The sequence below is a fragment of the Nyctibius grandis genome, chromosome 3 (assembly GCF_013368605.1).
Source record: "Nyctibius grandis isolate bNycGra1 chromosome 3, bNycGra1.pri, whole genome shotgun sequence".
NCBI lineage: Eukaryota > Metazoa > Chordata > Aves > Nyctibiiformes > Nyctibiidae > Nyctibius > Nyctibius grandis.
The window spans coordinates 48,584,664-48,706,559 of NC_090660.1; the positions used below are offsets into that span (position 1 = coordinate 48,584,664).

A 121,896-nucleotide genomic window follows, 5' to 3' on the forward strand; every position below is an offset into this window, starting at 1 on the left:
TCATACTTCAGTGCAATTATAAACGATTGTTATGTACAATGAAGAAGTATATATAGTCTCTGTCCTTTGCTCTTTGGGCCATAAAGCTTTTCCAGTTATAATACCTCAGAGACTGTTCTTCTTGGGACTAGCTACAAGGTGATTTGAGCCAGCTCTTATTTATGCCTCTTATAGATTTTCTTCAGATTGGAATGGTCTAATCAGAAAGCTCTCCTACCAGCAATAACCAAGCAAATAGGTTGACAAAAATAAAAGTGACTTAAGAATAGCCACTTAACTTGCAACTATGAGCTGATCAAATATGGCAAAGACCAGTGTTATTTAAACATTTGCAGGGAAAGAGAAAGAGAGAGAGGGAGGGAGAGAGAAAGTGTTTCAATTCATCCTTTCTGTTTAAAACAACAGTTTGCAGAAAGCATTTTTTTCTCTGTTACATAGTCTACATTAAAATCTATTGGATGAACTCTCAGTAAAGCAAGTATCAAGTGAAGTCAGTGGAGTGTTACCTTGCAGAGTAGACACAGATCCATATTTCCAGGTTTGCCTTTGTAATTCTTGCAGCAACAAAATCACTTTCCCTCTGAAATTTACCCATTCTCTTTTTAAGCACAAAGGCATGCTTGCCAGGTGCCCCTGCAGAGGAGAAGACCACTTTAGTCCAGATAACTCACCTAGCTCTAAACCTGCATGTTCTTTTTCTCACAGTAACCCATGGTTTTTGCTGATTCTAAGAAAATTGGACCTGACTGGATTAGTTATTCTTGCTATAGTATTATTTCTATTACATCAACAGTGCAAATTAAAAAAAATAATTAAAAAGGGGAAGTCATCTACTAACATTTATTGCACTATTGTAGCTGAGGTTATGTTACACTTATTTTTAGTTACCCAAAAGACACGGATTGGCTGCCTAAAGTGCTAACAAATCTTGACTTACGTTATGCTTTGTAATGATTCACTGTATTCCATTATAAAGCTTTCAATATTTCATCAGTAGATGAAAGCAGACTTAGAATGTCTTTTCAGTTTTAATTTCTTTCAAGTGCTTAAGCTTTGGCAAATAATAAATCACAAAAAAGTAGAAAATTTAGCTTTTAATGTAAATTATATGTGAGTTCCTATATTATATCTGTCTAGCATGCAATATATGATAACTGCTTTACTACGGATAGCATATGAAAGGTTTATACTTGGAAAGCTCTTTAGAAATAAGCTGAGGCCTATGTAAAATAATGATTAATTAAATTGGTTATTAATTTCAAGAACACACTTTCTATTCCCAGAACTTCGGCTATGGTCCTGGCCAAAAGCCCATATTCTCTATTTGCTATTAGTCAAACCCCAATTGGTCTTACTGTAACGACCCTCCCGAGAGGTCCAGAGGGGCATTGACAGGCTTGAGAGCTGGGCCTGTGCGAACTGCGTGAAGTTCAACAGGCCAAGTGCAAGGTCCCGCACATGGTTCAGGGCAATCCCAAGCACAAATACAGGCTGGGTGGAGAATGGATTGAAAGCAGCCCTGAGGAGAAGGACTTGGAGGTGATGGTTGACGAGCAGCTCAACATGAGTCGGCAATGTGCGCTTGCAGCCCAGAAGGCCAACCATATCCTGGGCTGCAACAAAAGAAGCGTGGCCAGCAGGTCAAGGGAGGTGATTCTGCCCCTCTACTCCGCTCTCATGAGACACCACCTGGAGTACTGTGTTCAGCTCTGGGGCCCCCAAAAGAAGAAGGACATGGAGCTGTTGGAGTGAGTCCAAAGGAGGGCCACAAAGATGATCAGGGGGCTGGAGCACTTCTCCTATGAAGAGAGGCTGAAAGAGTTGGGGCTGTTCAGCCTGGAGAAGAGAAGGCTCTGGGGAGACCTTATAGCAGCCTTCCAGTACCTGAAGGGGGCCTACAGGAAAGCGGGAGAGGGGCTTTTTACAAGGGCATGTGGTGATAGGATGAGGGGTAATGGTTTTAAACTGAAAGAGGGTAGATTTAGATTAGATATTAGGAAGAAATTCTTGACTGTGAGGATGGTGAGACACTGGAACAGGTTGTCCAGAGAAGCTGTGCATGTCCCCTCCCTGGCAGTGTTCAAGGCCAGGTTGGATTAGGCTTTGAGTAATGTGGTCTAGTGGAAAGGTGTCCCTGCCTGTGGCAGGGGCGTTGGAACTAGATGATCTTTAAGGTCCCTTCCAACTGAAACCATTCTATGATTCTATGATTCTAGGTCTGGACAGGGAACCCGTGGTAACAAATTGCAGATTTCTACCTCCAGAGCTAAATTAGCAACCTGGTTAGATATAACAGCTGAAGTCTGTTATCACTTATGGAACCATGACCTCCTCTTAGTTTCTAGAGAGGGATGTGACAGCTGAGAGTGATATTACTTTAATGGATTTTGACTTCTATCTTGATCATTCAGAAAGATTCTTCCTCTTAATCACCCAGGCTGTTATAGTTTTTTCATTTTCTTCTCGCATTGCACACTTTTTATTAGGGCTGTTTTTCCCACAAAAAGATATAAAGAAGGGAATTCCTGCATCAGTCTCTTTTAAGGTGACCCCATGCCCTAACGTCTTCACAAAATATAACATTAGCAAACTAAGCCAGGCTGTGACTTAGCAAAGTTCAGAGATAATTCAGGCAGTGAAATCACAGTGACAGAGTGTCAAATGTTTTCTTCTGCACTATAAAGGAAAACATTCTCTTTGAACTCAGCAAGGACTTTGTAGGACAGGAGGATTATTTGAACCAATTTTCAGCACACTCAAACTATTCTGCATGTTGGAGGAACACTGCAGAACCCTTGGATGTAAACTGCAAATTGTTTTCCCCAGTCAGATAAAGGACACACACAAGGTTCTCCTTGTATTTATGTGTCTAGTGGTACTTGAGTCCATGGCAAACACTTAGTCAATAAGAGCAAACATCAATAGCAATAAAAAAGGCTTGTCTTTCCTTTTCCTGCAAAGTCAATGGAATCTGTCTCATGTGATTTACTTGCCCACTTTTGCAGGTAAAATGGTCCCAGGGCTGGGACAATTCTGTTTGATAGGCACATTTTACAGCTATTTAAATGGCTGCCAATATCATCATCCATCTTCTGCCATCAGAAGTGTTGTCTTGCTAATGTTTTCTTGTTTATCACACCTGAATTATCTATATGTAATGCACACAGGGACTTTGTTGATATCACCTTAATTTCTGTACTTCAGAAATTGCATAGCAATTTAGATGCCATTAAAACCTGCCTAGCATTGCTACATATCTCTAAGATCAAGCAGTAAGGATAACCAGTCTTCAAGATCCACATTATCTGCAATGCCTTCTTATGTTTGCCATTTATTCATTACAGAATTGGTTTCTATAACTTAGCTTTATTCACGTTAAGAGAGGGTGGCTGTCTGATAACACTATATGATTAATCAAATATCAGACGCCATTTCCCAGCTTCAAATTTCAGTTTGACTCTTGAAGGAGATAAACAGAAGAGAATGAAGGACAGTTAGAGCTATTCAGTTTCTGTTTGATTTGTCAAAAAATATGAAGGGTGTTATTCTGTGCTACCTTAGCCTAGCCCTTGCCCCTAATGACCACTATACCTTCACACATTTGAATGTCTCAAAAAGAATTCACAAAAGGGAATTTGTTAAGTACAGCTTTGCAGAACTAAATGGGCTCTGGTAGTATTTGTGTGCCATATCCTAAGCATTAGCAAGCATTTCATCAGGCTTCTGAGTAGTTCCCTGTGCTAAATTAAAAGCTGTGTGTGGTGTATTTTGAAAATAAAGCATTAGAAGGGCCTGAAACGATGCACCAAAAAACAGAAAAGACGAGAGGGACAGTGAAAACAATAAAGCATAAAAAGAGACAGTGATACAGGAAGGATGGAAGGGGAAAAATGAGATGAGTAGAAGAACTCAAAAATAGCTGTGTAAAAGAAAAGACTCAATACAAGTATGAATACAATGACTCGAACTAGCAATGTGATTGATATGTCTATTACATTAATTGCGTTGAATTTTGGATGTGTATGGAAATACAGACATAAATTTTTAGGTGCACAGAGCAATAACATACAAAATTTTGTTCCAAAATACTTTTTAAAAAATCTGTTGTATTATATTAAATGTGCCACCTTTTTAAGGAGCTGAAGGTAAAGCTCTCAATGTCTATGTTGATCTACCTTTCCTGTTTCATAACAAACTGATCATGTTTGTCATATGCAGTCTGACCTCAATGAAAATTTTTCACTTCCATCATCTTTGCTAATACAATTGTTCAAGACTATTCAAAGGGCTGCCTTCCCCTTCTGGAATGAGTGTCAGTATGATTTTTTTAAGATATCCCTTGTCCTTCATTATACAAAGGAATCTCATCAAGTCAGGAATTTTCTTCGATCTGTGCAACTGTAATGCTTTATTTCCTGCAATGGATCTCAAATAGTTGTATCTGTTTTGTCCATAGAACTGGAAATAAATTCTGATGTATTTTGAGGATACGAGATCAAAGCCAAAGGCATGGCTCATGATTTCTTAGTCTGTCCCAACTACAAAGTAAAATGACTTCACTTAAGCTACTGTGACAGTGATTGTTCAGTATCTTGTCCAGGACATAAGGCAGGATTTTACACTCACTGAACAGTGAGTGTATAAAATTACTAATACAACATACAGAGAGAATATCAAGTCATGAGTAGTTTGCAGTAAAGCTCAAAATCAATCCAAAATTAGTCCACTAGCAAACAAAAAGACTTTTTTTGGCTTATTGCCAGATACTGTAAACTCCCTGAAACTGTGAAGTTAACTGATGTTCTTTTCCAACATCAATAGATGCTGTGAAAGTTTGACAGTGTCCCAACAAGAGCTCTGAAGAGTCTCAGAGAGCATGACTGAGCCTTGAACTTCACAGACTGACACAATAGAGCAAGATGCTCAATCCTAGCAACCGGGCTTACAACATTTTACTGGTTAGAGATTATCTTTCACAAAGAAAAGGATTAGAGCTCCTTCTTTAAAACAAAAGCTGACATTGTGCTTTATAGTTGTATATCCCCAAGGAGAGGTGAACAACTGTACCAGACAACTGCACAGCCCAAATAAGCTGAGTATGTTGACATGGACTGCACCCGCACTCATACATTGTGAAAAAATAGGACTCTAGTCCCTGCCTATAGAGGAAAAAAAGGTTTATTTACAAAGGTCCTGGCTTATTAATGTGTTCAGTTAAGTCTATGCCTGTTGAATTAAAGCTGTATAAGTACACCAAAATCAGTAGCAATAATGGACACACACTCCAATAACCTATGAAATTTGGGCCTGTCATCTAACCAGACAATTTTTCCAGGTTTTAATTATAAAATAATTTTATTTTTCTAATTGTTAGCATTGTTCCTTAGCCTCATCCTTGATATAATTCAAGAAAGCGGAGTAACGAGTATCAATAATAATTACGTGCTTGCTTCTCAAGAAGTGTACAATGTGTAGTTTAGAGAAGAGTGCAGAATGTGTAGTTTAGAGTATATATATATATGTATATATATTCTTGTCCAGCAAAAAAATTATTAGAAACAATACTATATTTAGTATCAATGATAATTCTAAAAAGCAGTTAAGTCTAGGAAAATTGTATATTTTTGTACAGCCCTTCCAGTCTCAGTTTTATGTCCTGCAGAAAAGTGTGTCCAGATAACACAATATCAGCCATATAAAAATGGTGCTCAAAACAGTAGCGCATTACCTTTAAAACATGTCTGGATGTACAATAGGTCTCAGAAACATACTGTGCAATTACAATTACAACTGTAATTACAGTTTTACTGACAGTAAGCTGCGACTTTTAATAGTCATGTGACACTGCTGATTTATCTGTGACAGATTTGTGTTGGCAGATACAACTTTCATCATCTTCATTCCAGCTTTGCATGTCAAATGTGGAAAGTAGTCAGTCACAGTTCTTAGTTTATTGTTGCATATGAGCTGTTCTTTAGACTTTACTCACTGTATACTAAAAAGGTACCGGCTGGCAGATATTTTCAAAATATGTACACAAAGGATTCTATTGGAGACTGCATTCTGACACAGTTCAGTGTGTTTTCTTCTACTTTTTCTCTGAACTACTTCATAGTCTAATATAAATTGAAATGTCAATACCTTGTATGACATTTACCTTGGTCTATCAGAGGATCAAGAATAAAATAATAAATGGATTTTCTCCCCGTTCCTCCAGACTCTACACAATCAAGCCCTGGGGTTTTTTTTTGTCAAGAAATTTTTTTTAAAAATCAGATTTTACTTATTGTTTGCAAGTGCTCTTTCTAGTTTTTGCCGCCACATCCTGGATCAAGAAGCAGTAGTTGCAGAGACATTGGTGTTGCAATATTTCTGGAAGCACCTGTATCAAATCACCTCTCTTATAATGAAAGGCTGAGAGAGCTGGGACTGTTCAGCCTGAAGAAGAGAAAGCTCAGAGGGATCTGATCAATGTGCACAAATACCTGAAGGGAGGTTTTAAAGAGGACAGAGCCAGGCTCTTCTCACTGGTACTCAGTGACAGAACTGAAACACAGGAGATTCTCTTTGAACATCAGAAAATGCTTTTTCACTGTAATAAGACAAACAGCAGCTCCAGTAATTAGAATAACATTTTATAAATATTATTAAAATATTGTTCAGCATTCAGAATTTTTTTCCTGGCTATTAGTAATAAACAGACATCAGTTGATACTGGGAATGACATTTTATTACTTTCAAGGACAAAATAAAGACGAAATAAAGATGCACTTACAGAAGAATGAATAGCAATAAAAAAAAAGTGCAAGCACTAAGATTGCCTACCATTCAGTGATCCAAGTTCTAGAAATGTTCTAGACATCCTCATTGAAACTGCATTTAAAATTTCATGCATCTGAAAGACTTTTTTCTTTTTCTTTTTAATTACCAGGATGCTAATTCATTATTATAGCATCCTACTAATGATGGAGGATATGTCCTCCATTTATACTTATTCTTTTGTTAATAATTCCTATGGAGTGCTACATTTCAAGAATTCTAATGACCAGTGAGATAAAGTACTTATTTAAAATTATTTAACTTACTTACTTAAATTAAAGCTATGTAAGCCCCCAGAAAGGCAATCCTGTCTAATTGAAAGCTTGTAGCTGCAAAATGACACTGGACACACCTTCCAGTTACATTGAACAGCATCTCTTCCTCTTCAGTACACATTTGGAGAACTTATTCTACAGGTTAGGGCAAACTAAGCATGTAAGGTTGGTTTCAGAGGGTGTCCCGTGGGCCATAGTTGATAAGTAGTGAATTATTTTACCTGGTAATATTTCGTTCCTGATCTGTACTGTCTGTAATCCTCCCCTGGTAAACGTGGAGCTTTTACACTCCCTAGACAATCTGTCTGCTGCTTAGCCCTCTGAACTCACATTTTTCTTTACAAAAGGCAAGCAAATCTGTGTCATTAAAAGCACATATTCCCACCTCTGTCAGGTAAGACTACAAAACACTTTAGCAGGTCCACAGAAGTTTCCAAGGAATTTCATTTTTAAACCAATTGGGAGGTTTGGATTTGGGGGGGGTGAAGAAAGCAGTGGAAAAAGCAAGAGGCAAATAATAGCTTTTAGATGTGTATCAGAATTACAGAAGTATATGACTGCAGGTTATGGTGTGTATTAGGCTATCATATGGAAAAAAATATATATACCTTAAAGATATATTTGCAATAGAGCATGCTACTAAATAATTTTTAATTTTGTTACTATCTGTAGTAATGAATATGATAGACTGTATTTTTCTTATTGTTTTTTTTCTTTCTCCTGTTCTAATCCATATATCTTGCTATAGATAGGGTAAATAGAGCTAATAGTCTTCAGTCTGAAATTAGAGCAGATTTTCAAATGAGCTGTATGCTCACGTAGCTTTGAAAATTGGAAAGTGAAGCTACTGTCAGTATGCAGTGCCCTCTAGTGATTAGCTCAGTGAAGTGGTAGAAATGGTACACTGCTTTTTCATATTCAGCGTTTCTTGATATTTACAAAAAGAGAAAAAACAAATGTGCTGGCAATTATGATTTACAAGAGCCAGCAATTCTACTTTTAGACACCACGTCATTGCACTGCGAAGCATTTGCAAAAAAAAAGCAGGTAAACACAGAAATTAGAGAGCTCAGACTGTGTACCAGAAACAGTAACGGCAAAACACCTCTGGTTACATCAGCCATTAGCCTATAACGTCAAACCTCTGTTTTTCCCATCCTTAAAGAAGCATTAATACAAGAAGGAAACACTAAAAACATAAAACCTAATGCTTATTAGCACCAGTTTTGTATGTTATTCAACTATATATTAATACAAAATACAAATTGTCTATAGTTATCCGGAACCTGCCAAAATAATGTTTTGTTATGTCCTGATAATAATTATTCTTGCTAAATCTGATTAACAGCCACAATAGATGACAGAAACATTCTCAATTCTCATGTTTATTATAAAAAGAAAAGGATTTTTACTAAGAAATAATACATGGGACATGCTATTATAGGGGGAAGTTACAGGAAAAAGCTTCATGCACTGATCTGAACTAGCAGGGCAAGGTTAATTTCAGGGACGGACAGGCAAGGCAAGCACAAAGTGCCTGGTGACTTTATCCAGGCAGCTGATCAGGGCATTGCTTGGGTTTTGTGATTCCTCACAAGCTCTTATTTGGTCTTACTTTGTTGTGCAACAGAGAAAACAGATTCAGTCACAGCTCTGGATCATTATGCGAATTAATGAGACAGCCCCACAGCTTAAAAATGCATAAATGCACAAAAGGGCCATTTATTTCAAACTAATATATCCATTTAAAACAAATCCTGGTAAGACTCTACTTACAGGGCAGCTGCAGACTCCCAGGCTGGGAAGGCAAATCATAGAATCACAGAATCATTTCGGTTGAAAAAGACCTTTAAGATCATCAAGTCCAACCATAAACCTAACACTGCCAAGTCCACTGCTAAACCATGTCCCTAAGCACCACATCTACATGTCTTTTGAATATTACCTCCAGGGATGGTGACTCAATCGCTTCCCTGGGCCGCCTGGTCCAATGCTTGATAACCCTTTCAGTGTAGAAATTTTTCCTGATATCCAATCTAAACCTCCCCTGGTGCAACTTGAGGCTGTTTCCTCTCATCCTATCATTTGTTACTTGGGAGAAGAGACCAACACCCACCTCATTACAACCTCCTTTCAGGTAGTTGTAGAGAGCGATAAGGTCTTCCCTCAGCCTCCTTTCCTCCAGGCTAAACAATCCCAGTTCCCTCACACGCTCCTCATAAGACTTGTTCTCCAGACCTTTCACCAGCTTCGTTGCCCTTCTTTGGACTTGCTCCAGCACCTCAACGTGTTTCTTGTAGTGAGGGGCACAAAACCGAACACAGTATTCAAGGTGCGGCCTCACCAGTACCAAGTAAAGGGGGATGATCACTTCCCTAGTCCTGATGTCCACACTATTTCTGATACAGGCTAGGATGCTGTTGGCCTTCTTGGCCATTGCTGGCTCATATTCAGCCAGCTGTTGATCAATACCCCCAGGTACTTTTCTGCCAGGCAGCTTTCCAGCCACTCTTCCTCAAGCCTGTAGCATTGCATGGGGTTGTTTTGACCCAAGTGCAGGACCCGACACTTAGCCTTGTTGAACCTCATAGAATTGGCCTCGGCCCATCGATCCAGCCTGTCCAGATCCCTCTGTAGAACTTTCCTACCCTAAAGCAGATAAACACTCCCTCCCATGTGAAAACTTACTGAGGGTGCACTCGATCCCCTTGTCCAGATCATCGATAAAGATATTGAAGACAACTGGCCCCAATACTGAGTACATGCAAAAAAAAAGACAGGACCACTCCAGTTTTCAAAAATCTCACAGTAACCATGCTCTTCCTTTTATTCTGGTGAGAAGAGCTTATTTCTGGTCCAGCTGTATTTAGATCTTTGTTCAGTGACATCAGTGATGAACTCTGAAGGGATTCAGCTCCAATAACCACACTGACTGTCTGCCTTGATGCTGACGTGAGCAAAACAGCAAACAACTGTAAAATATACTCAGGTTTTCAAAGGGTGTCAGATCTCTCTGCCACGGGAAGGAAAAAAAAAAATAAATAAAAAAAAAAACCCAAACTAATTCATCTTCCACTGAGTGCACAGAATTAAAAAAAAACCCTGAAGAGTCTGACTGAAAACCTCCACTGAGTCCCTTTTCTGCCTGTTTTGCTGGACCACACGGTTTCCCATGCTATCTCCACTTTTACTACACACACTTTGCCCTTAACTACTAGCACAAAGCAGTACAGAAATGTAAATAAGGCACTCATTTTAGGAGAGAGAAAGGAAATCGAGCTATATAGGACATCCCAGAGTTATGCACGGCCTCTTTTGAAAAGCCCTGCTGTCAGTTACCACAGGCAGTATTTGTCACCCTAGTGCAATCCACTAGTGCTAGCAGAATTCAGGCACCTGCTCATCTCTATTAAGACAAGTAGTTTCAGTGTGTAAGTGAGGAGAAACCCATGAATTTTGCCGATTGCTACACCCACAGAGGTCACCAGCACTTCTCAAATTGCATCGATCTGAAGATTGCTGCTTCACGCAGAGTATAAGGTAGGCTAGCCACAATCTTCCTAGAGGCTGTGTGGAGTGAAATACCAGTAGCACCAAAATCAGACACAATTCATAGCTGTTTTCAATAGTAAAGTTTTATAGAACAGATAAAATGCCTGTTTGAAAAAGTAAATTTCTCCATCATTCCTCACTTTTTGTCACATTTATTATACATATAAACCAGTATAGTATACTCAAAAACCACAAATTCTACATAGTGTCGTGTCGTTATCAACCATTGAATAATTTAGAGTAAGAGTATATAGGAAGGCTTATAATAAGGACAAGTTTATGAAACTTAGTGTTTACACTGCTGTTACATGACAAAGAGGAAATGTCATAGTTATGATTGCTTAACTGTAATAGAAAATGCATCCAAGCAATCCGTCTGGATAAAATGTTTATCCTTTCAAAATATACATACCAGATTCTACAAATATTTTACAACATTTTTGTTTAGTATGGCATATATTTTTAAAGATAAAAGTAATACATTATATGAATTAACAAACTGGTGAAGTCCAGTATATCATAATTCCCAAAACTGAAGAAGTATCCTGAAATCACTCTATATACTTTGCTTTCTAGAATGTATTTTTAGGTTTACTTAAATTTAAAGATAACAAGTCTACCTCTTCAAATATGACTCATAATTTTGGTACACATTGCACCATTCTTGCTCATTCATGCATCTTTTCCAGTCATCTTAAAATTTTCATAATTAAGCTGAGTGTAAATACAAATCCCTTCCTGTTACTTCTATTATGAGTAAGTATTTGTAATCTTTGTTGTGTGATTTTCCCTTATATTACTGTGTCCTCTAGGAAGATGCTTAAAGAGGAAGTTCCTCTTGCCGTTTCCTCTGGAGACTTCTGCAGCTGGGTATGGTGAGTTTATTCACCAAATGACCCAAAAAAGTAACATATTGCACAGCATCAGAAAGATAGTAAACTCTTAAAAGACTATTCAGCTTACAATTAAAACTATCAAGCTTTAGTTTGTAAGTGCCAGTGTTGATTGCCACAACTATTTATGAGGTATGGATGTCCACTTCCCTTGTAAAGCCTTGAAGATGTCAGACGTAATAGTAAATACTTGTTATGCCTAAGAGGGTTTTCATCAGCTACACAGACTTGCTAACTACGTATGTCTGTTTGCTTAAAAACTGAGCATTCTCAAAAAGGGATTGGCAGCAACCCAGGAAGTCATCAAGAGATCAGATGCAAAACCCATAGGTCAAAAGAAGCTGGTTGAAAGCGGGAAAAACTGTCAAAGGCATGTCCGTATTTCCCTAACCCCTAGAAATGTCTGTGCAATCTGTATTTTACATATATTCACAATAAGTATAAAGAAACACATTCTTTTTCATTGACCTTTTCAAAACTGATATCCACTCTAGTGATATATGCTCTAGCAAAGAAAGGAGACCACTCTAAAAGGACATTTCTTCACCCCCCAACAGGTCCGGCTAAGGAAGATGATCAAGCATGGGCCTTATAGATAACTTCTGTCTGAAGAAGGTAAGACACCTGGTGATATTTCCTGACAAAAACAGTCTGTTTCTCTTTGTTAGTCAACGAACTGCCAGAAAAGGAGATGCTTGTATTAATTGCAACTTTCACACTGAAAAAGTGTGTAATTGACTGAGCTCTGAGGCTGTGTGGAAGATCTTAAAAGATTCTTGATGAGACAATTTACAGAGTTGCAGTCCCTGCTTCTTGCCACCGCTCCCCCGTGAAAACTCACATCCTGTGCTGCGGAGTCAGATGAAGATAATGAGTTCTTGCATGCTCTGGCATGGGCCCAATTTGTGTTTAAACTTATCACAGTGACAAGATGATGATTTGTGTTTATTTCTGCTTTATGTTATAGCAAAATAGAGTAGAAAAACGCTTTGGAAATTTTTTTCAATCTAATGCCAAACAAGTTCAAAATCTGACAGGCAATTATTTTTAGGGGAAAAAAGTAAACAAAGAAATAGGAGTGTGTCATGCTTTGTTATACATCTTTAAGGACACTAATTTGCAATATAATATGTGATTCAAAATCTTGCTCTGACTAAACAGTTTTTTATTCCCACTGCTAGCTTAACTCCTGCATAACTGGCTAGTTTACACAGACTACCTCCCATGTCTGAACAGAAATTCCATATCAGATCTGAAAAGTCTTCTGGAAGAAACGTTTAATAACCCAGCAATATTTCCAGGCGGGGGAAAAATATTCAAAAACTTCAGCATATTTGAAGAGAAAATATAATCAAAAATTCCAAATCAGATCTGATTATTTTCTGTATTAGTGCAGTTGCACAGACATACAGGGGATTCCAGAGGTCTAGTGCATGAGGTAGAATCCTGACCCTGTTCTAAATACTGTTTTTTCCAAGCAGATAGACCATATTTCTTTATTTCACCCATCACAGGAAAGAGTTAAGATACTTAAAAATTGAGATTTTTTTTCACACCTGTGTATTAGAAGACTGTACAGAATAAATATGTTATTTAATGTGACTGTCATTTCTCTGGGCTGAAGTATGCAACTGTATGCTCTGTGTGAGATTAATAAAACAGGTATTTCTATCATTAGTAAAACAAAGACTCTCTAAACACAGAAGTGTGAACAAACTGGCCCAGGGTACCCTAGAAATAAGAGAGAATGATCGTTCTAATAGTGTCGAGCATGGTGAGCATGGTTGGAGTAGTCAAATTTTCATAGAAACCTCTGCCATTCCACTAAGCAGTCAGAAGCAAAATGTGTCATCTGTCGCTTCTGTTTTTTTCTCACTGTTTCCAAAAGCTAACAGAAATCTAGCCAAAATTATGAATCGTATAAACATAAAGGAGTTTAAAAGTAATAAAACAAGTGCAGCCTAAGGCTGCACTGTGTGTGGAGGGGAAGGGACAGATGATAGATACATATTCAGGCTTGGGCGTCTTCCCATCAATAAGCTAAATCTGTTGTCACTTTGTCATGGGCGTACAAGAGTATAGCATCTTCAGACATTTTTAGCCTATGCAAACAGAAGAGAGAATATAAAATAAACAGATTATTTGTTGTTAGTTACAGTTACACTTGAATCTCAGTGATGATCCCAGCAGGATTGCACTCCTGCGTGCAGTTTGGTGAGACCATTGCCATCCAGTCAGGGCTCAAGTGTTTTCTTTTCCATCTCTTCATACTTGGAATGCCACTTTAGAAAGCTTTGTTCAGAGGGATCTTTTTTCTGCTATGAAAAAAGACAACAACAGATAAAAGAGAATTATGGTATGAGAGAGAAAATGAACTATGGTCAACTCAAAATCATTCATCTTAAGGCAGTTTGTTATTTTATTTTGAAATTCTCTTTTTTCTACCATAGAAAAATTTCTGACCAAAATAATTCTGTAAAAGAGTTATAATTCTGGTCTATTGCAGTTGGCATTTGATGTCAGTATAGATGTACTGGGTAAATTCCCAGATATCTGTGACTTTCCAATCAGAAATACAGCAAATAATACCATTTGCTTTCTGGTCCCTTTTTCCTCAGCTGTGAAAATCACATTTTCTTGGGATGTAATTGTCAAATTCTGAAGTCAACATGATTTCTAAGGTACTGATAGGTATAATTCAGTCCAGAGGATTTCCACATAGGAAAGTCAGATGGGTGCTATGCTGTATTTTGAGAAATTACTAAAACTGTGTGGGAGAAAAGATAAAATTAAATAGACTAGATCATTTGACATAAGATTAGTTCTATGTAGCAAAAATTTATGAGACTACCTGATGTTACATTTCAAAGATGTGTCAATCAGAAGTTGCAGAAATGCTATTGCTCATAGAGAATCACCTGTACTTTTGGCACATCGAAGCATATGTCTCTACCAACTGGATCACAGCCCATGTACACATTCGTATGAAGAAAGACCTCTTAGTTCTGACAACTGCTTTGATAAGCCTTTTCTCATGATAATGGTGAAAAAATGCTTCCATCATTCCATTTAAGGGAAGTATCTTGGTTTAGAGACTGGATTAGGTAGTAGTTTGATTCATTCAAAAGTCATTTTATCTCCAAATCAATTTCAAGTCAATGCAGTGATTAAATGCTTTCACTACATGCTCTCTTTTTCCAGGAAAGAAACGTTATTCCTTCCTGTTAGAAAAGTAGCCCCTTTCAGCATCTTCAGAAGCAACCTGGGGAGAAAATAATACAACACATTTTTTCCTTCACAGCTTGCTTAGGCGTTTTAGGTGTGAAGCTGAAGTGTTACTTATGACTGTGACTTCTTTGGATGCGTAGTGTTCCATACCACCACTGCTATTTAAATTATATCTCATTTGCTTCTGATTCGGACATTTACACTGATGATTCAGACATTCATCTGAACATCCTTCAGGAGGCAGAAAATCACAAGAGAGCAGAGTTGTACAGAACAGGGTCACAAATACATCAATCAGATGCATGCAAAGGCAGGTCACTGCCCGTCACACTCATAGCAGCGTATAATGGCACAGAGGCAATGGTGCTTGAAGTCATTTTAAGCACTATAGCTAATGGAATTTGTCATAATACATTTCATCAAAAATTTCAGAATGTGATGCTGCTGTATTGACTGCATTTTAACCACTAAAGCCAAATGTCAGCCCTTCATCCACAACAAAAGCAATGACTATGTCCTGGTTTGGCTCAAACCAGGCCAAATAGTCTTAGAGAACCCAAGGTCACTGCTTACGAGTAAAGAGCCGAAGGGGGTTGTACCTGCAGGGAGTAGTGGACGGGGCAGGTGACCCAGGATTGACCAGCAAGGTATTCCATCCCATACATGTCATTCTCACTTTCCTGTTTATCACTAACCCACTGCCTCCTGGAGGTGGGGCCCAGGAGGGAGGGGCCCTCCTGTCTCCCACTGATTGGTACCAGCTTTGCCAAATCTCCAGTTAAAAGCCTGCAGGTGTGATGGCAGTGGAGCTTTTGCATTTTGCCCTCTGCCCGTGCTGGGGGGAGCTACTGCCTTTTCCCCTCTGCCTGTACTGGGGGGAGCAATTCTGCCTGAGGAGGATTTCCAAGCTCTTGATCTTGGTTTTGTACATATTTGTATATATTTGGTTATTTCTATTATTATTGTTATTATATTCTTTTTCATTATTATAGTTTATTAAAACTGTTTTAACTTTCCAACCCGTAAGTCTCTCTCCCTTTTCCCTTTCCCTTTCCCTTAGGTGGGGGGGAGAGGGTTAACAGAGAGCATCTGCCACCTGGTTAATAGCTGGCCCAGCTTTAAACCGTGACAGACTATAACACCACTGGTGAGCCAGTTTCAACCAGTGATCATAGGGAGCAAACTGTGTTCACTGAGCATAATCCCACTAGTTATTTTTAGACATTCCTTCAAAAATCTCTATGTTACTAATTCTGAATGTGTATCTGTTATTTTCAACAGACTGATGATGTATGTAAGTCAAATATTCGCTGAGGTACTTGGCACTTATTTGACTTTGATATCTGGAACAGCATTTATATTAATAAACTCAATCTGACAAATGCTAATTCACTATGGTTTTTTAATCACAGGTTTTCTTCATGACTCATCCATTTTATTTCCAGCAATTTTGATTGTTCATTTTATATTATGTTATTTTTATTTCACTGAAAGAATACCAGACATTTTTTATGGGTTCCTTGTCTTCTCAGGCATTGTAGCACCTGCCTCTGTGAGGAAAAACTGTGATGAGGCAAATAAAAATACTAACATTTAGCACTAAGTCTGAAGTTTTAAACCTCTCACAGAGGATTGAAATCATTATTGGTGTACAGGGAGAAGCATTTAAAATGAAGCGAGAAAAGAAGAAAATGCAGTGTAAAGTGCTGAAAAATAGGTCACCTTCATTAGACAACATAAAGGGCCTACAACATAAAATAATTTTCTGAGAGTTCAGACTCCTGTTGTGAAAGAGAGATGACACCGTGAGGAAAGAGAGAACGCCGGAAACCCAGCAACATGCAATCTGTCCTGCAGAACAGGTAGAAGGGACATTGCTTTTCACTTCCATGTGGTCCAGTTTATATGTGGTCTGAGGTTGGCACCACTACTTAAGCACTACCAAAACATAACTCCAAAGTGCACAGTAGTTTTATTACAAAGTTATATCATAGAATCATAGAATGTTTTGGGTTGGAAGGGACCTTAAAGATCATCTAGTTCCAACCCCCCTGCCATGGGCAGGGACACCTTTCCACTAGACCAGGTTGCTCAAAGCCCCATCCAATCTGGCCTTAAACACTGCCAGGGAGGGGGCAATATCTTTCTGGCTGTATTATTAAAGGAAATATGAATATTTGTATCATTTTCAGGTGGAGGAAAAATAGATACTTCTCAATCTTATATCCATTTTTTACTTCTTAAAAACTGTAATTTTTTTCCAAATAATTTGGAAAGACTTTTGCTTCATCTTCAGGTTGTGTTGACTGAGTGTCATTTCCTTTGCTTTATAAGCAAAACATTGAAGGACAAATGCCAGTTATCATCTTGCTTCCATCACATGCATTAATACAGGCAAAATTCAATTTCTTTATAGCCCAGAATATGTGGATCATTGAAGAATATGTGAAATGTCTGCATCACCAAACTCTTTAATTGAAAGTTAACAATCCAATGAGCAAGAGATTTTCCACTAACAACTTTTACCTGTAATGGCTGATCCACATTTTGGAGAAATCTGTTCAATAAAGTTAGCAATGCCTATTCTAAACAGCTGAAATTGTTATGTGCTTGATGTCTGAGATATATCTAATCCTTTTCACTGCATAGTGCATAGTTACCTTTATTTTGTTCGCTTACAGTGTCTCCTTTAATGTACTTACTCTGGCACTAAGATATGCTAACTATGTGTCTGTTCTTTAATGATTTTGCCATAAATAACTCAATTACTTTAACAAATCCATGTTTTTGACATGACTATCTAAAGTTCTTATAGGAAATATTGTATGTTAGCACCATAAAAGGTATGTATTCCTAAGATTAAGCAAGTGTTACAAGATAGCTAGAGTGCAATCATAACTGTAATGCTTACCACACCATCTGAGCAGAAGCAGAACGACTGTTATATCTAAGTTCTCTTCTAAGATATACAGATTCTCATTTAAGACAACATTTTTCTTTTATCTAAAGTTTAAAAATATGTGTATTGGTTAGATGGTCTACACAACCTATTGACGTTTCTTTCTAGCAGGTAGGATTATACTTACAACATTCATAATACTATGTCACAGGTGGTGTTATACTCTTAAATACTGACTTTGGAGGTATCTTAAAATACAGTCTGAAATGTCTTACAAGCATACTGATTGCCTACTTTGCATGAACATAACCTTAATACATTGGTGTATTGCAATTTTTATTTTCCTTATTAAACCATAGAAACATTTTCTCTCATATAAATTATAAATATTAATTACTATATGCTTATCTCAAAACTCCTGCCCTTTACTTTCGTTGTTTAAATTATTCATGTATATACTTTAGAAGTTAACAGAGTTTTATCTAAACCTTTCCAAAGTACATTTGATTTGTGTATCATGTTCAGGACAATCATTGCCATAGGCCTTATTATAAATGATAAATACTTTTACACAAGAAATATAAAGCTGGATCATAGCCAGTCTTTAGAACTATACTGTAACCTGATGCATATTGTGAGTAGTTCTGCTTAAGCCCACCTACCAATAAAAAACTTTTTCATTTTTTAATAATAGTTAATTTTAAAGCTCTACTGACATGTTTTGCCTACTTCAGACAAGGCTGCAGAAGTCGGGAATCTCCCTGGGTTCAGAGCAGTCATTCCCGGACAGGCTATGGGAACACTGGCATGAATGAAAAGGCTCACAGTAGCACCCAAAACTCAGTTCCTCCCCCACAGCATCTCTGCAGGTTTTCTGTGCTGTGGCTAACAGAACAGGGCTGTAAGACTTGCAAGCATGTAATTTTGCAATAAAGGAGCAAGAAAAAGGCCAATAAAGCTATCCAGGGTTCTGGAAATTCATTTTCTGTAACTATTTCCTCACTGAGATTTTATGCCATTTTGAAGTCTTACTGACCTAGAAAAAGGCCTACTATTTGAGAAAATGCTTTGGATCCCAACTACTGATTATCAAGGACAAAGTTACTTGTATGTGCTTTATCATTTAGCTAGCAAAGATTTTTACACTAATGCTATAAATGCAAAGGAAGGTTTCTGCTGCTAATTTTTAGCTAAAGGGCAGATGTATATCCTGATACTATGATTCTATATAAAATTGCATGATAGATAGACAATAAAGTGGACCAACTCCATTACAAATTTGATAAAGAAGGAGGGTATTGTCTTACCCAGATATGAAATGAAAGTCAATATTTTCGCTTCTTTGATGCTTTCTAATGTGCTGTATTTGGGGCTTTTTCTTTTATAATTGATAATTTTAACAGATCAGAGATCAGTCAACTAAAATTATTAAAATAGGTCTTGTGGGTCAGGTACCCTGTAAATGTTTAATTAAGGTCTCTTTTCCCACACCTCTTTTTTCCTGTGATGCTGAAGGTCATTCCTGGGCCCATCATTAGCACACTTCCTGAGTGACAATCATTAAGTATTCTTTTCCATTTTGAGAGTTTATTGATATCTTGAAATAATAGTGACTTTTTGTATAAATTAGTTATCAGTTTGTATGTTGGTTTCAAGGCAGAGGAGCTAATGAAAAAATGCTGAGGTCCACTGCAAGATTTTTTGCAAAAACTAAACAGTGGGGATGCTAAGAGAGGGAGATTGTAATCTGTACCTCTGAGACATAACAGATTGACATTACACATATATTTGGTACTTCAGGCCTGATGGGCTTCTCAGCTTACCCCTGTTGTGTTCAAGTGGGGACACAAATGGGTCTCAGCTGGGATATGTGACAATCAATGAACCTTCTCAACTCTCGGTTATTAAAGTGTCCCAAATAAAACTGGTGTCATCTCTCACTGCTGCTTATAACCAGCCTTTTTCAGCATTAAACCAATCAGATTACTTTAATTTGTAGATAACACAACTAACCTGGAAAGGTGGTTGGCTGGTGCAAATAACTTTATAATGATAAAGTGGTTTACACCAGTCCAAATTTAAGGCAACAGAGAGATACTCACCCTTTCCTTTCTCTTTGAGAAACCAATAGGAAAATTTCAGCAGTACCAAGAAACCAGTCCTGTATTTCAGATAAAGAAAAGCTGATAGTAGTGGAAACATAGTCTCCTGCTGTTAGCAGTATGGAGAAATCAAGGACTTACTGGAGGAGAGGAAGCTTGCTTTAAAAATACGTGGCTGAGACCATGATGATTTAACAGTTCAGGAGACTGAAGTTACCATTTTTGTTCCTTGTGAAACTACAGAAAAACTGAAGTTGTAACAGACCAGGCTCAACAAAAACACCCTAGAAAGCAGAAGAGGTCACCTCCTGGAAGTGTCATTTATTTTCCTATGTCTACACAGCATGAGAACCGTGAGGAGATACTGAACTGTGTGAGAAACACAATATTTTAGCATTATCCTAGTGTAGCTCCTTGAAAACAGCTGCTTTTCTCTCCTTGGACCCAAATAGTTCTGCATAAATTACTGAAATTAAGTCTGTACAGCATTAGATATTCGTTAACCCTCATTGCTGCTGCTGGCACTATTAATGCCACATTTTCATTAGTGACTGGTGTATTTCTCTTCATAAGCTTATATTCACAATTAAACTGGAAACATCCATTAATTTTTCACAAGGAACTAAAAAGGATAATTGGATTTTATTTAAAATAAATCACTGACGGCTTTTAATGCAAATACATGGGTAACATCAAAGACACTGAAGAGCTGCTGAAAGAAATAATAATAAAATAGTGGATCAGTCTCACAAGTTTTAACTGGCAACTTTTCCCCATCCAGAGGGCCTGTTTTATTAAAACATGGCAAGTACTTAGCAGCAGAAAAAGAATAAAGAGAATTTTCAAGAGGTCATTGCCAGATCAACACCACAAGTAGTTACTGAGTTTGATAAAGAAATGAGAAATCAAGGGTGGAGGGATTACAGAGTTCCCTGTCCTCCATAACTATCAGAGAGGACAAAATGTGATAGAGTGGGATACAAATCAGGGTAGCTTGCAGGCAGAGGAGTGCTGTGGTTGCAGTTTAAAGCTCAGATCCCCATGTTATGCTTAGAGTAAGATATCATGATATCCCGCATGATGAACAAAAAGTCTACAAAAAAAATGAAAGGAAAGATAAAGGAGGTAAAACATCAGAAAGCTGCAGGTGAAGACCAAGCCACCAGACAGATGTCAAACATTTGTGATGACGAGCTCATCATATGAGATTCACAAATATAAGTCAATGCCAGCTGGCATTTACTGGTATTTACATGCCTTACTGAGCTTGCTGATCTCAAACTCCAAAATCTGATTCTTTCACACACTTTATGTCTTTCATCTTTTCTTATTTTTTTCTTCTCTCCATTTCTTCTCTCTAATGATATCCCTTCTACCCAGTAACCAATCCATTTTATAGACCTGCGTTTAAAAAATAAGTGTAGATAAGTACTTAAAAAATAAAAAAAAAGAAAAAAATACATGTACAGCAAAACTATTAATGATCAGAAGAACTTTACAAAAAATACAACTAGAAATAGGAAGACATTAAAATTACAGGAAAAATTTTTAAATACTGAAATATCTACACCATTAAATGAATATATATGGCTATTTTATTCACTCTTGTCTTTCCTCAAACTAGGCAAAAGGTTTGTGTTGATACAGAGCTTCATAAAGATTCTGACTGTTTACTACAACTGCATTTTGACTCTCTTAAACTGAAAGAGTGGAGTGAACTATTTTGTCACTGATATGTAAATGCATTAAACCCTACTGTTCTACAGAACTAGATACCAGAAAATTTTCCAGGACTTCAGAGGATAGTCTTCACATCTGGTTTTCTATTTCTTGAAGATCATACAATCCTGACAGACTCACCATCAAAGTTACAGTAATTTAACACTCTATAAAATAACAAAAGATGTACTTTGACATTATACAGATATATGACATTTTCTAGAAAGATTCACAGCTGAGGATTGAAAATAGTAACTGAAAGATGGAAAAGACTAAAAGAACATGTTAATGTATGTGGTCTGTATTTTTACTAAATTTTTTGCCTATTCTTCACAACTACCATGAGCTTTGCAGTTGGATAAGAGTCTGAAGGAGGGCTGGGAGTGACCATGTAAGTAGTTCATGTAAAGATAGAAAGGATGTCAAAGACAGTAATACTGTGATTTGTAAACTTGATGAGTAAGGAGAAATCAGTTTGTCCAAAGCAACTTCGACCTAGACACCAGCAGAAAAAAAATCCCGATATAAACTCTCCCTTCAGAAATGTGACATGCTTGTGATGAAAAAAATCAGCAAAACAAGGCTTAAGCAGGGTCACCTCCAGCATTGGCATGTAAGCAAGAAAGGGCCTACAAGGCATCACTATGGGAAAAAAAAACAGACCCCTTTCTGCGAAATCAGCATGCTGGGGTTCCTCTCTGACATGCCTGTACACAAATGCACACACCATGGAGAACAAGCATGATGAGTTAAAAGATCTGCGTGCAGTTGCATGGTTGTAGCCTCAGTGGGAGGACAGCATAAAGCAAGATCACAATGTTGGATTTCAGGAGAGCATTAGGACTAGCAAGGCTTACAGGAAGTATAGATTAGATAGTGGACAATGAGGCGGATTGAAAACTGGCTGAGCTGTTGGGCTCAAAGGGTTGGGATCTGAAGCATAAAATCCACCTGGGGGCCATTTACTACTGGTGTACCCCAGGGATTGATACTGGGCCAATATTGTTTAACTGCTTCATTAATGACCTGGATGATGGGGCAAAGTGTACCCTCAGCAACTGCGCAGATGATACAAAACTGGGATGAGTGGCTGATACAACAGAGAGTCATGTTGACATTCAGAGGGACCTCAACAGAGTGGCAAAATGGGATGACAAGAAACTCATGAAGTTCAACAAAGGGAAACACTAAGTCCTGCACCTGGGTAGGAATAACCTTGTGCACCAGGACAGGTAGGAGGTTGACCAACTGCCAAGCAGCTTTTCAGAGAAGTAGCAGTGCATCTTTCCTGACCATGAGCTGACCATGAGCTGACCATGAGCCAACAATGCACTCTTTCAGCAAGGCCAGAAATGTCCTTAGCTCCATTAGGAAAAGCATTGCCAACAGATCAAGGGAGGTAATCTTTCCTCTCTACTCAGCACTGATGAGACCACATCAGGAGTGCTGAGTCCAGTTCTGGGCTCCCCAGTCCAAGAGAGACATGGACATACTGGAAACAGTCTAGTGAAGGGCCACAAAGATGATTAAGAGAAGGCTCCAGCATGCTTATGCATGTGTATGCATATATATCTGATGGGAGGGAATGAAGAAGAGGAAGTCAGACTCTTCTTGGTGGTGCCCAGTGACAGGACAAATGTCAATAGACACAAATTGAACTACAGGAAATTCCATTTAAATGTCAGAAAAAGCTTTTTCACTGTGAGGATTTTGGAACTCTGGCACAGGTTGGTCAGAGACGTTGTAGAGTCTCCATCCTTGGAGATGTTCAAAACCTAACCAGACACAGTCCTTAGCAACTAGCTCTAGTTAACCCTGCTTTGAGCAGGAACGTCAGACTAGACCATACCCAAAAATCCCTTCCAACCTCAGTGATTCTATGATTCAAAGTATAAATACCGCATATTGATTTTTCAGAACTAGAAAATCCTCATGTGACTTAAGAGAAAGCACCAAGAGATGAAGGTGACGTCTACACTGCTGTTACTTACATAATATTCATATAACATTTGCTTTGATAAATTATTTTAAATCTTGAGATTACCTATTTGTACTGTGTTGCAACTACTTTCATTTAACCCACAAATAGTGATTTTCAATTTTCAGTTTGTTTTGAACTTCAGAAGCAGATAACTTTCTGCTTATTTCGGGCCTGCTCAGATGAGTACACACCAATATCACCAGGGAAGTTGATGAAAATAAAGAAATAGTCCTGTGGCTAAAAAAAAGATTGTGTGTTTTTTCCAACAGAAACCCTTATAAGCTTGCCCTGCAGTTAAACTGCTATAGCAAACAGTAATAGTCCATTCACATCTATTATAAGAGGAGTATCACCTGCAGTTTTATTGACTGTCAGAAAACAGGTCCCAATTTCTGAAACAATAAAAATAAAATTTCGTGTAAAATCTCCCAAGGTTGTAGCCTGTAACCTTATAACATCAGAAATGACAGCAGTAAGCCTTTTCTTTTTCTTTTTTTCACTTCAGACTCCATAAGAAACCAGAGATTATATTCCAAAGCACGGAGTGGTGCACCCCTTGACATATTACCATGCAGAGTCACAGCAAAGGTATCAGAAAATACCTTCAATGCATTTCTTTTCTTAGTGCTGTATATCTCTATCCAACACAGAAAGGCACACCCTGTTAGTCTAACACTCACAGGTAAATTCTAAGGACTGAACGAAATATAAAGCATTAACAACACAATATAATTTTGGCATGTAATCATGCTTTTCCTAGTCTTTAATGTTTCACTACTCAGGTTCACGTGAAAAAATTATGCAAACAAAGTGAAAGAACCTATGGGAAGTGTAACCGAATCCTTCGACTACAAGTTCATTGTATTGGGTCTGTATGGCAAGGTTTTGGTAGCGGGGCAAGCTATAGGGGTGGCTTCTGTGAGAAGCTGCTAGAAGCTTCCCCCATGTCTGACAGAGCCAATTTCAGCCAGCTCCAAAATGGGCCTGCCACTGGCCAAGGCAAAGCCCATCAGTGAGAGTGGTAGCGCCTCTGTGATAACATATTCAAGAAGGGGAAAAAAAAAACTGCAGCAACACCAGCAGCAGTCAGAAGAGAGGAGTGAGAATATGTGAGACAAACAACTCTGCAGTCACCAAGGTCAGTGAAGAAGGAGGGTGATGTGGTTCTCCAGGCCTTGAAGCAGAGATTCCCCTGCAGCCCACGGAGAAGCACTGGAACAGGCTGCCCAGGGAAGTGGTTGAGTCACCATTCCTGGAGGTATTTAAAAGACAGGTAAATGTGGTGCTTAGGGACATGGTTTAGTGGTGGACTTGGCAGTGCTAGGTTAACAGTTGGACTTGATGATCTTAAAGGTCTTTTCCAACCAAAACAATTCTATGATTCTATGGAGACCATGGTGAGGCAGACTGTTCCCCTGCAGCCCATGGAGGTTAATAGTGGAGAAGATATCCACCTGCAGTCTGTGGAGGACCCCACACTGAAGCAGGTAGATGTGCCCAAAGGAGGCTGTGAACCCATGGGAAGGCTGCACTGGAGCAGGCTCCTGACAGGACCTGTGGACCCATGGAGAGAGGAGCCTGCGCTGGAGCAGGTTTGCTGGCAGGACTTGTGACCCCATGGAGGACCCACAGTGGAGCAGTCTGTCCCTGAAGGACTGCACCCCATGGAAGGGACCCATGCTGGAGCAGTTTGTCAAGAACTGCAGCCTGTGGGAAGGACTCACATTGGAGAAGTTTGTGGAGGACTGTCTCCCCCAGGAGGGACCTTGTGCTGGAGCAGGGGAAGGGTGTGAGGAGGAAGGAACAGCAGAGTCAACGTGTGATGAACTGACTGCAACTCCCATTCCCTGTCCCTCTGTGCTGCTCCAGGGGAGGAGGTAGAGAAAAATCGTGAATGAAGTTGAGCCTGGGAAGAAGGGAGGGGTGGGGGGAAGGAGTTTTAGGATTTGATTTTATTTCTCATTACCCTACTCTGACTTTGATTGGTAATAAATTAAATTAATTTCCTCAAGTCAAATCTGTTTTGCCCCTGACAGTAGCTGATGAATCTCTCCCTATCCTCATCGCGACCCACAAGTCTTTAGTTATATTTTCTCTCCCCTGTCTTGTAGAGGAGGGGGAATGATAGAGCAGGTTGGTGGGCACCTGGCATCCAGCCAGGGTCAAGTCACCACATTCATACCAGACCATGTGTGGTTTTCACATACAGAATGTATGAAGAGGCCCTCAGGAAGAGTGAAGGTAATGTATCCTCGCTACTCTGCCCTCCTTAGCATCATTGATAAGGTTCAGATTGGGCAATGGGAGGCAGCTCCGTTATCCTGGCTCTTGATCATTCTTCTCTTCATGAGAAGTCATGAGCGAGTTTTCAGAGTTAAAATCCTTGATAGAAGGGCAGTGACTTTGAGCTGTGCCTCAAAGCATGTCCACTGCAGAAAATACAAGAATAAAAGCTATGGTCTTATAAAAGAGGCAGCTTCTTCCAGACCCATGTGTACCAGCGCTAGAAAAAGGAGTTGGCCATGGGTTATGCCGGGTACTCCATACACTAGGTACTCTATATCCAGCTTCAGCAGCTGCATCATTCTTCACTTGTTTGTCAGAGGCCAAACTCAAATACCTGAACTGCAACCATGCTCCCATCTTCATGAGTGTTTCCTGCAGTGTCTTCATTAAGACAACTTTAAAAATGCCCCATCCACCTTTGCCTTCAAACTCTAGTTTCCACTGAGGGGAAATCCATGTGGATAGGCTGGATGGAGCCAGGCACTGCTGTCAGTCTTTCTAGGTAGCCTGACTCAGTTGCCTGATGCGAATATTTGAAAATACATTTCAATGTTTAAAGGTGAGAAACTGTAGAATAAATGTTAGGCTGTACCAATACAGAAGGACGTGAAGCAAAATACATTTGACAACATTTTCTATTGAAGACATTTTCACCTGAAAAACAAAGGATTCTGAAAGATTTTCAAAATTAGCCTGTACTCAGATACTTAAGTGGCCTAATATTTCATCCAAAGTATTCAGTAGCTTCATTCATTTCAAATTTCAATTTCACATGCATGCTGAAGTTAGATAAAAGTTCACTAAAATTTCAAAGAGACAAAACATGCAATAATTCACATTATTAGATTATTTTTCTGATATCATACATAGCCACACTTTAAGGAACTTCACAAAATAGGAAATTGCATGCATCATATAAGAAGGAAAGTTACATTTGAAAACAATGGACCATATTTATATCCGTGATCTACTGCTTTGTGGTTTAAAAGAGACTGAGAGTCTTGTCTGCAAAGGAAGGATTATTTAAAAAAGGAATGCCAACTCAGAATCAAATATTTAACAAATAGTGGAATGCCAGTGTGAGTCTAACTTCAGGTACACATATAAATTTGGAATAGGCTTCACAGACTTCACACTGCTGATTGCAAGATTGGAATTTGTACCTGAAAATACACACACACAAAAAAATTCCTAGGCTTCTGTAAGCAAGCTTTTGTTTTCCATCAGTCCTGACTCAAAGGCAGGGGAAGGAACTACAGGGGAACAAAAATTCAGACTACCCACCTACTCACCACCTGCCTTTCTTCAGCATCCATTCTGGAACAAGAATAAGCCTACTTTTCCCTCACTTAAACTCAATACAGTGTTGGACTCTTAATCAGAAAACTTTAGGATGCAGTAAAAGTTTGGATCTGAATTAACAGTTTAAATATGGATCAATCATTTAAACGTGTAGCTAGGATCATTTAGACAGTCCAAAGATGCCCATCAGGAGCCCTTTCTTGTACCTTTCAGAGCAGGCAAGAGCCACTGCAGCTCTCTTGTTAAGCCCCAGGAAGAGTTGCAAGGGACCTCAACCAGGCAACCAAATAAAAATATCTTGACATTGAAGAGACAGTCACTTGATTCAAGATATGGGTAAAGCAGACTATCCAATTTCAGGTCTGTCCAACTATCAGTTCGGGGTTTCTTTTTTAGCCCAGCATGAGTTCAGATTTAAGTCTTAGTCGAGTAAAAAGCTGCCTCAAACAGCAACTGAACAAGGTATCTTCATTAAAACTTAGCTGCAGTGCTTGGGCAAGAAAAAAAGGAAGAGTGGAAAGTAAATGAGGAGCTTAGACTAAGAGCTCCCTTTCATCTAGGCAATGTAATGCAAATCTTTTCTATTGTGCATTTTAAGATGTAAATTGGATTCAAGTTGATGTCCACCTGTCTTGAACCAGCAGGGATCTCTTCCTGCCTTTATCAAAGCATCTCTCTGCCAGTTACTGGCTGCTGTGACAGTTGGAGATTTTTCGTGTGTGTGCAGACTTTTACAAATACAAACTCGTTAAAATTAGCTCTTTCACCTTCTGATTCCAAGAAAAACTGTCATTGTGAAAAATATCAGGGATCAAGTGATCTGTATTGTCTAATTACATCCTAAAAGATCTAGATGTTTATGTTTATGAGAAAGAAGTCTTATTTTCTTGGTATTTTCCATTTTCAAAAATTTACTATTTGTAAGAGGAGAAACCGTTATGTTAATATAGAAAGATACTTATATTGTCTACTCACTGCAGACAGATAGCTCTCTATTCATTAAAGTAAATTTTACTTAATACCAGCAAGCTGAGATTTCCTGATTCATTTAAGTAAATTCTCTGCCACTCCATAGAAAAACAGACATTCATTAGAATAAACTTTACAGAGCTTATATATTGGAATTGGGGATTGGACTAGATGATCTTTCGAGGTCCCTTCCAATCCCTAACATTCTGTGATTCTGTGATTCTGTGATTCTGTGAATACACTGAATCATTAAAAACATACAACACGTTCAAATCAAGTTGCTACAATCCTCCAGTTGCTTAAAAAAACAAACTATCATATCAATGTTCACAAAACAGATATGACTATAATTTGTTTAGCAGTGACAAGGAAAAAAGAAAACAATTTTTTTGTGTGGGCTTAGGGAATTTTGCAGCAGTTTGGCTTTGAAAGTTGTACTTTATTTTTAATTTCTTCACAGGTTAAATTATTCCATTGCAAAATCTTGGTATGACCATCATTCGTGACCATTTTTTTGCTAATATTCTCTATTTGAAATGAACGCTGTAGATATGTTCAATTACTAGGGGTGGGCACATATGACACAACTTCACCTACCCAGGTCTCAGAACCAGTTTTCCAATATGTTTAGGCAGACGTATTGGGTGCATGTGGCAATAAACGACATACATATATGACATATATGTATGTATATGACATATAGCTATATTTATGACAAATTTTAGCTGTTACCTTAGGTTTTTTCCCTCACTGGCAGTGAACCCATTGCCTGATATATTGATTTGCTATGGATTATATGTACATTTTTGAAGTGCTCAACACTACCGCAAGAATTCCAGAACAACCACAGGTCACAGCCGCCTTTTTGCACTCTTTCAGGGGAAAATATATGCCCGAAAATGTTTGACAGGCAGGAAAGGGAGCAAGTGTTAAGGGAAAGCTGAGGGAGCTGGAACCTGGAAGCATGGGAGGTGGAGAGGGAGACCCTTCAAAGTCTAGAATGCTTCACTCTGGGTCTACACCATGATGTGTGGTACATACATGTTTATTTAAGGAGAGAACTGATCTAGAAAACCTCCTCAGAGAGTACAGGCCTTCCCCTACATTTCATTTGGCCTTGTAATTCAAGCAGTGCAATATGATACCACCAAAATATTTGGAAACAGTGGGCAACACACAAAACATACTTGTCAGAAAAGTATACCACAGAATGTAGAATGGTCTCTTTTCCCTCTTTATACATTGAGTTTCTCACATCTGTGGCCTTTTTTTTTTGTTTGGGGGGTTGGGTTTGGGATTTTGGGTTTTGGTTTCAGGGCGTGTTTTTATTTTCTTTTTTTTTGGGGGGGGCACACTTTTCTCTCTCAAACATACAAAATGTCGCTATCAGATCACTAGAAATCACTTATCAACATTGTAGATAAATTTTTGTTAAGATGAAGAGAAAAATCTCCCAAGATGACACTGCCAAGAATATCTGGCACATTTCGGGTTCCAGCCACAACTTGGCCCCCACCATATGCTTCCTTGTCATAGCATCTGTACCTCACTTCTCAGAGCATTTCCATGGTTTCTCTCTCACCATGGACTTCCACTGGATCATAAAATAAAGGATCATGCAAAATGTTAAGCCTGATGGAAGGAAGCCTTGGTGGCTCAGGAAGAGCCACTGGCAGATGTGCCTCTCCATAGAGGAGCAGTACTACCCACAGGGCTGGCATGGCTGGAGCTGGGAATCAGGCTCAGGAGAGTCAAAGACAGTGACAGACCACAGTAGAGGAGCAAGAAAACAGGAAAGGAAACAGACATGAACCAGGAACCACCACTTGTCCATCTCCAAGGAGATGGACAACCCAGTTTCTTGGACCACAATCCCAGCAACTACAGCATCACTGCAGCATGCTCACGTGGGGGCCATACCCAAGGCAGGACTGTACTGTAAATGAACTCATCCACTGTGTGACAGGGACTTACTGGAAGCCATCACAACATGGACAGATACACAGTGTCTTATACAGTTGAAGTCAGATAATTTGAAAGTTGTTAAGACGCAAAACAGGCATTTTTCCTCATGTACCACATTTGTTCTCAGATTCATGACCTCTCCTTGAAAACTATGAGCTAAAGATAAGGAAATGAAATCTCACTGAACAAAGCCTTTTTTTCTACACTAACAAAATAGTTACACAGCTCATCTGCAGTTATGTACTGTACCATCTGCATTAAACATTCCCCAATGCCCATATGATATTATTTTTAGATACATAAGCTGTAGCAGTTATGTCTTCTTTCACTGTGTCGCTCAGACAAAATGCAAAAGTAAACACTAATCGTCTGTAAAAGGGAGACTAAATTAAAAGGGCTAATTTGAAGACAGGAGAGAGATATTCAAAGTTAAAGAATAATCACAAACACCTTCAGTATACGGAAGTCATTTGAAACCAGCTTCCAGACAGGCTGAGTGGGAAACTCTAGGGTAGAAGACTGGAGAGCGAACAAAGTTCTCTTGAGTACCATCACACAGTGCTCCAGATCTAGAAAAGGACTGAGGTATATATTAGATGCAGTAAAGCAACTGTAAATTTTAACCAGGACTAAGCTTATATAAAGCAAAGACAAATCATTACAAACCTCTTGTTTGAAAAACTGTCATTGGCACAGGAAAATCAAATTATTTTCTCATCTGAAACATCTTTATGTTCTCACAAAGCAGATTAAAATTCTGTCTGCCTCTCCTGACTTTGTATTTCGTAGTCCATTTTCTCTAAGCTTTGTGATGTGGTAACATACTGTTATTTTCAAAGCAGAGCAATATTATGGAAGAATTTTCCAAAACAAGCTATATCTCTATAGTAGAAGAAAAAAAACCAGACAGAAAAAATCAACCTCTAAAGCCTTTAAATAGATATCTATGTATGTGTGTCTGCAGTATACATGTATGAATATATATAAATGTACATACATACATGTGTATATATATACATACATATGCAGGTATAGTTGTATCGATATAGATATGGATATGGCTATAAATATAGATATGTGTGTGCACACACATATTATAAAACAAAGAGAAGAATTAAATATTTCACCAGTATATTCTGCACCTTGCAGAAACTGAAACTGCAAAACATCTTCATGCAGGAATGCCACACACTGGTAAGACACAGCTTGAGATGGGGGGTTCAACTAGGACAAGAGCCCAGCACACGTAAGTGGTCCTTACAGCAACTGGTTGCATTTGTGCTGCTGCTGCCAGAGCAAGTTGATCAGCAGTATGTAACACACACTAGGAAGATTTTTTTTTAAATTAAATTCTACAAAAGAATGAAAAATGGCAGCCACAGAATCTTTTATAGTAACTCATCTGAGATGCTCTGCCTCTTCCTGTGCTTTTTCTGCTAGAGTGCAGAAAATACAGGGTAAAATTTTCTCACTTTGAGAGATCTTTTTACTATTTTGAGAATTAGAAATTAGCAGTACATTTTACAACACCAGCCTGTTTATTCTGGTTTCTTTTAGTTTTCATTTCCACTTCTTTCACAGCAGCTAGTCCTAAGGGATTCAGCAGAATACGCACATCTTTCTAAAGGATAATTATGCTGCCATGGGGTGACTATGTGACTGTTTTATATCCTGCAGTATAGACAGTCTTATTCTATGTACAATTTTAGCTTAGTTTTCACAACGAGGATGTTAGATTTGCTATTTACTGCTACATACTATGGAGATTTTTGACTCAGTGGTAGTTTGGAGCACTTAAAGTGCTTGCTGAGAGCAAAGGGAGGATCACAGAGGGAGCAAGAATTACAGTCCATAAATGCTGTAAATGTTCTGAGCAAAGTTTGCTGACGGGTAGACAGGATTTCCCCCTTGTAAGTATCAGTATGGCTACTGAGCAACCTAATTGCCACTAGGAACAAAATAATATTCCTTATCACTACCCACTGCTCTCGTGAGCACAAAGTAAGCTTGAAATGAAGGTCAAATCATTAACAGCCTTGCCAAGTCAAATTTGTGCAATGGATGCAAAGCAGCTTGAGCCAAGGCATTTTAGGAATATCTGAAGATCAGTATTGGAGCAAGCAGAATATTCATTTTTCATCTTCTTTTATAATCCCAAGGATCACAGCAAAAGTACTCAGAAAGCCCTTCATTAGTTGCACTCCTGACAAGCAGAATAAGCTTGGACTTTAAGAGCCTAAAAAATCCTGCACAGAAGAATCAATGTTCTTTATTTTAATCTTTTCTGACATTTTGCCTGATAAATGGTTGTTAAAAAAATTGATTCTTTTAAGGTCAGTCACTGCTGCTTCTTACCTTTGTTCTAAAGCTTCCAATAATATACTAGTGGTTTTGTATTTATCCCACTTACTCAAGCATGTTACCACATTTATCCATTCAAGAGGGTTTGTTTTTTTTTCCTATATGTTTTGAGAAGCATATGTTGCTGGACCAGTGCTGACATTTAACTATAAAACCTGTATACAGAAACCTATGCAGTAGTAGGATGGAGTGAAAAAGGGGTGTAGTGTCCAAATGGTTAAAGCATTGGGTTTTTAAGGTGACAGCTGAAAAATACATACACAGAAAACTGCATTTAACTTTTCTCAAAAGAGTGAAGGGCTGAGTCAGCCAGGAAAGAAGCAGAGGAACTGGCATTAGGGAGTCTCATGTCTTTGAAACCATAAGATTAGACAACTGTGCTGCTTCTTTGAGCAGAAAAGAGACAAAATAGTGAAGCGACCCTTCCAACCACCAGCACATTTTTGCCTAGAAAAGGAAAACATATCAACCCAATGAGTAAAATTTCTCTGAACAATAATGAAAAAAATATTTTAAAAGAAAAAAAGGCTATCATAGACTCTTACATAATTTGGGGTGGAAGAGTCCTCCTGAGGTTTCCTTGTCGCTCCCTCAGCTCAAACAGGGCCAAACTCAGAGTTAAACCGAGATGCTCAGGGTCTTGGTAGTAAACTGCCTTGCTCAACTGCAACAAAATGCAGCAGGTGCAGACAAGATTATTGTGAAAGACCATATGCTCCTATGCAATGTAACTGAATGAATCTCTCATGCTGAAAGCATTTCTGATTGAGATTGATTTGTTAGTACATTGGCTCCATAGCAGAACTACAGAAAACAGGCAACAAGATTTCTACAATTCATATTGCTGTAGCACCTATTGATTGATCTTTTTCATAGGACACCCCAAGCACAAACACAGTAGAAAAAGTTAATTCCTGTCCCACAGAGTATAGCATCTGCATATAAGCAAGACACAGCAGATCAATACAGACAGATCAGGGAACAACAGTGAGACAGTACTGGCCAGCATGACAGTCAAGAGTCACAGGAGACTGGGGGTTTGACCTGTTGTCATTTTTTTTGGGTAGACATCAGTGCATCTTAAACTTGTTAGAAGTGAGTGAGGACAATGCTTTGCACAGGTTTATAAAGTGCCCTTCTCACAGTCATCCCAGCAAGGTTTTTCTTGCAAGGACTCCATAAATCTTTGAAGAATATAATCTCTTTATCTCTGAACATAATGTCCAATTATTAAAAGAAAAAAATAAAATCAAGACCAGTAGTGATGTAGTTCTTATTCTAGAGTCTGAGTTCTTTACCTAAGAATGTATTGAGAGCTTCTTATATTTTCTCTACTGTCCAAAACATCTTATGAAAATTATCTCTTTGATAGATCTTTGTTATTTCAATGCTTATTTGCCCGTACTGTCACAAAAAGATCCTCCCGCTATCAGCTGGTCTGTAGTCAGGACTAGTTCAGGAGGGGATTAGCTAAGTGATAGATCGGGTGGTTCACAAATTCAGAAGTTTTGAGACAGTTGTCCTTTCATAAATCATGAAGTCACCTGTGAATACCCCAATTTCATAAAAATCAAATTAGCACTAACTGGTAAAGAGAAAAATGAAAACAGTTCTTAGTTTTGCTCTAGCAATGACTTGTAGTCATAGCTTTGAGATTCTAGAGGAATTTTCAATAGGAGTTATGCTCAGTAATGCTGCACCTTCTGAAAGGACCACTCTGGAGAGCTGTGGTTAACAATCCATGTTTGACTCACCTTGTGTCTTGATTTTTAGTGCTGAGACAGTGAAATCAGAAGGATCTGCGGGCCGTGTGCTCTTCTGAAAATTAAACTACCTGGTTGAGAGTCTCATAAGAATAAGGAATTTGTTGCAGAACCTATGTCGCCGCAGCTGAGGGACTTTCTCAGCATTCCCAGTTGCTGTATGCTGCCTGGCTCAAATGTAGCGTAAAAGCTACATGTACAAACCAGATGAGAGCTGTAGCAAGCTACAGCAGAGGCCATATCTAGAAAAATGAGGGGATAAGACCCCAGACCAACGAGTGATTTTCTCAAGCAGTATATCTAAACATAACCAATAGTATGCTCTTAAAAAAAATATATATATATACTTTTATAAGACACAGGATGTAAAATTACTGCTCTATTCATAAATAACCTCTCCTGAGGTACTGTGTTCAGTTTAATACTACAATAAAAATATAAACCAATTGAAAGAAGTTTAACAGCAATGTTTAGAAAGCATTTCTTATAAGAAAAAGAAAAAAAAAGACTAAATTGAAATTGTTCAAGTTTGTAGAGGGAAACAAATTTATGACAATAGTCCTGAATTCTTACTAAAGTAACTGCAAAGAAAATGGATTAATTATTCTCCATATCTGAGAAGGACAGAACAAGAACAAGTATATTTCAGTTGCAAATAAGGAAAGAAAAGAATGTCATAGCTTTTTAAAGTTAAGAATAATAATACCTGGAAAGTAGTTAGCAATGGCAAACTGAATTCTCTGTCACTGACGGTCAGAACAGTTTAGACATATTAGAAATGGGTTAGCTACGGTTGATCCTACCTAAAAGTATTCCGATGGATTATAAGTCTTTTTAAGGTCATCTCGAGCCTTCGAATCCTGTGATTTTGATCATTATTTTGAGTTAGTTTCAGGCATAAATTTTTGGTTACCAGAAGTTACTTTCCTACATCTGACCTAACTTCCAATTAAAATTGATCTTTTTGTAGTCCAAAGATATTTTCCACTGTCACTCATACATCTCAACATGACCACAATTTTACCTTTAAGAAACATCATGCTGAATTCTACTTTTAATTCCTGTCCTACTTTCAAAGTTGGTACAATGCTTGTTCTTCACCGTTTTCTATTTCTGCAGGCTAAGGCTACATTGATTTAAATTCAAAATTTGAGGTTGGAGCTCTTTCATTACAGAAACCCATTGGTTTATCTGCTTGATTTCCTATGTTTCCAAGTAGAGTTCTCAATTTGTGTTTTTCTGCAGTAACAGCATTACTTTAAAATATTCAACAAGGATTTTAACAAACTGCAATCATTACTTGCTAAAAGACACTTTGTACATGACTCTGTCTATCACATTATTAGATGAGCTCTTCTGTTGAAAGAAATGTTACTACCAATACAAACATTGTTCTTGGTCTCTTTTTTACTGCTAAAAAGGGGTTTAGGAAGTTTTATAGAGTTGAGAATTTGGGTTTGAAGAAACTGAGAGTGACTGCATCATTCCCTTGCAATATTAGGGAACCATATGGTTCCTCCACAGGTCCTATTTACCACTAGCCACAAACTCCCTGGTACCTTCTGACAGACTGAGGACCTTTGAAACTACATCACATTACACGAAAAGAGAAGAAAGTTGAGTCTTTAGAGTCCTCTGTAGTTGAAAGTTGCAACTACAAGTTGCAAGTCCTACAGTTTTTGTCACTAAGTACAACTAACATGATATTTCTGGAGCAAGCCAGTTAGTTCTGGTGCAGAGGACCAGTTTGTGCTGGTGTCACGCAGAGGAGGGCTGTTTTAAAAGTTCTTCGTTCCTGGAGCCATGACTTCAACATGTGTTTTATTTGAGTTCAAAGGAAGAACCTAAACTTGTTGACAAATGAAGCTGTGGTTATTTCAGAGTTATTTGGCAATTCAATAAATAGTTTTAGTTGAATACATTTTTTAGGGTTCTATTTAAGGTTGGTGAAACTCATCTTTCTGGCTGAAAGATACAGCCTCTGAATCATTCCTTACCCAGGGGAACCCCAGCTGAAATCTCGTCTCTACTAGAGACAGCTAGACTACATTACAGGGAAATGCAAGGATGTCCATGTTATGAAGTACTCTGAAATAAAATGTTCTCAGTTCCTGCTGTTGATCTTCTTTCACTGTATTCACACAAATGGGATTTTTAACTTTGCAGGAAGTCAGATCCTTAAGAGATCCACTTCATTAGAAGGCATAAAAGTGACTGAATTATATTATAATTTCATTGTTAGGAGAAAGCTTTAGTTCATTGAGAAATGGGGATGAAATGTAATAACATGTTTGACATCAATGTATAGACTTAGAACTGGTTTTAAATCAGCTATTTTTAATAAACCACCTGGTTCAGCTGCAATAAAAGGGAAACCTGTTACTGTTAATGTAGAACTGGCATAATTTTAAATAATTTATAAAGCAAACAAACTTGATATGCTAATATAGTAAAGATTTTAGAATTAATTTGAGAAATTCTGGGGATATTAATATGTAACCAAAATAAGAGACATAGGTAGTTATTGGTGCTTCTTTGGAACTTTTTTCCAGGAACAATCTTTAAACCTTTCTCCGCCATTTGCCAGCCATGTAAGTAAGGGTTTTAATGCTCTGTATTCTTACAGCTCTGTGTTGTATCTGAGATTATGCTGAAGTAAACTGATGCCTAGGACATGAAGGCAGCAAAATGAAATTATTAGATTTGTATGGAATATTTTGAATGAAATAAATGAGTTATTTCAGCAAGATAAAGTAATTGTAAAATCAATTCAAAGCAATCTAAACTAAACCATTGGTTGGGCTTTGTTTTGCTTTATTTTCTGTTTGGCAACGAGATAGAGAAATGTTTGCACAGGCCAGTCTGGAGACAGTGACTCTCTGTAGTCACATCAAAACAAAATCCAAGTTAAAATTCCAGTTCTGTTCTAGCATGTCCACAATTCTTTGCATCACAGTGCATGAAGTAGTCCAGCTAAGCAGTACAGCATGGAAAAATGAAGGTATTCGTGATAAGGAGTAATGCAGACCTTTTTTTCTTTTACACAGCTGCCTGTGAATGATCAACTAAGAAGTCTAGCTGCTGCTTGGCTATGGCAGAGACTGAAACACCAGATAATGCCTAGAAGTGAGATATACTCCTTCACCATACCACTGGCTGAATTTCTAACAATTTCCATTTTCCTAAATTCAGGTATTTTGGAAAAGGAATCCAGAAACAAGGGTTTTTTTCCACTTTAGGCTTGCATTTTATCTCTTCTGCCCTACCTTTGATAGCATTTTATTCTTCTTCTGTCTGATACTTAATTCTGATATAAACAGCATTCAGTGAGAAACAAGTATTTTCAATTTAGTTCTTACCTTTTTTTAATCTACACTGCTAGATAAAATTTAGAGTCTTGTAGATAATTTCAATTCAAAAGGGAAATTGGTGTTAGATATTGAATGTAAGAGCATTTGGATTTGCCCCTCCTGCACCTCAGAAAACTACAATAGCCTGCCTTCTGAAATAAAGCATACATCAGTCTAGAAGAGATTGTTTTCTTACTCATAGCTATGAGCTTCTTTTAGCCACCATCAATCAAAAGTAATTAAGAGTGACAACTGACATATTTTGGGATGCCCTTCTGTCTTAGTGTTTTCATGTGCTGCTTTTCCCACTCTTTCCTAGCAACACCTGCCAAAGCCACATTGCCAAGAGTTCTCTATTCCTGAGCAACTTGATATTTCCCCTTCATTTTTAGGAAGATGAGAAGGAAATGCTTGATGGACTATTACAGCTATATTAAATGAAGACTGGTACTTAAACTCCCAAGCTCTGCACCATTAAAAAGTAAACTAGCTGTGGGAAATTGTGTCTCTGCAATAACAGTTCCCATATTTATCACACAGTTTGGTTGCATTGGCCTAGCACATCTGATCCCATCTCTCAAGAGAAAGAGATCCTTACCACCTGTGGAGGAGTTCAAACAACACGTGAAATACTAGGGACAGTTGACCAGCTTGCGTTGGTGCCCTGATTGCCAATAACACACTGGATATCCAGAGACTGGTGAAACCAGCCATTGCACCATCGCCCCTACATGGACCAACTGGCCTGCTCTGATTGCCCAGTGAGTTCTTCTGGGAAGCAAAGTACACACAGCACTGGTAGAATAAACTATTAATTGTTTTGAGGAAGAAGAACTATGAACCAAACCCCGGGCCAAAACACAGCCACTGAAGCACCACTCTACAATGGACTCTCATATAATGACCAAAAGTACACTTGCTTCACTGACAGTTCCTGCAAACTCCAAAGAGGACAGAGGTTGTGGAAAGCAGCATTGCAGAGGTTCCTCACTCTCTGCATATCTAAATTGAGTGGAAGAGAAGTGGCCAGTCAGTTTGCAGAAGCCAAACCTATGCAGATAGTGTTAGAAGGGGATGAAGGGGAAAAGTGGTCTACAGGGCATGCCTATACCTATTCCTGAATGGCTGTGTGGGAAAGGATAAAACAATGGAAAATAGCAAAGGTGGAAGCATTAGGATAAACACATCAGGGCAGCTGAGGTACAGCGACAGGTAGCTTGTCAGATACAATGAAGATCCATGCAAGTTCATCATGTGAATGCAGCCATCCCAAACAACAGAGCCACAGGAGAATAGCAGAACACAGGGCTGGTCAGTGTGCCAAGAGGAATAGTGCAGTCCTGGCTACAACTAGAGACTTAGACTGGGACCACACCAGAGAACTTGGTTTAGTTCATCTGTGTATGGTGTGTAGTGTCAACAAGTGCTGACCACCTGCAAATTGCTGGAAAATGACCATGGGAAGAACCTGCATTGTGGTGGAAGTATAAAGATATATGGATAAGAAGCCATGGGCAAGCACTAAATGGCTAGCAGTGTCTTCTGGTGAAGCCCAAATGTTGACCCTAGTATGCTGTACTTGACCCTAGCACCTCCAGCACTGAAATTGGTAGAGTGTGACAGGTAAATGGCAATGCAAGGAACTGATCTGTATGAACTATAGGACTGTGTATAGATGAAGGGACAGTTGACATGGATGGGCCTGGCTGGCAGCAGTGCTAGGATGTGAATCCCAGTTAGCCCTGCTGTACAGGGGAGCAGCCCCATTACTAGAACCACAAACCACCTCACATGCAGTCAGCCACCACCATGTCCCAAATAGCCATGGCCGTGGCCACAGGCAGGTGCTGGACACAGAGGGGATTTGAATGGGCAATCCCAGTTGCGTATTACCTGCAGATGCTGTAACCGATGGAGTCAGGGTAGCTCACAAAAAAAGGGTAGACAGATTCATGGACAACAAGATCACATTAAAAAAAAAAGGTCAGGGATGTACTTTCTAACATTCCTAATACAATTATATGGGGTGTTGGGACAGTAAAAGGGGAGTGAATGCTAAAAGTGACAAACAGGGTCTCCCTTGTGCTGTGCAAAGTAAAAGAAATCTGAAATACAGCCAATCTTTTTGGGTCTTAAAGGTAGATCACACAATATTAATCAACCAACAGATAAGACACTTGTCAAAAGTTGTAATATGAATTCCTCCTTCCAGTCCCATTCCTTTTCTTCATGAACTCTCTAATGGCATCTGTCTCCATTTTGACACTGCTTATACGTACCCTGAAATGCCTTCTTGACTGCTTTAGGGCTGGTAGTTTTTGACCTACCACTAATAAAAAGGGAAATAAAAAACTCTTTAAAAGGTATTCAAATAAATGACAACAGCACACAATAAAGTTGTCAACCTATCTTAACTCAGACGAATAAAATAGATGTCAGTAGAATGGGTTGGCATTTGCTTAACTCCAAATTGTCAGGAAGTGTTTAAGTGCACCACACCATACTGAAGATGACAAAATCTGAAGATTTCATCCCCAGAGGAGATGTCAGCAAAGGGAAAGAAATAGGAGCTATTCAGAGTCCCAAACACAGATTCAGAAACACAGCCTTTGCAAATTCAGTCTCTTCTACATTAGTCTAGAAACTCTTATATACACCAGCTTCATTTCAGGTCTGCCCATCACCTTAGTTTAAAATAGTTTCCTTAGAGTAGAGAAGGAAAGCACATGGAATGAGGTAAGAAATGCAGAACTTTGAGACTATAATGAGATCCCAGCGTACACCCTTGCTGACACTGGACTGCTTTTTCAAGCTTTACCATATGGCAGGCACAAAGACTTCACAGGACACCCAAATAGGTAGTCCTTCCTATACAGCCCTCCTTCCCTTCTCTGTGGGAAGTCTACAAAACAGTCACATACATGAAAACCATATATGTCGGTGAGCACATGAGGCCCACAGCTACTCTGGTACCCATCAAAGCTGGTACACATAGCCACAGGTCTTCTGGTCGAGAGAAGAGAGAGAGTCGGTTGTATAGAGCCTGCCAAACTATAACATGGCATACACAGTAGCAATAGAGAATAACTATTGCAACTCCATTTTCATTTCCTCCAATAAATAGAATAATTTTCTTTTTTTTTTTTTTGACAGAAATAAACAGAGATTCATACTAACTGGTTTTGATTTTGGACTGTCTAACTTACGTTGCAAGTTTAAGTATGTACTGTCTGTTTTCAACACACAAATCCATTTTGATTAAAAATTAACTAGGTTCAGCAGAGAAGCCTGAATATCAGTGAAAAATGGTGGAATTCAGCCTGCTGAGCCTCTCGAGTCTTTTTTTAAGCGCTTTATGTGTTGTCTAAGAAATTAAGATTAAATTATCAATTGTTTTAGACATCACTGCCTAAAATGTTTAATTATGCTAAAATTTAAATGAAGTAAAATGTAAATGCACAGCAGAACAATCTCAACATACCTTTCAAAAAGTTCATGTTTGACACAGATTTTCAGTTTGACTCATTTTTGTATTTAACTTTCTGCTGTAATGTCATGACAACAAATAATAATATTAAGGGTTTCATGTTTAAGAAGCAAAACCGAGGCTGTTTTAAAATTCCCATCTTTATATTTTAATTTCCTTACCAACATTCATTAAGCAAACTAGATACGTGATTCAAGAAATGGGTTTTTTTTTTTTGTTTCCTCATTTTTTCACCTTTAAAATAATTTTGAAAATTTAACGGGCAAGACCTGTAAATATTTTTTTTTCCACAGACTCTATCTTTTTTAAGGCATCACCAGTCTCTTGATCTTCTAATTCATGTAAGCAAATCTATCAAACTACTTCTTCCGTGTAAGTTTGATAAGAAAATAATAAATATCACCGCTAGGGGATGCTGATAGTAAAGCAACAGAACTTTTTACCTGATACCAGTCTCTTCATCTTACGATTTTCAGTGTAAAAACTTCAGTTTCAGATTAGAACTTTATCCCAAAAGACTACAGGCCAGGGGTACTTGGTTAAATTTGGTCAGTGAAGTTGTGAAGAAAAATTATTAAAATATTCAATAAATTTACATTTAGGAGAACAATGATGGTATACAAACAACAGTCCAGAAGTTTCTTAAGTGATGGTATAATATAATGCATTTAGAACTGTTTCTCATAAATTCAGATTTACATTTATGCAGTTTGCTGGAAAAAAAAAAAAGGTCTTCTATTAGTTCTAGGATCTTGGTGAGTGGGATGTACAGAGGAGGAAGAAAAATGCAGAAACTGTTTGGGGAAAAAATGAAAAATTAAGCTTTGTTTCTCCTGGCATTTTAGATTTGGAAGCTCTTTAATACCAAAATTAGGTCAAAAGCTAAATAATCGATGTAACTGAAGGAGATAAAGTCAAGATATTGTTTTACTGTTAGCATGAAAACTCATCCACAAGAATCAAGATCTAAAATGAGTATAAAAAAATCTAAATAATTTCTGTTTAATCACCAGTGTGGTTTTATAGCTTGTAGGCTTGTGTTGAGTTCAGGAAAAGACAAATATTTGGTTTTTGAGAGGTTTTTTCTGGTTTTACAATCAAGATATTTTTCTTGGCATTCAAAAAAAAAATCACCTACATTCCATTTATCTCAAAGTATTAGTCATTTATCTTTGCTGCTACCATGCTGTTTTCACTTGGAGTTTACCGTCTTTGTAGCCAGGTAGTGTTGAGCTGATACTGGAACTAGTAAGTCCTCATGATTTGGCCAATTTACATGTTTTCATGGCCTCTTAAAAAGAGGAGAGAAATTAACTTTAAACTTCTAACTGTAAACTAATGCTTTCACCTAGCAAACATGAACACCGTCCATCGAAATTGAATGAGCACCATATGGTACAGTGAAAGCAGAGCTCACAGCTGACCTGCAGATTAGCTCTCCTGCCTTACCGGTATGCAGAAGGAAGCAACTGTGTAGTGAGACACAGCCAAAAATAAGATTATTGACAAGACAAAAGCACTTCAAAATTATGCAACACACAGCAGCTAGTCAAAGTTCAAGTGACATACAAGCCCTTCCACAGACAAAGAAAGACAGCACTGTAGTGGTTTAGGATTTACAGCTTTGTATGACGCTGGGCATGTCATCTACTGTGTTTCACTTGGGGTACACCACCTGCTGAAATGGGAGTAATACTTTCTTGGGGAAAGGAGAGGGGCGAAGGTAGGACTTATTAATAACTGGCATGAGGGTTATATGGATATATATGATCTGAATTATTTGGGAGTGTGGAAACAGACTAGTTTGGCCACTCTGGCCATTTTTATTATGATTTGATAGCAGTGGATGGAAATCACTAGGAATTATTTTTAAAATATTAAAGTCATTTCTCTTCCCTCCTGCAATACAGTTTGGATGTGACATTTATAGTCTACAGGGGTAAAGTCACACACTCACAAGTATATCATATCTGGCCACTTTAATGTATGCAGAAAGAGGCCAGTTCAATAAGTCTTGTGAAGCTAAAGTCCCTGTTGGGAGTTCCTTGCCAGTTGCTTTTAAGGATGAAAGGCATGCAAGTTAGATTGGGCTAGTCTCTCTCTCTTGTACGTTTGTAACTTCCTATGGAAAGAGAACTTAAAGCTCTAGAGCTGTATCTAAAATATTGCACATTTCTAAAGCTACCATTCCATACTGATCATATTCTTATATACGTGTCATTATCATACAGATTTGCATGAGACTGGTCCTCTTGCCTAAAATTAATTGAACTGGTTGAATTAACAGCCCAGAGAGATCAGCAATGGTTGAAGAGTTGCTATTCACAACTTCATCATTTCAGGCTGCTCAAAACAAAGCTACAAAATTTTGATGTCAGCTAGCAGAATGGGAAATAGTATTGAATCTGGTATTCTTATATGCAGAAGAATACAGAATATACATATACACATACTCATACTCTCATTTATATGTGTGCACTGAAACTAAACACATCATGGCCTGTAACTAAGATGCTGTATTGATGGGCAACAACACCCGAATTTCTCATGATACTGATAACAGAACAGTATAATCATACCTTATGTACCTTTTCACAGCTGATGTGTGCGGGAACAAAGGTCTTTCACTTCCCTTCCTCTCCTCTTCCAACCTGCCCTTTCCATTCTGCCCCCATTAGGAAAGTATTACAAGGGCTGCAAACTATCTCCATTATCACTCTAGGTTTTGGGACCTCCTACCCTGGCATAGTACCTTCCATTGCCCAGTCCTGTACTGGGATTTGCAGGCTTCCAATAGCCCAACACGTGCTGTAGTTCTGCTCCACCCTGCTCCAGGTTTTTCTCGGGAAGGCATAAGATTGCATTGGCCAAAGAGTAAACAAACAGCCCCAAAACTCCCTCCTCCACACTGCTGCTCCAGCAGCAATCGGGGGTGAGGAAGAAGGAAGAAGGGCATGCTGGACAGAAGCAAATACATACAGGGTTTTGCAGTGCTGTGTGGAGTAGTACTGATAATGTCAACATTAATAATGCTGGCATGTCTTTAGTATTATCTGCACTGGGAACAGTGAAACTACATACTGAGCATCAACAGAATAATGTAGTTTTGTATACCCACACGTGAGGAAATTCAGATCACCCTTTTTTCTCATTCCAATACATTTCCATGTATAAAATTTATGCTCTGTGTACTTCTGTACCACGCTTGAGAAGGTTTAGGGGACAACTGCAAAATGAGAAAAGAAAACATACTCTCCATATGTAGTAGGCATGACCATAATCATAATTTCTTTGCTTCATCCCATAAACAAACAGGATTCCAAACAGATCCCTTTAGCATAATTCTGTTTGTATATAAGCCTCCTAAGGAAGGATGTAATTCACCATCTCTTTAGGCTGCTTCCCTTAGCCTATCAGTTTTTCCCACTTATATCTCAGTTCAATCTCAGACAGGCAAGTCTCAATTTATTCAACATTCTGTTAGTTCTTTGATTTTTTTTTTAATTTGTAGGGTGAAATAAAAGCATAAGTGATTTTATTTCTGTAATTCAATCAAAAGTAAAGTAAACCATAACTCTTTTGTTCTAGATACATAACAATTTATTGTACAGCTGTATTAGATTAAATAGTAAGTAACATAATTTAGTTTCCAGGATGCATATCTATATGAATGTATCCAATTCTTTCTTCTAGGGCTGGATATATCCATAACAGTGATATGGGAGTGACACAGCAACAAGGATAATTCTCCTTACCTGGTGAGTAACATGTACAGTTCAGGCCACACTAAGCAAAAAAATCATATTGACTTCAGCCTGTTTGTTAGAACCTTCACAGAATCACAGAATCACAGAATCAACCAGGTTGGAAGAGACCTCAGGGATCATCGAGTCCAACCATTGCCCTGACACCACCCTGTCAACTAGACCATGGCACTAAGTGCCATGTCCAGTCTTTTCTTAAACACATCCAGAGATGGTGACTCCACCACCTCCCTGGGCAGCCCAGTCCAATGTCTAATAACCCTTTCTGAAAAGAAATTCTTCCTTATGTCCAAACTGAACCTCCCCTGGCAAAGCTTGAGGCTGTGTCCTCTTGTCCTATCGCTAGTTGCCCGGGAGAAGAGGCCGACTCCCACTTCACTACAACCTCCCTTCAGGTAGTTGTAGACGGCAATAAGGTCACCTCTGAGCCTCCTCTTCTCCAGGCTAAACAACCCCAGATCCCTCAGCCGTTTCTCGTAGGTCAGACCCTCCAGACCCTTCACCAGCTTGGTCGCCCTCCTCTGGACTCGCTCCAACACCTCAACATCTTTCTTGAAGTGCGGGGCCCAGAAATGGACACAGTATCCAAGGTGTGGCCTCACCAGTGCCTAGTACAGAGGGACGATCACTTCCCTAGACCGGCTAGCTACACTATTCCTAATAGAGGCCAGGATGCCATTGGCCTTCTTGGCCACCTGGGCACACTGCTGGCTCATGTTTAGCCGGCTGTCGATCAGCACGCCCAGGTCTCTTTCCACTGGGCCACTTTCTAACCACTCTTCCCCCAGCCTGTAGCGCTGCATGGGGTTGTTGTGGCCTGCTTTCCATCTACAAAGCAGGGTGAATGCAATTTTCTGGAGAAAGACTTATTAATCCCCTTCTTTTTTGTAAACTAAAATACGGCCAGAAATGAACTGCTTGATCTCTACCCATAAACTCTATCACAGGTGCGGCCAGATCACTGAAAATACTTCCAAACCACAGCATCACCCTGATCTATCCCACCAGAATTATCCATAACTGCCTTAGAGGGACATGTCAGAAAGACTTCATGAGAAAAGCAAGTCAGTAAACATGAAAGAGAAACATTTACTAAAAAAACAAAACAAAACAAAAAATAACAACCAACCAACCAAAAAAAAATTCAAAAAACCCAAAACCAGACCAAGAGAGAATCTTGACTGGGACTTCAGTTGTGAACAATGTGGTATAGGTGGCCACGTTCATACACGTAGGCTGTTTCCCCAGTCATTCCTGCACACCACAGACCCCTCCAGATTTTGAAATTGAATTCCTTCTCATGAAACCAAGGAGTCAAGATGTCTGCATAGCCCCAGTCTCAGAAGGACTTTTAGATCCTTCTGATTAGGACCAGCTTTTGTAATTAGTCTGTAAGCCTAATTAAACAATTAAGGAACATTTTAGGGACAGAGTTTCAAAATAAAGGGTGAAAAAGAATTAAAGATGGGAAGGTCACATGTGTGAAACCTTAAGATCCTAACAGAAATGAAGAAAAAATGGAACAGTGGGAAAATTTGAACTAGCAATAGCTGGCAGACCTTGAAAACACATGGAATTTCACAACAAAATCACTACACCTTACCTAGAAGGTAGCCTCTTTCACTTGAACTACTGTTCATACACGATGGTCTTGTAAGAATAGCTCTTTGATTTTTGAATCAAAGAACTCTTACCTTGACTGTCTGACGGCTTCAGGATACTACACCTAAATTATACCTATTCCAATGCAACTTTCATCCTTCTCCAACTTGCTAAATTTACCCCAAATTCAGGTATCTTATTAAACCATCACATCTGGAGATTTAAGTGAATAAAAACCACTTGCAGTATGTGAATAGTTTTATTCCTTGTGGCTCTACCTTGCCAGAGGCAGCGAGGCACAGTTACATAAAGAGTGTTCTCAAGTGCGAAATAATGTCCTCAGCCACCAGTTCAGGCTCCATCTAAGGAGCAGTCTCCCAGAGTTTTAGTACCACAGCTGAACTGGTTAAAACTGACTAGATGCTCATCCACACAGAAACTTTTTGAAACTAAAAATGAAGAAAAAATGCAACTGAGAATAAAAAAAAAGGCACAAATTTCTTTCTGATTAGTGCTTTTGAAGTTAATGGAGATTTTTTTTTTCCAGCAGCCAAGGACTGGAAATATCATCCCAAATCTTTTCTTGGTCCTTATTCTTGCTAGCTCTTTACAGAGAGTGACAAAAAAATACAGAAGTGTTCCTGACAATGAATTTAACTTCCTTTGTTAATACAGTTTCTGTAAGCAGTTAATGTCCTTGAACATATTCATTTAATTAAATGTATTTATTACTTTAATTTACTCAACAGAAGCTGGCAAGAATTATTTCATTTAATCTCTAGGCTGCACACCCACACACAGTTTGCTGCAAGAATTTTAGATTCAGTGTCTGAAACCTGAGAATCTTTTTAATTGTAGAGGGTCATGAATATTGTTTCTCCCCTTTGACTGACTCCCATCATGAAAGAAGTGTTGAGGGAAGCAGCTGGGACTGGGAATCTCTCAGGAAAAGAAAAGCAGAACTAGGGAATTGTAGTAAATTACATCTCTAAGTGGTTTCGGGGTAATAAAGATTTCCTAGGAAGCTGAATCCTATTTAAGTTTGCATGCATACATAGCTGCATCCAGAATTTGATTTTTGAAATGGATATTTTCACATCACAGTCATGAAAAATTTTGACTTCTATTGTTTAAAGGCTCTGGCCCAGGGACTGCTTTGCTATTCTGATCATTTCTTGCACAGACACTGTACAGTCTGTCATTCACTGAAACATGAATTTTCTTTGTGTTCCTGAATGTCTTTAGTCACTTAAAAAGTGAACAAATGAATGCTGTTCCACTTTGCACTTTGCATATACACCTTGAGATATTTTTTAACATTATTAGAACTTTCTACAATATGAATGTTTATGTTCATTAATTAATTAGTTCGACTCTACCCATACCATGCCATTTTAACAGCCTGTTTTGCAAAGCTGTGATGTTGCATTATTGCCTGATATTTCTAGCAGTTGTAGTAAAGTTGCATGAATCCTCAGACAATTTTTAAATATACTTCCCAAAATCCTTCATTTATTTGTAATTTAGAGGACTGATTGGCAGTTGACGATAAGATAGGGCAGGTACTTGCAAATGCCTGATGAATATCCTTATGGCTCCCAGGGGAAGATCCTTTATCAACAAACCTTAAGAAGGAACATTGAAAGGGCACTGAAGGTGACCTAGAGTGGACCTCACCAGGCTGCACTCTGGTTAGTGCAAGAGCAGAGCTGCTCCTGGGAGGCTGTGGAGTAACCTTGACAGAGAAGTAAAAATATAAGCATCAATTTTTCTTCTGCCATGGGAATTCACAATGGCCTATCAGATCAAAGTGCTTAAAGACAGTCCATAGGAGACTGCTGCTTCTTATGTGAGGAATGTAGGCAATGAAGGGGTTACCACATCATATTTTTCCCCAATTGCTATAAACGTGGCTGGCTAACGATTCAGGAAATATTTGCTATAGTTCTATGCCAGCACCTGATTGTGAAAGTCTGATTAGATTGAATTACTGAATGTATTGTCTGGTTTGCATAATAGAACAAAGAAAGGACACACCCTTCTCCTAATCCTATACACAGTTCTGGGGCAGCAGTGCATTTCCACGCTGAAGAGATTTTCAGGTTTTCTGCTTTCATTTTCTACCCTTATTGGGTGTACATATAGATTGTACTTAAAAAGGGTGTCACCACAGTTTAAGTACAACTCTTGCTTTAGTGTTGTCTTCTTCTAGCCAATCCTAGGGTTATCTACCCCCAAGCTACCATGTTTTTACACATTAATGCACAATTTTCCACTGCATGGTATTTGTTAACTTGTATTAGCAAACAGTGTAAAACATCATTCTCCCAGCCTAGACGAGCCCACAGCAATAGTCTAAGAACACCTAACTAAACCTCAGCCTGGTTTTATTTTACTGTAACAATATTAAATACAGCTCAATAAGAGATGTAAATTTTGCGAAGTATGGAGAAGTCAGAAATAAACTGTGAAACATTCAAAAGACTTTACTTTCCTACTGGTTGCTTTCGGTCTCTCATTCTCTCTTGCATTAGCACAGTGGGAATGTGTTTTCACAGATGGGTTTTCTATTTGGATTCAGATACCTGTGAATATACTGCACAAGTTACTAGAGACACATCTCTTCATGCCCTGGGGAGTTGGGCTACAGATTAAAAATTATGCTCTTTGGGACATAAACCTATCAGCTATTTGATGAATATACTGAGCCTGTTAGTCCATTTTGTTGCAGTTTCTGCTGAAAAGTGCAATGCTACCTCAGTGGAGCTGCTACTTTTGTCCCTCTCATTTGTTTAATGTTTCTTGCTTCCTGTCTCATAAAGACAGAGCTGTGTCTGCTGTGATAACACAGATCAAACAATTTTGAAACAATGAAGAAACTCAAATGTGTAATGATTTATTTTCAATATATGTGATTCATAATCAGAACATTAGGAAGTGGCTGATACAAGTGTTAAACTGTAAGATTTTAAGTGTACTCGGCTTTATGCACGTTGAATGCAAATGACAAATCAAGCTTGAAAGGTCCAGCATCCTGGAGTAAGTACCACAGAGCCAGTCATTTATAGAAGACAGCAGCAAAAAGCATGAATGGGTGGAGACAGGAAGAAAATCCACTGATGTGAACAGAAGAATGATGTGCTTTGGGGCACTGACGTCATTTTATCTGTTCAACAGGACAGAATCAAACCAGCATGAGAAACCTTGCAGGAAAGTAGTCGTAACCGTAAAAATAGGAGCGACTGTAATGAAGACTGATATACTCCAAATTACATCAGGGAGGGAGGAAAGCAAATGGGATTGGTGTCATCTGCCATCAGTCAGCTCTACAATAGAATCAATAATTTGTTTTTTTCTTTTTTCTTTTTTTTTTTTCATATGGACTGCAATTTAAAACAACCACTGAGGGGATGACATCCTTAGAGATAATATAGCTGTACTCTATGGTCAGTTACCATGTAACACTCATTTTTAAGGTCCAAACCAATAACTTTCAGGATAAGCAGCTTCTAACATTCTGTTGCAAATCTTGTAAGGGTAAAGTAGTGTTCATGAGGTCAGATTAAACAAACCTGGGAGGAATCACAGAATCATTCAGGTTGGAAGGGATCTCTGAAAGTCATCTAGTTTAACTCCCTGTTCAAAATAGGTCCACTTAAAGCAGGTTGCTCATGTTCTTGTCTAGCTGAGTTTTCAATCTCTCAAAAAAATGGAGATTCCACAGACACTTTGGGCAACTTGTTCCAGTGTTTGACCACCCTCATGATTAAAAATAAATAAATTTCTTACATCTAGAAGAAATTTCTCATGTATCAACTTGTGCCTCCCATCGTATAACGATGCATGTCCAAGAGGAGTCTCACTCCATCTTCTCCACTGTCTCCCACTAGGTAGCTCTGGACAGCAGTAAGAGCTCCCTCTTGGCATTTTCTTCTCAAAGTTTTCAGCTCAAAGCTGGATTTGTTCAAGCCCAGTCCTTTCAGCTTTTCCTCATACATCTTGTGCTCCAGCCCCTTGAGCATCTCACTGGTGAGACCAAAATGGGATGCAGTACTACAGAATTATTTCACAAGTGCCTGACAGAGGGAAAGAGCCCCATCCTTTGATTTTCTGGCTACAGTCATGCTAATACAGCCCAGGATGCAGCTGGCCTTCTTCAGTGCAAAGACAAACTGCTGGCTGATAGTCAACTTGTTGACTACAATTCCCAGGGCCTTTCCTCCAAAGCTGTATTCCAGCCAGTCAGCCGCAAACTATACTGATGCATAGGGTTATTCTGTTTCACACACAGGACACTGCACCTGACTGTGTTTGACTTCATGCAGTACCTGCAAGCCCACTTCTCCAGCCTACTAAGAACCTTCTGAAGAGCAGCCCTGCCCACTATCACCTGCTGAGAACATAAGAAATGTCACATCGCTGTCTCATCATTCAGTTCATTAAGACCATATTACACAGAATCAGCCTGAGAACTGACCCCCAAAAGACATGGCTAGTAAGCAGCTGCCAGACAGACTTTGTCCCATTGATCCCTCTGAGACCAGAATGACACACCTAAATGAAAAAAATGGGCAATTATGGCTCTTTAACTGCCTGTGACTTGTGAGAGCATATGATCGCATTGATGGTTTGTAACACTGACAGCAGCAGGCTGTCCAAGGGAAGGAGCTGCTGGGCAGTCCAAGTCCCCAGCTGCAGGAGGGAATGAATCAGCCAAGAATGATGAGACCCACACTAGTCATTCATATGAAGCCACACTGTTAATTCAACAAAACTAGCCACAGTTGAAGCAATGAAGCTTTCTGCAAGCCATTATCATCTCCCAGCTGAGAACCACTTCTGAGATATAGTATAATGCAGCCCTGGTAGCAGAAAGGGTGGTTGCCTCAGGCCAAAAGAGTGTGTTAGGAGCACTGTCATTTCAGCTGGATTCTGGGTGAGCATTGGTGCAGCAACACTGACAGCAGGAAAAGAGATACAGCAGTAACTGAGATACAATGCCATGAATACCCACATCCTAGGGGTATACACAGTGAAAGCTACTGTGTTTTATACAAAATGACATTACAAGACCCTGGAAAGAGTCCACCTAAGGAGGAGCTAGATGGTGCCTAGGTGTAACCATTCCTCATTCATGCTGAAGTCTTGCACTTCACTTCAGAGACATGCTTGTGCATTGCAACACACTTACTCTGTCTCAAAAATAATGAAACACGGGATGGACTGTAGGACCAAATCATTCATTGTATGGAGGGAGGATTGTTTTGTTACAGCAGACCCACAAAACACGAAATGTGGGTTCTGTTCCCAGTTTTACAGCAGACTTCCTATGTAACATTAACCAAGCCTTTTTGAGCCACATACTCTTTTAAAAACTATCGAAAAATACTATCATGACCTTACTGGGAACTTCAGAAAGTGAATTAATAATAGAAAACAGAATTACTTCTTTCGCTGCATGTTCTGCATTTTTTAAATACTATTTATTCATATTAATGAACACTTACAAGTCTAATGGTATTTGCAAGGGTTCTGAGATACTTGGCGGAAAATGCAAAGTGTTACCATTGTTTCTTATTCAAGTATTGTGTCACTTCTTTCATAGGGTATTTAGATCCAGGCATTGACAAATCTCCAAACCAACTTCCTCCACACCCCAGCTCTTCCCCTGATGGTGCAGGGCTTACAGTGCTCCCATCAACTAGGCGGATCCTCTCACCAATAGTACAAGTGAAGCCACGCAAAGTTTCACTTTGAAAAAGGAAATGCATTTTCCTAAATATGTGCCAGATACTACTCCACCCCTAACTCTCTGCACTGTTTAGTTACACATAGTTTAATGGCATGAAAGCTGAAGAATTAGTTATCCGTTACTACTCTATCACTGCATTTTTAGTTACAATGATTCACTTTATTGCATTATAAATGAAAGTATGACTGAGAAAGGGTGCAGTAGTGAATTGTGTACATAATTGAGCCCATGAATCCTAGGAGATTCTAAAACTTTCTTTTGCACCTGAAAAATAGAGAACTAATAGCTGAAATGAGATAGGCTGCGCTCTAAATATCAAGTATTTAAAATAATGTGTGGAAGAACCACAGAAAACATATTCTATGTATACGTAGGTTATGATAGGTTATCTATGACTATAGCTTTGTAAGCTCTACAACATTAAATTAGTAGATACAGCAAATAAGATGAAGACTATTATATCCAAAGTAGTTCCTGTAAATGACATACAGCAATGAATTACTTATAAAAGATCCATGATAAAATACAGTAAATACGAGAGACACAGCTACATCAGTTATAATTCCCCTATGTTAACAGCCTTCAAAATAATCTCACAAGAATAAATCTGGAGGAGTCATCCAAAGAAATTGGAGGAATAGGTGGTAAAGGAAGTTACCACCATTTCTGAATTGTGCTCTTGATAACCTAATAACTTAGCCAGAAGCTTTCTGAAAATAACAATTACTTGTACAATGAGAGTAACCATCAGTAATTAATATTACTGATTACTAATTTCACATCAATCCAAAGTGCCTATTCATCCTCATTATTTCAGGATGATTGAAAAAAGAATACTTCCCTAAACATTTCACTGAATGTGATATTCTCCCTATTTTCAAAATAGTACCAAACTAAGTTTCAAAATGAGATGGTGAAAAATTTTTTGGAGAAGAGTGACATAAAATATGTTTATATTCTGAATTTCTTCCCCTATGTCACAGTGTTTTTCAGGTAAAACTACATGCCAGATTTGGAATTCCTGAAAATACAGCCAGAACTCCTGTACCATCTGGTTTTTGTCCCTCTGCTGAGGTAGCATCCTTTATGCAAATTTATGTCAGCAAAGATAGTGTTAAGACAAATGCTGAAAAATATAAGAGCTAATTTTTCAGAGACACTAATCTGTAAAAGATTCAGTAATAAGCGTAAAATTTAAGTTAAAAGAGGTAGGTTGGATTTGAGTTCTCCATATAAATATAAAAACACTAGTATGGCAATATCCATCAGATACATTATTGTGAAATTCCACCAACTCAGTGTTAGGCATATCACGTTATAAGCTGTATATTTCCTCATATAAGTAAGCTTTCTAAAGAATAATTGCAGGGGAAGAAAATAACAGAGTGATAGAATGACATATTTAGTAAAATAACCTTTAACTAGGTTCACACCAACAGGTTAGCTGTGTTTGTATCTTAGATATATTTTAAACCACAAAAATAAACTCCAGCTTTTCCTACCAATTGCTGATGCTTTCAGGAAACTTGCTATTGACTGAAAACTATTATCTCTAGGGTTTATCACAAGATGCATAAGTATCTCTTATCTTAAGGCTACATGGTTTCAGCAGGAACTGTGTGTGACATGCTTTACAGAAGTAATTAATAAGTGATTAACTTTGTAATTCAAGACTTATGCTCAGTAATCCTTAACACAATAGTATCTAAAAGAAGGCACTTGAAAATGAATTCTTTGCTTAGAGGGCACCTGAATTTATTGCATTGTTCAGCATCAGTTTTTGTTGAAGAAAGACTATAGGGTTTAATTTGAATTTTGCTGAGCACTTAGTTGTTCATTTTCATGCACAGAAGTTTTGCTCATAACTTTAAGACTAAAAGTTTCCTAAAGCATGGGACTAGAGTTTGCCAGTGCTTTTACTTTCTTTAAGCTCCTGGACAAAATCCTGCTTTTAATTATGTGGCCATAGATACAATGGAACTTCATTGATTCTCTCTTTCATTCAGAAGATATCAGGCTATTTGGGTTTCCTCAGATGTGTTCTCTTCTTCTGTCCATTTGGAATTTCAGGAATCTGGACATCCTTCCAGGATTTTTTTTGGCACCCAGTAATGACATCATATCACATGTTTGAAAAATCATAGAATGTTTCTTAGATCCACCCTGCTACAGTGAAAATCTGCCCATGTTTTTATCTTTGGAAGCAGACATTCTCAGTTATTCAGGTTACAGCTCAGCACAAATCAGCTCAGGACTGAAAGTAATAAAATTTTATGTACATGACAGTGGGCTGCATGGGCTTTGCACAATCCTGTATTTTCTAAACTTCATTTACATAGGTTTGTATTATCTGTGCTTTTCTCTTGGGCACCAAAATCCTCCATTAGCCAGAAAACTGAAAGTTAATTACAGTTGGTTCTCAAAGGAGATTTGGTTTTCAGGCTCACAGGCACACCAGTGGCAGAGCACTGCCTTCATCTCCCAGAACCTTCGTCTCCTCTGACCCTCACATCCCAGGGATCCTAACTAAGCATCAATTTACCTACACTTTCATCCCAAAGTGACTTACAAATTTTATCTCAATGCTGCAAATTTCACATCTCTTATTATGTTTAAGGAAATTCACAGCTGTAGTACCACATGTCCTTAGTAGCACAGACAAGGTCTGAGTGATCCCAGGATCCAGCTATCTGAGGTATGGAGGCAAATCTGAAAGTAACTGAAAGTAGTAAGTCACTTTGCAGAGTATTGAATACCACAGCAGTTACTAATACAAAGATAAAACATGCAGTTTGCTCTAACTGCCGGACTTCTGCCACATGAAAACATTTGCTGTTCTTCTCATGTCACCGATAACAGGAGACATGCATATGACAGCACTTATCAGTCTAGTTGAGGGGACAGTTAAGCAGAGGGAAAGGGAAGAAAGAGGAGAGATAACTCCCAAAAAACATAGCTCTGGAGGCAATGCTTGAAAGAGCTAGAATTAGAATGTTCTTTCTCAGAATTTATCATCTTTACTTAGAAAAAAAATAGCAGCAAACAAAACTAAAATAACCCACAGCCAAGTACCTTCCTTCTAGTTTTGCAGTTCTCCTCTTACCTTTCTGTATTCCCTGTGAATAAAAGCTATTTTAAAACCCCAAGAAACACTAATCACAAGTCTTTGATGGATGCAGTTATGAATTATAAAGAATAATTATGAAGCAGTCTAGATTTGAAGGTTTTACACGTACAATCACAGCAGAATACCAACAAGGTCATTATTAAGGTCCTATTTTATTTGATGTTTTCAATTAAGGACTTCAGAGGGAGAGAGCAACCCATACATATTTAGGGTTAGCTAAAGGCCCACTTATGAAAAATTCTGGGAAAACTGATGCAAACAGTAAAAATGACATTTCTTCCAAAGAAGGAGTGAGAAACAATACTGTTGAGCAAATATAAAGCTACCAAAACCTTCTGTGCCCCTTGCCTGATTTGAACCTCAGCAAGTCAAACAGCTGCTGTCCTGTCTTCATACTCCTCCTTATAAGGAAGTCCCAAAGGCTGCTTGTGCAACTCCTGCAGTTCTCAAACCAGCTGTCATTATTTTGTATGGTAAGTATACAACTTCCTCAGGTATTTTCTTTTCTTTGCATGGGACATACCCACTCTTGGAAACACTGTCAGTGTTCAACAAACACTAAGAATCTCAGCAAATCTAGTCTTTTATGAAATGTAAACCCTGACAAATGATATTGTTTCAGCAAAACTAAATTGTTAAACCCAGAGATGCCCCACTGTAAAAGGCCTTTACACCTTCTGAATATATTATTTTAATTTCAGTAATAGTTTAGATACCAGAGACACCAGTTTCTCTAGGGTTTAGTCATTGGATAGTGGCTTAATATATGAGACAGGTATCCACATCCCAGTGATTAAAAATAATCAAAAATGAAAAATATCTAAACAAAATAGTGACAGATCAAATCAGTATCCTAGACATCAGGAGAGAAAAAAACACTTGCATGTAGTCTTAAAGGCATTTAGTAGATTTTATACGTGTTTGACTGACACGGGAGCAAACACTTGAGAACCCCCCAAATTGGCACAAAACTAGATTTTCACTTGTTCGTTCTTTAACTGAGATGTAACACAAAGCTGATATTTTCATGGATGCATCATACAAGACGTGACTGGAAAATTAAAATTCAGGCATTCCTTTACAGTAAAGGCAAAACGGCTCTTATTTGCCTACTCAGGTAAATAAGTATATACAATTCACCTGAGTTTCACCACCAGTGACCAGTAAATGCCCCAGCTACTGGCTAGTAGGTACTGCAATGTTGCTTTCGTTGTGGATCTAGCTCAATCTACTATAGACAGTCTTTATACTTGCCTAAATTGTACTCCACTTTGTAATCTTCTTCATTTTAGTGCCATGAATCTTATTGCTATAGAAATTTCTTCTTTTTGTATACTTCATTAAGCTATAACAATATTATTTTCTTACAGAGAATAGGGTCAACCTACCTTCTTTCTGTTTGTCTCTGTCAGATTTTTGGTATTTGCATACAGTCACATTAGGAACACACGTCACATTTTCCCCAAACTTCACGGGGAAAATTTAAGAATAAACAGAAGTTTATGCTGCATCTTTGCGAAATCTTTTCCATTTGATGCCAATAAATAGAATATCACAGTCCCATACTTCATCCTGCCAGCATTCAGAGAAGTTAATAGTTAAGGGAAGAAGGCTAAAGGAGGCAGGTTTAATCTTTTTGATATAAAGGAAGTTTTATTCCGATTTTTCATTGTACTTAATTTAGGCAAGAGAGACATTGTCTTGTTCAGCCACTTAATGCCATGACTGGTCCCAATTACCCTTCACAAAGCTTTAGGTGTGTCCGCTAAGCCTGGATATTCTACTTCTGTATACAGTGTATGAAGAATTTACACAGTTCGTTAAAAATTTAAGAAATCCCTCTTAGTTGTCACTTCAGCTGACTTCCTGCCTGGTGATATTCCTCTTCCTTCCACAGCCCATGCCCGTGCAGTACCTCATTTTTTTTTTAAGATATGTTTGTGAACTTTAAAAAAAAAAGAAGAAAAAAAAGATTTCTTTTTCCCCAGAGAGCACTCGTCATTATTGGTGTGTCAGCAGGTACTTGCGTGCTTCTCAGGATCACCAGGGCAGGAGCAGTAGCCACAGTCAGAGCAGCTCCCAAAATCAATGACCAGTCAAGCTGATGGTTAGGATCTGGTTCAGCTGGTTTTAAACACAGCAAAGAATGGAGTTGAGATTTAAATCAGAACCAGGAATAAAAAAATGTGGAAGATCAAAGGGGGATGGGAATAGATTCAAATATCTGGAGACTGCTATAATAGCTTTCATTCTAGTGTGTATTGAAAAGTATCAGGTCAGCTGATAACAAGAAAATATATTCTAATCTTATTATTGTTGCTGAATATTGAAGTGGGAATAAACTAGGTAAGCCTGTCTCAACCTTCCCATTTTGTGTCATCTTAATATGTCAAAGACAGAAGAATTAAAGGCTCATCCTTGAATAAATTACCTCTTTTACACATACAGAAATGCTATATAGGTCTCTCATTTCTTTTCCAACCATCCTCCACCACAATCACAAATCTATGGCTAGTTGTCAAATGGCATCCTCCATGAGTAATTAAGTTTAACTACCAGGGAAGCTAACATTCCCAGAAATAACATGTTTGATGGGGTGTTTCCCTCTATCTCACATTTAAATAGCTTATTATAAATTGATGATACCACAGATGACTTTTCATTCAAATGCCAAAGCTTTTCCTATGTAATAGCATGTGAATTCTAAGCAGAAAGACATTATCCTTTATGAACTGTTTCACTGCAACACCGTAAATCACTCTTCTAAATGATTTCTCCATGTTACACGAGCAAAATTCTGAACCTATCAATCCCTCTTGCTTTATGAGTCTCGAGACAGCACAAAGGCGTGAAAGCTGAAAGAGTATATATTAACCCTTCTGAAAACTCAAGACTCAGCTAATGTAAAGAAGCAAGTATGCCTGACATTGCTCATTTAAAAGCCACAAAGTGAATAAGTCAAACGGGGAAGGTAATTGCTGGCACATTCTCACAAGGAAACATAACAAATAGCCATCTACTGAGTGTATATCAGCAAAATCTGATAATTCTAGTAAATACATCTATCTTCCTTAATATATTTAAATGGATACTCTTGATTTGCCGTTTCTACTAACTGGTGACTGTAGACTGCTGTCAGGCTCTGCAGTATTTGCAAAAAAGTATTAAATCAAGATTTTTTAAATGTTCAAATTATAGCAGTATTATTAAAATTGAAGTTATTATCCCATAAATTCCTTAGTATAGTAAAATGATGATGATACAAATATGCGTTCATTGACAATAACCTTTTACAGTGACTAGCCTCAACAGATCATTTCAGAGGTGACAGAAGGAGATGGATACCCCACAACAGCACCTTTGCCTTACTGGAGAATCCTGTCTCAACCTCTTATTGGGGTTTCAGGGATACCCCTGGGATATTAGCCACACCAGAAACAAGTGTCAGTAGCAGAAACCAGACTTCTCAGCCAGCAACTGCTAATGGTTAGCATACTTTTAAAACTGATTTTAAGTATGTCCCTACCTTCCTCCACAGAGCACCTATGAGTTGGGTGAAAGGTTTTGCTTTTAAAAGACATTATCTTTAATGTCCTGAGGTGTGGAATCAGCATTCGGCTGACTGCTGACCAGCTTCACAGAGCAGTCCCACTGACATGTACATCAGTGCTAGACAAATATGAAATTTTCACACTTCTAAGTCTTTTTGAGATTGAAAGAATCATGAGAAGAGTCTGGCCCCATCCTCTTGACACCCACCCCTAAGATATTTGTAAGTGTTGATAAGATCCCCTCTGTCTTCTCCAGGCTAAACAGACCCAGCTCCCTCAGCCTTTCCTCATAAGAGAGATGCTCCAGTCCTCTGATCATCTTTGTAGCCCTCCGCTGGACTCTCTCCAGTAGTTCCTTGTCTTTCTTGAACTGGGGGACCCAGAACTGCACACAGTACTCCAGATGTGGCCTCACTAGGGCAGTGTAGAGGGGGAGGATAACCTCCCTCAACCTGCTGGCCACACTCTTCCTAATGCACCCCAGGATACCAGTGGGCTTCTTGGCCACAAGGGCACACTGCTGGCTCATGGTGAGCTAGTTGTCCACCACAACTCCCAGGTCTTTCTCCACAGAGCTGCTTTCCAGCAGATCAACCCCTAACCTGTACTGGTGGATGGGGTTATTCCTCCCTAGGTGCAGGACCCTACACTTGCCTTCGTTGAACCAGGAAAAGCTAAAATGATAGACGTAATTTTCGTGTCTTATAATACACAAATGAGTGCAATGTTCATTGCTTTTCTTTTCACCTCCAGATCACCACTAAAATAATCATCAAGCTACTTAGAGAAATCAGAGTTTACAGAACCTAAGAGACAAGTAAGCCTAGCAATATGAAGAAAAGGGTAATTTGATATTTAAAGTTCTTAGTAAATCCAAGCTCCTTAAAACAAGTCGATATCCACCACCCCGGGAATATTATTTAAAAAAAAAAATCCTCACAACACAGACACAAGTAGTTTCTTATATCCTCTGACAAATTAGCACTTCTGTTTGGTTGGCAAAACCATTTGGCTTGATTCATTTCCTTGAAGTGTCTTCATTACAGTTTGATGTCCATGGTTGAACAAATTTCTCCCTTGAGTAGAATATACAGACGAGCTACTATCAACATCCACAGAAGTGTAATTGCCCCCAAAGTCTTGACTAACAACAGCCTCTGAACTCTGCAATGCCTCATCAATATTTTGCAGCTTATATTGGCTTGCTAGAACAATGTCATAGTTTTTAGTAAGAACATCAGTCATGATATGAATTGCTCCTGATTTTCCAGACAGAAAGGTCAAGTGGGACTGCTTGTCTATATTTATGGTTCAAATTAATTTTAATGGTATTTATATAATGCAAAAGAATAAGAGTATGGTTTGGTCACATATCATAAATTCATTAATACATTTTTTTTAATTAAAGTTAGAATACGAAACGCAGGCCCAGAAGATACTATCAGCTAATTTAGTTTACAAGGAAAATCAGAAAAAGTTCCACTCATTTACAGAGTTCTGGGAATCATCTTTTAAGCAATGTGCATTTCATATCATTTAGCCAAAACTTTAACTTTGGTAGTAAGCTACAGGGCTTCAATTTCCAAATGCAGTTTCTTGCCCTGAGTCTACTTAACACAAGAGAGATCATCTGGAGCTTAGAACAAATCAAAAATTAAACAAGCCCCTTTATTTAATTCCAAGTAAGTCTTCATTAATACATGCCATGCAGAAATGCCCTCTATTTTACTGCTCCATATTGTGCTTTCAAGCTATTTATTCATATACATATGTGATTACAGAAATTTCCATGCAAAGCAAACATTTGTCTACATGTTACCATGTTGCTTGTGATGGCTTGTGAAGTGCATTCACAAGTCTTAAATGCTCCTTTGAACTGTCTGAACTTCTTCGGTGCCTTTTCTTACTCAGTCATATATATGTGCACAGCCATACATGAACAGAAATAGACAGACATAAGTTCAGCTAAATAACTCCATGGGATTTTTTCTTTCAGTAGGTTAACTACTTGAGTAGGTTAGGTGATCTCTTTGGAATCTGCATCCAGTCTATTTCTTGTTTCACCCCCTCCCCTCAAATCACTCACCTCAAAGCGTAGTGCTTTGTGTAAAATTTATTTTCCTTTCCCATCTGTTTTATCCAGTGATCTTATGTTCTTGTCCAGTTGTTCTGCCAAGTTTACTGAGGCTCAGAGAAATTAAGCAACTGGTGCAAGGTCATGTAAGTCTCAGCTCAGCCACAATTAGCATCAAGAATTAAAACCAGATATATATATGTGCATACAAAATAGGGAGAAAAAGGTGAAACCTCAACATTTTGAGGGCTGTTTGTGTTTTTTTCTTACAGATAAGTTTCAGTTAATTTTGGTCCTATCAAGAAGAGGTTCTTTTCTCTCCTTCCTCCTAGTAGATCCTTGATTGTGCCATATAACTATCTTTTCAGACAGAAAGAGCGAGGTTCATCACAGTTTTTCTCCTCTTGTATCAACCCTGAGGCACAGGACGTAGAAACAGGCAATGCTGTGTCCAATTTTTAAAAAGGGAAAGGCATAAGTAGCTGCTGGTAGCTACATTAAACCCTTTGCTAGACAACAGAGACCAACTATTTGTCATTTTCTTTCTTGGAAGATGAGAGAAAACCAGGACACTAGTCCTTTAAAGTGAGGAAAATTAGCTTGAAAAAATGCACGTAAGATCAGTGTGTGAGGCATGGAAAAGCTTCAGAAGGTGTTAAGACATAGTTTCAAAATAAAGCATGCATTACTATTAAGAATATATGAGGATATAATAATATACTAACTTACTACTAAGGATAGACGAGATTTTAATAATATATAACCTCTATATATTATATAAACGTTTTAAGTTCTTGTCATCCTCCCAAGTTGCGTGCCAACTGTGTCATGATTATTTAAAGTATGTATGTTTTTAAGTCTAAGATTTGAAACTTGTAAAAGGTCTGCAGAGGAAAAAAATTTCATGTTCATCCTTTTTCTCTGTATTTCCCCAGTTCCCCAAAACAATGTGTGTTTAAAATGAAACACTGACTATCACCTCCTATCAAAAGAATAAGCATCTGTTCCCAACAGATCCCTAGAGAAAGGCAAGAACTTCAGTTGATTGGCACATTTTCACAATAACCGCCCTCCCAGATTAGAATTTGAGATTTAAAAACAACAACAACAAAAAAAATCTTTGTTTTACTATATAAAAGATACTTGATTTTTCTTCCTGTAATACTATCAACAGATTCAGTTCCAAATATGGAACATTTTCAATGTCAACCTTGAAAGGAAACAGGTAATGCACAAGCATTTACGGTTTTACGTGCATGAAACCCGAAATTTTCTTATACCTCCTAGCGATGCAGATCCTTCTAATATACTTTTAGAGTTAGGAAATCACTCATTATGCACTTACTTCCTTTAATTATTTTCCACCATTTTAAAAAAGTCTTTGGTCAAAATCCTTGGTGGTTTTCAGTTTTTTCTTCTAGAGAAAAAAAAAAACACACTTACAGTATTTGACATGCCCTTCAGCATTAGTACTTTTGGAATAAAATACATCTTCCCTTTATTCATTATCAAAATCTATTTATATATTACCATTGGGAAATATCTGAGACTCATAAAGCAATGAGAAAAAGCATTAATCCATTCATTAGCTGAGCATTTGATCTTTTCCAAGACTATCCAGGACAGAAAAATTAGACTTCGCTATTTTTCTCGTTCAGCAATGTAATCTTTAAGAGCAAAGTAAGAATAAAAAAAAAAACACAAACCAAAACTATTTTCTGATAGATCTTTGAAAACATAATCTGTGAAAAATCTCCAGAAACAAGCTACTAAATACCTTAAGAGAAGAAATAGATTATACAGGCATCAAATTATGAAACTTAGACATTATTTACATGGGTAGTACGATCAAACTCAGACACACACATACAAAAAAAAAAAAAAAGGCAAAACCCTTGTAATGTAGTGTTGATAGTCATCTTTACTCAAGATGTCTCCAGCAGTATTTCTTCTCTTTTTTACTTGCATATAAACCCAGAAAGAGTAATGTTTTTTCCTCATTTCCCCCATTTTTTTCATTTCCTCCTAGCTATTTCATCACCTCTGCAACTTAAACCAACTAACCTACAATATAACAATTACAATATGACATTAAATAAATATGTCAGTATGCTTCCAATCAATTATAAGGATAAGCAGGTCAGATTTTCTTCTGATACAAACTGATACACAGAGATTTCTATCATTTTCTGTGCAGCTAAATATGCTCATGGAAGCACTGCTTTGGCAAGCACAGGAGAAAGAACATAAATTCAGATTTGCTCTTGTTCTTCTTATGTGCTGAAATATTTACATTACACAGATTTTATGTTGGTTCAAATACAAATCTCTCTCTCGGATACAATGTTTTTCAAAGCTTTCAGTGCTAGAATGAATCTGAAGCTGATCTTGAATTAATTTTAACACTGGCTTTGCACTAAAAAAAGTACAGAAGAGCTTGACAAAAAATCTGTTAGATGCTCCAGCTGGGAGCAATCTTCTGCCTTGCAAATGCCAAATTATTTACTGTTCTGTTTAATGTTTCCTTAAAAAAGAAGTAACATTTTCCACAACGATCAAGAAAGTACTCATCCTTAAAATTCCTACTGACCCCAAAATATAGAAACAAGAACTCTTAGACAGGATTTCAAGATTCACAATTTCTCATCCAATGTAAAAACGTAAGCACAGATATAGAGTCAGACCAAAGATCCTCACAGCTCAATATCATGTTTGTCCAGTTAGAACCCAATTCTGGAAAAGACAACCAGAATACGAAAAGCATAAACGATCTGCCCTTCAGATGCCCTCCTCGCCATCCTGCGCTGTCTTTCCATTTAGCAGAACTACAAGTATCTCTAACACGTGAACTTACCATGTTCTTGCACACATTCTTAGCACCTAAAACATCCCATGAAAAGGAGCTTCACACCTCAAGATTGGCTGTATGAAGGACCTCCTCCTCTTCTTTCTTTTGAACCTGTCCCTCCTACTTCCAGCTTTTTCCCCCTAGATCTTGTTTTGGGAAAGACAACGAATCATTGATCCCAGTCCACACTCAGTACATCGTCTACCTGAGATAATTTCACTGCCCCTGGCCAGTAACCTGCATGTTACTTCAACAGCAGGCTTGTTGCGGTAACCCTGAGTAGTTGCAGGTCATACTCAGGGCAGGCAAAACATAATTAGCAGCATCAGCTGTAAATGGAAGCTCATTTCTCTGCCATATTATTCTTATTCTTGTTATGACAGCTCTTAAGAATGCCTGTCTTAAATCACGAAAAGCCTCAAGCACTAATACATATGTGGAAGATTTCTACAGAGACTTCTAGAAACAAATACTTTATCTGCTCTCTCTAAATTTAGGATAACTTCCTTCAAGTTGTCAAGCAACAACTATTCCCACATTGCTGAAACCAGACAAAGATTTAACCCAGAGGCCTTGCATGGAGCCCCTTCACAGGGCTGCACAAATCCTGATGCAGCTGACGGCACATACACCACCAGCCAACTGAATTATGTTCATGTTGTTATTTCCTCCCTCTCTCCAATATGAAGGGATAGAGTTTAAGTCACATTGCAGGTTTTAATACGAATATCCTATACAACAAGCATGTCAGCAATGCTGCAAGGGCAGCTGAGGAAAATGACACTAAAACGAGTGATTAAAGCTTCAGGAGAGATTGAGCTATAAATGATTGGGGCTGGGTAAAGCATGTGGGGGGAGAAGTGTCAGAACTAAGAGTTACAGTGCTGAAATGAACTGCTACTTCTACACACTCCTATGTCCCGAGGTAGGTATGCATGTGAAGAAGTAGCAGCATTGTAAGGCACAATTATTGTTTTTTTAAAAGAAAGTAATTATTTTTAAAACATTGTTATCCTTCAAGTAAATTTCCTTACATTTAAAAACTATTCTTTTATGACAGAAAACAAAAATACGTAACAATACAATCTCTTTTTTAAAAGCAAATTATAAAACCATTTCTTCAAGTTTTTCTTCTAGGAGCTCAGAGTTATTATTTTTGTAACTATTTTATTCCCTTGCATTGCATTGTTCTTCACATATTCTATGCCAGAAAATATTGACGGTTTTACAAGCACAATATCATTCCAATGACTGAACACACTACCTAAACTTTTAAAGAAGCAAATCTCTACAGAAGTAAACAAATTTCCTAACTCAGCCTGTGCAAAATGTAACTTTCACATTTCTGGAGCAGCAGAGCTGACAATATTAGAAAAAACTCAACACCCATCTCCACAAAAAAAACCCTCTTAGATGCCACCACAAGCTTAATTCTGATATATTATCATTAAATTTATATAAACTAACCAAATAATTTGGGTGCTAACTAGGAGACATAACTTATCTAAAAATCAGTCTCTGTTGAATCAAATTGTAACTGGTTCTTGGAAGGATAACTAATTCAGTGAAAAGTTACTTGAAACAAATTTTTATGTATGTTGCATGCCTTTCTCAAATTAATTAAAAATTATTTTGATGTTTTCATAATATATCACTTTTATATTACAGCATTAGTTGTGTATTAAACAACTACACCCTAGAACAATTTCTCATCTTGAGCACTGATTTATTTGTACTTAATATATGCCACTGAACTAGATTAGCTATACTTGAACAAATCTTAAGCGCTGCTTATTTTGTTGCAGTTCTTTCAAAAACCTTTTACATTCACAGTTGTGCGTGGCAATCGTGTATATAAGTAAGGATTTGGGATTTTGGGGTGGCTGGAGACAGGGATTACTTAATTTTCTTAAAACAGACATTTTTTTGTAATTGAATTATGACATTAGCCATATGAGGAAGTTTCCACCTCATGTCTCAGCAGTTCAGTAGGACAACATCAGTGAAAGTAATATTTAATTCTTGTAACACTTTACAGTTGGAAAGCCTTTTTATTATATTAGAATAAAACAATATACTAAATTCATATATTATTGGATTTTTAGAGACAGAAAGTAGTCTTTAACAATTACAACAGCAATTACTATTTCTGAAACAAAAATCTTTCAGTCTAACATTCTGCTTCTTGACTATCCATAGGAAACTCTCTGTTCTAGGATTCCATTTAAAATTAATTAGACTTGAAACTTTATTGAGGACAACGTTCATTTGAAGATTTGGCAGTGCCAAATTTTTTTTTTTTAATGTAACGAAATGCTTTCCAAAATTAACAGGTTGAAGAAAAATAAAATTTAAATAATTTTTTCCCAAATACCACTGCTAATTGGAGAAAAGGTTAATGATCTAATTATGAGAGGCTATGACTTTCATTCTAAGAATTAAATTGTCTTCATAAGAAACTCAGATATACAGTAAATTAAACACCAAAAGATGATGGCGAGGTTATCTTCACTTTCAACATTATATTAACTGACATGAGTAAATGATTCTTTGATGAACACATCCTACATCTAACTGGTGTGAAGATGTTAATGATGTCAATGTTAAATTTCATGTAACAACTTGTAATCAGACCAAAAAAATTCCCACTGAAAATACAGTCATAGTAATAATTTCCATCCTTCTATCATTTTCTTGATTTGGATTCATCCACTGAAACCGAAAAGATATGTGAAGAGAAAGAAAACATAAGGGGAAGTTAGAAAACGTGAAATTGCTCACTGATTGTCACAGGTGAGTGACAAAAAGGAGCAAGTCTGCCACGGACCTGTACTTTGGTACATTTTACCTTCAATACAGCCTAGAAAGACAGGAGTTTCTCAGAACATCACCAACCAGAAGCATACTATCATTAGTGGCAAGAGCTAAAAAAGATGTGAAAAGCTAAAAAAAGGAACTCACGTATGAGAGGTCATATCGCCCGTGGACTCTCTCAGCGCAGGCAGAAAACACACGAGGAGCAGCGCCTGCCATGCCACCTGCCTGGTGCACCCACCCCCCGTTCATTTTCAGGAACGGCAGGATTTACATTCTTCTGTCTGGGATTTGGGAATTTCCCCAACACCTCCTCCATTAAGCAGAGCTAAGCGGAAGTTTTCATCCTGACAAGGCAGGATGCATCCACAGGAATGGTTTTAATTTTGCTGGTGCCCCCATTCAGAAGTTAAAAAAAAAATATAAAAAGATAACGGGATGAATTTTGCAGACTTTTGATTTTTCCAATCTAAACATTTTCCAAACTTTACTCTACACTCATGAGAACTATAGAGTAGCTTAGAAGTTGTTGCACAATAAAACCTTGAAGCTGAGACTTTTAGAGGTTTTAGCATGATAAGACTTACTGAAAACACTACTTGCACAAAACAGTTCAGGTAACTTTGGCATTAGCTCGAAATGGGACTGTTTAAAGCAGAAAGAGTTTCACTTCAGACAAGATCAGATTTGAGGAAGGTTAGAACATTACAAGTTAGTTTATTTTCTTCTTGGAGTGATACAGGGCAGACAATCAGGGAAGAAATGTGCTCTGAAAGAAAATATAGAGTATGCTTTTCAGTGAAAACCCAAGTTTGTAGCAGTGGACACAGAAAACCTTTTGACAATCCAAACAAACTCCAACCAGAAATTAAACAAGACAGCTGCTGTCTCCTGATGGATGCAGAAGGCTGGGGCAGAGGAAAAGAAGGTGTGTTTTGTGGGAAAGTAACACCGCCAAAAATCTCTTCAGCCCAGATATCCCCTTGGTTGGTGTGATGTGGTCAAACGCAGAAGCATCCAGTGACAGTCTAGAGCTTCAAGGGGTGTTTTCCTTCCTTTCTTAGTTGAAACGTGTGTAACTGAAAAGACAACATGTGTCATTAAGAAATGGGTATGATGTTGATCACATGATGAGAGATGCCCTAGCTATTTCATGAATAATTCTGGAAAACACATTTGAAATACTTCCTTCATCTATTTAAGCAACATCTCCTATTTAAATAGCTGGAACCAACAGGGATTGCTTTTAAAAAAACTGCCCTTCTTACTGCAGCAGGCTCACCCGAGAAGACCGCGATGCCCCATCACAGAGCCATGAAAACTGGAACTGCAGCTAAAGAGTTTTGCAGATTAAAGTTAAGAAAATTAGACAGAAATTTTGAAGAACAGATGAAGACACAACATACATTTAACATCAGACACAGCTGCTCCTAAATTTTACAAAACTTGTGTTACCTTTGTTACAGCTCCTCTTCCTTTTGCTGTACGTTGACTCTTTCCTCAAGACATAATTGCCCAAATGGCACTTGAGCTGTCAGTGTCAGGAGCGGCCCATCCTCCTGCACACTCTGTCACCCATCCTTCCTCCGTGTGCATCCAAGCTTACTCATTCTCACCCACTACAAGTTAAACACGTCTCTGTTATCTTTCCTTCAGTCTGTGCAAGGGAACATTCCTTTCTTCTTTAAGCCTGTTTAATGAGGGCTGGTGCCCTGCCTACCCCAACCCTCAGCAGGACCATCTTCAAAGTTCACACTTAAAAGAGATTCAGTAGTTTACTGACAGCATGCAGCAAGTTGGCCTCAGAGAATCACAGGCTCCTGTCTCAGGAGACAGAACATCTCCTATTTCCAAGTTGTTCCTCAAAAACAAACAAATAACCATTGTCTCCACTCCCTACAATATCCTACATCTACTTCACAGGACTTTGACGGGAAAGACTAGGTACTACCTTACCACAAAAGTCAGATGCACATACTGATGTCACAAGGGATGCTAAAATGCCCAGCTGAACTTTAGCCTCTGAAAAGGAAAAAAAAGAAAAGCACAGACTGCAATCAAATTTTATGTGCTGGAGGGAAGTGATCCAACATTGTTTCCTAAATATTAAGGATTTCTACTAGCTCTTACAGCTTTGTAATCTTTGAGGTCTTGTCTTCATTGCAGAGGATGACTTAATTCACCCCCCCACCACCAAGCCCTGCCTTGGTAAAAGGGTCACGGTATCAGACACACATTGAATGCGAGGTGGAAATAATTCAGACTACAGGCATCTTGACTATAAATGTTTCAGCCTTGCCTGGATCATGCTAATTTTACAGGTGGCTGTAAAATTAACTCTTACTCACCTTTCACCACTTACCAAGGAAACATTTGAGAGTAAGCTTATTTTTCGCCAAATTTTCTGGAGTGAATAGAACAAACGTAGAGAAGAGCACCATGCAGACTTAGTAACGAAACCCCAGCAACATTCCCTGCGTACCGGGGGAACAACCACACACCATACTGAGCACGCAACACCAGCCCCAGCAGTAGGAAATAGGAGAAGGCAGGTTTCTCTTAAATTGCAAACACTAAGAATTATTGCTAGTTACTGTTTTAGGACTTAACTTACAGAATACATAGAAAAGTGTGTACCAGCTGTGGACGATACAAACAATAGTTCCTTGCTACCAAGGTTGCAGTTTTTGTTTGTTTCTTTTTTTTAAAAAAAAAAAACAAAACCAGTTACAACCAAGACCTAAGGAGCTGGTGGTATTTTCTTGAATTTGAATAGTGAGTCTGTAAATCTCAACTACATGAAAACATGTGAACAATTGTGCATGTCTTTTGTACCATATAAATTGTTTATCCTTGACCTTCTGCTTTATTTGTGTGATTTTCAAGGGTTTAAAATGCCACTCCTTTTTTAAAGTGAATCTAGGACAGCATCAAGTGCATACATGAAGATCAATACCATATATAATTTTTTTTTATTTTGGAGCTGGCTAAGAACAATTTGCTTGCTTGGAAGCCAAGAGATGGTATATTACCTTTGACATACATCTGGATGAAACTGAGACTTTTGTTAGAAATTCTGTAATTTTTTTTAAGGAAAAAAACTACAAAAATTATCAAAAAATTAGCTTACGGTATGTATGCAGACCTTTTAAAAATCATATTCTAGTTATGTTCTGGCATATTTTTTCTTGCTTTGAAAAACAGGGATTAATATAATCAGTATACAGAAATGTTTTGAAAAGTCAACTAGCAAGAGTTAAAATACAGAACAGTTTAAACTGTAACCATTAAAATTTAAATGTTTAAGTCAGATGCCCAAATTTTTCAGTCTTTCAGGTTTTTTAGTTTTAGAACATCATTAATGTATAGAACACTCCATAAATCTTTTTGTGAATGAAATTTTTATTTACACATTGTATCCAGAAGCAGATACATAAATCCTTATACAATTATTTTTCAAAAATGTGCAAGAAATTACTATAGTTTTGTTTACGAACCAAAACACATTAAAATCAATGGACTTTGGATAATTCACTCTGTGGCGTGCTTAGTACAAACAGTGCACACCAGGTCTGAAACAGAGAAAAGTGTAAACTACAGCAATCTGGATTGCAAGTATTAACTTCATGGCACTCCATCATCACTATAAAAATTCTTTAACCCAACAGGTATTCATACAAAATTCTTTAAGAATTTTTCATTATCTGTGTAGAATTTAGAACATTTTCCAGATAAAACAATGCCATATTTCCCATATTATGAACTACCATCTAGCCCAATTTTTACTTATAAAGAATGCTTGTAATTTTTATTCTTTGCAGTCATAAAAAGATTTTAAGAAATTAAATTGGCAATCATTAATTTATCCATAGCTTAGCTCAGAATTTGAAAGTTCAGTAACAAAGAAATACTTCTACTCAGAATCATAGCCCATATATTGCTGGTATCCTGTTTTAAATTTGTAATTTCTATATTCACATAGATGAAATGCATCAAAACAAAAACTGCACAGATTTCACTTATCCCAGAAGTCAATATTCACAGAAAGAAATTGGCTTTAACAAAATGCAAAGTCAGCTGAGAACAAAGAGTTTAATTAATAATTGCATTTCTGATCCTTCTGACAAAAACCATTTTAATAAAAAGATGGCATTCACTAGGTCAACAGCAGGGTAAGTGCTATATCCTTCAAATAGATCAAAAAATACAAACTACTTTCAGTTGTTTATAACAGTGTCTTACAAAAAAAAACAAACCCACTCGCAGAGGTAATTGTGCAAATTTATTTTTCTATTTCCAAATACAAGGTGTTGTTTTACTCTTGTAATTGGTAAAACGGGCAATGCTATCAATAATGTCAATCATTTCAGATGCTCAAAAAAGGAGTTTTACTTCAAAGTTTCATTTTCAAAAACTTTTTTGCACAATTGAATTGCATAAAAAGCATACATTTTGAACCCTTAAACTGTTGTGCTGAATAAATAGCCATTATTTCTACTCTATAAGGATCATAGCTAGCTTTTATTCCTAGTGTATCTACTTCCGAAGGTCCCCAAAATATCCTCAATCATCTTCCTTTTATTTGTCAAGGACACTTAGATCCTCTAATTTTCATGAAGCAGAAGACAACACAATTTTTGTGGTTACTCCAAGTACTTCTAAACTCTCTCATAACTAAATGTTACTGTGTTTCTTTCATATTAATCTTTATTATAAGAAATTGTAAGTATCTTTAACGTTTTCAAAGTCATTTTTCTGGGTTCCTTCTCCTGGCTGGCCAGTTACCTCAGTATGAAAAAATACTACGTGGTTCTGATCAATGAAACCTGTAAAAATAAGTATTTGTGTCTACTCCCTACTGATTTAAAGTATTTTGAGCTTAGTAGAAATACCACCATCATTTTTTATTTAGAAACAAAGTGCTATATGGTTCTCACATCCTAGGCCTCAACCACTTTACAGTGTTCCTTTCGTGGAAGCTTTATGGGGCAGGGGGAGGAATGACAAAGTTAACTTGACGTGATTAAGTTCGCAGATGAAGAACACAGCAAGAAGGCAATTCAAAAACTGGATAGCTGAACCAAAGTTGGTTTTTTTTTTTAAAAAAAAAGCATCAACATGTATGAGTGAACAAACTGAATTTAATAAAGGCATGGGCAAGAAATTCAGCATGTGTGTTCTTGCACGTTTTTTCAATTCAGCAATAAGACCAGGATATTATAGCTTGAAATATTTAAGTTTCAATGCAATGACTGCTAAATTAATGCATGTGGCATAGTATAAACATATGTTTAATGCATTCAATAGTGGTATTAAATGGCAAAGAAAATATTTAATATACTATAACCTTTCAAAGATTCTGTAGAATGCATAGCCCCTCTAGCTTGTAAGGGGAAAGAATTTTTAAAGTGAAGAAAATGCCAGAGGTTTTCTTCCAAAAGTATGCATCTGAGATCCACAAAAATTATTTTCTTTTTCCTCCCCACAGACAGAATCAGAACACTGTACCATACAATAGGTTATTGTGCCTTTTTGAATAAAGTTAGTGATCCTGATTCGGGGGGGCTGGGGAGGAGGGAAGTCAGTAGAGGAAAAAAAAGAAAACAGAATTCACACTTTCATACATACATCTCAATGGCAGAGCCAACAAATTACGCATATAGACTGCTCTAGATTTTTTTTTTTAAGTTTAAAACTTTATCAGACTAAAGAAGAAGTCCTTATTCTCCCTCCCTTAAAAGCAAAGGCAGCCTTTATCTACCTTTGATTTTCTATTTTTTAGTTAAACATTATGGTCAAAAAATAAATTAAAAAAATATAAATTTCGTCTATCAATTCAGGCAACCCAAGATGTAGTGCTATTGCACCACCTTGCAGCAATACTGTATTCGTTACTAAAGACTCATTTCAGGGGACAAAAAGGCTAGAATAAACAAGAAGAAAATGACCTAAAACAAGAAAGCTGTATCAGAGATGAACAGCCTTTTCTAAGCTGATGTTTACCGACTAGCAACTCCTACCAGAGATGGGGAACATGACATTCTAAAATACAGAACAGGGGGGCAGAGGCAGGCAAAGCAAGCCTCCCTCCCAAGCCAGCTATAACCCCTTTAACAAATAGTTCATAAAAGTGATAGAATCATGGGGGAAAAAAACCTGAAACAAAACAGGAAAATGCCATGGATTAACCTCGCATGACGAAAATATTACAGTGTAGAACCTGTACTCCCCACTGAGTCTTTTTTTCCCCACAGAAGGTTAGAATAACTGTAAGCTTTTCAAATGCCAGAATCTTTGACAGATATCATAAACATTTACTTGATTGACTCAATATTTCATATGTCAAAACATATTTCATGACAGTAAACTGAAACATTTTCTGCGGTCAGTGCATATCCAAACATCTTTTCCCCGTAACTTGAAAGGCTATGAGAATTGAGCTCTAGAGATGCATTTTAAGCATCTTCCATCCAAAATGTTATCAGTCCTGTTCCTTCCTCCCCAAAGGATATCTAAACAAAGGGGAAAATGATCCAAAGGACATCAGTGTATTACTGCACTTCTGAAGTGAAAAAAAATGCAGAAAATGGAAAACGATAAAATCTCAAGTAGCTTGAATATATATTGTAGAAATCATCCTATTAGAAGTTTTACCCCATCCCTGAAATGGCTTATCAATTTATGCACCCATATTAACAATTCCTAGAATCTTTGTACAAATCCAAGAAATTCCCCCCCCCCCCCCGCCCCTTGAGAGGAGGTAGGAGGGAAAAGGACAAAAAGAGGGCACTTGGTAGGTGTTCATTTATTTAACTGATGGCATGATTTTAAAAGGTAATATTTGACAAGACCCCAAAACCACAATTGCCTTATAGGTACTACACATTGACTTTCATAGACTTTTTTTTTTAAAGGCCATTTTCACAAAATACTGAGACACGAAGAAGGCTGAACCAGCCTTCTCAAACATAAAAGAGTGTACAGACAATACAAGGCTTAGGAGAAAGGTGGGGTTTTTTTCCAAAGATATGGTGCATGACCATATTCGTATCTCACAGCTCTGTCTGTAAGTTCTACATTAGGGCATATCTCTGTAGAAATTTGTAATTAGGATACTAGGAAACCGTTTTTAACATAGATGTAAATTCTGTAATTTAGAATACCAATATATTTTTTTATCCACAATCATTTTTTTCAAACAGGCTATTTTAAAGGAAAAAAAAATTCCATTCAACAAGTTTCATTTGACTTTTACTTATGGTTGAATACACATGAAATGTGCTTTCAATGCATAAAAATCACAGTGGATAGCAGCAAAGGACTTGGGGGAAATTAAGGAGAATTTGATCATTCACATTGTGATTAATCTGCACATTGATGAAAGATAGCTACTTCACACTTCTAAAAATAAACTTGAGATCATTCTTTCAAAAAAAAAAAAAGAAAAGAAAAGCCCCCCCAAATACACAAAAAACCCCAGAACATAAATCCAAATGCATTACTTTTCTTTTACACACAAAAATGAAATATTTTTATGGCAGCAAAAGATTTTGATAATAATGAAAGTCTGTAAACTGTAATTCAATCTCTTTTTGTTGTTGTCGTTCCCAAAGTGCAAGATGCAAGATTCCCATAAGCTTTCAGTAGTGCTTTTCCTGTAAATAATCCTTCATTTTGTTTGGCAAAGGCAGTTTCTGAATCAGGTCTATTCTGGTGTACTGACGTATTACAAAACGACACAGGTATTGTAAAGAACGCACCTGCATAAATCGAGATACTGGATTTGTCAATCTCACTGGGTAAGTTGCAGATCCAGGCAGTCGGGATCTCGAATAGCAGAAAGCTCCATTTTCAGAGTCCCTGATTGAATGTTCAATTAAGTCAACTATAGATGTATGTCCCTCCACATCTGGTTGTTCATAAAAGCTAAACCTACCATTCGAGTGTTCAATTCTAGTGTGAAGAGTTTTGCCATGGGAACGAAAACTCAAACTTAAAAGATAACGATCATCAGAACTATCTCGAACGAGAAACGAGCCATCAGGCACATTAGCTAATTTTCCCTCTGCCTCCCAACGTGTAATGGGGCCCCAGTACCATCCTTGTTTTGCAAGTTTTTTCAGTTCTTCTGTGAGACTTGTCACAACCATAGGACCACTGTTCTGTACAGAATCATAAACTCTTCCAACTCCAGGGGCAGTGTTAGGATCAAAATTCAAATGGCAGCGCATACTTTCAGCCATGTGGGCATCTGTGCCATTCAATGCATTGAAGTTCCTTTGGATTTGATTATTCTGCATTGGAGGTAGCAAAGGTGAGAGTGGAGGGACATCGTTGTGATTAACTCTTGGGCTTTGCAACATGACTCCTGTGGTACCAATCAACAAACCATTCACCGTTTGGTCCACAAAGATATCTGGTGCAACAACTACATCCTGATCTACTTGGCTCTCTTCTTCATGGAAAACATTTCCCCCCACTTGAGAAGAAACAGTTGAAACTTCCATGGGTGAGGAACTATCCAGACAGTAACTACGTGATCCTTCCAAAGGATACATTCCCTCATCTAAAGGCACAGTATACTGAATGTAGTCCTGAGGCATTAATCCAATAACTACAGGCACATGTTCATCAATATGAAGATGCAAGTCCCCGTTCTGAGATTCTGTATTTTTTAACGTATTGTTTTGTTCCTGGAACACGCTGTCTGACTGCAAGTCATGGAAGTCCTTTCGAACGCCATTCAGTGCTGGGCTTGGATTAGAGGAATGGACCAAGGCCTTGACTTTCACTTCCATTTTGATGCAAGTCTCTTCTGAATTTGTAGGTCGAAGAGGCCACGGAGTTGGACTGTAATGGTGATTACGGAGGGAAGTGGATCTCAGGGGTCTTTGAGCTCGCACATCTTTGAAAGTTATTGGAGCAGATGAGGAAGAAAAGGTGTCATCGTCTGCAGAGCTTACAGATGGTGTGCTGCCTTTGCCTTTCTGTTTTTGTTTTGCTGAAAGCCTCCTTTTTAACGTACCCATTAAGCTTTCACTTTTTGATCTATTTTTGCCTCCTTTTTCATCTTCACTATTGACTTCACAGCTAGCCAAATCTTTACCATAGCAGCTGCCAAACAAGGAGTCTTCTTTTCCAAATTCACTTAACGATGGCTGTTGAACCACTACAAAGTCACTTTCATCTTTACTTTTATTTAAGTTAAAGGACTTGCGAATTGTTTTGAGACTAATTTTCTTCATTATGACAAGTTACCAAGTCTGGCTGATCAGCAATGCTTGTGGTGATATAGCCCTAACACATGCAGAGAAGCTTCTGCTTCATTTATGTGTTTTATCCAGCCTCATTTAACTTCAAGAGCCATTTCCTGGAAACGAATAAAAAACAATTAACTTCACAAAAGAAATATTTTTTAAATTATCCATAAGGGTTTCCCCCTATCCAAACAAAACAGGAATTGCAGTACTTAACTAATGGGCATCAAATAAAAGTAAATATAGAGAGCTGACCTGGAAACTAATCAGGCTCAAAAGATGAATCTGCCACATCTGCCTTGGAGATTTCCACAACTTTTTTCTGCTTTCAGCATGCTATTTTTTAAATACACACACACACTACATCATACTCATAGGCACATATATTTAATGCATACATATAAAAATTTCAAGCACCGAAACACCCCTCTCTTTCAGAAGGCTCCTAAAAATTTACCACAAAAATAACTGTAGAAGATAAAACTATAGAAGATACTCTATCCAACAGGATTCCTACATACAGGTTAAACTGTGATTAGTCCTAAAAACAAGGTCTTACAAGGTCATACTTTCTTTACACAGAAAAGTTGAGTAATATTCAAATAGTTACATAATTACAGGAAAACTAACTCTAGTGAAAAAATGAGAGACATAACAGCAAAGTAATACCTGTTTAGAGCAAGTCATAGAAGTGCCCTCCTGAACTTCTATGAAAGAAAAGTTGATTTCCAAACTCTGTTTTACGCATAGAAGAGGTCAAATCACAGGCTCTCCTTGCCTAGTACTATTAGATCGTTTCTTCCTTCAGTACTTCTGCCAAGACTAAGCGGACACATCTACTCAAGTCCCAGTCAACTGCTCCTACCTGGCATCTTCCAGACTCATGTACCCACCCCCTCCATAAATTTGACTTTTTGGCTTGGGTGTTTTTTGTTTGATGTTTGGGGATTTTGTTTTTGATTTTTTTTCAATGTTAGTTAGACCTTCCAAAGGAAGCAGCTCTGCAGAGAGGGGAAGAACAAAAGAGAAAGAGAAGAGAGGGAAGTTGCTGCTGCCACAGAAGTAGGTACTACTGTTAGTAGTAGCCATTATTCGACCTACCTCCAACTACGTGCAATGTCAGCAGTGGAAACTGCAGCAGCAAGCCTGGCTCCAGGCTAAGCATGGCAAGATGGAGGAGTCTAAGAATCTTTCAAGAAATCTTCCAGGCTTGGGGGACTGAGGGGAAAGTAAAACAGCCCTTACGTACGCACTTCCCATTTTTGTCCCATGGTATCACAATACAAGCAACTGAGAAAAATAGCGCAATAAACTGAAATAAGTTTTATCAACTAAACAATACAATTTTCTTAAATAACCATTCAAAAATTGCATAAAGCCATGTAAGGAGAATGATTACTATAATCAAAAAGCAGTCCATTGACTATTACTCTTGTCCAGCCCAACTTTTGTGGTCCTCAAGTGCACAATGGCTAAAGGATCATATCCAAAGCAAACTAAAAGACAGTGCAAGGCATCTAAGGATTCTGAACTTCAAAATACCTCGAAAAATTTTAACTAAAGCCCTGCTGCTGGGGGGTTGAACACTGTTCTCATAAACACTAGAAGAAATAAAGCTTGATTTACTTGGATTTGTACCCTAGTCCTATATTCAAATTCACTACGCTATCTGCACCACCTTACCTCGAAGACTTGTTCTGTCTTTGCCATAACCTCCGACATTTCCCAAGTCCACCTGTAGAGTAGCTTCAGCTCTTCCCATTTCCTTTTCTTAACTACCAAACTAAACAACACTTTCCTTTCCTTTCTCTCTATGGGGAGAAACTAAAAGGTTTCTCTTCTGCCTGTAAGCTGATTTACTTGCCATCAGCAAAGAACAAACATGCCCAAAAATCTTGCTTCCTAAACAAACAAATGACTAAGAACCATCTCTTGCTATAAATGAGTATTAAAACCTTAAAAACCAAGACCAGTACTTTATTAGAAGTTCACTGCTTATTTCACTTAAGCAAACTGAAGATGATACTGAGATATGCCTATGTATTTTCAAAGGTTAAGACACTACTTATATTTTCCTTTTCTTATGACAGATAATTTCATGTTTTAAAATAGTGATGTTTAATATGAGCTCCATATGTTTGGAATAATTGGGAAATATGGAAGTATGGAAAACAAACATAAGCAGAATACATTTAGTGGGTTTTATACGCCTGAAATTTGGTGTATCAGAATAACTGACAAAGTACAGTAATTAAGAAAAAGCTACAGATACAGATAAAGGGAGAGTTACATGTCAATTAAAAGTAGACTTGAAATGCCTTGTTGACCTTTTATTCCTAAACCATTTGGATTGTGCCATCTTACCAATTTACAGTACTCTTTTCATCGTATGTAACTAAATGAACCTACAAAATGAAAAATGTAACTGCAGGATTCTATGCTGCTCCTAAACTGACAGAGTGTTCATTTGATAAATTTAACTGCGTCTTTCTGTATGCAGTACCAGAAGCCTGGGAACCCTCACATAAGCCCCACTTGTGAAATCCAGTGTTTTCCAACTGCTTCTGACTGACATCCACAAGCTGATACTACTTCAGCTTTACCAGATACATTCCCACATCCTTGTGGGAAGTGTATCATACTGTTTGCAACTCCTAACCCTAAAAAAAAAGCAAGCATGAAACAAAGTAAAATCTGCCTTCTAAGATAGGAAGAAAATAAAAGAACATTACCACACTGCTGACTGGGGAGAGAAGATGTACAGAGCCCCAAACTGTCTGATTCACCAATTTTTTTTACTGCTGTGTTTCAAAAGAATTAGTTACCTAAAATTTGGCTGAAGGAACAACATTTCTTCAGCTTCTCCATAACTAAAACACTAAACAAGTCACTTGAAAGAACAGATTTTTATCACGTACTAGTCTTCCTATATCAAAATGTGTTTTTTTACAAGTGAAAATGCAATATCTACAAATAATCTCAACAGATAAATCTCTATGGCTGCACACCGAGAAGTCAAAAGTTTTTACTTTGAAAGTGACTATTGAGCCTGCTTGAGCAGTGTTTTATATGTCAGCCTACCTTAGTAGCCAATATCTTTATCAAGCAAAATGTATGATTGTCCAAATGGATGACTCATTACTTGTATCACTGTAACATTTCACATAAAGAAATAATAAAGGTTTGAGGCTCAAATATAAACCACATAAACAACATGCATATATCCAGAAGACTAGCTAATTCATCCAGGAAAAGACGATAAAAATCTAGTGAATGACGGTCCAGGTCAAAGCTCTCCAAAGTAAACAACATACCTACAGATGAAAGCAAGCCTCAGACATGTCTTCCATATGAGGACCACCCTACTTTATGACATCTCTTACACATATTTTATCCAAGACAGAAGAAAGAAAATATACTCTGAAATCAAATACCCTAATTGATCCAGATACTTTGTAAGTACGTGCAAAGAAAGAAGAGTATCAGTAATTCTGCATTGCATATTAATGTGTTCAGAAGTGCTGTATTAACAGCCCTCAACATATGATACACTCATACACTTGCAAATGTAGAATTTTCCACTGTCTACATCTAGAAGAGCTGAAGCAGAAGAGCCCAGCATGCACCCCTTCCTGGAACACATTCAAGTGAGCTATGCAACTTCTTCACAACCCTCACCACTGCAACAGCTTCACTAGTATTTTGTACTAATTATGGCATCACTGAAGTCTCCCACTGATGTGCTCTTCCAGTGCCATCTGCCGTACAGTGAATTTAGACAGCCTAACTAGAGATACCTTTAGAAATTCTTCTGGCAGGTATTTGCAACTATAAACACACTCTGAACTATGCCAACGAACTCCCAAAGCCTGATGGCTATGTACACAGAAATAACTGAAACACACAGATTGAAAATGGGAGATTAATCACACCCACAAAGAGAATGAGATGTTAACACACAGAATAATGAGGCAGAATGAAATCCTGGCTTACGAACTTTCATCACAAATTCTGCATTTTGGAATCTTTAAAATTATGCAGGTCGACAAAACACAGGCCTCTGGACAAAAACTACCAGATTACTACCCACCAAACACCATTGTCCCCTTTGTACTTACAAAAATAACCAAAACTAAATTTGCACACCTCATTTTGAAGAGGAACAATGCACATTCATCACATACAAATATGAAATTATTAGTGAAGAGAATTAAAGCTGAAACTTTACTTTACAGGCTGCTTCTCAGAAATCTGAAGAGCAGGTCATGCGATCATTTATTATTATTATGGTGGCCAGCACTGATTTATGAAAAATTATGAAAGCTTAAAAAACCAATAAATCCATTTGTGCAAATCTGCTTTGAATATTCAACACTTTCAGTTTGATGCTACAAAATGGTTTCAGCGGACTATAATCACACAGCTACCACAATGCAGTGTTTGCAAAAGTACACCAACAAAAAGTTTGGTTGATTGGCCTTTATTATTTATCTGGCCTTTATTCATTTCTTATCTTTTTCACACTTTTAGGTTAGGTGCAGTCATTTCCCGAGACAAATACTATACACAATGCTACCAGAATACACTACTACAGAAGTAAAACAGCATTAACTTCTAAGAGTCAAGACAGAAACCGTCATACTGGAAACAGCAAAATACAACCCATGGCTGAACAAAGAACTGTCTTTAAAAAGTTAAATAAAAATATCATCACAAAAATGGCTTGGAGCTATTAATCAATGCTGCTTCAGATAACTTAGACTTTCCTAAAGTAAATGTTAATCTGCTCATTTATTTCCATAAAGTGAAACAGTGGAGCATTGAACTTGGTTTTTTTGAACCCACAGCTGCATTATTCCTGAAAAGTCTGGCTGTCCATTAGAAATATATAATCTTTACTCTTATACTGAATCATAGTAAGACATCATTTACGACTTCAATTTATTGTATTTTTAACACAATTATTTATATTAAAAATAACTAAAAATACCTTGAAAGTGAAAAAGGTTTCTGCATTCCTGGGGCATGACAAGCACCGGATTTTCATTATAGTCAGCTAATGAAGCCTAGCCCAATTGTCTGCAGAAGCATGAGGTGTAGTTCCCCTGCTGCCCCCAAACTCTTGCTGAAATATATTCATGCGTTACTTGGAAGGGTGTTTCAAAAACAGCATCTTAAGAGACACAGATTTCAAGTGCTGTATTTTGGAAATTCCTGAGTGTCTAAATTTATCCCAGAGTTCCTAAATCCATTTATGTAAATTACTAAGTTGTTCTCCATACCTGTTCCCATTGATTTTACTTCAATAATGAAGTCATTTCTTCAAGCCAGCAACAGAAAATATTGACTCAAGGTACTTCCTGCCATGTACTTGTAGTTTCAGTCTATATGAGCACAGGAACTGCACATAAAATATTCATTAAGTAAAGAGAGATTAAATATCTGTTTCAAACATCATCAGTTTCTGATAGAACATATACATTACATGGCAGCTTTCAGCTTTCTCACTATACACACCATTAGCATACTGAAGATGGCGAGGTGTTTCCCTTCCCTGAGCTTCAAGTAAATTCCTACATTGTATGACTCTTTAGTACAAACAGTCTTTAAATGAAGGAATCTAAATTCCATTGCATACTCTTACATCTTGAAAGCAACAAAAAAAGGTAGATGGTTTTAGTAGTGGCTTGCTTGCTAATGGATGAACACTGTTTTAATATAAGATTGCAAATTTTATAAAAGTCCATCCTCTCCTGCGTAACTGTTTTTCTAGTGAGTGTGGAGAAGCTCAGATGCACACCTTCATGCAAAATTGGAACAAGGTAAAAAACAGATGAGAACCTTATCTAACAGATTAGATTATTAGATTATTACACAGATTACAATTTAAAACCAACAAACTAAAAAAAAACCCAACAGTAAGTCATGTCATTTCTCCTATTTTTTCCCTCTTTTTACAAAACTTAAAATGAAAACAGTCCATAGGCACTCATGTTCTAACAACACATGGAGTAACCCAAATCACTATTAGTAACCTTAGCAGAGAATAAGCAAGGTATGCCCTTGGCAGTAAGTAGAAAAGTGGGGTAAAATAATAATGAAAACTTGAAAAAAACAGATTTTTCTTCACCACCATTAATGGAATTAACTGTACGCAAAACCAGGAACAGAACCATTGCAGAAGTCTTAATACCTTGACCGCATGTCTCTAGCCTGCTGTTGAAAAAGGATATCCCTTAACATCTGTATTTCCCTGAAGTTTTTGTTTCTTTATTTTTTTTTTCTTTTTTTTCTTTAAACAATACTTAATCCATGGCTGCTTGCAGTAAGTCCTGTTCTTCTTTCCCATATTTGGTTGCAGGACAGAATATTTCTATCTGATTGGTAGTTTTCCTCTGGGGAGTAACTGAAGAGCGTTAAATGGCATCTCTGTATTACAGTTCATTTGTGTATATGCCTTGTAACTACAATAATCTCATCACTACAATAGCAAAAACCTACACTGACAGTCCTCACCCAAGGTTACATCTCCCTTATACAAGGATGGCTGATTGGGATGCATGTCTGCTCCCAAACTACCACAGACACACTAACCTGGTATATTAAACTGAAATCAGCACCCATTGATATCAGCTGGCATCAGCTCAATAACACACACAGCATCATGATACCAGTGTTGCTGTTGGAATAGGAAGCTCTGGGGGAGCTGGCTGGATGACAGCCAGAACAGTAACCACTTCAGCCACTGCTGCTACATCTCTAACCAGCTGGGAACCAACACCCAAACAGGGAACAAAGCAGACTGTACTTTTTATACATTTACTAACACACTGGCACAGGTATCACCTTTCATCACTTTCTTTTAAACAGACATCTGATAACGAAGTATTCTGCTCAGAAAATTTTTCTAGCATGCTGAAAAACTACAGGGAAAAAGCAAGCCATAACTTGGCTCTAAGACCCTGACGAACTAACAGCGATGGGAAAACAAGCAACCAAAAATAATCCAGCAGATCAATATATGCCACATCACTAAAAAGGTGAAACATTTTTGATGAATCAAATGAGAGAAGTCACTAAAGAAACCTGATGTGTGTAGTCCATTTGCATGTGTTTCACTGCAGGACATTACATCCACAGAGCTCAAATAAATCTTTGTTCTTCTTTTTCACACAGCTGTGCAGAAGCAGACGAAGAATGAGAATAACGCTCAGTCAGGCTCAGTTTTCATTTCTTGCTATTTTACAAGACTCCAGCAGCCAGCCTTGCAGCAGGCTGTCTGTCAGCAAAAATTAAGTTTAGCTTCATAAACAAAAGTTAGATTTACTGGGAGATGATGTATAAGAATTCCTTTCCAAGTAAGGGTTCATCACACTTCTCCATCCTGACAGAAGATCTGTACACCAAAATGTTTCTCCTCAGTTGCAAGGAACAGTGGTACCCTCAGCATGATAACAAGGAGGATTTTATGCTTACCTAAGATATTTATGCAATCCTCCTAAACCATAATACAGTTATGTTAGGAGTCCAAGAAAAACTGCAAGACTTCAATGCTTTGCAAACGAACTTCTCATTTAGCAATAAGGATCAACATCATGTTCCATAAAAAGGAATAATTTTTAAAACAATTCTGCTTTAAGATTTTTGTGAAGTTACCTGTAGAAACCAGTATACAATTTACAATAATAAACTGCCTTTGGCAAGGAACAGATTCTGTGCGTACTTATTTGAGAACAATAAAAGAGTGATTGAAATGAATACAGTGAAAATGGAAGGAAGAATGGCAAAGACAATCAGTAGAAACAAAAAAAAAATGCATTTTTTTTTGCTTCTTTTTATAGAGAAGTACACACAAATGTCTAAATCCTGGAACATGTGTTGAAAAGAACATAGCCCATCTAACTGTATGGATGCAGGCACCAAAGCCCAATTCTAAATGTAGCTCGTTTCTGAATCCCAATGCATTTCAGAACATAATTTTAGAAATGCTGTCCATTCGTTTAAAGTATACGCCAGAAAGACAGAAATAATAAACCAAACCATTCTCTTAAAGTGATTTTGTGGTCAGCAATAATCTATTATTTTAATGTTAATGACTAAACAGCGTAATTGTGAGAAACAGTTTTCCATCCCTTCCCAAAAAAGGAAAGAAAACACTTAGCAGACATTCAACAGCTGAATATTATCACTTCATATTGACTTGCATTGATGTTGGTTTCACTTTCAAAGTTTATGTCGGGCTACTTCAGACTAGTATTTCTACAGCAAGCAGAGAAACACTGTCCCTGCGTGCAACATCCAAAACATGAACAAAGCCAGCTGAAAAGGGCCTGACAGATATTTTCATGAGGAGACATAAAACAGGTACCATGAATGATCTTTCCTACAGTACTATCAGAACAGACATTCAGTTTCTCAGGTCAAACCTCTGCCATCAATCAACCCCGCAGTATATGGGGCACATACCGAACGGGCAATACAGAAAACACCCACTCGGTTAACACATGTACGTGCTTGTCTGCATCCAGGAATACAAAGCTAGAAAAGAAAGGAAGACACTGTGAGACGAAGGAGGAAAATATAGGAAAAGTGACAGAAATAGTAGCCTCGTACCATATTTCTGCTGAAAATTATAAAGGTTTACACAGGATCACCACATACTTCACTATATTGCTTGCTGGTATAAACACTTATTTTTAATGTTGCCATTCTCCCTAAATTATGAGCTGTTAATGTTATAATCATCATATTTTCTTCTGCCTGTCCAATTCATCTGATGTGAAAATGAAAAGAGAGGAAGTAGCATTTACACACTGTAGCACCAAGCAAGAAATATGACTGAAAATAATAATTATGCACTCCTTAAGGTGCAACGTGGGATACTCTCTTCTTTAGAAGCAGAAATGAAAAACCAAAACACCACATCAGGAGAGCTATAAAGTCACATTAATACAAAAATCAAAGTTAAACATGTTTTATTTTAAATACCTCACTAGCCACACTATCTGGCTAACAGGTGCTTTCGTAACACGTATTTGTAAAACTGTTATCTTGACCAGCAAGTTGTAAATTGCTCACCTTCCCACTTCCATTTATGCTTATCTGACAGACAACCAGAAACTTATGTAATTGGCCTTTGTTCCTACAAATAACATTCACCTGGAATCAAAGATATGCAAAACAGGGAAAAAAAATCTGCAGAGATTACTTCAAGGTAGTACAATTACTTTAAAAATGTCCAGAGAAGAAAAAAAAAAAACACCTTTGTAAAAACACCTCAAAAACCTATTGAGCACATGCTTATTCAAGCGATAATCCAAATTTAGTCATCCAATCTATTCCACTAGTAAAAAAAGAAAATATGTTTAAACTCTAAAAGATAAGTTTATTCCATACAGATTTGTCCAACACGTATACAAGCCGAAACAAAAGCAGCTGAAACAAGTTTTTAAAAGAGAGACAGGTTTGAAAATTCACTCTAGAGAAAAAAAAAAAATTTGCTTTTCCACCGTATCAAGCACGTTCATGTTCTACAACTGGAGGACCTGTGCTTGAAGACAGACTCATTTTCCTATTTTTCAGCTTCTCTAGAAGGTCTGCACAAATGGCAACACACTGCGGTCTTACACGGCTCTTGTACCTACCATTCTGCCTTGGATCTCACAACTGATCATGGCTGGACCTGAAGCTTCAAATTAACCCTCTGCTAGGTTAGTTTCTGATTGGGGCTGAATTACCCTTTAAATTCACGTGATCAGGTAGGATCTCTGAGTTCTTTGCAGCTATCACCCCCATCACCTCTACCATGCCACTTTCAATGACAATAAAAGCTTTCTTTCATTAGAAGATAACACTCTATCCTCTCAATTTAAGGTAAGATGCAGCAATTCCTTACAACGCAGTTAACCCTCTATATAAATGGAAGGATTAAGTGGACCCATTCATGGTCTGAGGGGAAAGAGAGCACAGTGCCTTGATTCAAGAGGAATAAAAGTGAAAAGATCTTTCCACAGCAGAGAAATCTCCAAGCATGTTGAGGAGGAAGAAGCAGTTAGTAAGGACATTCCTCAGAATCACGGAAATGAAGTGACTGGCCTCTGGTTTGGGACTCTATTCACTAAATTATCAGAGAGAAACACAATGTATTTGCTACACGGACGCCACAAAGATCCCACCATTCTCCTCCAGACCATACAAAGAGGTTTAAAGTCAATACTGCATAATACTTGCCTTGTATCAAGGCATTCAGTTGCCATATAATTCAAAGATTTAGTAAGTTTCAAACCTACAGAGACTCCTGCTTCCATGGCTTTGCTTTAAATCAGTTTAATTTCTAATGGTGGAAAATTCTGACAGATTACAAACACCAACAACTGGTATTATCCTCCTTCCCCAGGTGTACAACATGAAAGAATCTCATTTTTGTGAAACTCACATAGACTTCATTCATTTTTTTATTAGACTGTGACATTTTTCCAAAGTAATAACCACTTGTTTTACCACAAATGCACACCATCGACACAAACGTAACACATGCATAATATAAAAGTATATGTACTCAATCGGTATAAGACATTGAAAGAGAAATAGATGTTCAGTGAAATACAAAGTACCTGGGATGAAAAGGCATTGGCTACATTTAAATAATAATTACAGACTTTCAGTTAATCAAGGACTCTCCAATCCTTGAAGTAATAACAACTAGATAAAATACTGTAATATACTATCTCATATAAAGTTCAGGCTACTACTCAAGAAACTGACTTCTGCAATCACTTCTCAAAAGTTCAGACTTGAACTTGCATTCAAAGACTATAGTTTGTTTTAGCATTACTTCCTATAGAAACAAAGCTCGACCAAGCAAAGCTCTTTCTGTCTGTATGCCCTGCAGCCCCTTCAGGGCTGCCCAACGAAGTTTTATCAAATAAGCAGACAGGCAGTGCCTCAACTGAGGGAGCAGCCATAGCAAAAATTCATATACTCTTACATATAAAAAAGTCCAAGGCATGGACATTTCTAAATACAGGAAAAGCTTTCGCTGGAGTTCAAAAGTATCTCCAAAACCAAGGAGGAAAGTGGCATGGAACAACTCCATTCCTCACCAAGACAAATGTTTCACAAAACTGTTTCACTGTAACAGAAAAAATGTTTACCCCCAACTGCCAAGATACCATCTATGCTGATTAGAAGCAAAAGCTGTTTCTTACTGTGATTGGTTTTTAATTTCTGATCAGCAGCTAAAAAGAGAAAGGCTTAGGTGATACTTTTGATATCACTGTAGTAAAAAAATCACTAGCGATAAATATTAAAAATTAAAATCATTTTCTATGTATCATATTAATTCAAAATTTGAGAGTCCTTATTCCCAAAGAGATAAGTAAGTTCCACTAGCAATTTTACTTTCTTGAAAATTTAAAATATAATCACTAAAATAATCATAGACAACTTATATCGGTGAGTAAACCCTTTGTGTTTTCCGTCTGGAACAACACTATACTGAGAAAAATCATTTTATATCCTTTATCTGAACTATTTGTATAGGAAACAGTAGATAATTTCATTAGGTTCAAAGTTCGAGAACTCAAAAGTTGAGAAAAGCCAGAAGGGCTGCCCAAGCAATTCTCTTCTTTCTTGCCTCACATACAGGACAAAAATGTTTACATTAATTCTACTCTCCACCACCATTTAAAATGTATGGTCCCATCATTTACTTACAGTACACTAATTAAACGCCAAAATCCAGAGCTCACGGACAGAATTATTGGCTTCACCAAGGAAATTTTTGCTGTGTCTATGTCTGACACTTTGTTAATACACAGGCATTCAATGCTCTATTCAATGCTTCATGAGCCAGAACACCAAGTCCTCAATTTCCCCTATTTTAGATGGACTCATAAGCTGAATAATATGCACCATCAGGCCAAATTAAGGTCATTTAATTCTGAAACCTGAATTCTGAATTTTCATAGTGTGGAGTGATGGGGGGGGGATGACTTGCTCGAGTTCTGAGTAAATACCTACTTAAATCTGAAATCTCCCCCATCTCTCCATGTAAGTATAAGATGGCAACAGAACTAAATGAGTATGACTCCAGTAGTTGACACCAACAGCAAATTGTCAGCCACTGAAGGAGATCAGTTGAAGCTTGTGGGCCCTTTCAGGGGTTTGCTGACAATGGAGGAATAAGCCAAAAACAAGACCTTGGGTTTCATCATCCTGTGGAGACATACCCAACCTTTCAGGAGACCTTCTATCACTGTCCCCTATTTGGTCATGATTCAACTTCCTGACTTTCTTTAAAACTTTACAATTCAGCAGATATTTTACAAAGACTTTTCAGCCCAACTGCTTTGTTTATAAAAGCAGTAAGCAAGTGAATCACCCATCTTATCAAAGTACAAAGAAGTATCAGGTAGCTAAATGATGAGCAGAAGATCCATCAGTGGTATATATCTAAAGGAGTTTAAAAGACACAAGGAAAACAAACAAACAAACAAAGAGCAAGATACTAAGATACAGACAAGGGGAATTAAAAAAAACACAAACCCCCCCGCTCCCCCCAAAAAAAAACACAACCCTTCAAGGTTAGCTCTAAAACCATTAGTGAAAACGCAACCTGCAAAGAAAGTAAATTCAGACTAACAATAGGCCAACAATATTTCCGCCCAAGACTTTAAGCTTTATATTACACAAAACCCTTAGCCTGCTGAAACTGGCGTATCCAGCAAGGCATAGAATATTCCCATGAGCCCAGAGACTGGTGGTGAATGGGGCAAAGTCCAACTGGCGGCCGGGTCACTAGCAGTGTTACCCAGGGCTCAGTCTGGGGCCGGTGCTGTTCAATATCTTATAGATGATCTAGATATAGGGATTGAGTGCACCCTCAGTAAAATGACACCAAGCTGGGTGGGAGTGTCGATCTGCTGGAGGGTAGGAAGGCCCTACAGAGGGATCTGGACAGGTTAGATAGATGGGCCAAGACCAACGGCATGAGGTTCAACAAGAACAAGTGCCGAGTCTTACACTTCAGCCACAACAACCCCATCCAGCGCTACAGGCTGGGGGAAGAGTGGTTAGAAAGCGGCCCGGCAGAAAGAGACCTGGGCATGCTGATCGACAGCCGGCTAAACATGAGCCAGCAGTGTGCCCAGGTGGCCAAGAAGGCCAATGGCATCCTGGCCTCTATTAGGAATGGTGTAGCCAGCCGGTCTAGGGAAGTGATCGTCCCTCTGTACTAGGCACTGGTGAGGCCGCACCTTGAATACTGTGTCCAGTTCTGGGCCCCGCACTTCAAGAAAGATGTTGAGGTGTTGGAGCAAGTCCAGAGGAGGGTGACCAAGCTGGTGAAGGGTCTGGAGGGTCTGACCTATGAGGAATGGCTGAGGGAGCTGGGGTTGTTTAGCCTGGAGAAGAGGAGGCTCAGAGGTGACCTTATTGCAGTCTACAGCTACCTGAAGGGGAGTTGTAGTGAAGTGGAAGTCGGCCTCTTCTCCCGGGCAACTAGCGATAGGACAAGAGGGTACAGCCTCAAGCTTCGCCAGGGGAGGTTCAGGTTGGACATTAGGAAGAATTTCTTTTCAGAAAGGGTCATTAGACATTGGAATGGGCTGCCCAGGGAGGTGGTGGAGTCACCATCTCTGGATGTGTTTAAGAAAAGACTGGACATGGCACTTAGTGCCATGGTCTAGTTGACAGGGTGGTGTCAGGGCAACGGTTGGACTCAATGATCCCTGAGGTCTCTTCCAACCTGGTTGATTCTGTGATTCTGTGATTCTGACAACCACTACCACGTTCTGCTTGCGATACAACAGATCTGAGGCTGATGGCCTGCTTTCTGAAAATACAATTCAAAGCAAAGTACATTTTGACAAACTGCAAAGGTCAGAACTACAACCAGTCTTACCTAAAACAGAGATAAAACATCCGATTTTTGTCAAAGTTCAGATTTTTTTTTCAGTACCTAAGCATAAGCAACTCCTCCAAAAATTAACAGGAGTTGCAAGTACTCAGAGCATACTAGGAGAGTCAGGTTCCTTAAGATTCCTCAGACATGAGGACCTTATACTCAAAATGTTGTTCATCAAAAACCTTCTCCCCTTCACATACACAGAGCTGCTTAATCTAGCAAGTACCAAAATTTCAGAGGGATTTTTTTTTTTAGTTAAAAACTCCTCAGTAGCCCTTAGCCTTATTTTTGCACAAAAAGCAGAAGTACTTAGTGTTAGCAGAACAGTATCAATGCCTCATGGCTACGCCTTCACCTACCTCCTTAGGCATGTTCTAAAACTGTCCATCATCACCTCACAGAACCATGCTGAATAAAATACTGTGGCAACCACCTCTTTTTCTGGACATCGTGAGAAGTGAATGAACAATCATAGTATCCCTCTGCATCACGGAAGGAGCTTGCACTGAGGGAAATCAAGCTACATGTTCTAGTAACTTGGATAGTGATCCTAGCCATTGTGGAAGGGAAATTCTCACTATTCTTGATCAAGATACCCTGCTGTACAAGAAACAGTTTCAGATGCAGGATGAATTAGGCCAGAAAGTCAGTCCCAGGTTTTCCCTCTCCAAGGCAGTTGCTTACTTCACTAGGATGAGAAAACACACCATCTCTAGCCCTTTCTTTTTCAGCTCTGTTTATCTTCTGTAGAACGGCTTTAAAAAAAAGAATAGAAAACTTTTCATACTAGAGCAGCCAAAAGGCTGGTGTTCAGGGCAGTCATCATACAGAACGGGTAGAAGTGTAGAATTAACTCGGCTATCTTACATTCTGAATGAGGGCTATAGCTACCGAGCTGTTACATCCTGTATTTTACATCACTGGGAAATGCAGCCTGTACTGCTTGCAGTCTGTTGAACCTGTATGTGCAAATGACAAGGGAATGTTTAGCTACATACTTTTATATTCAATTTCATATTGCATTGCAGATAAATTTTGTCCACCACGTAGATGCCAGGCCCAGTGTCCACCTATTACCTACTACCCAAATAAGTAATAGTGACAACAATATACTACACTCATACACACTTGGGAATCCATTTTAAAGGCAAACGAGCATTTAATACATCAAGGGCAAGAACTCACTCTTCCATAGTTACATTCGTATTTCATTTCTATTCTGGAACACCTATGCTATTTAACGAGATGCAATTCAACTGAGATTAATATTGGTTTGGTCAAGGCTCTGATAGTAATTAATAGAAAGGAAAACTTAATCCAAGGCAAAAAGTTTGCATAAATAATGTTATCAGAAAAGTGTTATTAATAATTTCTTTCCAAGTGAATATACTTCTCTCTCACTGTTAGTAGGAAAGCTTTATCCATACATAATAGTTAACAAACAGATTCGTAATTCCATCTTCACCGTGCCTTTAAGCACCTACAGTTTAAGCCTCAAAGAACCACCTCAGCCAGAAAAATCAATGTGTTCCACAATGCAATCTTGTTGGATATATGCAAATCATAACATTAGCAATAAGTATTCTAAAAGGAGGTTTAAATAACATTTGCATTTTTTGAAACCAAAGTCCAGTTTTTTTTTCTGAAATAAAAAATCAAAACTTAAGTGACTTAGTACCTTTTACTGATGAAGAAAGCATACCATATCCCTTTACTACTACATAAAACGATTTCATTTTTAAAGAGACAAAGTAATAAACACTGAAAGAGTATTTCAAACAGTAGCAGTCAAAAGGTAGTACAACTCAGAAGCAACTTAATCCACAAAGTTAAAAAAATCACTTTAATCCAATTTTCTGAAAAAACTAATGTGAAGTGATTCATTAGGCTGGATTTATTTGGTATATTCTGAAGTGAGAAAAAAAAATCACTTCTGAGGGATACAAGACAGAATTTAAACTGCCTTTCAACAATTAATCTGAAAATAAATCCTAGTATTCATTTTGTTTGAAAAGTTTATTCCCCCATTATTTGTACTTAAATAAGTGCTTATCATAAAACTACCAGCTTTGATAATATTTGATAAGTACACAAGCTCCCTATTGCCTGTGTCTTCATTTGTAAGTACTCCAATCATTATTTTAAGCTCCTCTAAATATAATCAAATTTGGAGGGGCTGGCAGGGTGGGAGGCACACGAGGGTAGAGGTCTCACTCACTCTTCCAAAACTCTAAGCACTAAAAGACAGATTATTTTAACAGAGCTACGCACATGTTCACCTTGATGAATAGATACCTAAGTAAAACAATAATACAATATTTAAAACTTCACTATGGATTCTGAAATCAGTTTCAGAATCTTCAGAATCAGAAAATGTGTTTCAAGCAAGACAGCTACAGAAGGGTCACGTACTATCGGGTTTCTTAGGAGCACAGCACGCAAAAACAAGACTGAAGGCGGCTCATAATTCCGTTCTCTTTTCCACTACTATGACTCCAAATTATTTTTATTGCAATCTTTATTTCAATATATTCTACTTCCAGTATCTCCAGCATTTTGTTTCCTCCCTTGGACTCCACATGATTCATAAGCCAGCCTGTCAACTGCTAAACAAAGTTAAGACAGTTTTAAAGCTTTCTGACGGGATAAATCCTTAAGAACGAGACATTTAAAAACAATCCTTCTAAACTGTCATGATTCTTTCATGTGAATATTCCTCACTTAAAGAAAGTTGGTGCCTGTATCAAAACACGTACAGGAAGATTAGGTTAGGATCACTGTCAATCTCAAATCCAACCAATTTTATACATGGAATGTCAAATAGTATCGGCTACTAAAGATCGGTCTTTCGTGGTCAGTGAACAGATCCAATAAATGAAACAAAAAGCAGGGTTTACTTTACAGACAAGCCAGTACAAAACAAAACAACAACAACAACCAAAAAAAAAAAAACCAACAAAAAACCCCCAGAAAAAAAAGAAAGGGGGAAAAAAAAAAAAGAGAGGACTTCCTTCTTTTTGTTTAAAGATTGGGGGATCTTCAGTCAGGTGGAAGCCCAAGAGGAAAGCTTCTTCCTCACAGAGTACCTCTTGTAATTAAGCAGCTGCCCCTGGAACGCACTCCAGCAGCAGACCCTGGATCAGTCGAGCAGAAGTCGAGAAGTCGCACCCGACGTGCACCCGCCGGTCCTCCACACAGATGGCCTGGCTGCTCCTCCAAGTTCCTAGGACCCACTGCCAACAGTAACCCAAGCTCTGTGTTTGGGAAAATGAGAATGTAAAACACCTCTTATTTAAAATATTTCCCTTCCATTTTCACTGGCAGGGAGGCCCCAATAAGACAAAGAGTAAACTAATTACCTTCTTTATGGTTTAGAGCCTATCCATATATGGGAAACAGGAGACAGCGCTGTGCTCAAAGTACTATCAAATACAGAGGGTAAACACACCTGTACAGAGACTATTATCTCCCTCTAATCTCACAGAATTACTTTACCATTTTGTTTCCCTTAAAACAGGAGGTGAAACATTAAATAGGTTTTCTAAACTGACAGTCATTTTAAAGTCCAGGAGGTGATTTTAAGAAGGCACATACATTAATACTGAACAACTAGCACACTGACCAGAATGGGAACAGAATTCTGACTGTATGGGGCAAAGCTGCTTGTCCATCTTTTTATGAAGTCCTGATTTGTCAGAATAAAACCTTTTTACAGGACTACACCAGTTCTGACAAAGCTGACTCTACATGCAAATTTTCTGATTTGGGGTCAAAACCAGAGAGACTCTTAATTATTCATGATTAAGAACAGGAACTTTTTTTTCCCCACCTACACTCTAATCACCTGCAGACAGAAACATCTCACTACCCCAACCAGCACATCTGACAGAGAATATTTTAGTTAAAGTTTTCAGACAGACACTGTTTTGTCCTGATACACACTGGAAGGCTTTCAGGCTTATTTTTTATTTGGTGGTGAGGGTTGGTTTTTTTTAAATAATGTTCAACAAAAGCAGAAATTAATTTTCCACGCAGTGCTAAACAATCTGATATCGCTAATATTCAGACCCAGCCCAGCAAAGATTAATTAACTGTGAGAAGGCATTTAAATCAGTGGGATTGCTCATTGTATATTATGTTTAGCTTGCACATGAAGAACTGGGGTGTTACACTGAGCAACTTCACATCGGTGTATAAATTCTCACATGCAGGATCAAAGATAAAGTTTTCACATATGAAGTAATATGCTGTATGAGATTTACACAAACTCAAAGCCCTTATGATAGCTATCTTCAGAGCAAGGTCAAATTTCTGCAGAGCCAGGAGTATAGAAGCCCTGCTGCAAAAGCTAGCTAAGCTTTAAAGTTCAAGTATGAAAAAAAAAAAAAAAGACACACGTACATTCACAGACTCTGTTTTTTCTCCTCTTCTGACATTTAAACTTACACACACTATAAATAAAATGAAAAAATGTATTAGTCTAATTTTAAAATTAGAGACATGCTTTTCAACACTGATACACAGAATTTCTGTTCCTGTTTTCCATGTCAAAGAGCATTTAAAACACCGCAGATTCCAAAAAGCACTTGTTTCTGTAATATACAGGCCATCTTGAGTCAGTACTGGTGACCATCACTGGATTAGACTGCAAATAAGACCAGTGCATTGGTCAGTATAGACTCTCTCTTATCCCTTCAGTAAGGAACTGTGGACTATTTACATTTACATGTAAGTATTTTCCCAAGTAGCTAGATTTTTGGCACAAAATCATGCCAAAGGCCTATGGCTAATCATTTATTACTTCTTAATATTAGTTACTACTAATCAATAGCTCTCTTCCTTTCAAAAGCCAAGAAAAGGAGAAAAGTCTATGTTTCAGAGAGCATTGGATCAGCATTGGTTTTGCCTCAGTTTTCCACTGAAGAAGGAACAGGGAGGGGAAGAAAAAAAAAAAAAAAAGCCACCAGGCACCTACCTTACACAGACCCAGACTTAAGATCTCACCATAACCTAGAGACTCCTATCTCTGAATGTACAAACCAACTATTCTGGAGTCAGTCTCCTCGGGCTGACCAAAATTCCAGCCTGGAAAACTTCCCCGGTGCAGGCTTCACCCAAACCAGTACGCCTGCACAAGCAGCTTCTGTTCAGTGAATCTGGTGAGAATTCCTCACTCGCCCTGTTCCCACCAGTTCCTGAAAGAAGAGAGTTGTCCTGAAAAGCTGCCTACCCTGTTTTTGGAGTACAGCTTCCACAAATCTCATCCTAGAAGGCACACTTTCTATCATCAAAAACCTTTGCCCTGATGTCACTCATCTTCATTTCTCTATTTCAATTATTAAACCTCCTAATCTGATACCTGACTACCAACCAAAAGGGATTCCAAGGGTATTAAAACCCATTACTGATGCCAAAAACAGTCAACATTATAGCTTGTAACTGCTGAGTCTTGTAGCACTTACTGAGGTGAAGTCAGGGGAGACAGGATTCCCTAAATCAGAAGGAACAAAAAAGAAAGCAAGCTTGACCACTGTATTAGAGACATCTTTGGATCAAACAAACATGCTTTGGAAACGTTTGGAGTAGCCTACTAATTTGTTCTTGACCTATTTGAGGAATGCAGACTGCTTTAGAGAAGGAAAAACAATCACCTACTCAAGACTCCTACAAACTGCTGTTTTAGCACATTTACTAGAGAACGTCAAAGTTAATTAAGAATAAAACTACTCGAGAAAAACAGAGATCACACGCTGTAAAATCAAGCCTGACTAGAGCCTCATTTCTAACAATTTTGCCATCAAGAATAGCACTCTATGCATTAAGTAATATGGAATCCTTCAGGAACAATACCAAAGGTATTAAGTCTGCAATCTCAAATCCTAAAATTAATCAATTTATCTGCTAGCTGCATTCACCATATTAATTTGAGACCATCAAAACCTTACACAAGTCCTCTTACAGATCAGTATATACCATGCACGTTAAATAACACAAATAAAGTTGCTCATTATACATTGCACTGGGAAACAAAGAAAAATACCACATATCCATATGATTTACCTAACAATAATGCATTTTCATTACTTTTTAACTAGCGACCACTTAATGAACTCTGCAAAAAAACACTAACAGCTACTATTTAGACCTTCACTGCCAGAGAAAATGGCTCAAGTCCAAAACTGTTTTACAGCAGTTTACAGCAAAATTATTTGGTGTTTTAACAAAAAACCCACATACTTTACAAACCTGAGATTTTTTAAAACTGCCAACCTACTGCACTTGGCAGATTACAAAAGAAAAGAATGTTTCACAGAAGACAGCAAGCCTCTCATGCTCTATGTGCCCTATATATACACAACAGGAAGCAATGTTTGGAGAGCAGCACCTGGACAGAAATGCCTATATACGGCTTCCTTAGGTTGGGGTTACCTGCAAGCGAGGAGATTTTTTTCATATTCCTTCCACGGAGTTTTGAAGTCAGAGGCAGAACAAGTTAGCCAATGTATCTGCATCCATGTTAAACAAAGACAGACATATATTTAAGTTGCATAGTTTTATTGGTGATGTAGCAACCAAGGAACAATTTTTTAGGTAACATGTGGCTTACATCCTTGTCATAAATGAAGCCAACTGAGTTTGTTAGAGTCCACAGTGTTATGTTAATGGTTAAGGACATAGAAAAGGACCAATAATTTCCAGAGTATTTTATCTTAATATTTTCCAGAAGAAAACTGAATGACAGATAGTAATTATTTTTTTTAAATAAAAATATCTAAAGATAGGTCCTTAAATCCACCTTACGGACTCTAACGAATAGCAGTCAGATTTGCAAAGCCATACACCTCAAAACTTGCTGAAATTATCTGGAGTTGCAGATGGTTATTGTTTGCATGCCTGTACAGGACAAAATCAGGAGTCAGAAGACCACGAAAACTAATACAAGAAAAAATTTGGAGCAACTTTCATTCAAGTGAGCTTAAGAAATCAGAGCGCTGAATTTCTAACACTTTGAACTGAAAGTTTTAATTCTCACAATAAGCAGACTAAGTCAGAATCTGCATCATGTTGCCTTTTTAAATTCAGCTGGTGTAGACTCTAGCAAAGTTTGTATAACCTTCTTTATATTTTTGATTAGACACACTTTACATAAGACTCAGCTTTCCATTTTTATCCAAGGCAATAATTCAAGGCCAGCTTGTGTTGGTTTTGGTTTTAACCACCAGGAGAGGCTGAAGTAGGTGACACGTTTTTGTTTCAATACCTTAAGATCATTCAGCAACAGTGTGAAAAAACCCTACTGCAACAAAAACCCCGAAGCTACAAGTTTTTAAATGTTTGTTTCAAAACTAATGTATTTTTAACACAGAAATTTATCCAACTTACATAGTACAAGGTTTTAACTCAGAAATTAATTATTTCTAGTGTAAAAAAGCAAAAATAACAATAAAAGAAGTGATCTCCTATGTGTCATGAATCTTTATCCTCTGATGTATCAGAAGCATATTTGAGTGGTATGAAGCTGCTTTTTAAACATGGACAATAAGTATTCCATTGCAAGCACAATTTTCCTGTTTTCTAAAAAATACTCCTGTATATAACTTGCCATTTGAAATTGTCAAGGAAATTTTTCAGGACTTTTTTTTTTTTTAACAGATACTTCCTTGTCCACTACTACCACAAATTTATTGGGAGGCATGGGGACAGAGGCTGTAAGAACTTGGGAGCTTTGCATCAAGTACACCTATTGTCTTCTTAAGACTGCAATGTATTTCCAGAAAAATAAGTGTACACTAAAATGGAATGAAATTAAGATTTTGGCACAAACATAAGGATAAGGAACATTACCAGATATTGTTATTTCTCTTAAAAAAAAATAAAAAAAGAGGAAACTCAAAGTTCTGTACTTCTTTTCAGTATAATACTTTACACTACAAACTATGCAGTTAAGTTGCACAGGTAATCTCTACTCTGCTTTTCAAACCCAATCGTATCCAATTCATACTCAATACATTTTAGCATTTGCATTCCTAAATTAGATTGCATTTACTTTTATACTACTTGTATCTTATTTTCCTCCTTGGAGCACCACAACCACTTGAGCTACCCCCTGTAATTTGTTACTAGCACTCATTAAAGCACTATCAACAAAATGCTGAGACACCAGCAGAGAACAGTCTCCTTTCTATCTAATTTATGTTATCACTCACCTCCCTACAACACATCGAACTACCCAAACACTACCAAAATAGTGCTGCGTAGGCCCAGGAGGGCAGTAAAGCAAGAGCAAATAAGGCACATGAGTAAGGGATTACCCTGGACTGTGGCCTGTTTTGCCAGCAACAGTGTAGCAAATACGCAGTGAACTCAAGGCAATGCTACTAGATGAAGTCTTTCAAATGTTTATGTTCAAGTTACTGTATGACTACAGAAGATTTCATAAGAAACAGCAGAAAGAATTAACTTGTTTCTAAGAAGAACTCAATGAAAAATTCACTCTCTCCCCCCACTACACTGCACAATGGAGAGTCTAGATGTGTCTACTTGCAGAACAATGCAGACCAGTTATCATTTCTTCAAACTGTCCCTCTCTTAAGAGTAACCCAAGGTGTTTGACTGACCTACTCCACAATCTAGGATCAAAGAAATTAACAGCATAGTATAACTTAATATACATCTTTTTTAGATTTCAGTATGTCAGGTTCTCAGGAAGTTTAGGATCATCCATCATGTCTCCTGAATCCACACGAACACTTTGATGCTGCAGATAGGCAGTGTGATGAAGAGACACTCACAAAAGCTCTGGAAGCACCACAGTGCTTCTTCCTTACTACTCCATAGCCTTGCAGCCTCCCACGGAGTTAGCAAATGCAGGTATCTCCATATAACACTACACTGTGACCATTCATTCTTTTAAGTATGAAGGCTTAATTTAATTGAATTTTCACTTTTTTTTAAAAAAAACTACTTAAATCTCAAAACTCAGGATGTATGCTTAATCAAGCGTGTATTCCCTACAACAGGTGTAAAAAGCTTAGTCCCAAACACAATACAAGCCACAAAACCAAGAAGTATATAATAGGAGGTGAAGACTCCTTTCAAGTACTGTTTAACACTTCATGAAAATAAGCATTTTGAAAAAGCTGAAATTTGCCTTTCACAAGTTACACAGAAAACTGTGAGCTATGGTTACTGTCTTACTGCAGAAGACTCCAAAAACACCTACACATTCTCCAGTGGTTTAAAGTCTTCCAGCCAAGCTAAGTAATTTATTTTAAAACTACACTGAAGCTTCCATATTTTCTACAATCCAAGGATGTGTTTATTAACATGAAAAAAATAGTGCTATTTTTTCCACACAGAGCAGAAATGCAGATGCATTAGTCCTCAAGCACTTGTGCAGACAGCAGCTCTCTAAGACAGAAGGCCTGCAGCAGGCACTTTTTAACTACCAGTGTATTAAGGCTGGACATGGCGTAAACATTCCTGGCAGGTAGGAAAGAGTGGTTGGAACCTAATGGTGAAAGGGCACAAGAATTTAGTAACTGCAAGAGAAGCTTTCCCTGGCTGAAGTGTATTCTACGACCAACCTCTTTAACAGAGTAACCTACTCCACACACAAAAAAATTGTGTTCCAAACTAAGATGATTTTGAAAACATAAGAAGACAAAGAATAAAGGACACAGAAAGACACAGCCAAAGCACCTCACATCACAGAAGCATCATCTGTACCTCTTAAAACCTCACTGTTTTGGACAGGCTTTTTTCCTTAGGCAAACGAGTATGGGCCAGGACCAGTTGTTTTCGGAGAGAAGTGGCACCATTAGGGAAACAGAATGTAAGAAGCAGCTTGAAGAACAACGGAAGCCAGTAAAGTTTGGGGGTTTGGTGTTGTTTTTTTGTTAAAGTCAAGTATTTAAGTGCCGCCTGTCACAGAAAGCAGTCTTTCTCTCGCTCACCCCTGCTCGCCCCTTCGAGAGCCCTTGGCGCACCCTCAACCTCACAACAACGCGACACCCCGGCGCCATGGGGCTCCTCCGCCGCCCAAGCCCCCGCAGAGACAGCCCAAACCGCCACCTACGGCCACCCGCCCCACTGGAGACGGGGACCCCCCCAAGCCCAAAACCGAAGGCGGGTTTCAGGGCGGGGTGGGGGGAAATCAGCCTAATTCAGCCGCCCCCGATAATGGCACCGGTAGGAGCAGGGTGCATTGAAGCAACAGCCCAGGGGAGAAGGGGAGGCCGGCGGGCCCCACCGCCGTGGCCGGTGGGGGCTAGAGGCCGGCTCCGGCTCCCTCCTGTCACGGCGGGGGCTGGGCAGCGGCCTCGGCGGCCCGGACCCGGCGCTGCTCCCCGCCTGCCCGCCCGCCTTGCAGGCCGCGCCGCGGCTCCAGTGCCTCCGCAGGGCCTGGCGCCGCCGCAGGCTTGGGGAGCCGAGCAAAACAAAGGGAGAGGAGGCCAGGGCCAGGGCCGCAGCTCGGCAGGAGGGCGGCGGGGAATCCGCGAACCGCGGCCGTCCTCATCCCCGGCTCTCGTGCCGCCCCCCAAGGCCACCCGGGGGAAGAAGGGAGGGAGATGGGCCGCGGCGCACACCGTTGCCCCGGGGGACGCTCACCCAGCAGAGGCCGCGGTGTCCCGCTCCCGGCGCGGGCCTCTCCCGGGACACCTCGCGGCGCGGCCCGGCCTGCGCCGGCATCCAGGCTCGGCGGCGAGCAGCCTCCCGGGGCGGCGGAGCCGGACTCACCGAGCAGGAGGAGAGGGAGGAGCTGGGGCGCTGCTGTTGCTCTTGCGGGGCCCGGCCCAGCTTCGGCCCCGGCTCCCTCCTTCGCCGTGCCACCACCTCCCTGTTCCTGGCGCCGCCGCCGCCGCTTCCTCCGCCTCCTCTGCCCCCACCCCTCCGTCCTCCGAGGGGCGCACCGGGGCGGCGAGCCGGTGATGGCCGCCACTTGCCGCAGGCACGGCTACGGCTGCGGCGCCCGCGCACAGCCCAGCGTGGGCAGCAGGGCCCGGGACACCCCTGCTCCGTCCCTCCGCCTTCCTGGTTGCCCCGGCCGCCCACCACCAGCCCTCTGCGGCGCGCCTGCCCGACAGCAGCAGGCCGGGCCAGGGCGGCCGGACCCCTTCCCCTCCCCGGGTCTGGCCGCCTTCCCCCCGGGCTTGTCCCCGCTCGGCGGGGGAGACCCGCGGAGGAGCGGGAGCCGCGCTGGGAAGGAGGGGGTCGACCTTGGTCAGCCCCCGGCCCCTTCCTCCCTCCCCCACCCCGCTCGCAGTTTTTGACCGTTCCCCTTGGCTACCGAAGCTGAGACATGAAGTTCAGAGGAAGCTGCTCCCCTACATTTGTTTTGGCGAGGGGCATCGCCTCGCTCCCCTGAGCCACCCCCAGCCGCCCCCCGCCCCGACCAGGGGTGGCGGTCCGGGCCCGCGGCTGCCCCGCCAGAAGGCGCCGTTGATGGGCGCTCCCCTGCAGGCCAGCGCTGTGCTGGGGGGTGAGCAGGTCTCCCCTCCCCTCTCCTCCGCTTCATTTTGCCGTACACCTCCCTCGGCGTGAACCCGATGCGCGAGAAAAGGCACTATTTTTGTGCTTAACTTCGCTTCACACATCGCCGCTGAAGAAAAGTGCTACTAAACTTCAGCCACATCAGCTGTACTACAGCAACTTTAGCCAAGCAGGCTGTTTGCTTGCTCGCCAGTCCCTTTTTTAAAAAATAAAATGCTAAATCAAGAGCAACAAAACAATTCTTAATTTAGGATGTGTGAGACTGACGGAAGAAACTAGCAGGGGGTGAGACTTAAAATCTGTGGACAATATGGGTCTTAAAAGTTGTCACAAGTTGGATTTGCTGACTAATGTGGAGCTGGTAAAATACCACCTTCGTTTCCTGCTTGTGGTACATAACTGATGCAAATCAAGAACCTGATTTGCAAAGATATGCATAATTTGCTTACCTATGTAATCGCATGAGAGTTAGTGAGATTATTTGTATGACTCGTTATGCAACTACTTAACTGATTTTAAGGTTAGAAAGAAATCGATAAAACTCACAAGGTTGTAAGAATATTCATGTACATTCTGCCTGAATTATTCTACTCAGATCAAAGGTATTTGTGGGTTGGAGGTCAGTGAATTGTTTAATTGCCAAAGTTATTTGAGGTCAGAATGTGACCTGATTGCATTTACATTTTTATATCTGAGGCATTTATTGAGAGTTAAAGACTTTTCTTGAGTCTCATCCAAGTGTCTTATGTTTCTTTATATGTCTGATCGACCTCAGTTGCTGTCAGGCCAGGACCATTTCAGGACACGATGACTCAAGTTGCAAAAGGAAACTATTTTTTTCTAATACAAAGTTTGGCTTTTTCAGATATAACATATCTAGAATGATTTATGTTTTTGTTAAGTGTTTTATATTAAAACTGTTTGGTTTACAATTACGACTACATTATCGGGGTATAGCAAACAAAGCTAAGAATAAGTCCAAGTGGATCATTTTGGAAACCTTATGGAGTGTAGCTCTTGCTTTAAAACCAATACTGTTGGTATGAAAAATACAAGTGACTCTAGGCTGGCAGTGGTGTTCAAAGAAAGAAGGAAAGAAAGTACAATAAATAACAAAAGACTAATTTTTTTCAACATAGTATGTTCCTCCTTTCCTAGATAAACTGTTGGGAGTTTAGCAACCTAATCCAAAAGGGGACCAAAAGAGAGCGAGGTAAGAAAGGAAGGCCTTGACTGGGAAAGTTTCAGTTTCATTCCCACACAGTTCTGTCAGTTTCTCAAACAATTTTTTGTGTGTGTGTTCTTACCTTCTTCTCAGACCTTCTTTTCCTTTGGATACAAGCATTTGAATGAGTAATTATTTTCAGGATCCAGCTGGTATTCTTGCTTGATGCATGTACATAGTATTAATTTAAGCAGTGTCTTCAGCAGCAGCTGTGGGACAATAGCAGCCGTAAGTGAAGAAGCCAACTAGGCTAAAAAATGTTTTTCTGCCTTCAACCAGCTTTTACCATAGGCATGTTTTGCAGTAGACTATACTGCATGTGAGACAAAATAAAAAACTGGGTTTAGGAATCTTGTTCTAGCAGCCTCCCAAACTGTTAAAAAAAAAGTTGGTTCCAGATGATGAAGTTTTCTGGCCCATGTGTTGACCAAAGGTTTTCACGTATCTGAAACTGCCCCCTCGTCACTTTTATGAATCAAAAGGCTTAGCTTTTTGCAGAAATGTCACTGATAGGCAACCCTACAGAGTTAAGGAAAATAATCCAAAAACCTTGATAGCTTTTTCCCCCACAGTTTGTTTTCCATACCTTAACTTTCTTCTCACTAGGGATGATGCTCAATATCACAAAATCACAGAATGTTAGGGATTGGAAGGAACCTCGAAAGATCATCTAGTCCAATCCCCCCGCTGGAGCAGGATTGCCTAGATCATGTCACACAGGAACGCGTCCAGGCGGGTTTTGAATGTCTCCAGAGAAGGAGACTCCACAACCTCTCTGGGCAGCCTGTGCCAGTGTTCAGTTCCCCTCACTGTAAAGAAGTTTTTCCTCATATTTATGTGGAACCTCCTGTGTTCCAGCTTGCACCCATTGCCCCTTGTCCTGTCAAGGGATGTCACTGAGAAGAGCCTGGCTCCATCCTCATGACACTTGCCCTTTACATATTTATAAACATTAATGAGGTCACCCCTCAGTCTCCTCTTCTCCAAGCTAGAGAGATCCAACTCCCTCAGCCTCTCCTCATAAGGGAGATGTTCCACTCCCTTAATCATCTTCGTGGCTCTGCGCTGGACTCTCTCTAGCAGTTCCCTGTCCTTCTTGAACTGAGGGGTCCAGAACTGGACACAATATTCCAGATGCGGCCTCACCAGGGCAGAGTAGAGTGGAAGGAGAACATCTCTTGACCTACTAACCACACCCCTTCTAATACACCCCAGGATGCCATTGGCCTTCTTTGCCACAAGGGCACATTGCTGCCTCATGGTCATCCTGCTGTCCACTAGGACCCCCAGGTCCCTTTTCCCTACGCTGCTCTCCAACAGGTCTGTCCCCAACTTGTACTCATACATGGGGTTGTTCTTGCCCAGATGCAGGACTCTACACTTGCCCTTGTTATATTCCATTAAATTTCTCCCCGCCCAACTCTCCAGCCTTTCTAGGTCTCTCTGAATGGCAGCACAGCCTTCCGTTGTGTCAGCCACTCCTCCCAGTTTTGTGTCATCAGCGAACTTGCTGACAGTGCACTCTATTCCCTCATCCAAGTCATTAATGAATATATTGAATAGTACTGGTCCCAGTACCGACCCTTGAGGGACTCTGTTAGACACGGGCCTCCAACTGGACTCTGTCCCATTGACCACCACTCTCTGGCTTCTTTCCTTCAGCCAGTTCACAATCCACCTCACTACCCGATCATCCAGACCACACTTCCTCAGTTTAGCTGCGAGGATGCTGTGGGAGACTGTGTCATGAAATCGAGATAATAAGAAATATGGCTTAAATTAGTATCACTACTAAAAGTAGTGACCTTCCTCATCTTGTCTCTGTGTCTCCTTCTCTCCTCAGGCCCATACACTCCTTTTATTTTCTTTATAGTGGCTCCAGTGCTCATTGGACCTCTCTAAGCCAGCCACCTAAATCTCTTAAAGTTCATTTACTTAACAATAAATCATGACGAAAAGTAGAATAGGTGCCTTATTTTTCACTCTCATCATTTAGAAACTGTCATCTGTTGCTCTGAGAGTCCACAAAACCAGCATTTTCCGATTGTTAGCATTAAGCAGTTTATGAGAAGTCGGGGTCTTTCAAGGCAGACATGCAAACTGAATAAGCAAAACCAAGCAATACTTTCCAGCTGGATTAGTAGCTGATGTTGTTCAAAGCGTTATCAGGTGAATATCGCAGCCTACACAAATAAAAGAGGTAACGTTCTCATTTGGAGTGGTGGTAGGGGGAAAAGGGGAGGAGGATCGGGGATTGTGATCTTCTCTATAGGCTACCAGTGTGCTGTTGGCTTGTCTCAGCCTTAGCATACAGCTTCATGTTTGGGACAGACTTTTTGCCATCCAAATGTATTAGCAAACAGCCATGTCACAGTAACAGCAACAGTTTTTCACCAAGGGTGAACTTCACCTAAGTGTGCTACTGGTGTTGCAACTTGGATGGCAGACGAGGAGGATGTTAGCAGGATTGCTCAGTTGAATTTGTTCTTATCTTAAAAACACATATTGAACTAAATTGGGCAGTTCATACATTCAGACATCTTGTTTTAATACTCTCTGTATGCATCACCTATTAGACTTGCCTCACAGGTGCTAGCTTTTGTTCAAAATTATGAGGACTAGAAATTTGGGTTTAGTAAAACAAAATTCAGATCTTTCATATCCGATGTCCTTATATGTGTGAGCTGCTAAAATCCAGATCCAGTTCTAATTCCTTTGACTGAGGTCTGCATGTTAATGAGTTCCCTATTTTGATATGCTTATGTCTTTTTTTCTCCTTTTTTATACTCAAAAGTGTGATTGCAAATTATTTCATAGCATTTGAGTCTGATCTGTGTGATCAGACTCAATCTGATCTGTGTGATCAGACGTTTTGTGATACAAATCTGTAGCTCAGAGAGACAGGTCAGAAACCTAAAGTATAAGTGTTCATTGACAACAAAGATGATGTTATATCCTCCATATCCACTTTTCATCTTACTGCTGCCTACTTGTCTGGCATATGTTACCATCATCTTATACCACCTACTGTCCTCCTGGCTCTTCGGCCTGAATTGCGGTAGGAGGTTAATGCCTTTGTCTTCTTACTTCTATTTGCAGGCATGTAACTGTATGGGATTGTATTTTAAGGTCACAAATGCCTTCTTTTCCACTTCTGTTTAAGTATAATTCAGTAAGTGCATTTGTCATCATTTTACTGAAATTTTCAAATTATTGTAACTCTTTACAGGAACTTGATCTTTTGGATGGTAAATGTTCAGGCGGCCTTGGAAAATCAGACTTTTAAGGAAAGCAATATACACAAAATCATTGTAGATTGCTGGTGATTTTTTATAACTGTGGCCTAATTTTTTGATTTTTTAATTCCTGTAGTCCTTTTTTATTATATGTATTTTACTTAGTCCTGTATTTTTATTTTCAGATAATACTGTATATTTATATTTCTATATTATATTATATATTAGAAACGTTTATGTATCACATCATCACATACAGTTTTTAGATGCTGTAGGTTGATCATTCTGCTTTGTTTTCTCATAGATTCTTGAACATTTTGTGTTAGTAAATTCCATGTCCATTAGAGCAGTTAATTTATGGAAATATTTTCAAAGTTGGGCTATTTTTCCTTTTTTTTTTGGAGGGACTTCCCTCCACCCTGTTTAATAGTAGTGTTAAAAAAAAACAACACCAAAACAATGTGAAGTATGCAGGAAGTTCTTTCACACACCCCCTTTGTTTCAGATTGGAGTTATATTTGCATTGTTTGCTGGCACTGCTGAAATCAGTTTAAGGTATAAATGGCATTAAGACCTCATTATAGCTACTAAGGATAAATTATCCATAACACATGCATTTAAATCATGTGTCACATTTTAATCAGAGTAGTGCTATTGCTTCTACTTCATCCGGTGGTTATGTTGTGATATTCTGTATCTTTATCTGTTATGCTTATGCCTAAAAAACCAGTGCTTATTTACTTAAATTTTTTCTAACTGACACCTGTTTTTGAGTGCCACTCTCACCTGTTTAATTTCATCTAAAGAGGAAATGTACTTAAAAATGATTGATGATCACTTCTGAAATTAAGATTTTTAAATCCATTATGAAGTTTTCTGTTGATGATAGGGGTGTTCATCTTTTATCAAGAGCACAGTTCAATATTTTCTTAGATGAAAGTTCTCTAACAATTATATTATGGTAGACAACAAAGTATAGCAAAATGACATTTCTAATAACAGCACAAGAAGACTAACTTCTAATCTGCTGAGTAATGGAGAAAGGGAGGAGTCATTTTAATTGTTTATGGACCTAAAGCTGAATAAAGTCAGGGTAAACTGGGCCTCACAAATGGATTTCTATTAAAGTCAGGGAAATAATATATCACTTCTCTCGTCGTCAAAGACACACAATAAATCATGACAATAGTTGCTGTGAGTAGCTCTATACTGTTAGCTTAGCTTATGCATCTTATTCATTGATTGTCCAAATAGCCTGTACATTTGCTTGTAAACTAGCTCAGGTCTGCAGTGAGTCATATAGATTTGGAGACGCAGAAAGATAGGCAAGGTGGAGAACTCGTCCCCACTCAGGTCTCATCTATACAAGCACTATTGGCACAGCCAGTCTGAATGTCTTGGCATAGTGCATTTTAACCTGGAGTAGGACATACATAGCTAACAAAGACAATATATATAAAGTCTGTATTCTCAAAGGCAATGCACTGGAGTACATATAGGCTTGTTTCATCTGTTTGCCCATACTAGTTCATCAAAATAGTATATATAGAAGGCTATGGTCATGTCTTTTTTTGTAACAGAAGAGCAGAAACCTCATGGAGTCTTCCTTCTTCAACTTGTAAAGTTTATGCCCTTAAAAGGTGGAAGTATATGTCCAGTAAGAATTCTTATGGGCACTGGTGTCATACCCATTTAAAAAAAATATACATATATTTTTATTTGGAACATTATGTTCTCCTCTGTAGCCAAATTAATTCTATTTAATTATTCTTTATTGTTCTTTACAATGCAGCTCATGGGCTTGCCTTTGTAGCCCTTAAGTATTCACAACTGGCCCAAGGAGTATAGAGCTCACCACGAGGCAATCATTTTGGAGAGCAAGTGCCGAAGACAAACCAAAACCACTCCAGATGTCACTTTACAATACTTAAACATTCTGAACTTTTGGTTATGGTTTTGTCATAGGTCAAGAGGATCAAATGAGACTCGTGTGATTTGACTGAGATTGTGGCAAGGGCATGTGTTGCTCAGTATCTCTGTTTCCTCGTTTCCCTGTCTGGAGGGTGAAACTGGTCAAGAAAATGTTGCACTTGAACTGTTTTTTTCAGGGTAAAGCTCATGATAAAAGTGTGCTCCAAACTTTTAAAATATAAACCCAGTCATTTAAAAATAAACAATTCTATTTATCAGAAGTTTATTGTTCTTAAACAGCACTGCTTAAAATGAAAAGCAGCAGTAGTTTATATTCTCATTGTAAGGGGAGAATAGAGGATGGAATAAAAAAGTGAAAAGGAGTTGGAAGATGACTTACACTTTACTTTTTCACAGGGAAAAATCTTTTTGAAAACTCAAGAGGTAATATTATTTTTGCATTTTTTTCTTCAGCCAGCTTCTGTCAGAGTTATATGAGGACTGATCACACAGCTTTAGCTAGAATTTTATTAAACTAAAAATAGAAGTTTGTTAGACATCAAGGACCTAGTTCATTAGACCACATAAAAGACAGCAAAGTAAAGTGTAGATAACAAGTCAGAATGTTCACTACAAAGGATTATATTAAATTTAAAAATGTCTAAAAACAGTAGTAGCAGGTGTGCCTAGAAATTAGTTGTTCTACTTTCTGTGTAATGACTAACTGTTCCTCTGGGCTTTAAGTATTTCAGCCACTTCCTTAGCTATGAAAAAGGTCAAACAGGTTCTTTTCTTCTTCTTAAGAATATGCTTTGAAAAACATGCAGAAAAGCATGAAAAATACTCAATTTGTGGGCAGAAGCATATTGAAACCAAAAAAAACCCTGCACCCTAAACTGAATGTATGGTTGCGGGAAGTCAGCAGATTTCACAATGACAGCTGAGCAGTTCTTGTCTGGCCTTGATCGTCCTTTCCTTCCAGTTCACAGAAAAGATCCACATTTACTTCAGCACTGTAAGACTGTGCCTGTCATGCCGCAAGCAATTTTTCTTGATTTCTGAACTCCCACTGACTTCAGCTAGATCCAGGGCTGCTCCAGTATTCTCATTTCTCAGGGGCTTATGATTATGCACTGTACTTTCAGCTACAGCATGAGTTGCCCCAATACTTTTGTTTCTCAAGAGCTTATCATTAGAGGGTGTACCTGCAGCTGCTAGTTTTAATTGAAAAGAGTTTGTAAATAATTGTAATCCATATTTATTATACTTACAAAGCTCAAATTAAAACAGAACAAAACATTGGGCTGTATCAGTCAAGCAATACAGTTCACAGCCTTCTGGAATAAAATTTCCTATTGTTGAAGAAACAGTATTTAAACCTAAGATGGCTCACAGAGGTACATATGGAACTTTTCACATTTAGGTCACAAGTTCAGACATGGTCTTCATTAGCTACAAATTAAAACTATCAATAACTCACATATGTTACATAGACAACATAAAATGAGCTGCTGCTGCTCTCTTTTTCTAAAGTGGATAGCACAGAAGACATAATTGGTGAACTTGTTTCTAAATGTTCTCTAAACATGCACATTTAAATATATTTCTTCTCAAAACTGGAAAGTCTTGCCTCTCCAAAAGAAGTCAACAGTACTGACTTCTACAATTTTCCAAAACACTGTTTTATTATTGTTTTCCCAACAAGTAATAAAATTTTGACATTAAAAGCTCTGTTGTACCTGAAACCTACTTTCTCATTGAAGTCGGAGCTTTCCACTACAGTTCCTCACATGTGTGCTGATCTCTCAGTAGAGGTGAAGCTGACTGGCAAGGCAGGGTGGAAAGGCCCCTGGTGCTCACACTACACTTTTTTGATAGACCTTGGTCACAAGTCAGAACACTGTAAGATCCTGAAATGGCATTGCATTCATTAGGAAACAGTCTACTGTGCCTCTGCATATCATTTTCAAAAACATCCTGATAATGTTTATGAAGACATCTATGCATGTATAGAGTCACACTTGAAATATAATCTGCATTTAAGTGTGAGGAGGCTTTACGATCAGTTAACGAAATTCGGGTTGTTCTTCAGAAATAAGTTTGTCAAATTAATCACAAAAAGTATCTTGAACATTTTAAAAAAATATAAGAGGACAAAATGAAGTTTCGCAGATTCAGAAACAAAAAAGTGAAAAATCTTCAGATTATGATTGGTTTTGTAGGTTGTTCTTAGTGTGCAAAACAGCCAGGAAATATTTTGCCAGCTTCTCTGGCTGCTACTCGATGACCAAAGACAGAGTTGTAGTAGTAAGTGAATGATCTTTTGTATAAGCCTTCTTCTTCTACAAAAGCTTTGCACATCCCTTAAATATTTCTCTGCTTTTATTTATGAAGCAGTAAATTTTGTCACTGTGATTATAGAGCAGCAAAACTCTCTTTAATCATTCAACTCTGCTCTGGATAGAAGTGTCTGAAGGCATCTTTTGGAGGAAAAATTAAAAGAAAGACTCAATGACTACAGCCTGGACATGCTGAAGATCATATCATAGCTCTCATTCATTTAATCCAGGAACTTTATCAAAGAAAAGAGCATCACTGAATATGTAACGTGTTGTTGCAAAGCTGGAAATTATTACTAATGTAAAGTAACATTGCAGCATCTTCTTCCCACTGCAAATGCAGTGGATTTGAATGGGGTCCTCAACACACCACTAACATCTACATCGATAAAGACAAAGCTGAGGGCTTTCAGCTGAAATTGACAAATAAGGCTATTCTTTTAAAAAAGGAAGTCGATGTGTTTGCAAAATGTGCTTACATAGTGAATACACAACCACAGTCACTTTTGTGGGTAAAAATTAGTCTTTAGCTGGATTTCAAATTTTGCTCCAGAAAAGAAAATGCTTCCTTTGATGGAAGCAATGTCATTCTACTAAGTCGCATGTATTCAGAGCAGATTTTCAAAGACTTAAAGGGCACTTCAGTTAGGTGCCTAGTGGATCTTCAAGCCTTTAAAAAATATCCTCTTTTGCTCCGTTAGGATTTTCTTAACACAGAATTTCTTTTATGACTCATCTCTATCATGTCTTTGCTGTAAATAAAACATTCTCTTGGTCTTATAAATATGTTGATAGGCAGCATGGAAAACATTAATCACTGTAAAGCTGAAGGATACTTAGCAAAAGTGAAGAGCATGAATTGAGGAATGTTGATTTAAACAGTACTCGACAGCTACAAAAAATGCTATGCAGTCTCACTATGATCACACCAGAAAGGCTATTTTATCATACATGAAAAATAATAAAATCTCTATTTGTCTAATCTGAAACAAAGACAGTGAAACAAAGTTATTAAAAAGATATTCAGTAACACTAATATTAAGTAGTTATAGAATACACTGACAAACATAGAATACTACTTTTTTCATAATGATAGCCATGTTTGATAAAAAGAAGAAAATGCTTTAAAAGCTTGTAATATGTAAGTACATACCTAATGGGAGCCATTTTTATATGTGGATAACTAAAGGTAGATGCTTAAGTAACAGTGAGCATTTAATTTTGTAGAGTGGGAAGTTTGAAATAAAGTCTTTATTCCATTTAAATCCTTAGCAAAATTGCTGTTCACTTCAGGAGGACTGTGGTTTCCTCACTCTTGCACAAAGACTAACTAGAATGGCAGTATTATGTATACTACTGAATAGTAAACCCTTCCTTGTAGAGGTTTGGTTGAGTGAGAAGGGGCACGATCCTGTGTCAGTCACTGAGCAGTCTGAGCAACCCAGGCTTTGAGCAAGGGTTAAGCCCAGAGCTAGCGACCCTGCACTCCCCTTGCACGGAGCAGAACAAAGAACCTCGTGGTGCCTGCTTCGCGGGAAGCAAAACTACGTCCGGGAGGGGAGGGGGCGGTCACGGCTCTGAATATGTAAACCTATGGACCAATCACAAGTGCGATCGGGGCGCGCGATTAACATATGCATAGCCTATATAACTACTGCTTTCTTTGTTAATAAACGAGAAGCTTCCATACTCACATTGAGATCGTGAAGCTTATTCCGGACCGTCCCCCAGCACCCACGAGCACGCCTCCCCCGGTTTTCCCCGTACTACAACTGGTAGCAGAGGATGGTTCCCTTCGGCGTGCTCTCTCCGAGACTGCGGTAAGCAGCGAAAAGGAGGTGTTGGGAAAAAGACGGCTGGGAGCGGTGATGTTCGGGTCAAATAGGGCAGAACAGACACTGGAAGGGTTGGCCACCCAGCTCCCAGAGTTCAGGTGCTGTTCAGGTTCAAGAAAGGGCAGAGCAGACACTGGAAAAAGGGCAGCCATGGAAATAGAGGCTGCAGTGGTGCTGATTGCATATATCTTCTCTAACAGAAGGAGCAAGACAGCGGAGAAACAGCTAATTAAGCTGATAAAGTTGGGCCAGCGCTGGGGACATTTTAAAGACACAGCGCTTGTATTTTCTGTGGAGGAATGGAAAGAAGTGGGAGACATTATGTGGGAAAAGACTGTTGAGAGGGACCCCGAGGAAGAAGAAATTAAGGAGGTGCGTGAACTCTGGCAAAACGTGATAGAGACTTTAAAAAATATGAGGGCAGAAGGAGAGGTCGCCCGCGCGGCTGCTGAGATGCGGCCGGCGCCGCCGGAGCCCAACCCCCCCCGCTAAAACAGAAAAACCTGGGGTTCTGGCTCGTTTCTTCGGGTTACCGGCGGTTAAGGGCATGTCGGCAAACATAAAGCCATCCGTGGCTGAGGTCCGTACGGCGGTAGAAGCGGCGAACTCCCGGGAGAAATGGCGCAGCAAGAATTTAGAGGAGGAGGTTGCGAACAAAGAACCACGTGGCGCTCCTAGGACCGCATGGCAAAGGGAGCGGAAACAGGAGGGGGAGGGCTGGTCAGCCGCTCACCCCGCTCAGCCTGCGTCCGGAGAGGGGGGGCCGGCCCCTTCCCTCCGCGCCGCCGGAGTACCCGCCCGTCCCGCCTTGGCCCTGTCAATCAAGATCGCCAAGCGCCGTTGCGAAAGCGGTCTAACCGCTAGGTTTCTCGGTTTTCACCCCGGCGGCGCGGGTTCGATTCCCGGCATGGGAATCACGTGATTGGAAAATTCTTTAACAAACAAAAAGCTGCAGCTACACAGTATGGAGTAAAATCAGACGCTGTAGCAATACCAAATATACAGGTTTAGTACTTTTTTTGCCTGTTAGTGAATGTCTTACATGTGTAAGGTTTTGGTTGAGATGTTAAATGGTGGAGGAGTACTGTGGATGTGAATGTGGGAAGTAATTTTAGTCATGTGTAATTAGTTATAGGGCCTAAGTTGCAGTAATTAACTTGTTGCTGATTTATTCAACAATGCCTTGTTGCTTTGTATGCATTAATGTTTGGGTGTAAAGATTGTGTGTATATCCAACAGGGAGCCACAGTATTTAAATTTACCAACCTAATGTTACAACTGCTTTGAGGTGGCCTATGATTGAAGAGCGACTGCAGATTACTAAGGGACTGGTAGAGGAACAGTTAAAAGCAGGACATATCAAACCCTCAGTTAGTCCTTGGAATACACCCATTTTTGTCATCCCTAAGAAAAGTGGAAAGTGGAGATTATTACATGATTTACGGAAAATTAATGAGCAAATGCAAGCAATGGGAGCATTGCAACCAGGTATTCCATCACCTAACATGTTACCAGCAGGATTGCATATATTGATTGTAGACCTGAAGGACTGTTTTTTCACCATATCTTTACATCCTCAGGACACCATGAGGTTTGCCTTTTCTGTTCCTGTTATCAACAAAGCGGAACCAGCTCAAAGGTATGAATGGGTAGTTCTACCGCAGGGCATGAAAAATTCACCTACGTTATGTCAGCTTTATGTGGCATGGGCACTGAAACCATTGTGCCAGCTATGGCCACAGACTATCATCTATCATTATATGGATGATATTTTGTTATGTCAGGCTGATCCTTTTTCAGAAGAAAGTCTCCACAAACTAACAACAACGTTGACGGAGAAAGGTCTCGTGATTGCACCAGAAAAGATTCAACGAACTGATCCCTGGAAATACTTAGGATGGACAATTTCGGATGCTCAAATCCGGCCTCAAAAGGTGGAGCTATATACAGATTTGAAGAACCTGAAGGATGTACAAACACTTCTCGGAGATATTCAGTGGGTCCGTAACTGTGTCGGTATCTCGAACACCGAGATTGCCCCCCTCACCGAACTGCTGCGACGATCACACCCTGCTGACACCATACAGCTGTCTGAGACTCAACAAAGCGCGTTGCGGTCAATCATCGCCAAATTACAAACTGCATGGTCGTCGCGACGCATTCGTGAACTACCTGTGTCTCTGCTTGTAATTAACAGTGAAAATATGGTTTGTGGTGTCATTTGTCAGTGGCAAAACAAAAAGGGGGAACTCCCCCAGGGTTACAACCAATGCCACTACAAATGCCACGATAAAGATGAAGCTTTTTGGGTGTTGGAATGGGTATTTCTTAGTGTACAACCAAAGACAAGCATACAGACTAGACCAGAAGCCATAGGGGAACTAGTGAGAAAGGGTAGATCTAGAACTGTAGAATTAACAGGACTGGATCCAGCGGACATTAGTATTCCTGTTAATGCTGTAGACCTAGAATGGTGGTTCCGCAATTCTCGACCCATTCAGGAGGCGTTTTTGGGGTACGAAGGAAGAGTCCATTCACAGCAACCGAAAGGTAAATTATGGCAGATATTACAGAAAAATCAATGGATAGAAAAAATCTAAAGTACAGAAAACACCAGTAGTGGAAGGGTTAACGGTCTATACAGATGCGGGAAAGAAACAGCGCAAAGCGGTGTGTGTGTGGCAGGAAAAAGGGAATTGGGTACACCACATGCTGTATGGTCAGACCAATGATACCTTACAGACTCTGGAACTATGTGCCGTAGGCTGGGCCTTGACAAATTGGCTGGATGGGGCTATAAATATAGTCACAGATTCTATGTACGTAGCAGGTGTCATCCCACGATTGGAGGAGGCATTGCTCCGAAACACACAAAATCCCCGCCTTGGGCAGTTATTCTTGCAATTAACGGTCTATTATGCGACAACGCAGTGCGCCTTGTTGCATAATACATGTGCGGAGTCATCAATGGGATCTTGGTCTGGGGAAGGGCAATCAGGTGGCAGACTCTCTAGTTAGCCCTGCTTGCCATATTCCTCCTTTAGACAAATTTCAACAAGCTAGACAAAGTCATGAGCATTTCCATCAAAATGCAAAAGGAATACAGAGACAATTTGGAATAACAGAAAATGAAGCAAAAATCTATTGTTCAGGCATGTCCGAGGTGTGGGGCTCAGGGACCAGGCATTGGTATTAGTGTAAACCCGAAGGGCTTGGCAGCACTTGAGCTATGGCAGATGGATGTAACACATATTCCAGAGTTTGGGAGACAAAAATATGTACATGTCACAGTAGATACTTTCTCGAGGTTAATCTGGGCATCTGCAATGTCCGGAGAAAAGGCGCAACAGGTTTGTAAACATTTGTTGGCGTGTTTTGCCGTTATGGGGGTGCCAGAACAGATCAAACAGATAATGGGCCAGCATACACCAGCCAAAAGTTTCGTGTATTTTTAACACGCTGGGGAGTGAAACATGTTACTGGTATACCACACTCCCCGACAGGTCAAGGGATCATCGAACGCACCCATAGAACCATAAAGGAATATTTAAGGAGACAGAAGGAGGTAGATACTGATCCAACATCGCGGTTGCATAAAGTGTTGTTTACTTTGAATTTTCTGTGTTTAACAGGGGACCGAGAAGAACCACCGGTTGTTGTACATCACCAGCAGTTGAAATTTAATAACAACACCATTATACCTCAGTTACAGGTGATTTATCGGGAACCTGCTACAGGGGAGTGGAAAGGACCGGTGCCAGTGATCCTTAGTGGCCGGGGATATATGTGCGTGGCCACTGACCAGGGACCACTTTGGGTGCCGAGCCGATCAGTAAAACCACACCTCCCCGAGAAATCGGATGGGTGATGGAACTGGTAAAAATGGTTCTTACAGGAGTTCTTGTGATTGCAGTTATATTGTTAATGTTACCATGTTTATTTTCTTGTTTGCAGAAAGCGTTAATGAAACTTGTGAATCAGGCCTGGCTTGCTCACAAACAAGAAGGGGGAATTGTAGAGGTTTGGTTGAGTGAGAAGGGGCACGATCCTGTGTCAGTCACTGAGCAGTCTGAGCAACCCAGGCTTTGAGCAAGGGTTAAGCCCAGAGCTAGCGACCCTGCACTCCCCTTGCACGGAGCAGAACAAAGAACCTCGTGGTGCCTGCTTCGCGGGAAGCAAAACTACGTCCGGGAGGGGAGGGGGCGGTCACGGCTCTGAATATGTAAACCTATGGACCAATCACAAGTGCGATCGGGCGCGCGATTAACATATGCATAGCCTATATAACTACTGCTTTCTTTGTTAATAAACGAGAAGCTTCCATACTCACATTGAGATCGTGAAGCTTATTCCGGACCGTCCCCCAGCACCCGCGAGCGCGCCTCCCCCGGTTTTCCCCGTACTACACTTCCTGTAATAATCTAAAGACAAAACTAATGGGACTTCATTTAAAAATCTTCCTGCTTCTAAAATTCAGAGGAAGTCAAACTACTTTTTTAATTAAAAACATCAGGATTAGCTAAACAAAACATCAAAAGCAAATTAATGTAAACAGAAGTGGCTATTTTTGTTGTGTTAGAAGAGGCAATTGCTCTTGTAAAAAAATGTGTCTATTTAGCTAATCTCCTAAAATTTTTTGAGAAATTTCATACTATTATTGATCATTACATGGAATTATTGCTGGCTTTGTTCATTCTTAGTTGAATTGGTATCAATAAATACTGATTGTTGTACAGTTCAGCTCCTTTGTCCAGAGCATTCAGGTTCTGCATTTTAAGTGAACAACTTTCCTTCAATGAGATTTAATCTACTCATTATCACAACATTTTCTTTTAGGTGTATTAAATCTTAATCAAAGACTTATTCAATAGTAAGATAAGTGCCAGCCTACTACATTAATACTATATCACTTAGCAGACAAACTTTACCCTCACAAAAAGTTTGGTTAGTTTGACAAGACCCATCTCTCATAAACTTATGATGTTTGGCAATTAATTATATTTCTCTTTTAAGTCTTCATTATCAAAAGCTAGGCTAGTAATTTTCTAGACTTTCTTCCAGTCTTACTGAACACAAAGAGAAACTTGTGGCTGATTATACTTAACACGTATGTGGGAGGTGGGGTGTGTGTGGTGGGAGGACACTTTTCAGATTTTAGATAGTGATGAAGGCAGAATTTTAGGATTATCTGTTTAAGTAAAACCAAACATATTTTTTTTATATTTGGCAAAGATAGTACTGTAGTTGTGCCTGTGTGGTCTCTGTGATGCCAGGTCTGCAGCTCCTCCTTGAGCCTGAGCATGCCCGGCTGGGAGGAGGGCACCCTTCAGGAGATGTGGTTAATTTAACTTCCTGCCCAATCTGTACTCTGTGTAATGCAAAACCAACACCCATAAGCAGGACTGTGATTTTGAAACCAGTTATAATGCTGTGTGTGATGTGACGTGTCATACTACATCAAAACTGGTCTGATCTGCAAACATCTCTTCATTCTCCACTCCCAGCAAAGTGTCCCTGATGCTTCCCTTGAACTGAGCCCTGGAGATTGTGCTGCTGCAGGGGAGAACTGACTCAGTCCCTTAACCATACACAGGGTCTGCCAGGGAAGGAGGTAGGTTAGTTTTTCTGACAGATCAACACGCTGATCCATTCACATTGACGTGTCATTGCTAGATCTGATACAAAGTCGATGGGAAAGGAGAAGAGCAGGATCACCCTTTTATCAGCAGCCCACAGTCATGCCAGATGAGGTGTGAGCTGAAACCACATGCTTAGGCTGAGGTTTCTCAGTTGGCAATTCTGCTGCTGCCCGCCCTGCTGAGCAGTCCCCGAACCTTCTCCTGGGGCTGCTCCTTCCCAGCCCTGCACAAGCTCATGGTTCGTCTAGGGCAATGGTTTATGCAGCTGCACAGGGAACAGTTTGAGGGAATAATCTAGGTGAAAAAATAAAAATAAAATTAAGAAACGCCTTTTTTTTTTTTTTTTTCAGAAGTCCTGTCCCCTGCAGATCACTTCATCAGCCTGGTTCCCAGTTCAGCTGTACTGCTCGCAGTGTAGGAGGTGACAGGGGGCGCACATGAGAGAAGAGGCAGCTTCTCCTTAAAATACAGTCTTATGTGCATTATAGGTAGTCCCACCTGTGCAATAGTAAGAACTGGGGTTTTAGGACTTCCCAGCCTGACAGCCACTTTCTCTTACCACCATCACTCTCGCTTTGCAGCAGTGGAAAGACCTTTGCTCTTCTTAATCCTTGACATGGGCTGCTATTTATCCCAGTTCTATGGGCAAGTGACTGTCTTTTCTGCCTGTCCTCTCCTGGTCCATTATTGGACCTGTCCTTCTCTGCCTGTCCCAGAAGGCCATATTCCAGTGGCAGAAGAGCAAAGACAAAGAGCAGGACAGAGATGGGCTAATTCAAGATGGAATAGACAGAGACTATTGCTGCTGGGGAGAAGAGGAAGAGGGAACAGCACGTGCTGCTAGGACAATGAAATTCAGGTCACGAGCTGCAAAGTGTACTATATCTCCTAGGAACACCATTGTGGGATTTTTTTTGCCATCAAAGCTAGAGGTGTTCAAACACCTTAAAATGGGTTTTCAATAGTAATGATTTTATTAATGGAATTCTTTAATTTTAAAAAAGTTTTTACTAAAGAATAAAAAATGTTGGCACTTTTTAATCATTTTGTAAATCATTTAATAAATCACTTAATGAAGTATCACTTCATACAGTGGGAAAAAAACCCCACTTGTTCTGCAAGTGTGATTTCCTCTGCAAAAAGCACGCCCACAAACAGAAATGGGAAAACATACTTTTAATGAAGCACACTGATGGAAACTGAGCAACGTAATTTTCTCTCTATTTTGCACAAAGCAGAATGATATTTTTGACCAATCCAGCAATTCTAAAAATTTCTGGAGAATTACATTGTTATGGTATGGGCAGAGTAAATGAGTCACAGGTGCTTCACACTAGTGTCTTCTAAGCATTTCTGTCCTTGTACCTGTGTTCTGTCATTCCTGGTAAGGAGTTGACTCCCAGAAGCTGTAACTGAGATTAAGATCTATCTCTCTTGGGCCTTGAATGCATGAAATCCCTGATTTACAGATATTACAATGTGAACAGGCAAGACAACTAAAGGATGAGTGGAAGGTGTGCTTTGACCAAAGTTCAACAGCACTTCAGCAGCAGAAGACACACAGCTTTTCAGAGTACTTTTTCAGCTGACTACTGCTATTCTCGTTCCTGACTTTATCTTCCCTACAAGGTAAGAGCTCTAAAGCATTTATAGGAAAAATCCCATAAAGGATTCTAGAAGGAACCTCATTCATTAACATCAAAATAACTTTTAACTATTCACTTTATGCCAGGGGAGGACTCTTCTGGGAATGCTCAGTGATTTCAGATTTTCCAGTCTGCTTGTGGAGGTATGCTAAGTGTCTGATCTTTCATGAAAATGGATTCATTTCAGTGAAATTACACTAATTGGTACTTGTGGAGAGTCTGTTTCTAGGCAGTCATTCACTAATTGGTCAGTGGTGCAACAGAAAGTGAATGTAAGCCTTGCCATGAAAACTTCAGGTTACTGGCACATAAGATAATCACTATGGTGACTTTATTTCTCTGTAGTAATTTATACTGCTTTACCTATCACTACCCTGTAAGTCACTAGATTCCTCCGTACCATATTGTGACTATTTATATGCAGGTAGTTCTCACTGAGTCTCTAAGGACCCCCTTCATATCAAAGCTTAATTTGTATATGATAATTTACTGTTACGTTTCTTAGCAAGATTGCCCTAAGGAAACAGGCAATGCATCTGAAAAGGGTAATTTTTCTCTAAGAATTAAATTTAATAGAGTGTTACTTACACTTTAGCATTCATCTAATAATTCAAAACATATTTTCATTCTTGTTATTTTTAGGTATCATTAATTCACAGGGGAAACTTAGATGTTTTTCCAGTCTGTGACTCTCTTATGCAGATTCAAAAGACAAAAGCTGCATTGTGGTGCTTCTACAGGAAAAACTGCTGGAGGCACTTCTTTTGTTTTTCTGATGAACACCATATGAAAAACAGGCATAAAACAACTATTTACTTACATACATTGTCTACTATCCTCTCGTATGTGGGCTACAGCTTCGCCATGACACTGAACATATTACATTGGTCAATCTATTTACAAGACTTTTCCTCTTTCCTTTTTTTTTTTCAATGCAACTGTTTTCTATATTACTTTGACCTGAATTTTTAATGACGGTGCTCTGTTCAAGGGTGAATGATACTGTTATGTATAGTTTACTAGACTTAAACACATCAAAGAGTAATAATATGTTAATAGTTTTAAAACGGTTACGAAGTCAGTCTTGCTCATTTCCTTATTTCAAAGTTCAGATTTACTGTTCAATAATACCACAATTTTTATTATTCCCCATGCTGGAAGTTTCTCATTTGCCTGGTTAAGGATGATTTGGAGAGCATGTTGGAAGAAGAATGGATATTTTTATAGACCTTCCTGGATTAAACATCTATGGTTAGATGTGGTTTTGGTGATTGGGCGCAGTGATTTACAGACTTGCTTTCCAGTCTAGTATTCCCTGCTGCATTGGATCCATATCAGGCAGTATATATTTTCCTGAGTCCACTGGCATAACAGCACTAGCCACACTGTGAAATGTGTCAGACCTTGGCCTCCACCATTCTGCTGCAAAATGGAGGGAAATAGTAGCTGTATGGCAGTATACTGTTAAATGTTTTTTATCCCTTTACATATCTGTGTAGGTGCATACAATGAGTTAAATGCGGTGCTATAAAGAACAGCATTTTTTGCAAAGAGAATACAGGTACATATATATATTTCCTCATATACTCACTTCCTTTGTACAAGTTATTTTCCTCTTCTGCATCACCGATTTCTTATAGAAAACTTCATCTACTTGTTTTAATAAGAATAACTTTGTTTTATAAGAGTAACTTCTAGAAAACTTTCAGCAGGTGAAATAGTTCACTGTAGTAAACCTTACTTAAGAAATAAGAATACACAGTCCTAGAGGGACAGGCTGAACAAAAAGCAAAAGTGTAGAAAATGACTTGCAATTTTCCAGTTTCTCTCTGGAAGTTTGAGAACAACTAACCACCATCAGCTTGACATTACCAAGCTTGCTACTAAAGATATATAGCTTTCATTCAGTGAAGAACAATCTGTAGAAAACTTGCATCAAAAGCCAATGAAGTGAGGCAATGATTTATTATGTGCATCCCAGTATGAGGAAAGTGACTTTCAAAGGTAAGAGAGGTGTTTTGAAAAATATTGCCTCTGCTTGAAAAAAAACCCTATGCTTTCTATTGACACACAATATATTAAAAGTGAAATGGATAACAAATATATCTGAAAGTGATTGCGCAAATGTTCAGTTCAAAGAAATCATAGGTCACTGGTAGGATCTGATGTGTTCAAAGGCTTTTTTCCTATGAAAAGCTTGATAATTAAAGCCACATTTTGTACAGGATAAATAGCTACAGTTATTTCCACTTATTTATAATTTGAGTTAAATATTTAACTTCTGTTAAATAAAAATATTGAGATCGACCTAATACTATGAATGAAGAAATAGTGCTTACATTGTTAGAAGAACATTGGCAGGAAAAAACATCACATTAAGAGTTATTTTAAGTCTTGCTTCTCCTCACTTACACCTATTCTGTCTAAGATTGTAACTAATGGTGTGACATCTGGCAACCATACTACCTCAGGCTGTGACCTTGTCAGTTCTTGTAAAACTGTGGGAAAGTTTAACAGTGTAAGCATCAGGTTTGGATTTTTTTTTAAGCTGTCTAGAAGTACAGAATCAAATATAGATACAAGCTACTCAGCTCTTTTGTCTCTAAATAGCTAAATCTGCTTTCCTCACGACAGATTCTTTCAAGAGTTGCAGTTAGGTCTTATGCAGGCAAAGAAACTAAGTGATTGGGGGCTTTTGGTGGAGAGCAGTTCTTAAAGCTTACAGGAAGTCTACTTTATGTTCTCAATTAATTGATATCATCCTTCTTGAAGAAATGTATAGCAAAAGAAAGCTGATTCTACAAAATCGGTAAGTATATTACTGCAAAATTTTGTAGCCAGAAAACCTTTTGCAAAATTGTGCATTTTTGCTATCCGTTTGAAAAGGATGGCAATTTCATTGCTAAAGTGTTAATATTACAAATTG

General features: G+C 38.7%; 1 protein-coding gene across 1 annotated transcript; it reads right to left on the reverse strand.

Annotated features, from left to right (window-relative positions):
* Nucleotides 1-73,717: 73,717 nt before the first annotated feature.
* On the reverse strand, nt 73,718-100,633 carry SOCS6 (suppressor of cytokine signaling 6). The gene is made up of 2 exons (XM_068397124.1): nt 100,258-100,633; nt 73,718-75,853 (listed from the first exon to the last, which is right to left on the reverse strand). Exon 2 carries the CDS (start codon nt 75,726-75,728, stop codon nt 74,124-74,126), a length of 1,605 nt encoding a protein of 534 aa, XP_068253225.1. The 5' UTR covers nt 75,729-75,853; nt 100,258-100,633; the 3' UTR covers nt 73,718-74,123.
* Nucleotides 100,634-121,896: the final 21,263 nt, after the last annotated feature.

Excerpts from the sequence above, each read along its gene's own strand:
- SOCS6 (XM_068397124.1), bottom strand. The coding sequence starts at position 75,728 with ATGAAGAAAATTAGTCTCAAAACAATTCGCAAGTCCTTTAACTTAAAT.